Here is a 126,133-nt window from a genome sequence, read left to right as displayed (position 1 = left end):
AGATGCTTTGTTTACATGAAATGGAGGTATAGCATCACCTAAACTAATAATAATTACTGTGCCAAAACTGTTTACACATTCAGTAGCCTATGAGGCAGCATTCTTTGAAAAAATAACTGAATAAATAAGTTTAACGTCATAATATCTTAAGAATAAAGCAAAAATTTCTATAATTTGTTATATTGTGAAGTTGAAATTCTTATTACTTTCAACTTTTTTTTTTTTTTTTGAACTCTAACTCTGATCAACCGATTCATGATTCATTCGTTTGTATTAAATTGTTCGAGGATTTTTTTTCTTCAACATGCAAATATTCCTGTTTAATTTAATGCTGCAAATAGGAAAATATCATTGATTCATATGCAGCTACTGAACGAATTATCTCATTACAAATTAAAGAGCGTTAAAAGCCGTGCATTGTTTGTGTTTTATCATAAAATTGACAAGGCTGAGTAGTAGTAGTAGTAACAAAGCAGAAAGCTGTGATTATTGGGTGGCTTGCGTGCTACAAATTATGAATGGACTTAAACTTAAATGTTTTAATCTTATTATATATAAATAAACTGTTTCAATGACTTCTTTGCCACTATTGACATATTTGTACTGTAATTTTTTAATGTCTTCTATTTTTACTTCTAGAGCCCAGGTTTGACAGAACTACACACCCATCTGAGGCCTACCTGGTTTACTTCGTGATCACCCCAGATACTTCTCCAACTAACCCACTTTGTAAGTTCTCATAACTACACTTCAGAAAGCACATCATTTTGGGAGAAAAAACTTTTTTTTTTGCTGGTATATTGTATAGATACCTTTTATAAAGATTAATGTTGATTAAATACCTAGTTCAACCCAAAAAAAAAAAAAGTGCCATTTAATCTCCCTCGTGTCATTCTATTCCATAAAAATGCATGGCAGTGTAGGCAAGGACAGATAACACTGACAACTGATCATCCATAATTTCCGTGGTGTCTGATGTTTATGCAGTCTGGGCTCTAGTATCTGTTGCGATGCTGACTATCAATGAAGTTGAAGTACTTCTCCAAATCTTCTCTGCCTTGACCCTGTCTTTTCTGCCATCTTTGTTCAGGGAAGAACAGTCTCCAGGGTCTACCTCGAGCATTTGCTTCCAGACTGCCATGTGCTACATTTTGATTACCCTAATACTGTGGAGAACACTGACAGTTTGATGCTTGGAAAAAAAAAAACGCAACTTGTACGGTCAACCCAGTGCCATACTAAAACTCATCATACTGCTACCTCCACTCTTTACCATAACCAAAAGCAGACTGTTTTTGCTTTGTTTAAAAATGTTTGTAATACAAGTTAAAACTGCATTGAAAAAAAAAAAAAATAAATATAAAAATATATATATATTATCTTTAACTTTGAACTCTCATTACATTAGATTTATGTGTAATTATGTGTGTGTAGAATAGGAAAGTTTTCCACTTCTTATCATATGCCGTTGGTCATGGCTTCTACTCATGGCAAGGTATGTGACGATTGACACAACTGATTGCTTAGTCAGCAAAGTGAATGCATAAATCACACCTCATACAAAAAGTGCATAAAGCACACCCCATATCTGCTGAGTGATCCTCAAAGCAACAAACCTGACGTGTGATGCCTGTCAGGTGTGATCTACAAACACCTCAGAGACCCCAGAGAAACGCGAGAAGCCTGGAGCAAATATAGCTACCCCTTGCCGTTTATCGGTTTAAACTTTAGTTTGTAAGTTTTTAATGACTGTTTTCAAACTTTAAATGCACCATACTAGTAAATCTATGTGATAATTAAACTCAAAGCTGTAGCACAGAGTTCCTCTACATTATGCCATTAACCAGCTGCTTGTGTCAGTCAAGCACCAGTGGCTCATCATGAGACACTTCAGGGACACAATACATTGTCATGTGTCTTTTCAAGTTTTAAGCGTGTGGTATGCTTTGTATAATATTAAAAAACAAAAAGATAGCGTCTCATTTTAGTTGGACAGCAAGCAATCATCTTTGGCAATTGGCAGATAAGTTTTGTGTCAAATTATGGTACTATAAAATGATCTGAACGCATGTTGGATATCACTGATTATTTGCAAACAGAAATAAATGTATTGCGTGTGAAGCTATTGATCTTTCTACACTGATACTCAGTATGAATAAATATTTTCCCATGGCTTCCTCTAGTGGACAACATTAATATTATAGCCTTTCACTTCCATATAAATGGGTCATCTTATTAATCCAATGCCACGAGAACAAGAAGTATTACAGAGCATTACATACTTTTGGCGCTTTTTTGTTCTTGGTTTGTTCCAAGAGATTTACTTATATCATTTATAGTCATTTATAAAGGGTGAAAAATGTGGTTTACATTGAACCCTCTTCGTCATGTAAATGGCATTTTCCTAATAAAATAAAATTTATGTTGTTCTTTACAAATACCAACATCGACCTGAAAAGATTTTTGAAATACTAAAATATAATTATTTTTTTTCTAGCCATCAACATTCCAGAGCAGTGTTGACAACTAATTTTCAGAGAAAGTTGCTAAAGGAAGGTTGATTTGTTGCTAAATAATGGTGTCAAAATTGTGTCACAACATCAAATCTCAGCTCTCCTAACAGATAATATGGAATAATAAACATATTTTATACAAATCTAAATCTAATTTTTTTTAATTATATAGTTTTGTTGAGCCAACTTTTCATCCGAGAATGTCTTCTATTAACACACAGTAATCAACAGGTTTGGACTATCAAATAAGGAATATTATTTGATTCATTTGTTACTTTTGTTGGCAAAGTTTAGTTTACATAAATGCAAAAGTTGTGACACAATACCTAAAATCTATTTACAATCTTATAAACAGGAAAGCTGTTAGGTGTATTAATGTAAGCATTACAACATGTAAGCATGTTTTTATTTATTTTGTAAATTATTTTGTTTAATTTACGCGTTGTTTAAATTACACATTGTATTTGTGCGTTGTGTTTAAATTATGCATTGTGTTTAAATTACACGTTGTGTTTACACAGTGTTAAAATTACGCATTGTTTAAATTAAGCATTGTGTTTAAATTACACGTTGTGTTTACACAGTGTTAAAATTACGCATTGTTTAAATTAAGCATTGTGTTTAAATTACGCGTAGTGTTTAAATTACTCGTTGTTTAAATTACACTTTGTGTTCAAATTATACGTTGTGTTTAAATTACGCTGTTTAAATTATGGGTTCACTCTGTGCCCACTATTAGAAAAAAACAGAATGCAGGTGCACATGATTGGAGACGGCCTACAACCTCAGGGACGGTATGTTTAGGGCAGAAAAAGAATTGGAAAACCAGTACAACCTTTACACCTTTGGTACCTGTCGCCCTAACTACTAATAATTTTAGTTTGGCGGACATTAAATGGGACATAACACATGTAGTTTCTGCCAATCTCAAGTATAGTAGAGTAGTATATAGTATCCTTCATATCTCTGAAGAGTCTTTAGTTTTATCAGATTTATAAATGACACACAATACAGTATTGTTCAAAATAATAGCAGTACAATGTGACTAACCAGAATAATCAAGGTTTTTCGTATATTTTTTTATTGCTAAGTGGCAAACAAGTTACCAGTAGGTTCAGTAGATTCTCAGAAAACAAATGAGACCCAGCATTCATGATATGCACGCTCTTAAGGCTGTGCAATTGGGCAATTAGTTGAATTAGTTGAAAGGGGTGTGTTCAAAAAAAATAGCAGTGTGGCATTCAATCACTGAGGTCATCAATTTTGTGAAGAAACAGGTGTGAATCAGGTGGCCCCTATTTAAGGATGAAGCCAACACTTGTTGAACATGCATTTGAAAGCTGAGGAAAATGGGTCGTTCAAGACATTGTTCAGAAGAACAGCGTACTTTGATTAAAAAGTTGATTAGAGAGGGGAAAACCTATAAAGAGGTGCAAAAAATGATAGGCTGTTCAGCTAAAATGATCTCCAATGCCTTAAAATGGAGAGCAAAACCAGAGAGACGTGGAAGAAAACGGAAGACAACCATCAAAATGGATAGAAGAATAACCAGAATGGCAAAGGCTCAGCCAATGATCACCTCCAGGATGATCAAAGACAGTCTGGAGTTACCTGTAAGTACTGTGACAGTTAGAAGACGTCTGTGTGAAGCTAATCTATTTTCAAGAATCCCCCGCAAAGTCCCTCTGTTAAAAAAAAGGCATGTGCAGAAGAGGTTACAATTTGCCAAAGAACACATCAACTGGCCTAAAGAGAAATGGAGGAACATTTTGTGGACTGATGAGAGTAAAATTGTTCTTTTTGGGTCCAAGGGCCACAGGCAGTTTGTGAGACGACCCCCAAACTCTGAATTCAAGCCACAGTACACAGTGAAGACAGTGAAGCATGGAGGTGCAAGCATCATGATATGGGCATGTTTCTCCTACTATGGTGTTGGGCCTATTTATCGCATACCAGGGATCATGGATCAGTTTGCATATGTTAAAATACTTGAAGAGGTCATGTTGCCCTATGCTAAAGAGGACATGCCCTTGAAATGGTTGTTTCAACAAGACAATGACCCAAAACACACTAGTAAACGGGCAAAGTCTTGGTTCCAAACCAACAAAATTAATGTTATGGAGTGGCCAGCCCAATCTCCAGACCTTAATCCAATTGAGAACTTGTGGGGTGATATCAAAAATGCTGTTTCTGAAGCAAAACCAAGAAATGTGAATGAATTGTGGAATGTTGTTAAAGAATCATGGAGTGGAATAACAGCTGAGAGGTGCCACAAGTTGGTTGACTCCATGCCACACAGATGTCAAGCAGTTTTAAAAAACTGTGGTCATACAACTAAATATTAGTTTAGTGATTCACAGGATTGCTAAATCCCAGAAAAAAAAAATGTTTGTACAAAATAGTTTTGAGTTTGTACAGTCAAAGGTAGACACTGCTATTTTTTTGAACACACCCCTTTCAACTAATTGCCCAATTGCACAGCCTTAAGAGCGTGCATATCATGAATGCTGGGTCTCATTTGTTTTCTGACAATCTACTGAACCTACTGGTAACTTGTTTGCCACGTAGCAATAAAAAATATACTAAAAACCTTGATTATTCTGGTTAGTCACATTGTACTGCTATTATTTTGAACAATACTGTACAGTTGTACTGCTTCTCTCCGAAAACACAAGCATGCTCAGCCTTTATGTAGTGATTAGGGCTGCCACCTTCATCCTCAGTCAAAATAAGGGGCACACATTTGTGAAGAATGAGGGTAACTAAACAGCTGCTTGTCCTCAGCCACTTGCATAGCAAAGAAAAAACATCTATCATAGTCATGGGGACCAGAAACTGTTTGGTTTCCACATTCTTCAAAGTATCTTCTTTTATGTTCAACAGAAGAAAGAAATTATTACAGAGGGGTATTGGAAAAAAAGAATTTAAAAAACCAGGATAACAGAAAAAGCACGGCTTGAACTAGTTTAATCAAGCCAGGATGAGAAATGTTTTGGCAAGGTGTTACATAATGCTGGAAAAGGCACACATTTGACAAACTCCAGCACTGATCGATTGCAAGAAAAAAAAAAACTTCAAGCATCGATTATGCAAGAATGGTCTGCCATCAGTCATGTGGCCCAGAAGCTGATTGACAGCAAGTAGGTGAATTGCAGAGGTCTTTAAAAAGGGGTCAACTATTGAGAATATTGCAAATATTGAGTTTTTGCATAAACTTGTCAATAAATGTCTTTGACACATATGTAAGGCTTGTAATTACACTTCAATATATCATAGTATAATCTGAAAAAAAAAAAAGATCTAAAAACACTGAAGCAGGAGCAAATTAATATGTGTCATCCTCAGAACTTTTGTCCACGTCTTTATTTTCTATAGGCCTGCACTTTGTTTTTAGGTTTTCAAAAAAAAATTCTGCATGATTTCTGGATTATTGTCACGGTTTACGCTGCCGGAAGGAACACGGAGCCGAGGATAAACGAAATAAGGTTTTATTTTCCAACATAGGCGTTATCCAAACATGGATCACAGAGGAAGACACACGTAAGTAGCATGTGAGTGAGTTAGTAGCAAGTAGACCCGACAAAACAGAACTGAAAGGACAAGGCTTATGTACAGAGGATAATGGGGAAACACAGGTGGATGGAATAACTAAATTAACAGGGACATGGAACACATGAGGAATAGAATAGACACACATGGGAACTAATCAAACCAAACACGGAAGAAAGAAACTGGGTCACAGGGGCAAAAACACTAAATGAGTCCAGGTGTGTGACAGTACTCCCCCCTCCCGGTAGGTGCGTCCTCGCACCGTAGAAACAACCGAGGGAGGCGTGGGTGGGGACTTGGGAGGAGGTACCAGTGGAGGACAGACTCCCAGGAGGGGGCCAGCAGAAGGGGACCACGGAAGGAAGAGCCAGGGAGGAGACAGGAGCAGGAGGAGCCAGATGGTCCACCAGAGACCAGCCAGGACGGAGATCCAAGGTGGAGTCAACGGCGGGAGGAGCCATGGTGAAGGAGGGGTCGACGACACCAGGGGGCCGACAGGCGGAGACTGCACCGGTGGGTGAGGAGCCCAAGATGGAGCAGCACAGCCGCAGAGCCAGGGGGACGTCGAGGATCCGGAGGGCCTAGGTGGAGCAGAAGGCTCAGGCGACCAAGGCGGAGGCAGGGTCCTGGCAGACCGCTGTGGAGCCGGAGCGACCGAGGATGGAGGAGGAACCGGAGGGAAGGAGGAGCCTGACAGAGCCGGAGGGATGGAGTGACGAGGTGGAACCAGAGGAGTGGAGTCCCGAGGCGGCGGATGGTCGACGACTGACCAAGGTTGGAGCCGGAGGGACGAGGGAGCCCGGTGGAGCAGGTGGGATGACAGGCCACGGTGGAGACGAGGGAGCTAAGAGCCAAGGCGGAGCCGATGGGTCGAAGGACCGAGGAGGAGTCCAGGGCTCGGAGGCTGGAGGCGGAGACAGGGCCTTAACATGCCAAGGCGGAGCTGGAGACTGGCAGTCCAGCGGCGAACCATCGCGCCCCGATGGCGCGGACTGAGGGTGAGCTGCAGGACTGACTGGCACCAGCAGGGATGACGAGGAACTGGCTGGTCTAGGAGGAGGAGAAGGATGGGAAGGACAGGAGGATCAGGGCTGGACGGAACCAGCGAAAGTGGAGCAGAGGGACCAGCAGGTCCTGGAGGAGGTGGGAGAGGGAGGCCGGGAGGGAACACAGGAGATACAGAAGATTCAGAGCTGGGCGGAACCAGCGGAGACACAGAAGATTCAGAGCTGGGCGGAACCAGCGGAGACACAGAAGATTCAGAGCTGGGCGGAACCAGCGGAAATGGAGCAGAGGAAATGACTGGAGGAGGTAGGAGTGGGAGACTGAGAGGGTATACAGGGGAATCAGGGCTGGACGGAACCAGCGGGGAAACAGGAAAATTAGGGATTACCTCCATAGACCAGTCCATCAGATCCAGCACTTGCTCCATATGACCTTCAGAGACTGTATACAGCTCACCCTCAGTTGCAGGAGTGTGGGCAGGGCTTTCCTCCATGCCCTCGATCTCCACGAGGACTCCCACGATGCACGGTGTTGCCGGCTCACACACCTGGTCAGTCGCGCTCTCGAGATCCTGTTCCCTGTCAGTGGATGGCTCGGGCTCTGCGGCTGCGGTGGGCTCTGGCTCCGTGCGGCGTGATGGTGGCTGGCTGGTCTCTGGGTCGGGAGTGGGGCTGGCGAGGTCCTCTATGGGGCAGACGGTGAGAGGTGAACCATTTCTCGCCAGAGTCCACTCCACGAATGCAGCGAAATCCTCCCGAGGACCATCTTCGGGCGACAACGCTCTGCACTTGGAGTTCAGGCTGGCGTTGTAGAAGGTGCAGAGCGCGTTGTCCGGGTAGCTGGTGGCATTAGCTAGCAGAAGAAACCGTCTGGTGTGGTCCTCGAGAGAACGTCCTTCCTGCTCCAGCATGAGGAGAAGGAATCCGGGGCTAGAGAGGGGATCCATCAACACTACGAAACAAAAAGGCTGTGAAAAAACAAAAACAAAACGGAGGGAAAAACATGCAGTTTTCTATTTTCTTTTTCAGGTCGGGTCTTCTGTCACGGTTTACGCTGCCGGAAGGAACACGGAGCCGAGGATAAACGAAATAAGGTTTTATTTTCCAACATAGGCGTTATCCAAACATGGATCACAGAGGAAGACACACGTAAGTAGCATGTGAGTGAGTTAGTAGCAAGTAGACCCGACAAAACAGAACTGAAAGGACAAGGCTTATGTACAAAGGATAATGGGGAAACACAGGTGGATGGAATAACTAAATTAACAGGGACATGGAACACATGAGGAAGAGAATAGACACACCTGGGAACTAATCAAACCAAACACGGAAGAAAGAAACTGGGTCACAGGGGCAAAGACACTAAATGAGTCCAGGTGTGTGACAATTATACTGTATTATTCTGTATAATGATTTATAAGCTGTTTTCCTTATGGAGATAAAATTATCCAACATTAAAAAATATTATAGTAATTTATAGTAAATACTATAGTGTTTTTTAACCATCCTATAGTGAAGTACATGAACTGTGGAAATGTATTCATATGGATAAAATAATATTTTCAAAATAAGAGTTTGTATCGGAATCGGCACCGATTTCTTGGGGGAAATCATGAATGGATGATAACTTCTGGAGACTGAATTAATTGAAAACAGAGGTGATTATATTTGGTCCCTCTGAAATTAATGATACTGCTGGAGTTAACCTGGGAACATTAAGGCCTTTTAGGAAACATCAAGTAAAAAAAAAAAAATGCATGTGATCTGTGACAGTGCTTTAAAATGTAACTCTCAAATAAGCAAAGCTGTCAAAGTTAGCTTCTACCAAATAAAAATGATTGCTACGAAGATTAAGAGTTTCTTAGCACATATAGACTTGGAGAAGCTTATTCATGTTTTTTTTATTTTTTTATTATTAGATTGTTTCTAACTCACTTTATTACCATACTCAAACAAAACTTTTGTTTCAGATTGAAAATGGTTCAGAATTCAGCAGCAAGACTACTGAGAGGTTCTCAGAAGCATGATGACCATTGCCTCTGTCTTTAGATCGTTGCACTGGTTACTAGGACACTATAGAATTAATTTCAAGATTCTATTTTTTGTTTTAAATCCCTGCATGGTACAGCCCCTCCATACACTGATCTTATTCATGTTCAAGAGTCATTACGATCTATATATTTGAAAAAATCTCCTACATGTTCCTCGATCAAAACTGAGGTTCAGAGGCGAGTGTGCAGTGTTTGCGCTAGCTGCCCGAGGCTTTGGAACAGTTTGCCAGTGTCTTTGCACCAATTATCATCTCTGAATGAATTTAAGGAGCAGTAAAAACTGATTGTTTTACATTAGCTTCTGATCAGGAATGAGTGCTGAGGTATTGTTCCTGTTGATACCCGCCGGGGTCTGTCTTGCATGTTTTTCATGGGTAATGATTTTTTGTTAATTATTGTTATTTTTATTTGAGTAATTTGTTATTCTTTTAATTGAACTGACTGGTCAACTTAGTTGTTTTTTTAGGGGCTTTATAAATAAAGTTGAATTAAGTTGTGGTGGTAATTCTATAGCTACTGTGAAGATAAAACAACTATATAAACAAAATTACTTTACCCAATACTCACTAAGTTTTCTACAAATATAAGGTAGGCTATATTACACTACAGTTTAAAACTAAAGCATCTACAGTGTTTATTACATTTTGCTGGAGCCTTCATTGCAGCCATGGTTCAAAAACACTAGTGTTTACTATAAACAACTATAGTATTTTTGACTAAATTGACTGGTATTGCTATCCTTACACACACACACACACACATTTGGGTGTCATCGACAGAGTTTTACCAGCGTGTGTAGGTCAGTGTAAAGTTTGCGTGTGTGTCCTGGAGAGTGTGATTATGGATCGTGTTTTCCAGACGCAGCGCATGCGCAGTAGCGGCACAGTCAGACTTAGCTCGACGACTGTCACAGCTTTTAAAACACCGGCAGCTTCATCATCTCCAGCTTACACCTTCATCATCACCATCATCACCTTCTTCATCTCCAGAGTGTCATCATGAGTGGAGATCATGCACACAAACAGCACCAGGTACCATGTCTAGCATGCTCTCTATACTGAACCATTCTCGCAGGACATATCTGCAAATGTCTGCAATAAAAATGCTCCGTGATTGCAGTAAACTTGACAAACTAAAAGTTAAGATTGCACGTAAAAGGACAACATTGCAATGGCCCAGCGCCAGCTTCATGCGCTCGTATCTTCTGATTGTATGCGTTTGTGTCATTGACATGTCTTTAAATGCTGTATACATGTGTGTTTCAGATGCAGTCCGGGTCTGAGGACTACAGTAAGTGTTTTTAACAGAAGAGAAGCGCTGAAGAGCTCGTGACAGTTAAATACAGTGAGATGAAGCAGTCCCGTCCGTCTATTGTTCAGAAACAGCGCTGTGAAATCACACGTAACACCTCAAATACCGCACACCGACGGCACATTCGTGTAGAGAAGTATCTCGGTTAGCGGATAACGACAGTCATCGTGTCGCTTTTGAAGGATAACGGGCTGAAAGCGAGGAGACGATGCGTGAGGACTCGGTCTCTGCGCCATTTTCTTTTCTCTCAACATAAGCAGCATTTATATGAGAGACAGCAGAGATGATAACGAAATAACCGACCGAAATAACACAGTAACCACAGATGCTAATGAAAAATCATAATACAGTAATATGAAAGAAGCTTTTGGTATATTTCTGTGAGCAACACAACTGTGGTAACTCACTCACTATGGGGTTAAGCTAAAACTATGGTAACAATAACATAAAAGTCCTGTTATGTAGTATAACTGGCATATTTCCTGGTATTCACCATGGTAGGACTATGGTTTGGGTTATATGAATATGGTAATCATTCAGTATATAGGTGGACACAAAACCACAGGTTAAGAAATGCAGTCTTGTAGTTAATTAAGATCACAAACAAAGGTTTTCTGCAGTCAGTCTTGATTTACAGTCCCAGTTGAAACTCATGTACGCTGATATTAGTCTCTAAACACTCCTTCAAACTGCCTGAAATACGTGTGAGTTATATTTGTGGTGTACAGTGATCTGTATACCCTGTCCACTCTAAACCGGGGAATAAAAGCACTGTTTAGTTGATCTGTTTGTCACTTTGAGTTCTGGTTTAATTTCAAGCCTGTAAGATCAGCCGAAGTGAAGTTAGGACTGATGTTAAACAATGATTATGCATAAAATTACTTTATTTGAGCTATTTCTAGTTATTATTTGGAAAGGATGCTTCTTTTTAACCCTCTTTTGTTCTTCGGTCAAAAATGTTGAGGTCTTTTTAGATTGTTTTACTCCATGGATGGTATAAACTTGATAAAAGTTTTGGAGTACACAGCCTATGGAGCACACACACATATACAAAAATAAAATAAAATAATAATTACTAAATAATGGACATGATTTGAAAAGGTTAAATGGTTCTGAATGATTTTTGTTTTAAATGTTCATGTTCATTAAATGGATTAAAACTACTGCATAAATATAATCTGGTATCATAATATCCCCTAAACATTCAAAGAAATACAAGATATTGTTAACAGTTATGGGACCAATTCTCCCTATTAACAATAACTATAGCTTATTAGCATGCCTATTATTAACATATTGGCTGTTTATAAGTGCTTATAAAGCACATATTCTGCATGAACATATTTTACATCCCTAACTCTACCCAATATCTACTTAACAACTATCTTACTAACTATTAATAAGCAACACATTTGGAGTTTATTGTGACAAAAGTCATAGTTAATGGTTTGTTAATAGTAAGAATTGGACTTTAAAATAAAGTGTGACCAAAATATCAAACTCAAATACAGTACATTTCGTTGAAATAATAAAGGCCTCCACACAAGGAGCACTGGAGGGTTCAATCAATGTAAGAGATTCATATGTTGATGTGTACAGTATATATAATTGGGTGTAATTCTGGTAAGATGGGTTTTTTTGAGCTGGCAGACAAACCCCATGCAGTCATTGGACTGGCTTCACAATCTAATGCACTGCCAAAGCATCACGCTTTGCATGTTTCATGGTGGTCTTACATTTTTCAGGTGATCTTAAATGATACAGTAGCACAAAAGCATGAAGAATTGAATGAGAACAGCACATTGTGTTTGTACATGACCAGATCACTGATGTGCTGTTTTACTCTGTGATGCATGCACTAAGTAATTTTCAGTGTGTAAATGAATTAAATATAAATTAAAAGTGTCCAAAATCTAGGACATTAAGTGTAATGGGTACACTTACTCAAGAAATACTATCATAATGTATGATTACCATATTTTACCATATATTTATATACTATGGTGTTTACGTGGAGCAACAGGTTACCAAATTTCCTTTCTGGTACTTTATTGCTAATTAAGAATTGCAACACAATCCTATAATAACCACGTAATATACTGGTAATTGCTATTATGATGTAGCATCATGTAGTGTGAAATGGTTTAATTTACCGTATGCCAGTTACATGATACTGTACCATGTAATTGCATATCACTGACATTTGAGGGGTGTTTTTGAGAGTGTACAACGGTGCCAATTGCTTTTACTAATGTTATGTTAAAGGTTCACCCAAGAAATGAAAATTTGCTGAAAATATATTTACCCCTAAGCCATCCAAAATGTAGCATTGCATCACTTGCTCACCAGAGGATGCTCTGCAGTGAATGGGTGCCGTCAGAATGAGAGTCCAAACAGCTGCTAAAAACAAGTAATCCAGTCCACTCTAGTCCATCAGTTAATATCTTGAAGCGTCTTGTTTGCAAAGAAAAGTCTGTTGTCCACCCACACACTTGTTTTGAACCGTTCTGGACTGTTTTCCATCTGTGCATATTTCTTTCCTGATTCACACAAGATGATTTTTTCACTGGAGAAAGCAATTATATTTTAGCTGGAAACCACAGTTTGAAGTTGAAAACATTTTAATGATGAAGTTTCTCATTCAAACACACAGCTTTTCTTACTCGAGGATTATTGTGATGTCTTTATCAGATGTTTGGACTCTCAATCTGACGGCACCCATTCACTGCAGAGGATGAGCAAATGATGCAATGCTACATTTGAAGAAACAGACTCGTCTACATCTCGGATGGCCTGAGGGTCGGTCAGTTTTCTGAATTTAAATGAATTATTATGCGTTTCATTGAGATTTATGGCATCTCTGAATCTAAACCTGTCTGGTTTTCTCGCTGGTCTTTATGACACTTTATGGTTTTTGGCTCAGATTCACACAAACACAAGGACAAACATAAACACAGAGAACACAGCCACAAAGACCTCAAGAGAGACAAAGAGCGAGGAAACTTGAAGAACGGGAACAGGTGATTCTTTTCATTACTTCTGTTATTTTGACCATTTGTTTGAAGGTTTGTAAGCATCATTACTCCTCATGCGTTGACCTCTGCTTTGGTGTATTGATCTGTTGTTGCAGTCCTGCCCATTTCAATGGCATTAGTCATCATCAGAGATTCATTTATCTAGTGTCCTAAAGGAGAAACTGATCTGTTTTTCATTTGTTTTACAGTGAACACAGAAGCTCTTCTGAGAAGAAGCATCGAGAGAAAGAAAAAGAGCGGCTTAAGCACAAAGATAAGCAAAAAGAAGAAAAGGTTGATTTATTTGTGCCGTACCAGACAGTCACAAAATATTATGAATGAAATGATGTGTCAGTTTGAGCATGCTTATAAATCTTCTTTTGGGTGTGTATTTGTATTCTTGTGAAGTTTCGTAGCTCTGATGGCAAATATCGAGATCAAGAGAACGGCTTCGTAAGGTAAGACAAGCGATGCTCCTCTTTTATTAGTCACAGTCTTTTGATTTGCACATTGGAAAATATAAATAGTCTGTTATTTTATATATGCACCAACATAAACAAATAAAAATGGCACGTTCCACTGCTTATGTGTTGTTTCAGCTCTCTGTCAGTGAAAGTGGAAGAGGACAACAGCTATCATCAGCCCATCAAACATGAGAAACCTCTCAAGAGAGAGCGGGAGGAAGACGAGTATGTGCATTACAGATCAGTTCCCATCATCCTCAGCACATGCACACATTTGCTAAACCCATAATATTTCTGTTTGTCAAGCAGCTATGAACACAAACCCAAAAAGGTCAAAGTGGACCATGAGAAGAAAGTGAAAAGACGTAAACAGGAGGACAGTGATTATGAGGAGAGGGAGGTATGCATCGCTCTTTCTCCTGATCTACCTGCTCCTTCACTTTGGCGTTGGATTGTTACTCATGTCAGATCTGACCCGCTCAGGAAAAGAAACCAAAGAAGAGGACCAAAGAGGGGAAGAAAGACTCCACTGGAGGGAAGAAGAAAGCCAAAAACGAGCCGCAGGAAAAGTGGAAATGGTGAGACAAACTTGTACTTTTATTTTATTTTTTAATGTTTCTCCGTGCTATCTGCAGTGTTTGTGTCTTGCTCTGTTTCTCAGGTGGGAAGAGGAGAAATACACAGATGGCTCCAAATGGAGGTTTCTGGAGCACAAAGGGCCCGTGTTTCCCCCGCCGTATGAACCACTGCCAGACCGTATCAGGTTTTATTATGATGGTGAGGAGGGTTGACCTTTGACCCCCCCCCCCCCACCTGTCCGCTATCATATTCTGCTCAGAAACACTAAAATCATTACAGATTGACCAATAATTTCAATTTATAATTTCATTTTTTTTTACAACCAATACAATTAGTACTTTAAGATGATTTGCCTGTAACAACTGCTGTTTCCTGTTTTTTTACAATAGTATGCTTTCTTAAAAGAGATAACTAATTAATTAGAAAAGGCGAAAATAAATGTCACAAATAGTCAATTTCTAAAAACTAAAAATAGTATCAGCATGTACAATGAGTATACATACGCTGGTCATATAATTAGAATATCATCAAAAAGTTTATTTATTTCACTGATTCCATTCAAAAATGGAAACTTGTATATTATATTCATTCATTACACACAGACTGATTGTCAGGGTTTGGGGCTAATCACCTGCCTTTTGGGGTTGTGAGTGTGTGTTTGGATGGTTTGACAGCTCTCTTTGTCCACCTGTTTGATTTGAGTTTCCGCCGCCCTCCTTGTTTCTCCATTGTTAACCTTAATTTTTCGCCACCTGTTCTCAATGCTCTTCTAATTTGTTGCCTTTATAATTCCCTGTGTTTCTCTGTTCATTGCCAGACTGTTGTAACTCTTACCAATAGCTCGAGCTGGTCTGTGTACCTTGTTTTGTCTTCAGGCTCCAGTGTCTTTTGCTGTTTTGCTCTGTCTCTTGTTCTCACGAATGCAGTAGAAGATTCCAGCTCTCATGTCTCTGGTATTCGGCTGTCGAACGAGCTAAACTGTGGAACGATACTCATCTGCCTTCTCTTATCTGCTTTAATAAAGCTCAGTGTAAACCCGTAACTGAATCCAGCCCGTTTCTCCTGACACTGATGTATTTCAAATGTTTATTTCTTTTAATTTTTATGATTATAACTGACAACTAAGGAAAATCCCAAATTCAGTATCTCAGAAAATTAGAATATTACTTAAGACCAATACAAAGAAAGGATTTTTAGAAATCTTGGCCAACTGAAAAGTATGAACATGAAAAGTATGAGCATGTACAGCACTCAATACTTAGTTGTGTCTCCTTCTGCCTGAATGACTGCAGCAATGCGGCGTGGCATGGAGTCGATCAGTCTGTGGCACTGCTCAGGTGTTATGAGAGACCAGGTTGCTCTGAAAGTGTCCTTCAGCTCTTCTGCATTCTTGGGTCTGGCATATCTCATCTTCCTCTTCACAGTACCCCACAGATTTTCTAAGGGGTTAAGGTCAGGTGAGTTTGCTGGCCAATTAAGAACAGGGATACCATGGTCCTTAAACCAGGTACTGGTAGCTTTGGCACTGTGTGCAAGAGCCAGGTCCTGTTGGAAAATGAAATCTGCATCTCCATAAAGTTGGTCAGCAGCAGGAAACATGAAGTGGTCTAAAACTTCCTGGTATACGGCTGCATTGACCTTTGACCTCAGAAAACACAGTGGAGCAACAACAGCAGATGACATGGCACCCCAAACCATCACTGACTGTGGAAACTTTACACTGGACCTCAAGCAACGTGGATTGTGTGCCTCTCCTCTCTTCCTCCAGACTCTGGGACCCTGATATCCAAAGGAAATGCTGAATTTACTTTCATCAGAAAAAATAACTTTGGACCACTCAACAGCAGCCCAGTCCTTTATGTATTTAGACGCTTCTGACGCTGTCTGTTGTTCAAGAGTGGCTTGACACAAGGGATGCGAAGCTGAAACCCATGCCTTGCATACGTCTGTGTGTAGTGGTTCTTGAAGCACTGACTCCAGCTGCAGTCCACTCTTTGTGAATCTCCCCCGCATTTTTGAATGGGTTTTGTTTCACAATCCTCTCCAGGGTGCGGTTTTCTCTATTGCTTGTACACTTTTTTTCTACTACATCTTTTCCTTCCCTTCGCCTCTCTATTAATGTGCTTGGACACAGAGCTCTGTGAACAGCCAGCCTCTTTTGCAATCACCTTTTGTGTCTTGCCCTCCTTGTTCAAGGTGTCAATGGTCGTCTTTTGGACAACTGTCAGGTCAGCAGTCTTCCCCATGATTGTGTAGCCTACAGAACTAGACAGAGAGACCATTTAAAGGCTTTGCAGGTGTTTTGTGTTAATTAACTGATTAGAGTGTGGCACCAGGTGTCTTCAATATTGTAATATTCAGATAATGAATTTGGGATTTTCCTCAGTTGTCAGTTATAATGAAAAAGAAATAAACATTTGAAATATATCAGTCTGTGTGTAATGAATGAATATAATATACAAGTTTCACATTTTGAGTGGAATTTGTAAATTAAATCAAATTTTTTATGATACTCTAATTATATGACCAGCACATGTATATGATGAGGATATCTTCAGATGTTGAGATAATTGTCATGTGGTCCACAGGAAAGGCCATGAAGCTGAGCCCTGGTGCAGAGGAAGTGGCCACGTTTTATGCAAAAATGCTTGACCATGAGTACACAACTAAAGACATATTTAGAAAGAACTTCTTTAAAGATTGGAGGAAGGTAACACACTTTCCAATACATTACTGTCAGTATACTGTTGACAAATGCAGGTTTTACAGGAATAGTTTTATCAGCAGCTGGAATTGTGTAAATATTTGAAATTGTTCTTATGGAAATATTGTATCACAAATGTTTCTTGTAAGGAAATGACATCAGAGGAGAAGTCAAAGATCACAGAGCTGAAGAGATGTGACTTCACTGAGATGCACGAGTACTTTAAAGCACAATCTGAGGCCAGAAAACAGATGTCGAAAGAGGAGAAACAGGTTAGTTTGTCACTGGACCTGAATCTATGCAAACACACACATGCAGAAAACATTTAAACTATTATTCAATTAATCAATTTTCTACAGAAAATCAAAGAAGAGAACGAGCGCATTCTGCAGGAGTACGGATACTGTGTCATGGACAACCACAGGGAGCGGATCGGGAACTTTCGGATCGAGCCGCCGGGTCTGTTCCGCGGCCGTGGGGATCATCCTAAAATGGGCAAACTGAAGCGCCGCATCCGCCCCCAGGACATCATCATCAACTGCAGCAAGTCAGTCCCTGAGCAATCATTATTATTACTGGTTTATATTACTGGTCTCTGTCTATCTATCTGTCTGTCTGTCTGTCTATCTATCTATCTATCTATCCATCTATCTATCTATCTGTCTGCATGTCTGAAACTTAAAATTACAAACCTGATTCCAAAAAAGTTGGGATACTGTACAAATTGTTAATAAAAACAGATTGCAATCATGTGGAAGTTTACATTTTCTTCAGAATACAACATAGATGACATATCAAATGTTTAAACTGAGAAAGGTATCATTTTAAGAGAAAAATAAGTTGATTTTAAATTTCATGGCATCAACAAATCTCAAAAAAGTTGGGACAAGGCCATGTTTAGCACTGTGTGGCATCCCCTCTTCTTTTTATAACAGTCTGCAAACGTCTGGGGACTGAGGAGACCGGTAGATGAAGTTTAGGAATAGTAATGTTGTCCCATTCTTCTCTAATACAGGCTTCTAGTTGCTCAACTGTCTGAGGTCTTCTTTGTCACATCTTCCTCTTTATGATGCACCAAATGTTTTCTATGGGTGAAAGATCTGGACCTGGCCATTTCTGTCCTCGGATCCTTCTTCTACACAGCCATGATGTTGTAATTGAATGTGGTCTGACATTGTCATGTTGGAAAATGCAAGGTCTTCCCTGAAAGACACGACGTCTGGATGGGAGCATATGTTGTTCTAGAACTTGGAAATACCTTTCAGCATTGATGGTGCAGATGTGTAAGCTGCCCATGCCACACACACTCATGCAACCCCATACCATCAGAGATGCAGGCTTCTGAACTGAGTGCTGATAACAACTTGGGTTGTCCTTGTCCTCTTTAGTCCGGATGACATAGCGTCCCAGTTTTCCAAAAAGAACTTCAAATTTTGATTCTTCTGACCACAAAACAGTTTTCCACTTTGCCACAGTCCATTTTAAATGAGCGTTAGCCCAGAGAAAACACCTGTGCTTCTGGATCATGTTTAGATATCGCTTCTTTTTTGACCTATAGAGTATTAGCCTGCAATGGCGAATGGCACGGTGGACTGTGTTCACCGACAATGTTTTCTGGAAGTATTCCTGAGCCCATGTTGAGATTTCCATTACAGTATCATTCCTGTATGTGATGCAGTGGCGTCTAAGGGCCTGAAGATCATGGTCATCTAGTATGGTTTTCCTGCCTTGACCCTTACACACAGAGATTGTTCCAGATTCTCTGAATCTTTGGAAGATATTATGCACTGTAGATGATGATAACTTCAAACTGCAATTTTTCTCTGAGAAACTCCTTTCTGATATTGCTCCACTATTTTTCACTGCAGCGTTGGGGGAATTGGTGATCCTCTGCCCATCTTGACTTCTGAGAGACACTGCCACTCTGAGAGGCTATTTTTATACCCAATCATGTTCTCAATTGATCTAATAAGTTGCATACTGGTATTCCAGCTGTTCCTTATATGTACATTTAACTTTTCCAGCCTCTTATTGCTACCTGTAACAACTTTTTTGGAAAGTATAGCTCTCATGAAATCCAAAATGAGCCAATATTTGGCAAGACATTTCAAAATGTCTCACTTTACACCATTGATATGTTATCTATATTATATTGTGTATAAGTTTATGAGATTTGTAAATTATTCCATTCCGTTTTTACTCACAAATTGTACAGTGTCCCAAATTTTTTGGAATCAGGTTTGTATATTTTTACAGATTTTTGAAACATTTTCTTAGACACATGAAATTACGGTAGAAATATAAAGATATACAAACAATAACAAACAGTTTGTAAATATTGCTGAATTGTCTAGTCATGTTTAGCAGTTTGCATCTTACCTCAGCTCGCATTCAAATGCCGTCTGTGGATAGTACATAGCATGTTAGTCAACACATCAAAATAAGTGCACTTGGAAGCTGGACAAAGTAACGATAATGCTTTTTAATTATAACACACACTTCTGTTAATAAACATAATAATGAAATTGAACTCTTTTTAAATTTTTTAAGGCATTTTATGACATTAATATTGTAGAATCTGCAAGTAAAGATTTGAAGTACACTATAAGTGCACATACAATGCAATTAAGCAGACTTCTTTCTCACAAGTGTTAGTTTAGTGGTTAATAATCTGAGGTCTTGACCTGAGGCAGCCCATATATTTAGCAGACTGTTGTTGTTGTTGCTCACCGCTTATAGAGGAGCTGTTTATCCTGAGAGCGTGTCAGAGCTCCACTTCCTGTGTGTGTTGTGGCCGGCCTGATCCTGTTTTGCTTTGGCAGATGTGTCATGCTCAAACTCTGATGATATCTTTCATACAGATCTTCAACAGAAGGAATGTCAGTTTTCCACATTAGATTTCACTGTCAGGTTAAAACAAATGCTTTTATCAACAAGCAGAAAAACTGTTACGTGTATTTAGAATATGATGATCCTCCGTCGTCTGTTGTCCTCAGAGATTCGGTCCACCCTAAAGCGCCTCCAGGCAGCAGGTGGAAGGAAGTTCGTCATGATAATAAAGTCACGTGGCTGGTGTCTTGGACGGAGAACATTCAGGGCTCCATCAAATACATCATGCTCAACCCCAGCTCCAGAATCAAGGTCAGCCAACACCTAGCCCCAATCCCATCATTAGAGCTTCACTATTCTATAGTAATGCGCTGCTTACTGACACACACACTCATTTGTTCCTGTAAATTGTGGGGACTATCTATAGACTTCTATTACTTTTATCCTAGTAGTCGATTAATTGATTAATGGTCCAATGCAAACTTTGAATGGCAGTTATATTGACAAACTGGCATATGAAATACAAACAATGGACTTCTGACTTGAGATTTTTGCGTGCATCTCAGGGAGAGAAGGACTGGCAGAAGTACGAGACGGCGCGACGGCTGAAGAAGAGTGTGGAGCGCATCCGAGCGCAGTACCGCGAGGACTGGAGGAGTAAAGAGATGAGGATCAGACAGAGAGCCGTCGCTCTGTACTTCATTGACAAGGTCTCCTCATCACACAGGCCACCTCACATCATCTGTTAAGACGAACATGTGTGATTATCGCCGGTGTTTAACGCCTCGTGACTAAACAAAGAGGGCGCCAATGCGAAACGCGAGATGTAAAAGCGTAATTTAAAAAGAAAATCCCTCAGGATTGTTTTTTTTTGGTTTGACGCCGCATTAATAACGGGGCGACAAATGAGATTTGCGCTTTTGTTCACGTGCATGGAGCTGCTGAGGTTACAGTTAAACATGACTTGGTGGCGCTCAAGCACAAACCAGTCTTGCCGAGCACACTTGATACCTAACGACGAAGAGGAAGGAAGAGGAATTGCAGATCAAATAGGATTTGATGTGTAGCGGGGTATTTCTGTCTTTCACTATGTGCCGTCTAATGTCGGGGAGTGAATTTGCATGTTCACTCGGCTCATCATCACAGAAGATTGCTTGGGTATGAACACAAAGACCTGTCGAAAAACGTAGGTGATAAGCACAGGCGATCATCTCGGTGTGTACGAGGCTTCACATTCACTACATTTGCTTTCTGGGAGCAAATCATGCTAATTGGTCTAATCTTGAGCTAAATTGAACTTTCAATAATGAAGTAAGATATTAGTCATAATCTACCCTTTTTTATTAAGTATTTGGTAGTATCTTAGGTTGGGGAACATTATTTACTTTTAACTAGTTGCTTATTATCATGCATATTACCAGCATATTGGCTGTTTATAAAGCACATATTAATACCTAAACTTAACAACTACTTTATAAACTATTAATAAGCACCGAACTAGGAGTTTATTGAGGGAAAACTCTTAAAAGTGTGAATATGTGTTTCCTAATCTAAAGTGTGACCTAGTAACATATATCAGTGATCCACGACTGGAGGTGCTTCAGGGCCCAGATTTGAATTGGACCACAAAAAAAAAGAAATATTGCAAAACTATTGGTAAACAAAAGTTTAATCACGGTATATATTAATGCGCTGCTTTAATTGATGCACACACACACACACACACACACACACACAGTCGGAGATCGCAGATTGCGATCACATAAACTCATCACCACATCCTCGTGATTTTTTGTAATAAATAGCCTAGATTCTAGGTCACTTCATTATATTCCCAAACTACGAGGTGGCAAAATCACTGGAATGTTAGGACTAGCATTAGCATTTTTACCCTTCCAGTCAAATTTTGCGCTGCAAAGCGCAATACTGATTTTAACTTGTGTATAACTTGGCAAATGACCTTGAATAAGCAGGACAATCAACGGCTTGCCGTGAATTAAAGGATTTTAAATGCACGACGTGATTTCAGACGAGTGTTCATCAGGACGGCCTGAGTTGACTCTGTACTGCACTGAAAGCTGTTGATGTGTGTTTGTGTTTGCGTGTAGCTGGCTCTGAGGGCAGGGAATGAGAAGGACGAGGGGGAGACGGCAGATACGGTGGGCTGCTGCTCTCTGCGCGTGGAGCACATCAGACTGCACCCTCAGATGGACGGACAGGACTACGTGGTGGAGCTGGACTTCCCGGGAAAAGACTCCATCCGTTACTACAACAAAGTCCCCGTAGAGAAAAGAGTGAGACAATCTGCATATGAGCTGCATATTGGTGATATTTAAAGAGATAGTTCACCCAAAAATGAAAATTGTGTCATTAATGGCTCAATCTCAATGTCGTTCCAAACCCGTAAGACCTCCGTTCATCTTCAGAACACAAATGAAGGTATTTTGGATGAAATCCGAGAGCTTTCTGATCTTCCATTGACACCAAGGATCCTAACACCATCAAGGCATTTAATGACAGAATTTTCATTTTTGAGTGATTGGAGATTTAAGATGTTATTTAATATTTATTCATAATGAATATATATTGGTTTTGTTGTGTTAGGTATTTAAAAACCTTCAGTTGTTCCTTGAAAACAAGCAGGGGAAAGATGATCTATTCGACCGACTCAATGTAAGACCTTCATACTACATTTCACCATGAACATCCTCTTTCCTAGTCTGCATCTTGTTTAAACAAGCCTGTGCTGTGAAATGATAATCAGAAACAACTCTGTTTTTAAACGCAGAAATTTATTTGAGATAAAATAAAAAAATATTGCATACAGTCAGGTCTGGAAGTATTCAGACACTGACATATTTTTTGTGCTTTTGCCTAAATGGATTTGCAGTATGCTTGGTATGCTTTTGTGGCTCATTTAGTATGATGCAGTGAGAATATAGAGCTCATACTAGGTGGGAAAAAGCCTTTTTAGTTTTATTCAGACACAAATTAAGCAAAATGACATGATTTGTGCATATGCTGATATTTACATGGACACTAAGTAAGATGAAACTCTGGCAGCTGGTAATGTAATAAGTGAGATTAGTACAACAGACTACTTGCATAAAATGATACAAATATCAGTTTTCACTCTATATCTCCAATAATACATCTTAGTAAGATGATATATAATTGCTTATTTTGATCACAGCTCTGTAGTTCAAAATATGTAATGCAGTGCAATACGAGGACTGAGAGGTGATCATATTTGATACTTATATTTGAACACGATTCTTTAAAAAGCAAGTCTGTATAATCAAGTAAACCTAAGCTGCTTCTTTCCAGTAAATTTCAATCTTGTAAGAATAACTTTTGTATTATCAGTAATATTTCATTTATAAAAAATCTGTATATATTTCACAACAAAGAGACACGTGAACCACAACATTTACAACTTTACTAAAAAGGCTTTTCTTGCTAAATATTGCTAAACTATCAGTCAGACGACAGAAGGCATGGAGTAGATTATACGCAGAAGGCTTTCAGAATTTGCATATCAAATATAATACCTGATGTGCACCGTCTGCTCTGTTCTTTAGACATCAATTCTGAATAAACATCTCCAGGATTTGATGGATGGGTTGACGGCGAAAGTGTTTCGCACTTATAATGCATCCATTACCCTCCAGCAGCAGCTCAAAGAACTGAGCAGCTGTGAGTCCGTCTCTCCTCGGGTCCATGTCTGTGTACTTGATCAATTATTTGCTGATACCCATTTTATTTCAAAATTCTTTAAATGACCTAAAACCCCCTTCATCCTAAATGTTACAGCTGATGATAACATCCCTGAGAAGATCCTCTCTTATAACAGAGCGAATCGCGCTGTGGCTGTTCTCTGCAACCACCAGAGGGCGCCACCAAAAACCTTTGAGAAGTCCATGCACAACTTACAGACCAAGGTACGAGTGACGAGTGAGTTATTTGAATTCTGGCCTTTTTGCAGTCATCCATAAACAGAAATATTGTGTATCGTTATTGTAGATCGACGAGAAAAAGAAACAGCTCTCTGCTGCCAAGAAGGAACTTAAAGCAGCCAAAGCTGATGCCAAGACGCTTCGCAATGAGAAGAGTAAAAAGTAAGCAGTCTTTTATTTAAACCTTTTGTTTAAATTTTTGGAAAAACTTGAAACTAGGTAGTAAAAAGGAGATATAAAAAGATTGTTATATAATAGCCATACGTGTTTTCTCTAATAAATGTGTGTGTTTTTGCTGTGTTGAGGGCGGTGGAGATGAAGAAGAAGGCAGTGGAGAGGATATCTGAGCAGCTGATGAAGCTGGAGGTTCAGGCCACAGATCGTGAAGAGAATAAACAGATTGCATTAGGCACATCTAAACTCAACTACCTGGACCCGCGAATCTCAGTCGCCTGGTAAGAGATATCTGTGTTTTCACATTGACTTTGGCAACTTGGACTTCATTCTAGTAGTTTAAGCTTTACTGTAGATTTAGTGCAAAAAGTACTTGTGTGGAAAGAGTTTTAAGGTTGCATATGTCCCTTCAAAGTAAAGAGGGGAAAAACATGCAGGCGGGAACAATAGACTCTGGCGGTTTTCCTCTTGTATGTAATGTCCGTGGGTGGGAGTAGTGGCGGTTTAGGGCCAGAGAAGGGTCTGTGCCTGAACCAGACTCCTGCCTCTGTGTGTACTGTCATCAGCCCACCTCTCGGCTTATTTTTGGAAAAACTCCATCTTATGACACAATGGCCCCTTCACCAGTTTCTCAATGCGAGAACTCTTTGTTTTGGAAAAGCATGGAAGAATATCTCTTTGACCTTTACCTCTGCTAAATGTGTGTTTGTGAAAGAGACTTTCTCCAGCCTTGACATCTTGTTTACTACTTTCTTCCCTCCACAGGTGCAAAAAATGGGGAGTTCCCATTGAGAAGATCTACAACAAAACACAGCGAGAAAAGTTTGCCTGGGCTATTGACATGACAGATGAAGACTTTGAGTTTTAAAACTTTTATTGTTATTATTTTGATGGATTGTTTATAAAGAAGATTTAGCACAAGATTATGTAAAAAATACAGAGCAAGCCAGTAGTTTCTCTCAAAATGAGGGTCTACATGAGTTAAGTGGTTTTTTGTTCAATCCATACTGCATTTTTTTAAAACAGAAGAGGGCCTGATACTGAGCCTTGCTGAACACCATGTGTCTATTCAAGAAAGGCTGTAGTTCATTTCATTAGTATCCTTTGGTTTTAACCTTCAGATTTATTGATGAATTTTGTATTTTCATAGAAACAAATAATGAAATACTGCAACGCCTGATATCCTTAATGAAAGAGATGTAAAATGAGAAATTCTGTATAAAACTGAGTTAAAAAGGAAAAAAATGTTTTTAGCTGACATATAAATCAGAGGCACCAATGTCATTACAATGCATTGCAACAAAATGTGAATGTAGTCTTTTTTAATTGTTTTAATATCTCTATTAGGGATTAACCTTTCATTTTTAATGTGTGCATAGAAATTTGTTTTACCAAAAGTATATGATTTTAAATATAGCCATTATTACTGTGTATCCTTTTTAGTGTTAGTCTGTTTTTTATTTACATTTTTTTATTATGTAATTACATTTTTGAGAATTTGCTGTGGTATACCAGTTTCTCACGAAAATAAATTATTTACATTGCATGACACTAGTTACCAGTGTATAGGAAAACTTGTTTATTCCAGTTGGTCACTGTTTAAACTATGAATCTATAAATGAAGAAGTCCATCGTGTGCACTGTCAATAGAAAAATGTTTCTGACCACTGTGAGGTAAATCTATTAGATAATGTACTTTTTAATTTGAAGTCTTGTAAGGTTCTGCTTACAGTTTTTAAAAGCATATAAATGAAAAGCAGCTAATATAACATTTTATCCATCTTTCACCCAAGTTTATAGCTCTTTTTTGTTTCTAACCATACTTTAAAAAGAAAAGAATTATCTTAAAGAAAATATTTTTATACCAATTGAGGAAAAGTCCCTTTCTGTAAGACTGCTTTTTTTTGATAAATTAAACTGAAGTCATCTGGTACCTGGTTAGAGCTCAGACATTGTTGTAAATGTTATATGCAAGATTAATAACACAATTAAACACACCTTCATTCTTCTGTAATTTATTGGGCAGTATAACAATGTGAACTTCAATGTTGATTTTGCTTTGCATTAGTGTAGTAGGACATTATCAGGTTACATAGTCCTTTTGTGAAGGTTATGTGTTCAGTGTAATTATTGACAGTTTAACTGTACATTAACTCTTAGTGTAAGCCAAGTTTAGTTTAAGATGGATTTTTAAGTCTGTTGATTTATATAGACATTGTTTACAGTAATTTAATGACAGAGAAATGTATATGTAATTTAAATGACACTGGGTCTTAAATGCGGGAAACTGAAGTGAATGAAAACAGAATGCTTGGTACTTGTATGAAACAATATTTGGTAAAAAAAAAAAAAAAAAGAAGAAGAAGAAGAAAGAAAGAAAAAAAGGCTACCCTATGTATCAAAAGGACATATTTACACATTCCTGAAGAAATATGGAAAAACTTCATCTGAAGAGGGTTTTCCTTGTTTAAGCATTTGTTTATTAACGTTATATGCCTAGAATAAAGGTTTTAAGGTCATACCCACATCCTCCGTGTCTTGTGCTTTGAACGTGTGTCTGCAGCGATCTGCACCTGCGGCTTTGGTTTATAACCTCTTCCTATGAGGGCATTGTGCAATCGCATGCATGTCTGCTGTCATATTATGCATACCAGTTTTGATTTGCAGAATATGCATTTCTAAAAAGAAAAAAAAGGTTATGATTTTAAAGGAGTTTCGGAATCTATTTAACAAGATAAGCTTATAAGGATACAGCTCAGCCAAAATGAATGTTTAATAATAAATACATTGAGGACAAGTGGACAGACTGTCAATTCATAAAGTGATCAGCTGTTTCCTCACATAAGTCAGCATAATGAAGTCTCTCCTCCACTGAGTGGTGAGTAATAACTTCAAATCCTGGTTTGACAATGATATGAAGAGAGTAGGCAGTGCTGCAAGTGCACATAAGTAGAATACTACATTTTTTGGTTTTGCTAGTAAGTGCTGTATCTAGAGCACACTGCATCACATTGCAGCCACGATGCAATCAATGCACAGCACTAGATTTTCATTTCCAGTGGAAGTGAACCAGAAGTAGTTTTTAATACCTTGACCAGACTACCAAAAAAAAAAAAAAGCTAAATTACTAATTTTATTTTTGTCTTAGAATTTCACTCTATACACAACCACTGCCTATGTTTTACATAAAAAATTACATACTGAACAGTTTCACATGCTTTTACACAAAATATTAGGTAATACACAGTGCATACTGTGCAGCATATAATAAGCAGTACACTTGTGTTGTATTCAAGCTGTCTGAATATGCCTACTTACATAATATATAGTATGTAAAAAAAAAAAAAAAAAAAAACAGTGGCCCAGAGGAGCAGTATGTCTGAAGTTATGACATTTGAAAAACAGTAGGCAAAAAGTAGCATTGCAACAAATGCTGGTCGGTCACATGACAGTAACAACATGGCTGGTGTAGCACTTCCAGATTTCATTCTATGAAACAAGTTTCAAACTATATGTAGTGCCTACTAGAGAGTATGTGATTTCAGACCTATGTGTCTTTCAGCTGTGATTTCACCTGTCTGTATACATACAATATATATATATATATATATATATATATATATATATATATATATATATATATATATATATATATATATATTGCAGCCATAGTAATTCTGATATTGTAGTACAGTACTATTCCAAAGAACCATAATGAATATTATTTAACACTTACAGAGTATGAAATACTGTGCAGTACATAGTACACACAGCAATAATCAACCAGTATTCCATTCTGAACACAGACATACTGAACAGTTTCACATACTTTTTGTTCAAAATAGCAGGCAGTGTGCAGTGCATACTGTGTGGTATAGAATAAGCAGTAGGCCTACACTAGTAATGGTTCCCAAATGTTGCCTGGGTCATCTATGTCCAATTCATACAGGAAATTCAAATACTGTGCATAATATACACACTGTCAACAATAGCAAGTGTAGTATTGCAGTATACTATTCCAATGCATACTAGTTCACACACTGAGCACAGAGGAGCGCAGGGTGCACACTGCGCCGGCGCTGCGCTCCAGCGGTGAGTGGAGACGGAGAGCGGCGCTGTGTCTTTAAGAGGCCGAGCTTCGCTGCGCCGCGCCGCGCTGGAGGGATCGGCTGATGGGGGAAGGGCCTGGCTCTCACTCTTGAGCTCATGGCGGAGAACAGACCTCACACCGCCGCAGCTCGGATCCGACAAACCCGCGTCTGATCTGGAGCACAGGACGACATGAGCGCTGCTGAGATCGCGGACAGACTGGACGTTGTGTTTCTGCTTTTACTGAGTCCCGGAGATCCAGCTGCATCCAAACACGGTAAGACAAAACAAACCTGTTATCATCATCATCATCATCATCATCATCATCATCATCGGTGTTCCGATCTGAACTAATGCATCTCATATGAAGCCTTTCAAATCTGATCGGTGTGTTGAAACTTAAGAAATGTGTAGTTTTAAATCTTGTTGTTGTTGTTGTTATTATTAGTAATAATAAGCATCAGTTATTTTTTGTTTATTTGTTTGTTTGTTTGTTTGCTTGCATTGGTTACATCCGTATAAAGTGATCTTATTGACTGTATTGAACTAACGTTAAATAATATTAGAACAACTCTATTTAATCTGATTCTTATGATATGTGTTGTTACTTTATATGTTATGATAATAATAATCGATGCATTTCATTACCTATAACGTTACACATCAGACATTCACCTTAAGATATTTCTGTAATGTATAACCAGCAAAAAGCTCAGTAAGTCCAAGTCTAAAGGACACATGTGGATGCATCTCTGAGCAGGCCTCTGTGTGTGTTTTCATACTATTTGCTACTATTTCACAATGCTGTTTTGTGATTTTTCTAATGCCCTTTTCTTCCTTATTTTGGTAGGTGTCCTCATCAGGCCTGGCAGGCTGTGAATTATTCGGAAAGGAACTGAAGAACAAACAGGGGAAATGGCTGCGACCGCGGGCTTCTCCTCCAACGGCCCTGTGCCCTGGACGCTGAGCGACACCGAGGTGAACAATCTGTACCGGGATCTGGAGCTGGGCACTGTCCTGACCCTCTTTTACTCCAAGAAGTCCCAGAGGCCGGAGAGACGGACGTTTCAAGTCAAGCTGGAGACCCGGCAGATCATCTGGACCAGAGGAACGGATAAAATCGAGGGCGAGAGTAAGTTCAGATTGGTGGATGATAAATCAGTGCTTGGCATTATGGATTCAGAGTTACCTTTGCATAATTCACAACCACACTTTGGGTTTTGAATGTGCCATTAGCGTTTAGTAAATATGCTTAATAGTGGTTCGTGTTTATATAAGCATATTCTGTTCGGGAAAACATAAAGAGTTTTCATATCAAGAGCTTCATTCAGTTATTCAGCAGATTTTAGTTTTATTGACTGTTTGGTTGGTCACACTTTAATTTAAGCTCCATTTCTCGTCATTAACAAACTATTAACCACATGGTTTGCCTCAATTAACTCCTAATGTGCTGTTTATTAATAGTTAGTGCATTGTTAAGTTTAGGTGTTGGGTAGAGTAAGGCATGTAGACTATGCTCATGCAGAACATGTGCTTTATAAGTACTAATAAACAACCAATATGTTAATGATATGCATGCTAATAAGCAATTAGTTAATAGTGAGAATTGGTCTTTTTACTAAAGCGTTACCGTTTGGTTTGATATTTGCGTAAAGTATAACGGTTTTAGGTTTCTACAGCCTCAGGATGCATCTTCAGCCTCCGGATTCTCTGTGATTTTCGTTTGATGGACTGAGTTGATTTGTTTTGGTGACACCAAATGGTTTTGTTTTGGGCCGACGGTAGGTTAAACACGTTTAGCAGCAGTATACTGCTCGTCTCAGGACTGATTGTAGGGCAGGCGCTGCTGTTTTCCTGCGGCGGGATGTCTTACACACAGCTGCGCTTTGCTCCGGATGCATCAGCCACACTAAACAGAAGAGAAAAAACCAGCCAGTGAGCCTCAGCGAGATGTAATAGTGCGTCTGAAGATGAATGTGACGCTCTTAAACCAGGCGTTTGGTAGGGCTGCTCTGCTGAATGGAAGGATTTAACAGATTTTACTGTGTGTGGCGTTCAAGGTTGTTGAAGTCATGATATTTAGGTGTGGTTGGACCTGAATTGTGTGTTATATGAAGCATATGCTCATTTATTTTCTCTCCTATAAGAACACATGGTCACAGGAAATCTGCCCAGAGATCAGACTGAAGATCTGTAAATATCAACCTACTTTAAAACTGAGAAAGTCATTAAAATGAATAAAATCCTAAAACAGCATTGGGAAAGTTCACAGCTTTTGAGAATATCAATTATGCTATTTAAATATATCCAGACTTTAAAATGACTTGCTGTCAATGTAGTCTACAAAATACAAACTAATGTTACAAATATCAAGTTATCGTAATTTATTGGTCACGGGTAGTGATAAAGGGATTTTTTTTTTTTTTTTTTGATTGAAACCAAGATTAAAGTTTTAATTTAGTAAAATGAGTGATCGGTATTATTGGTATTTAGAATATTTTGGGTCAAGGTTCAGCTGACGTTTGTTATCTCGTGGAGACACACCACAGGAGAAGTGCTAATGAAATGTGACTTTTTAACATTATTTTAAACAAAAGTTTGGTTTTGGGCAAATATTTTTAGCATTTTTAGTTTTGGGCGATCATATCTAGTCAAAAACAGTTGGAAGGTCCGACATTGGTGTATTTGCATGGTACTTCTTATTGGGGAAATATGACTTTCATTTCCTACTAGTTAACCATATTAGTGAAGTTTTGGTTTTGTTTGATGTTGGCCTGTTTGTCACAAACACATTGTGTGTGTGTGTTTTAATAGTGACCCAACTTGTAGAATAATTATTTTGACAGTATATCTATCAATATCTATGTTTTTCTTCATGTAACATTTTAGCCCACATCTTTATGCTTTCGAAGGATCTTAAAGGGGTCATAGGATGCTGATAAAAAGAACATTTTTATTTTGTGTAATGCAATGTTAAAGGGGGGTGAAATGCTATTTCATGCATACTGAGTTTTTTACACTGTTAAAGTTTCAAAAATTAAGTTGTAAGTTTGAAGGAGTATTTCTGTTCCCAAAATACTCCTTCCGGTTTGTCACAAGTTTCGGAAAGTTTTTTTCGAGTATGGCTCTGTGTGACGTTAGATGGAGAGGAATTTCCTTATATGGGTCCTGAGGCACTTCTGCCGGAAGAGCGCACACTCCCGTATAGCGAGGCTGAGCACAGACATTTCACTGATCAGAGCGAGAGCGTCGTGAAATGTCACAAAAGGAGTGTGTTTTTGGTTGCCAGGGAAAGACAACCCTGCACAGATTACCAAAAGAGAAACAGCATTAAGGGACCAGTGGATGGAGTTTATTTTTACAGATCATCAACGGAGTTGTGCAAGTGTTTGTGTTTGTTCCCTGCATTTCGAAGATGCTTGTTTTACAAACAAGGCCCAGTTTGACGACAGATTTGCGTATCGTTTATTTCTTAAGGATGATGCAGTCCCAACGAAAAAGGGTCACGATCATGTGCTGGACCCGCAGGCGGTGGGTAAAACTGCTTAAAATATCTCTGCCTCCTTGTTAGTGCGTCCGCCTCCCATGCCGGAGACCTGGGTTCGAGCCCCGCTCGGAGCGAGTCGTTGCTGCTGCTGCTCTCGTTCAGTTTCAGCCTCGGGATCTGATTCTGGATCATAAATAAACGGCTGAATCTGACTGTTAGCCATGGTTTGTTTTGGATGATGGTTTTTCCCTCACGGTAATGTCACAGCTTCCACATGCTCTCAACGCAAAAGCCTACTGTTGCCCGTGATTCTTTAGCTCCGCCCACACGTCACGCCTCCAGCCGGTCGTGTTTTTCCGGGGAAAATCGGTACAGACTATCTTTCTCTTATGAATATAATAAAACTAAAGACTTTTTGGATTTATGAAGGATGCAGTACTACTCTATAGGTACTCAAGATTAACAGGATATTGAGTGAAAACGAGCATTTCACCCCCCTTTTAAGCGGTTTAAAGTAAAAAAACAAAAAACACAATTTTCCACATAATGTAGACTATTGTTGCTCCTCTATTCTCTGCCTTTCTGAAACGTGTGATTTTACAAAGCTCAGTGAGGTGTGCTCTGATTGGCCAGCTGTCCAGTGTGTTGTGATTGGCCGAATGCCTCTAGCGTGTGACAGATATGTTGTGCCCCTCACCATACTGTGATGCCGTTTGTCCCAGTGCGACAAGAGAAAAACAATAAAACCCATTACAAACTAGGCTTTTGTTGCATCCAGTGGTGACATAGTTACTTATTATAATGACTTGTACTGTGTAATTATGCATTGCCTTGCTTATTGCGCTGCGTAAACATAGCCTTAGTTCTCATTGTAGCCTTCTCTACCAGGAAACAGTCATCCATAAAATGCTCTGCACACATCTGAATATTTGGGTTGAACTGTTCTGCATCAGTGTTGTAAATACAACTTCTCCAGCGATTTCTAGTTGTGTCCTCTTTTGAAAGAGCCAAACAAAGTAGTTTTACTTTCACAAGCAACAATACTACAGCGAGAATAAAAGTTACGCCTTGTGTTTGCGTGAACATTTGTGCTGCGTTATGCAAATCTTCCCACATTGTGACATAGACGTGTGGGGGTGTGTTTAAATGAAGCGTTTTAGGAGGGAGTGGACGAGTCTTAACTTTTATAAAGAATATCTCTTTGGATTTGAGACTTAAGTCTTTGTAACTTTAGGGATCTTATCTATTCATGAACAGCTTGTAACACTCCAAAGAGAAAGGAAACCTGAAATCGCATCATATGACCCCTTTAATGACTAGGGGTGGGAGAAAAAATAGATTCTCTGATGCATTTTTGTTTAAAATGTAAAGTTGTAAAGATGTATTTGCACAGCAGAAGAATTAATTGGGGAAAAAAATGTAGATCAGGAGTAGTTTTGGAATTGGATGGTGACTCCCAGAATCAGATCGGATCATGAAGTGCCTGAAGATTCCCACCCCTAATAGATGTACAGGATGTATGGAAACATTCTGATGCATCGTTAATCGTCATTGAAACGAATTGTGAGGTACCCATAGAGTCCCACCCCTGTTAATGACACAGCCGACTGATCTTTAAAAAGCGCTGCTTTATTTGCGATATGAAAGAGAGTTGTTTTGGAATGCTGTTTAGCTGTATGGACCAGTTAAAACCATTTCAAGCGCTCTCTGTTTGCGTGGCAGGTGACGTTTAGATTTGAACTCGCACATCTAGTTCAGATGCACTTGGCTTGGTCTCCATGCTCAACTGATCGTGCTAACATGTTTCTTTATTTCGACTGATAATCAGTGTGTCACTCCTCCTCAAGCACATCAGATAAGCTCACTTATGAATGTTTCGGTTGGTCTGTAAGCCGAGTTGGATCTGCACCAAAACGTTCCCCCAACTTCACGCTCCGATATCACAGAATCAGCAGTTAATAAAACTCACGGTAACCAAAGGTGTGTTCGCGTCTTTGGACAAACTGTGCTTTTAGAGATTTTAATTGTAATGGGTTTTCCTGAATGTTCCTGTGGTTAAACTCTCTCTTAAGGTGTGTGTGTGTGTGTGTGTGTGTGTGTGTGTGTGTGTGTGTGTGTGTTTGTGAGACAGGAAGACTCTCGGTTGTGCTTGTTTCCTGCTGCCCTGTTTGGAATTGTCAAGCAGTTCTCTTGCACCAAGCCTGAGCTCCAACCGCCTTTGTCCTGTGTGTGTGTGTGTGTGTGTGTGTGTGTGTGTGTGTGTCTCAGAGAGGGGCTTCCTCCGCAGGACTGTTGTGTTTGTACTCCCCAGCTTTATCATATAAAAAGAAACAGATGGAGCAGATGTGGACACTAGTATCAGGCCCTGCTGACTGAGGTCATGTGTGTTGGGTGTTGTGCAAGGACTTTGTTCTTGTAGATTCTGACGACTCGAGGTAATCCGAACCAAACTTTGAAGAGAAACTCACTCATTTAGTTCATGTGGATTTGGGTCAGAAAGTCGTCTTTAGTGAGACTTAATCTAAAGAAGTTCAAATAAAAGTTCTGTTAAAATAAAGTCTTGGTTTAGAGATGAATGGTTTGTACTACATACTTCATGCGTTAATAGAAACTCTTGGTAATTGGTAGTTGGGAAATCGTCTGATCTGATCGTCTGATGGACGTAAACCAAAAGATCAGATTGATTTTGAAAGCAATTTTACCTTGATCTTTTGACATCCAAAGCTCATTGTACCATTGAAAGATCACGCAAACATTTGTGATCATTTAAGAGTCTCGTTTAAGAGACTAGAAATGAAAAATAAACATTAATAGTGCTGTCAAATGATTATTCGCATGCAAAATAAGTTATTGTTTACATAATGTGTTTGTACTGTTTACGTACATAGAAATACACGCATACAGCATATATTTTACAAATATTTACATTTATTTACATGTGTATATATTATATTAATATATAAACATAACATATTTTTCTGAAATATATATGTGCATGTGTGCATTTATACTGTATACACGCATATATATTTGTAAACAAAGACTTTTTTTACTTTGCATGCGATTAATCATTTGACAGCACTGATATTATATTTCTACTTCTAAAGTAGATATGATTGGGGTCCCTTAATTAGGAAGGTAATTAGTTCAAGTGTTTGTTTTTGATTTAAGGCTTTAGATCTGAACTATGCTTCATCTGATTTGACTAGTTTCTTCATTGGTCTCATTAAGGACATTTTTATGGCCATTGGCCTTAGGTTTATGATTCCTTAATCATGTCTTATTCACACAATATCTGTCATATCAAATGTCATTGCGAGTCATCTTATTTCCTGATATGATTTAGGAATAAAATACTTGAATGAATTTGATTATCAGTGCAAAGAACAAAGCACGAGGTTTGAGTCAGGTTATGTTGAAACACACTCATTACTTCTTGTGCCAAGATATTCTTCTTGTGTGTTTTAAATTAAAGTTAACTTGTCCGTATTATCTGTATTTAATGGAAGAAACTAATCACAGAAGTGTTAAATTATCAAAGGTCATAAAGTACACTAAAGTACATTAAAATTGATATTTTAATCAATTATTACTCTTTCTGTAATCATCCATCATACTTTATTATAACTTACTGCTCTTTTGTGCAAATATTGAGATATTTTGCTTTTAAATGATAATTTAAAATGTGAACGTTTAGTTTTAATGCCTACTTTTGACATTAATGGCTGATTTAGTTTTTTAATTAAACAAACAAAGCTCCATTCATCTCAGTCGATATCTAGTGTCTGATTCTAAATTACATAACAGCTTTTTACCTTAATGTTGGAAATATGCAAAAAGGCTGAGTTTGTATGTCACAAAGAATTCAGAAAAATAAAAATAATGCGCAAAATGTTCTGTATTATTAATTAAAGTTTTGAGTTTTGTGTGTGGTAAGCACTGTTTAAAACAGATTTTATTGTAGAAGGTCAGAAAATATTCAAGATGTGATTGTGAACAATGAAGAAAACTTTAAAGGTTTAAATTTTTTTATTTTAAACAATCGGTAAAGCAAACACGTGGTTTTTACTTATTTGTTGAATGCTCTTGTGGTTTTAACAGTCTAGTTTTTACTGACATTTTCACTTTACTCTTTCACAGTTTGAATTTAATTTGAATATTAGAAATATTTAAGTGAAAAAATCAAATAAAATCTTGTACTTTTATCTGATACTTAATCATGATTAGTTAAGTATTTATAAAGTATATATTGTGAAACCACTCCTGTGAACTCATGATATCAGTATGTCTGTGTTAATTATGAAACCTTGCTAGCTATATTTGTCGTAATCTTTTTATAAAAGTAATCAGCCTTGTGAAAGCCACGCCGTGCCGATCAGCGACCTGTAGCTGCTCTAATATCATTGGGATTATGGCTTTATTTGACATTTTCAGACTCTTGAAAACCCTGAGCAGTATAATAACATTAAATATGACTATTGGGTTCTACAAGTGTCACTCTGTCTTACGGTTTACAGACTAAACTTGATTAGTTTCTACTAAACGCTGTCGTTTCTACAGAACAGTCACCATAGAGATCCAGAGTAGCACACACATAATGAAGATTTCATTCTGTGTTCTGCCGGATTCACCGTTTATGACGTGACTTTATGAGGAAATGAGTGTTACTAAAAAGTAAGATGGAGCTGGTGTTGAGTTTTATTTAATGACACCTGTGTCTCTGTCAGAGCAGCACAGGATGAGTGCGGTTAAAGAGCGAGAGGAGAAACGGGACGCACACACACACACACATGACTCTGTCTTAAATTTAGCAGCCATAAATATTTCTTAGAGACAGAAGCCGTGTTGTTGTGACATAGGTTTTCTTTAATGCACAGCTTATTTCTGTTTTTGGTTCATTCAGTCGTGGTACTTTCCAGATTCAGTTTCTTCCTATTCGTCTTGAATAATTTTGTAATTTGGTGTCTTTTCTAGTGCAGACAAACGATTATTCCCGATTAATCGCATCCAAAAATATAACGTTTAGTTTACATAATATATATGCGTGTACTGTGCATATTTATGTATATATAAACATGCACACATAAAGGCTATATTTAAAAATGTTTGTATATTAAAAATGTTATATTTTAAACCTTATTCTACCCAACACCTAAACTTAACAACAACCTTAATAACTAGTGTTGTCAAAAGACCTGGTACTTCGGTACCAAGTCGGTACTAAAAAATTTGAAATGTGATGGTACCAGGTTTCTTTAAGTACCGGTAGAACCGAGGTCCGGTTCTTGACGCATACAGCGCTATGATTTCCGCGAAGCAGAAAACGAGGACGGAATCTCAAAATCCAGTCATGAAAATGAAACTATGAAAATATGGACAGTCACGGAATTTGTCAAAGTTAGCATAAATTAATCAAATCAAATCTCCATATGGACCAATATCGGTAAATGTTAAGCCGCAAAAGTTGTTTGAAATATGAATCCTGCATGTTCTGTGTGTCTGAATGATCGAATAGCAGAGACGTGCGGGTTTGTTTACTACATAGACTGAAGCGCGTGACGCTTGCAATAATTTCAGCATCTGAGCTTCAGAGTTCTTTCTCCATCAAGGGATCTGTACTTTTCGATTCATGTCAATGGACGCACAGCGCACCTGTATTTGACGCTGTGCAAAGGCGCTCGACTCACCGTCGCTTTACGGATAGCGCTGTTTCTCACACATGCAAAGAGAGAGAGAGAGAGAGTCTTACCAAGCTGAATCGACACGCTATATGTAAACTATATTCTTTGTTGTAATCTCCTGTCAAAATAATGGAGTTCATTTAGAATGATTCATATTTTTCGAACAAGAAGAACATATGTCGGTTTTTCCAGTAGCGGGCGGAGCTAATGCACAAATGGCAATTTCATTGGCTACCGTTCATCTATTACCGTCCCTGTGTTTCAGCAAATCAGTTTGACCTAACGCATACGTAACGCAACGTGATTAATATTCATGAACCCAGCAGCTCGTCAATCCATAGTGCATTGTATATTGTTAGTATGGTAGTAGAATTAGGAGTATTATCTTTTAATAATAATTATATGATCTATTATTATTATTATTATTATTATTTTTTTTTTTACAGAAACCCTCAAAGACCAAAAATATCTTAAGCATCACCACCAGTCTTTATTCAGTTAAAATGACAATTATGCGTTCATTAAAAGTTCATTTTTACATTAAGGCATTGTGCTACTAAATATAACTATTATTTAGTAAAATGTATATGATACTGCTACTACTGTTGAAAAAAATAATAAAACTTTATTTTTTAAAGAAATCACAAAATATTTCTTCCATGTTTTAATTTTAATAGCAAATAAGCCCCTTTAAATTTCATAAATTAAGACAAATAAAATTTGGGTGAAACTTGTTTACTGTTTTTCATAATTATATAACTTGTAGAAAAACTTGAAACACAATTGTAAATAAGTATAAAGAATGGCATTGGTTTTATTTTTAGTGATAAAGTTTTTTTTATTTTAATTATTTTTTTTTTAATTGGCATATTTTTGTGTTTTGCTCTGGTACCGAAATGGGTACCGAGAACCGTGGATTTTCACTGGTATCGGTACCGAATACTGAAATTTTGGTACCCTGACAACACTATTACGAACTATTAATAAGCAGCAAATTAGGAGTTTATTGAGGGGAAAGTCGTACTTAATAGTGAATAATGTGTTCCCTAGTCTAAAGTGTTACAGTTTTTATCTCTCAGGCTTATGTAAAGCCCTAGAACCTGTATTTAACATAATAACCTGTTGTTCATCATTGTTCATGTTCCACTTACACTATTAAACATCTTAAGAAGAAAACAGCTTTTCGTGTCCTTTTTGGTAATCTGCAGTGTTGCTCGAATAGTTTTGGGCTATCCTGAGGCGTGTTGCGCTGTGGTGCTTGTGTGGGTGAGGCAGGTTCACATCCAGCATGTGAGGTGTTTATTATCTCTGCTGCTGCTCTTCCTGTCCTGGGGCAGGATCATGTTCAGCGACGGGATCCGATGTAATGTGGCATTAAATGATCACATTTATATGGTACATCAAAAAATATTGTGGAATTACCATGGCACAAGTCGTTGAAATCTCAAAAATGTGTCTTAATCAAAACGTTCCCATTGCTATTGTTGTCATTTTTAGTTGGCGACTTGTGTTATTTTTAGGGATGTGATGATTAACCGCGAGCTGGTTGAAAGTCAATTAAAATATGTGACGATTCAAATCGGTTTAGATGCTAAAAAAATCGAGATTCATTTAGGGGCAGGAGTTTGTGAATGTATGTCTGAGGGAACTTACTGTCTTCAGAAGAGTTTAGATTGTATTTTTCTGTTCATCTTGTCTCTGCATGAATCATATTAAAGTTCATAAGTGCAGCGCTGCTTTGTTTACAGCGGTAACCAAGGAAACACTGCATCATTACGGTTCTTAAGTGCAATTGCTTTGTTTACAGCGGTAACCAAGGAAACACTGCATCATGGCTGTTCATAAGTGCAGGGCTGGTTTGTTTTACAGCGGTAACCAAGGAAACACTGTAAGCTCCACCTGCTGGCAGAGAGTGAATCTGCGTCTCGTTCAGCTCGTTTGCTGTTTCTGTTTCTTGCAGATACTTTTTATTTATAGTTATACAAAACTGAAGTCAAGCAATTATGTTTTTACTTAATTTCTAAATTATACAATCTAGTTTAGATTAAAAACTGCTCATGTTGCGTATGCTGCATCTTTGTTTGGATCATGGTTAAAATCCAGTGGTTGTCTCTAATTTCAAATGGAAAGAGCACAGACAAAGCTTTATTTATGTTTATGTGAAGAGATTTCTTTTATTTGTGTTACTTATTTGATTTGGGGCTTGTTTTAATATTTTAATTTAGTTTTGTTATTTACATGTACGTTATTTTTATTTAGCAGACACTTTTATCCAAAGTGACTTACAAATTAGGACTTGAGCGGCAATAAATACCAACCAAAGAGCAACAATATGTGTTAAGTGTTATATTAGTATATTATTATCGTGTTATTTCAATTTCACAAAGAAACCTGCTACAGTTTGTCCAAGCCATAATAAAGGAACACATTTAATTTATAATTTGTCTTAAATCTCGTTTTGTGATGTGAATCCTTACATCCCTAGTTGTTTTTAAATATATATGTGGTGTTGTGCTTACAATAACTAGGGTTGCAAAAAGGTGGAACATTTCCAGTACATTTTGGAAACATTCCAGGATTTTTGGAATATTCCAGGGATTTTATTTTTGAGAAGTTATTTTCCACCTGCAACCCTAATAGTAATAATAAAGGTATAAAAGTAATATTCCTGCAGCTGAGACAGAAGAGCACTAGCAGCACTGTTTCTCTGAAACTGATCTAACGTGTAGCTCGAGAGCAGTTCAAGCTGCTTTGGGTAAAAGTCTCTGCTAAATGTGGAATATAAATGTAAAAAGGAATTTTCATGATGTAACAGTTTCATGCTGTGGTGTTTTGCTCAGGTTACTGGTCACATTTGTAGTATTATAAAACTATAATTGTTTTCTAAAGTAACTCTCTGTTATCTCATGGACTCACACACGGTTCGTTACAGACGTAGGTAATGTGGTTCTTGTCATTTTCTCTGCAGAAAGCTGGTGAAGTGGCTTTGCTTTCGCATTAGATACATTAGGGGAAGTATTTCAATAATCCTGTCCAGTTAACCAGTACTGAATCTAATATAAAATTCATGGAATTACACTGCCGTTCAAAACTAGTCCGTAACATTTCATTCTTTTTATTTTTTGAGAAGAAAGTCGTATTTTTCTTCAGCAAGAATGAATGAAATTAGGCATGTAAAATATCGATTATTTCCATGATCGATCATCGTTTAAATTAATGATCAATTAATCGATTAATTGTTAACCATAATGCTGAAAAATTGTCTATTGCAGGCAGCAGTCACCGGCATGACAGGATGTGCAAAAGCCACACACACACACACACACACACAAAATGCTTTCTCACTTGAATTAAAGCGGTTTTAGTCTGAATAAAATGCTAGGATGCAAGGATTGTAAAATGAATAGATGTGATTATGATCATTTGATAAAATGAAGAGAGGGTGCGTGCCATACGTCTGGGGTCATTTTAGTTTGTTGACTGTTTTCTGGCACGGAGACCGCTGAACGCGCCTCTTTAAATGGTTTTGTGGTGTTCGTTGTAGGTTTTCACTTGACATTATGGCTTTTAAAATAAAATTATCCCAAACGTAACTGCGCATTTGACTGCTGCGCAGTAAGTGAACCGCATCCATCGGCGTTGCTGCAGAAAAACACTGTTGCTCACATTAATTTGATCCTGCTGGATTTTTGCTTTCTGGTAGGCCTAGCCTATTTGTTTTTAAAAATCCGGCATACAGTGCATTAGATGGTGCATGCGTATGTGCAAATCCAAATGTCTCCATATTCGCAATATTTAAATGTTAAATTATTATTTATAATGTAACCTACTTACACATTCGCACACAGATGGAAAAGATGATCCTCTTCATATGAGCAAAAACGTCCTGGAACAGCAGAGAGGACGGGTATACTACGGTCTATTTAAACTGTCCAGTGTAACCTTTTAAATGCTTAGTTGACTATTTAATTTTGATAATGAACAGACTGCGATGTAAGTTTGAATCGATAGAATATACACATGCTCCAGTCTCCAGCGCGATCCAAACAGCTGAGACAGAAAAAAGTTTTTACTTTAATTTGTGCACACTCACAATACAAACAGAAGATCTTGTGCTTTTGTAAAATAAAGCAAACAAACCGAATGCGTTGTCATCCTTTTTTTTTCTGTGAACTTATGGAGTGGCGCCACACTTCTGTTTTAAATCCGTTATCTTAATTAAGTCTGATATATTTCACACATTAAAAAAAAAAAAACAATTATGAAAACACATTGTTATTTTTATGTTGGGCCTATTACTTATATAGGCTATATATTTTCCTAAAAGCATCCCATTTTGTCCCAGGGCTTGAGAACCTGTGCCCTACTGAAGTCCATGCAGAAACTAGTGAACGATGGTGTCATTTACAACTTATAAGCTCTGATTATGACAAGTTTGGTATAAAAGCTTTGTATATTTGAGGAATAATAAGTTAACTGGACAATGTTAGATCGTGACCAAGCCTCTGGATGCCGTTCGGGCCCATAGCCTTCATTAGTGTGGCTTGTTCTGGTTTGCTGGTTGGTCACGAATTTCCACAAATTCAGAAACATTTAGGCATTGTTTATTTTCCTAAATCTTCACAGTCTTACCCCTTTAATTTCACAGGTTTATTTGGTTATCTTTCACTTTTAATTGCATCTCTTACTGTGTGTGGTAAACATGGGAAGAGAAATGAAAGATTTCATGAATTAAGTATTCGTTCGATTTATGAATTTGTTCCCTTATTTCAGTTAAATTATGGGTTATTTAGGGAATAAAATTAATGAAACATGGACAATTGCCACAAATTAACAAGTTCTAGAAATGAATCTGTCCTGTGTCCCTTAGCCCTGCAAAGAACATGATATGAAACAATTATCTGAAGAAATGACTTAGTTACTACATTTCTATTGCTTTTCATGTTGAAGAACTTTTGTTGTTTCTATTTTAATGTACTTTTAAAGTTTAAGTCACATTTAAAGCTTAATTAGTACACTGTGAATGATGATGCATTTATATAAGGCACAGCCGCTCGCACGTGTTCTGAACATAAACCAATTACTTTGAATTTCTAAAAATAGCTTTTTTAAATCCTGAATTGAATCGATTCTGCATCAACCCAAAGATTCACACTAGTTAAAAGACATTAATAAAAACCTAAATGTTTCTTTTATGTTGAAAAAAAAAATGTTAATTGTACTTTAATCCTTATTCTGTTTACTGTAGTCCGTCTCTCGTGTCTCTTTCAGTTGATATTCGGGAGATTAAGGAGATCCGCATGGGCCAGAAGTCACGAGACTTCGAGCGATATGTGGAGGACTCGAGCGCCCGGCCGGACCAGGCACACTGCTTCGTCATCCTCTACGGGACAGAGTTTCGGCTCAAAGCGCTCAGTCTGGCAGGTAAACCACGACTCCGCTGCTGTGCATCACTTCTGTACACTCTAACACACACACACGCGCACACATGCACACAAACACACAAACACACACACACAATCTTGCACACACACACTTCTGTACACTAACATGCACGCACGCACACACATGCTCTTGCACACACACACACACGCATGCATGCACGTACACGCACTTGCTGTTGCACACACGGACACACACACACATGTATTCATGCTGGTGTTGTTCTCTCTGCGCCGCAGCGACCTCAGACGAGGAGATGGTTATGTGGGTGAAGGGCTTGACCTGGCTGGTGTCCGATACGCTACGCTCCCCCACACCCCTGCAGATAGAGAGGTGACCTTTGACCTTTACATGCACCCCTTCCTGTAGATATCGACTGATGAATACCATCGAGCTTTGGGTTCACCTTTGTAACCATGGACCACAAAACCAGGGTCAATTATGAGATGTCTACATCATCTGAAAGCTGAATAAACGATCTCTCCATTGATGTATGGTTTATTAGGAGGACAATATTTGTCTGAGACTCAACTATTAGAAAATCTGGAATCTGAGGGAGCAAAAGAAAAATCCTAATATTGAGAAAATCACCTTTTAAAGTTGTTCAAATGAATTCTTAGCGATGCATATTACCAATCAAAAATTAAGTTTTGATATATTTATGGTAGGAAATTTACAACATATCTTTATGGAACATGATCTTTACTTAATATCCTAATGATTTTTGGCATACAGTGTATTGTTGTCTATTTCTACTATCCCTGAGCTACAGATGACTGCTTCTGTGCTCCAGGGTCACAGAGGTCAAGTGCCTGAAATGTGAGCATTAAAGTGTCCTGTATTTTCTCTTCTCTTTCGCTGGACTCAGGTGGCTGAGAAAACAGTTTTACGCAGTGGATCGTAACAGAGAAGACAGGTATGTTTCATATGAGTGTAATCGTGCGCACAGCTTCTGGAAATAACCATCTCTACAGCAGAAGCTGCGCGTTTGAGCTGTTTTCCTGCCATAGCGGTCCATTTCATCTCTCAATCTCATCTTCCTTGCGATATGTGTAAGGTGTGTGTTTTAAGGGTAGAAATGGCTGACTCAGAGGTACCAGTCCTTATCAGGCCAAACACGCACACACACACACACACACACACACACACACTCCTGTTGGGTAAACAGAGCTCAGAGACGGCACATCCTGCAGCAGGAAACAAAGCTCAGAGCACGAGTGTGTGTGTGTGTGTGTGTGTGTGCTCCTACACACACACACTGAAGGTAAATACAGCGAGAGTGGTTCAAAGACACATGATCTTTGTGTGAGGAGCTGCGTTCGGATGAAATGGTGGTCTTGTGGAGATAACATGCCATTTCCAGCTTGTCAGATCACTTGTGACTAAATCAAATCAAAGAAATGACGTACACAGCAGAAATTAACACTCTTTTCCACTCACACTGGAGCGGTGCCTCTTCACCTGTACACACCGACAGTGTCTCTGTGTGTTTGTGATAAATAAATACAATTCATACGTAAAGTAGTAAATAAATAAACTGAAATATACTGAACTGTATTTCTAGCCACATTCCCCAACGCTGTGTGTTCCTCTGCAGAATTTCCTGTAAGGATCTGAAGAGTATGCTGTGCCAGGTCAACTACAGAGTTCCCAACATGAGGTTCTTACGGGAGAAACTCCCGGTAACTATGCTATTTCTCTCCGGAGTAATAGTTCACTGTATAACGACTGTTATACGGTTTAATTCTCACACTGTTAACTGCACTAATATTTTGTCTATGTATTTGTTTAATCTGTATTACCAATGCATTTGTAATTCGAGGAAAGCGTGTGTTCATAAATGTATCATTCGTTGTTTTTCATGTGATATCTTGGTTAGGATGGAGAGCTGAGGAATGGAGATGTGTCGTATAGTCACTTTGCGCAGTTGTACCGCAGCCTGATGTTTGATGCACAGAAATCAGTGAGTCCCTTTATCTGAATGTGTTATATACAGGTGGAGCAGGGCTGAGGAAAGCCACTTCAACCCCATCAGTCACCCCGCTTCTCAAAAGAGCTTCACATCAATACTCGCCCTTTAAAAAGCCACAAGATCCATGTCTGAAAGCCATTAGGCCACACACACACACACACACACACACACACACACACACAGAGACGGACGTGGCACTGATGACCCATGCACTTAAAGCTGTGTGTGTGTGTGTGTGTGTGGATTGCATCACTTGTGGCCCGTGTGGCTGTTTGATGGCACATCAGTTGACTTCTGTCTATATATGTTTGGGGTTTTGAGCTCCAGACGTGAATCTGGGTGTTTTACACTGGTGGTTGTTGTTACGCATGCATCAGATATGAATTGCATTATTCACATAATCATCCCCCTGTTCTGTGTTGTTTTTGTAGATGGAGATTCCTCTGCTGCAAAGGTATCCACCCGCTCTCTTATTTACTTGTCTAAGATAAAGTATTTACATGAAACAGTATTTACTCATTACTCCATAAACTTAAACTTCCACAATAAGATGGATTTACGGGTAAGACTGAATTTAGGGATACATAATGTAGAGTTGATTGAATTGATTGGGATTCATGGAAGCCCATTTCTCAAGAACAAAAAACAAGGTATTTGCATCTTTTGGTAACACTTGAGAGTAGATAACACTACAACTATTAACTACAACTCAATAAATTAGCTGCTCCTAATTAGCTGCTTATTAATACTTAGTAAGGTAGTTGTTAAGGTTAGGTGTTGGGTAGAATAAGGTTATGCAGAATGGTTACTACTAATAAATGGCTAATATTTTAGTAATATGTATGCTCATAAATAACTAGTTCAGAGACCCTAAGCTAAAGTGTTACCCATCTTTTCAGTTTATTTCTCAGAAGTGTGACAATTACACTGTGTTATCTTTTTTTGTTCAGTAGTGGAAACAGGCATCCATAAAATTTCATTGAAATAATTATATACGGTGTTATATGCTATATAATATGTATGTGCATTTACTAATAGGTCTTATTCAGCAGTTAAAAAAATAAGTGTGTGTGTATATAGTGAGTGAGTGAAAAAGTGTAAGTGACACAGTCACATGATGAGCGATTAGTAAATGGTCATTTATTGTATTTGACACCATGATTAATAGATCTGAAGTCTCTGGAGTGTAACACTGATCTGTGTGTTGGTGTGTTTCCTCAGGCTTATTGAGAGACCAGAGCAGAAGATCTCACTGGAGGACTTCCAGAGCTTCCTGATTGAACATCAGAAGGTTCGATATTCACCTCTCATCTGATCACACACACAAAACCAGACGTGGTGGACACATTAATTGGACAGATGTATTGTTGTTTGTATAGTACAGTGTGGCGTGTTGTTGTTGTTGGTACAGAATCTGTACTAGAGACGTTTGGTTATATGTCTCTCTCTCTCTCTCTGTGTGTGTGTGTCTTCAGGAGCTCTGGGCTACAGACAATAACAAGGTGCAGGAGTTCATGTTCCACTACCTGAAGGATCCTCTGCGAGAGATCGAGCAGCCATACTTTCATCAAGACGAGGTGACGTTTAGACACATGAAGTGATCAGTGCATTCTGGGTACACATTTGTTACGTTCCCTGGGAAAGAAACCAATAACAGTTCAGTGTGAAGGGCCATGCTTTACCCACATCTCCACTTCCTGCTGTGACCTCAGATCTGTGTCTGATATGCCTGACCTTAATCGCTCGCTGGTGAATTTCCATCTACTGTTTCAAAGAACTATTTAAATGAAGTGTGTATTTATTGAAATTTCATAAAGATGTAGCTTATATACATGATATTGTGTTCATATTTTATTTTTTTGTAGCTAATTGGAGTGGATATTTTCACACATATTGAGATCTAAATGCATTTTATTTATTCAAGCGTACTGTTTATAAACACTATATGTAGCTATGTATGAACTCCTGTAAGGTAAATATTAAATAAGCCATTTGGTTTCTATTTACTTTGACCTACTCTCCTTGTACAACCACTTTTCTGAGTTAATGTTCCCTAATGTTCCCCTTGCGCCCCTTCATGAAAACTGTTTTTTTATCTCCAAGCCAGTTTTAGTGTTAATTAGGCTACTTGCTCATGCTTGCTTCATGATTTTAACCTAAGCCTCATGTTTTGGGGTCCTCAGTTGCTCACGTATCTGTTCTCTAAAGAGAACACGATCTGGGACTCGCAGCTGGATCAGGTGAGGCCCGAGGACATGAACAACCCCCTGTCCCACTATTGGATCTCCTCGTCCCACAACACGTGAGTAGAGGAGTCACCAGCGCTCCCTCTAAACTACACACTGATGTGAGGAAACCACTCAGCTGCTGTCTTCAGTAGTTATACAGTACTGATCAATCAAGAAGCTGTATGTTCATTAAAAGTCTGTCTGCAGGTATCGAGTAACTAGCTCAGATAAGAGATCAACAGACGGATAAAGGACATTTAGATTAATTCATGTTAGTTTGTCATCCATTGGTTAGGTAGGTAGTTGGTCGGTCCATTATTTGGTTAGTTGGTCAGTTTTGTTAGGGTGTAAAATTGATAATCCTCAAAGAACCACAATGTTAAATAATGAGAAAAGGGTTTGTTGGTTTGTTGGTGTGTTGGTTTGTTAGTGTATAAATTATTTCTTCCTCAAACAACCAAAATGTTAGATGATATAGGTAAAGAGTTGGTCTTTTATTCTGTTGGTACAGTGGTGACATATTTGAGAGGTTTCATTTTGTTTTGTTGAATTGTCCATTACAATACCCATGAAATGAACTATTTGCAGATCTACCTGCGATGGAAGGAATCTTCTGGAACATTGGACATGATGGACTGGCCTCTCAAAGTCCATCGAGCAAATTTGGGGCGAGTTGGAAAAAGACCTGGACAGATCTATTGTAGATTCAAAGGAAAGCCTTTGGCTTGAGTTCAGAAGGCATGGCATAGCACTAGTGTTGACGTTCTTATGAAATATACTGACACTGTCAGAGAGATGTGCTGCTGTAATTGCTGCAAAAGATGGACATATCAAAAATATTAAAGTGGATAAAAACAGTATGTCTCACTTCATCTGATATACAGCATGTAGAGCAACCATCTGCATGTTTCACAAACATTTTGAAATTAAATTATTGCAAAAAAGATCAATGTTTTCAGATCTGTCATGTGTTCTAGCAGATTTATTTATAGTAAATGAATCCTTGAGCCATACAGTTGGATAATTGAGAAAGAGTTGGTTAGTTAGTTGGTTATTTATAGTATAAAATGAATCTCCCTTGAGCCATAATGTTAGATAATGGAAAAGAGTCGGTTAGTTAGTTGGTTATTTATAGTATAAAATTAATCTCCCCTTGAGCCATAATGTTAATAATGGAGAAAGAGTTGGTTAGTTAGTTGGTTATTTATAGTATAAAATTAATCTCTCCTTGAGCCATAATGTTAATAATGGAGAAATTGTTGGTTAGTTAGTTGGTTATTTATAGTATAAAATGAATCTCCCTTGAGCCATACAGCTGGATGATGGAGAAAGAGTTGGTTAGTTAGTTGGTTATTTATAGTATAAAATGAATCTCCCCTTGAGCCATCATGTTAATAATGGAGAAAGAGTTGGTTAGTTAGTTGGTTATTTATAGTATAAAATGAATCTCCCTTAAACCATACAGCTGGATGATGGAGAAAGAGTTGGTTATTTATAGTATAAAATGAATCTCCCTTGAGCCATACAGCTGGATGATGGAGAAAGAGTTGGTTAGTTAGTTGGTTATTTATAGTATAAAATGAATCTCCCTTAAACCATACAGCTGGATGATGGAGAAAGAGTTGGTTATTTATAGTATAAAATGAATCTCCCTTGAGCCATACAGCTGGATGATGGAGAAAGAGTTGGTTAGTTAGTTGGTTATTTATAGTATAAAATGAATCTCCCTTAAACCATACAGCTGGATGATGGAGAAAGAGTTGGTTAGTTAGTTGGTTATTTATAGTATAACATTAATCTCCCCTTGAGCCATACAGCTGGATGATGGAGAAAGAGTTGGTTAGTTAGTTGGTTATTTATAGTATAAAATTTATCTCCCCTTGAGCCATAATGTTATATAATGGAGAAAGAGTTGGTTAGTTAGTTGGTTATTTATAGTATAAAATGAATCTCCCTTGAGCCATACAGATGGATGATGGAGAAAGAGTTGGTTAGTTAGTTGGTTATTTATAGTATAAGATGAATCCTTCTTGAGCCATACAATTGGATGATGGAGAAAGAGTTGGTTAGTTAGTTGGTTATTTATAGTATAAAATGAATCTCCCTTGAGCCATAATGTTAGATAATGGAAAAGAGTTGGTTAGGTTAGTTGGTTATTTATAGTATAAAATGAATCTCCCTTGAGCCATAATGTTAGATAATGGAAAAGAGTTGGTTAGTTAGTTGGTTATTTATAGTATAAAATGAATCTCCCTTGAGCCATAATGTTAGATAATGGAAAAGAGTTGGTTAGTTAGTTGGTTATTTATAGTATAAAATGAATCTCCCCTTGAGCCATAATGTTAATAATGGAGAAAGAGTTGGATAGTTAGTTGGTTATTTATAGTATAAAATGAATCTCCCTTAAACCATACAGCTGGATGATGGAGAAAGAGTTGGTTAGTTAGTTGGTTATTTATAGTATAAAATGAATCTCCCTTGAGCCATACAGCTGGATGATGGAGAAAGAGTTGGTTAGTTAGTTGGTTATTTATAGTATAAAATGAATCTCCCTTAAACCATACAGCTGGATGATGGAGAAAGAGTTGGTTAGTTAGTTGGTTATTTATGGTATAAAATGAATCCTTCTTGAGCCATACAAATGAATGATGGAGAAAGAGTTGGTTAGTTAGTTGGTTATTTATAGTATAAAATGAATCCTTCTTGAGCCATACAGTCGAATGATGGAGAAAGAGTTGGTTAGTTAGTTGGTTATTTATAGTATAAAATGAATCTCCCTTGAGCCATACAGCTGGATGATGGAGAAAGAGTTGGTTAGTTAGTTGGTTATTTATAGTATAAAATGAATCCTTCTTGAGCCATACAGTCAAATGATGGAGAAAGAGTTGGTTAGTTAGTTGGTTATTTATAGTATAAAATGAATCTCCCTTGAGCCATACAGCTGGATGATGGAGAAAGAGTTGGTTAGTTAGTTGGTTATTTATAGTATAAAATGAATCCTTCTTGAGCCATACAGTCGAATGATGGAGAAAGAGTTGGTTAGTTAGTTGGTTATTTATAGTATAAAATGAATCTCCCTTAAACCATACAGCTGGATGATGGAGAAAGAGTTGGTTAGTTAGTTGGTTATTTATAGTATAACATTAATCTCCCCTTGAGCCATACAGCTGGATGATGGAGAAAGAGTTGGTTAGTTAGTTGGTTATTTATAGTATAAAATTAATCTCCCCTTGAGCCATAATGTTATATAATGGAGAAAGAGTTGGTTGGTTATTTATAGTATAAAATGAATCTCCCTTGAGCCATACAGCTGGATGATGGAGAAAGAGTTGGTTAGTTAGTTGGTTATTTATAGTATAAGATGAATCCTTCTTGAGCCATACAATTGGATGATGGAGAAAGAGTTGGTTAGTTAGTTGGTTATTTATAGTATAAAATGAATCTCCCTTGAGCCATAATGTTAGATAATGGAAAAGAGTTGGTTAGTTAGTTGGTTATTTATAGTATAAAATGAATCTCCCTTGAGCCATAATGTTAGATAATGGAAAAGAGTTGGTTAGTTAGTTGGTTATTTATAGTATAAAATGAATCTCCCCTTGAGCCATAATGTTAATAATGGAGAAAGAGTTGGTTAGTTAGTTGGTTATTTATAGTATAAAATGAATCTCCCTTAAACCATACAGCTGGATGATGGAGAAAGAGTTGGTTAGTTAGTTGGTTATTTATAGTATAAAATGAATCTCCCTTGAGCCATACAGCTGGATGATGGAGAAAGAGTTGGTTAGTTGGTTATTTATAGTATAAAATGAATCTCCCTTAAACCATACAGCTGGATGATGGAGAAAGAGTTGGTTATTTATAGTATAAAATTAATCTCCCTTGAGCCATACAGCTGGATGATGGAGAAAGAGTTGGTTAGTTAGTTGGTTATTTATAGTATAAAATGAATCTCCCTTAAACCATACAGCTGGATGATGGAGAAAGAGTTGGTTATTTATAGTATAAAATTAATCTCCCTTGAGCCATACAGCTGGATGATGGAGAAAGAGTTGGTTAGTTAGTTGGTTATTTATAGTATAAAATGAATCTCCCTTAAACCATACAGCTGGATGATGGAGAAAGAGTTGGTTAGTTAGTTGGTTATTTATAGTATACAATTAATCTCCCTTGAGCCATACAGCTGGATGATGGAGAAAGAGTTGGTTAGTTAGTTGGTTATTTATAGTATAAAATGAATCTCCCTTAAACCATACAGCTGGACGATGGAGAAAGAGTTGGTTAGTTAGTTGGTTATTTATAGTATAACATTAATCTCCCCTTGAGCCATACAGCTGGATGATGGAGAAAGAGTTGGTTAGTTAGTTGGTTATTTATAGTATAAAATTAATCTCCCCTTGAGCCATAATGTTATATAATGGAGAAAGAGTTGGTTAGTTAGTTGGTTATTTATAGTATAAAATGAATCTCCCTTGAGCCATACAGCTGGATGATGGAGAAAGAGTTGGTTAGTTAGTTGGTTATTTATAGTATAAGATGAATCCTTCTTGAGCCATACAATTGGATGATGGAGAAAGAGTTGGTTAGTTAGTTGTTTATTTATAGTATAAAATGAATCTCCCTTGAGCCATAATGTTAGATAATGGAAAAGAGTTGGTTAGGTTAGTTGGTCATTTATAGTATAAAATGAATCTCCCTTGAGCCATAATGTTAGATAATGGAAAAGAGTTGGTTAGTTAGTTGGTTATTTATAGTATAAAATGAATCTCCCCTTGAGCCATAATGTTAATAATGGAGAAAGAGTTGGTTAGTTAGTTGGTTATTTATAGTATAAAATGAATCTCCCTTAAACCATACAGCTGGATGATGGAGAAAGAGTTGGTTAGTTAGTTGGTTATTTATAGTATAAAATGAATCTCCCTTGAGCCATACAGCTGGATGATGGAGAAAGAGTTGGTTAGTTAGTTGGTTATTTATAGTATAAAATGAATCTCCCTTAAACCATACAGCTGGATGATGGAGAAAGAGTTGGTTAGTTAGTTGGTTATTTATGGTATAAAATGAATCCTTCTTGAGCCATACAATTGAATCATGGAGAAAGAGTTGGTTAGTTAGTTGGTTATTTATAGTATAAAATGAATCCTCCTTGAGCCATACAGTCGAATGATGGAGAAAGAGTTGGTTAGTTAGTTGGTCATTTATAGTATAAAATGAATCTCCCTTGAGCCATACAGCTGGATGATGGAGAAAGAGTTGGTTAGTTAGTTGGTTATTTATAGTATAAAATGAATCCTTCTTGAGCCATACAGTCGAATGATGGAGAAAGAGTTGGTTAGTTAGTTGGTTATTTATAGTATAAAATTAATCTCCCCTTGAGCCATAATGTTATATAATGGAGAAAGAGTTGGTTAGTTAGTTGGTTATTTATAGTATAAGATGAATCCTTCTTGATCCATACAATTGGATGATGGAGAAAGAGTTGGTTAGTTAGTTGGTTATTTGTAGTATAAAATGAATCTCCCTTGAGCCATAATGTTAGATAATGGAAAAGAGTTGGTTAGTTAGTTGTTTATTTATAGTATAAAATGAATCTCCCTTGAGCCATAATGTTAGATAATGGAAAAGAGTTGGTTAGTTAGTTGGTTATTTATAGTATAAAATGAATCTCCCTTGAGCCATAATGTTAGATAATGGAAAAGAGTTGGTTAGTTAGTTGGTTATTTATAGTATAAAATGAATCTCCCCTTGAGCCATAATGTTAATAATGGAGAAAGAGTTGGTTAGTTAGTTGGTTATTTATAGTATAAAATGAATCTCCCTTAAACCATACAGCTGGATGATGGAGAAAGAGTAGGTTAGTTAGTTAGTTGGTTATTTATAGTATAAAATGAATCTCCCTTGAGCCATACAGCTGGATGATGGAGAAAGAGTTGGTTAGTTAGTTGGTTATTTATATTATAAAATGAATCTCCCTTAAACCATACAACTGGATGATGGAGAAAGAGTTGGTTAGTTAGTTGGTTATTTATGGTATAAAATGAATCCTTCTTGAGCCATACAATTGAATGATGGAGAAAGAGTTGGTTAGTTAGTTGGTTATTTATAGTATAAAATGAATCTCCCTTGAGCCATACAGTTGGATGATGGAGAAAGAGTTGGTTAGTTGGCTAGTTAGTTAGTATTTATAATGCATCATAAGAGTGTATGCCTAAAAATAAAATAAAATGTAACAAATTTTAAATGATGGAGAAACTGGCTGGTTGGTTGATTAGTTAGAGTATGACATGATTCCTCCTCAAATAATTTAAATGTAAGGTAATGGGTAAAGCATTTGAACAGATTTCCATGAGAAACAATATTCTTGTTAGCATAAAACCATCTCCATTTGATTGCATACGTCTGTGCAATGCTATCCTCCTACATTCTAATTATGAGTATAAACGTATTATTCCCAAAGATCAAATATATATTATATATATTATACACACACACAAAATCTAAGTGTGTTGCAATAATTATGTAAATGAGCCCATCAAATAAATGTCTGGACAACGTACATGTGCTTTTATAGTTGTGGCTTCCTAATGTGCAAAACTAATGTAATGTTGAACAACCAACACAACAGGCAGCTTGAACAAAGAGAAGTCATCTGTAAAAGTGTGTTGTGTGTCTGTCAGTAACCTGTAAACGTGAATAGAAAGACACGGATGTTGGGGTGTGTCTGAATACTTTTGCTTTGAATGCATAATTGATTTTATATCCTAGCATTTGGTTTCTTTCGTGACTCCAGAACAATCAAGGTAGATTTTTTAGTTTAACCGGTGTAACTAGATTATAAAGCTGTTAGGTATTTTAAGTGGAGGTGGTTAAAGACTGATAGAATGGAAGGAATCCTTGTTTGTGAAGAATATTGGTGTGGTTTATGAGCTGTAGTAGAGGTGAAGAGGTTGTTGATCCTGAGAGTAAGGTGTGTCAGTGCTGACGTGTGTGTTATGGAGTAATCAGACAGGTCCTGACGTGTGTGTGCTTGTATTTTTAGCTATCTGACGGGAGACCAGTTTTCCAGCGAGTCGTCTCTGGAGGCGTACGCCCGCTGTCTGCGGATGGGCTGCAGATGCATCGAGTGTGAGTCTCAATGCAACACTCAGCCAGTCTTTATTAATGTGCCACACTGCTGTTGATGAATGCTTTAAATATTTCTGTTGTTATTTTTCTTGAATCTAACATGCTGATAATACAGGTATTTTGTATTGAGCAACATATATTACAGTAGTTCTCTTTTGGCCTTTTCCTCCCAGTAAAACAATTAGCAGACTACACTTCTAGTACATTGTTTATTTACATTATTTTAGTTGGTAAATCATAAAATCCATATCCTGCAGTTTTAGTTTCTAGGTTCTGGAATAAAACATTCTAAATCAGAATTTTATGTACTTGTTTGATTCATTTGATATGCGTTTTCTTTTTGGTCTATTTTTTTGTTTCATTAGTTTCTTTTGGTTTATTTGTTTGCTTCATTAGTTTGTTTCTTTTGGTTTATTTTTTTTTTCCCTATAAGTTTCTTTTGGTTTATTTGTTTGTTACATTGGTTTGTTTCTTTGGTTTAGTTTTTTTGTTTCATTAGTTTTTTGTTTTTTTTTCATTAGTTTGTTTCTTTTGGTTTAGTTTTTTGTTTCATTAGTTTGTTTCTTTTGGTTTAGTTTTTTGTTTCATTAGTTTGTTTCTTTTGGTTTAGTTTTTTGTTTCATTAGTTTGTTTCTTTTGGTTTAGTTTTTTGTTTCATTAGTTTGTTTCTTTTGGTTTAGTTTTTTGTTTCATTAGTTTGTTTCTTTTGGTTTAGTTTTTTGTTTCATTAGTTTGTTTCTTTTGGTTTTTTTTGTTTCATTAGTTTGGTTTATTTGTTTGTTTCATTAGTTTGTTTCTTTTGGTTTAGTTTTTTGTTTCATTAGTTTGTTTCTTTTGGTTTAGTTTTTTGTTTCATTAGTTTGTTTCTTTTGGTTTTTTTTGTTTCATTAGTTTGGTTTATTTGTTTGTTTCATTAGTTTGTTTCTTTTGGTTTAGTTTTTTGTTTCATTAGTTTGTTTCTTTTGGTTTAGTTTTTTGTTTCATTAGTTTGTTTCTTTTGGTTTAGTTTTTTGTTTCATTAGTTTGTTTCTTTTGGTTTAGTTTTTTGTTTCATTAGTTTGTTTCTTTTGGTTTAGTTTTTTGTTTCATTAGTTTGTTTCTTTTGGTTTTTTTTGTTTCATTAGTTTGGTTTATTTGTTTGTTTCATTAGTTTGTTTCTTTTGGTTTAGTTTTTTGTTTCATTAGTTTGTTTCTTTTGGTTTAGTTTTTTGTTTCATTAGTTTGTTTCTTTTGGTTTTTTTTGTTTCATTAGTTTGGTTTATTTGTTTGTTTCATTAGTTTGGTTTATTTGTTTGTTTCATTAGTTTGTTTCTTTTGGTTTAGTTTTTTGTTTCATTAGTTTGTTTCTTTTGGTTTAGTTTTTTGTTTCATTAGTTTGTTTCTTTTGGTTTAGTTTTTTGTTTCATTAGTTTGTTTCTTTTGGTTTAGTTTTTTGTTTCATTAGTTTCTTTTTTTTTCATTAGTTTGTTTCTTTTGGTTTTTTTTGTTTCATTAGTTTGGTTTATTTGTTTGTTACATTGGTTTGTTTCTTTTTTGTTTCATTAGTTTGGTTTATTTGTTTGTTACATTGGTTTGTTTCTTTTTTGTTTCATTAGTTTGTTTCTTTTGGTTTGGTCTGGCAGCGGGCTGTGACGTGTGTGTGTGTGTGTGTGTGTGCTCTTTTTGCAGTGGACTGCTGGGACGGTCCTGATGGGATGCCTGTGATCTACCACGGTCACACCCTCACCACCAAGATCAAGTTCTGCGATGTGCTTCACACCATCAAAGAACATGCCTTCGTTACGTCTGAGTGAGTGTGGCACTTCTGTGTGTGTGTGTGTGTGTGTGTGTGATGTTAAGGGAATCTTCTGAATGCGTGTTATGCAGTATTCATTATTACATGTGTTTGCATGCAGCTATCCCATCATCCTCTCCATCGAGGACCACTGCAGTATTGTCCAGCAGAGAAACATGGCCACTTACTTTAAGAAAGTGTTTGGAGAGATGCTCCTGACCAAAGCGGTGGACATCTCGGCCGACGGTCTGCCCTCGCCCAATCAGCTCAAGAGGAAGATCCTGATCAAGGTGAGAGCCCATTGGCTACATGACAGCAAATGCCATTTTGTAGCTGTTTGTCAAGATTTTCTCAACTGAGCACCTGGATTGATGTGTTCAGCACAAGAAATTAGCTGAGGGAAGTGCGTACGAGGAGGTCTCATCTTCAACGCCCTACTCCGAGAACGACATCAGCAACTCCATCAAGAACGGCATCCTGTACCTGGAGGATCCCATCAACCACGTGAGCGCACCTGCATTCAAATCTTCATCTAAAGCTGATGGCAGGTTGTTGAGGCTCATCCTGGATGTTCACTGTTGTCCTCACAGGAGTGGTATCCTCACTTCTTTGTCCTGACCAGCAATAAGATCTATTACTCTGAAGAGACGTCAAGTAATCAAGGGAACGAGGATGAGGAGGAGCACAGAGAGGTGAGGAAAACACAATCTCAGGAATAACAGCAACCCTGCTAACCTCACAGCAGTTTTCAGTAGTGCCATAGTTGCATTTTTTTACATAATTCCTGACAGCAAAATGGATATATTTGCATGACTTTCTAACATTTACAGATGGAGAATATAGCTGTGACATGCCAGTTATGCACTGAGGAAAACTTTCAGATGCATTAAACAGCACAGACACAGTATAATCAGGGTTTGCCATGGTGGATCGATTTGATCCATGATCGACATTGAGGACTTCAATCCCTTTAATAAAGGCTTTTCCTCAGGTCTCAGTAGTATTGTGATGCATCACATTCACGCCGCAGCAGTGATGACTGAACACGTCTGAGAAAGTTTAGAGAGGAGAAATCAATCTACATATAAAATATTGGTTACTGTTTATTGGTAACTTTCTAAACAATTAAAGAATATTGCATCCACTAGTAATTATATATAAATAAATAGTTTTTTACTGTTGCAAATATGTTAGAAACGATGCATGGCGACACAAATGGTAACTTGAATCCGATGCACACTTTTATTAAATCAGTGCATCGCATCGTTAACACAGCAGATGCTTTGCATATTGTTAATATTCCATATTGGCTGTTTATTAGTACTTATAAAGCACATAATAGTACCTTATTCTGCATGATCATATTTGAGATCCTTTAATCCGAACACAACAACAACTTACTATTAATAAGCAGCAAATTTGAAGTTTATTGAGGGAAAACGTTAATAGTGAATATGTGTTACCTAAAGGGTACCTTTAAATCTAGTAGATGTGCTTTTGGTCTTAATTTAACACGGTCCACAAAAAAGCCCCAAGTTTCGGTAGTGTCCTGAGAACTTCCTGTGATGCTTTCGATTCAGTTAAATTAAATCAGAGGTGTGTGTGTGTGTGTGTGTGTGTGTGTGTGTATGTATGTATGTATATATATATATATATATATCTATCTATCTATATCTCACACACACAACAGATGAGTTTTGAGTCTGGATTTAACTGTGGCTGATGTTTTAGCATATCTGATCTCTTCTGGAAGCTAATTCCAAGTGGTTCCTCCTCTAGATCTGTAACGGCATGGACCAGCATGTGACGGAGAAGTGGTTTCACGGGAAGCTGGGAGCGGGGCGTGACGGGCGTCAGATCGCCGAGCGTCTGCTGTCGGAGTACTGTCTGGAGACCGGAGCGCCGGACGGCTCCTTCCTGGTGCGGGAGAGCGAGACCTTCGTGGGAGACTACACACTCTCCTTCTGGTAACCTCCAGCGGCTGGAGACCTCTTGATCTTTAATCTCTCTTAAATCTAGAAACTCCTTTGAAGACATTTTGAACAGAGTTAAGCCACAGTTTTGAAGTTTTTAGCAAAAAAAATAATGATAGAAACATGATATAATTCAGCCGTAATATTTCTCGCCGTAGCCACAGAAGCTGGAATGACGTAAAACACAAACAAGCAAACAAACATTTAAAACTAGATTTGATCAAGTGGTATTTACCAGATGTCTAACAGGTCATACAATTTTTGTCCCGCTTTTAATGTATGTGGAAAACTTTTATAAAGTGTTTTTAAAAATCTGCCACTGCTAGCAGCTGAGAGTGAAGTGGCTGTGAGTTCAGATGTGTTGTGTTTGCTCTGCTCAGGCGGTCCGGACGGGTTCAGCACTGCAGGATTCACTCTCGGCAGGAGGCCGGCAACCCCAAGTTCTACCTGACGGATAACCTGGTGTTCGACACGCTGTTCGCGCTCATCACACATTACCAGCAGGTGCCTCTGCGCTGCAACGAGTTTGAGATGAAGCTGACTGAGCCAGTGCCACAGACCAACGCTCACGAGAGCAAAGAGTGAGTCCCACAGAGGAACATAATCCACGTTGCTTGAGATCCAGTGTAAAGTTTCCACAGTCAGTGATGGTTTGGGGTGCCATGTCATCTGCTGGTGTTGGTCCACTGTGTTTTCTGAGGTCAAAGGTCAAAGCAGCCGTATACCAGGAAGTTTTAGAGCACTTCATGTTTTCTGCTGCTTACCAACTTTATGGAGATGCAGATTTCATTTTCCAACAGGACTTGTCACCTGCACATTGTTATACGTGTTATACACTTGTTATAGACTTGCGTTTTATTGCTCTTTTGTTTGCTTTTATTGTCCTTCTATTGTAAGTGGCACACACACACACACACACACATGTGCTGGTCATATAATTAGAGTATCATCAAAAAGTTGATTTCACTAATTCCAAATTTAAAAGTGAAACTTGTATATTATATTTTTCTCATTACACACAGACTGATATACTTCAAATGTTTTTCTCTTTTAATTTTTATGATTATAACTGACAACTAAAGAAAATCCAAAATTCAGTATCTCGGAAAATTTGAATATTGTGAAAAGGTTCAATATAGAAGACACCTGGTGCCACACTCTAATCAGATAATTAATTCAAAACACCTGCAAAGCCTTTAAATGGTCTCTCAGTCTAGTTCTGTAGGCTACACAATCATGGGGAAGACTGCCGACTTGAAAGTTGTCCAAAAGATCACTATTGACACATTGCACAAGGAGGGCAAGACACAAAAAGTCATTGCAAAAGAGTCTGGCTGTTCACAGAGCTCTGTGTCCAAGCACATTAATAGAGAGGTGAAGGGAAGGAAAAGATGTGATAGAAAAAAAAAGTGTACAAGCAATAGAGATAACTGCACCCTGGGGAGGATTGTGAAACAAAACCCATTCAAAAATGTGGGGGAGATTCACAAAGAGTGGACTGCTGCTGGAGTCAGTGCTTCAAGAACCACTACACACAGACGTCTGCAAGACATGGGTTTCAGCTTCGCATTCCTTGTGTCAAGCCACTCTTGAACATCAGACAGCATCAGAAGCGTCTCGCTTCAGAAAGGACTGGACTGCTGCTGAGTGGTCCACAGTTATGTTCTCTGATGAAAGTAAATTTAGCATTTCCTTTGGAAATCAGGGTCCCAGAGTCTGGAGGAAGAGAGGAGAGGCACACAATCCACGTTGCTTGAGGTCCAGTGTAAAGTTTCCACAGTCAGTGATGGTTTGGGGTGCCATGTCATCTGCTGGTGTTGGTCCACTGTGTTTTCTGAGGTCAAAGGTCAACACAGCCGTATACCAGGAAGTTATAGAGCACTTTATGCTTCCTGCTGCTGACCAACTTTATGGAGATGCAGATTTCATTTTCCAACAGGACTTGGCACCTGCTCACAGTACCAAAGCTACCAGTACCTGGTTTAAGGACCATGGTATCCCTGTTCTTAATTGGTCAGCAAACTCACCTGATCTTAACCCCATAGACAATCTCTGGGGTATGTTGAAGAGGAAGATGCGATAAGCCAGACCCAAGAATGCAGAAGAGCTGAAGGCCACTATCAGAGACACCTGGGCTCTCATAACACCTGAGCAGTGCCACAGACTGATCGACTCCATGCCACGCCGCATTGCTGCAGTCATTCAGACAGAAGGAGACACAACTAAGTATTGAGTGCTGTACATGCTCATACTTTTCATGTTCTTACTTTTCAGCTGGCCAAGATTTCTAAAAATCCTCTCTTTGTATTGGTCTTACCTTTTTCATGACATTCTAATTATATGACCAGCATCTTAGTGTGTGTGTGTGTGTGTGTGTAGATGTATGTATGTATATATGTATGTATATACGGCAGAGCATGCCTCTGAAAACCATGTTTACACCCTGCTTGCCTTTTAATCATCATCTTTTCACAGCGATTGGTTGTCTCTCAATATTTGCATAAAGTTGAGGAACACCCACTAAATGCTTTCTCTGCACAACGTTCAATCCTATAATGCACAAAAATATTAAGGAAAAGCTTAATGGAATTTCATAGCAAATTTGAAAACTATTTAAAAATAAAAGGAATTTAAACGCTCTAAACCATAATGACTAGTTAGTGTTTAGGGTTTCTCCAGGACTGAGTGATGTAGCCCATCTCATCTGCCTGCAGTAAGAGCATCTCTGAGCAGGGTGTGTGTGCTGCTTCTGTCCCGTCTCCTCGTCTAATCTGAGCGTGTGTTGTGTGTGTGTTTCTGTGCAGGTGGTATCACGCGAGTCTCTCCCGCAGTCAGGCGGAGAACATGCTGATGAGAGTCCCGCGTGACGGGGCTTTCCTCGTTAGGAAGAGAACTGAAGTCAACTCTTTCGCCATTTCCTTCCGGTGAGATCCAGACTCCTGCTCTCATGTGTCTCTGTGTCTCTGCAGCTCTTCTCACTCCCTTCTGTCTCTCTCAGGGCGGAGGGCAAGATAAAGCACTGCCGCGTGCAGCAGGAGGGACAGACGGTGGTTTTGGGCACCTCGGAGTTTGACAGTTTAGTAGATTTAATCAGTTACTACGAGAAACATCCACTGTACCGTAAGATGAAGCTGCGCTACCCCATCAACGAGGAAACACTGGAGAAGATCGGCACTGCTGTGAGTCACCCGAGCTCAGCTAATAATGACAAATCTCTCAACACTTTTCTCACCCTCAGAACTGAAAACAAGACATTTTAAAACAAGTCTTGTGAACCAAACCATTGGCTTCCTTTGTAGGGACAAAAAAACCTAAATATCTTTCATGTTCTTCAGTAGAAAGCAAGTTGACTTTAGCTGGGTTTACACCGATAGGGTAGCATTTATTTGAAAGAACCAGCATGTTTTGCACTAGATGTGTGTATTGTTGTGGTTTTGGTTGACAGATGCACCTACTGATTGTTAGTTAGACCTTACAGTTGTTGGTTTTTGAGTGGAAGCTCTTTCTCTTCTGGTCTGTATACAGGAGCCTGATTATGGGTCTCTGTATGAGGGTCGTAACCCTGGATTTTACGTGGAGGCCAATCAGATGCCCACGTTCAAGGTACCTCTGCTCTCTCTGCATGTACAGCGTGTTTCTGGTACTGTTTGGTTTGGTGTGTGACGCTCCTGTGTGTGTGTGTGAGCAGTGCACAGTACGAGCCATGTATGAATATAAAGCCCAGCGTGATGATGAGCTGTCCTTCAGTAAGAACGCCATCATTCAGAACGTGGACAAACAGGAAGGAGGCTGGTGAGTACAACACTCTCAATATACAGCTGCACATTCAGTTTCAGAAAACATACACAAATATGACGGTTCGGTATGCACCTCGGTTTTAATGTCATGGTTTGGTATTTTGGTACAGCAGCGGGAAAAAACGTAGGGAGCCCTTTTACATTATAAGGTTACAATTAGGCCTTACAGCTTAACCAAATCTTAAATTTAATTACTATTTGTTTTTAAATAGATCATCAACATTCAACTTGTGCAGTTGTTAAATTAACTTATAAATAAAATTTTCAGGCTATTTGTTAAAATCATAGCATTTTTCTTAACCGATCAATTAAAGCATGTATTAAATAATTAAGGCTAACAGGTTTAGTAAAATATAATGAGTATATGGTGTAATATTTGGTGAAATGCTCCTCTCTAGACTTAATTTCTCTCGTGAACTAATGAGCTGTGGACACTGATGACATGCTGAGGTAAATTAAATGCTATAACATGAATGCATGTACCTCTGTTATATAGGGGCGGACATCTTTGGTAACGTGTTTTTTTTATGCAAACAAAGTCATTTTATTTGGGGTTTGTTGATTTTAAATATAAAACTTGGTGAAATTTTTATATATTAGTGCTTTTTGAAATTTTTGAGCACATTCTATCAATAACATGATCATTTTGGTCACTATAATCCTGCTAAGAAATGTTCATATCATAACGTCTCTAATAGAAATTATTTTTAGAACAACTTCCTTCAGCTGATGAAAGCATTGATTTAAAAGCACTGACAGCCAATCAGAATCCACCGGACTTTAAATTGGCAGATGATAAGACTTATTTGCCAAAGCCTATTTTTACCTGCATTAGGTGTGTGGTGTTTATTTTTGGAGCCCATTTCTCTCTTTCGGTCTTGATTTGGTTCACAAACACCATGAGGACTGTGTGTTTGTGTTCCCGCTCAGGTGGAAGGGAGACTATGGTGGGAAGAAGCAGCTGTGGTTCCCTGCGAATTACGTTGAGGAAATCAGCCCGACAGCCGTGGAGCCTGACAGAGCTGTGAGTGGAGTGCGTGTGTGTTTGTTGTGTTGTGTCAGGGACGCTCTGGGCTCCGACCTTTACCCCTGTTCTCACTCTCGCTCTTGCTCAGCAGGCCACGGAGAACAGCCCTCTGGGAGATCTCCTGAGAGGAAGTGTGGACGTGTCTTCCTGTCAGATCGGTGAGTGTGTGTGTGTGTGCGCTCCTCTTCCCTGATACACTATCTGCATCAGATCAGATGTTTGAGACCCTTACACAGACCCACTCACACACACACACACAGACAAAAAAAACGGACACACTTGCACACACAGACAGACGCACACACAGACACACACGCACACAGACATAGACAGACAGACAGACACTCACACATTCACATACCAAGACACACGCAAACACAGATATACACATAGACACACACAGACAAATATACAGATACACACACACAGACAGACTCACACACAGTCACAAAAACACACACAGACACACACGCAGACAGACACATACAAACACACACGCAAACACAGATATACACATAGACACACACAGACAAATATACAGATACACACACACAGACAGACTCACACACAGTCACAAAAACACACACGCAGACAGACACATACAAACACACACGCAAACACAGATATACACATAGACACACACAGACAAACATACAGACACAGATACACACACACAGACAGCCTCACAAAAACAGTCACAGAAACTCACACACACACATAGACACAAACAGACGCAGACAGACACACATACACATACAAACACACACGCAAACATAGATATACACGTAGACACAGACACACATACTGACACACTCACTCACACACATACAGACACAAAAATACACAGACACAGACTCACGCACAGACATACAGACTCACAGACACACACACAGACTCACACACAGACACATACAGACTCACGCGCTGACTCACACACACACACAGACGCATATTCGCACACAGACGCTCAAACACACAGACATGCTCAGACACTCTCGGACACGCTCAGATTCTCGGACACACTCAGATTCTCGGACTCTCTCAGACTCTCTCAGACTCTCTCAGACACGCACAGACACGCACAGACACGCACAGACACGCACAGACACGCACAGACACGCACAGACTCTCGGACTCAGACAAGCACAGACTCTCGGACACTCAGACTCAGACATGCACAGACTCTCGGACACTCAGACTCCGACATGCACAGACTCACAGACACTCAGACTCCGACATGCACAGACTCACAGACACTCAGACTCCGACATGCACAGACTCACAGACACTCAGACTCCGACATGCACAGACACACAGACACTCAGACTCCGACATGCACAGACTCACAGACACTCAGACTCCGACATGCACAGACTCACAGACATGCACAGACTCACAGACACTCGGACTCACAGACATGCACAGACTCACAGACACTCGGACTCAGACATGCACAGACTCACAGACACTCGGACTCAGACATGCACAGACTCACAGACACTCGGACTCAGACATGCACAGACTCACAGACACTCAGACTCCGACATGCACAGACTCACAGACACTCAGACTCCGACATGCACAGACTCACAGACATGCACAGACTCACAGACACTCGGACTCACAGACATGCACAGACTCACAGACACTCGGACTCCGACATGCACAGACTCACAGACACTCGGACTCCGACATGCACAGACTCACAGACACTCGGACTCCGACATGCACAGACTCACAGACACTCGGACTCCGACATGCACAGACTCACAGACACTCGGACTCCGACATGCACAGACTCACAGACACTCGGACTCCGACATGCACAGACTCACAGACACTCGGACTCAGACATGCACAGACTCACAGACACTCGGACTCAGACATGCACAGACTCACAGACACTCGGACTCAGACATGCACAGACTCACAGACACTCGGACTCAGACATGCACAGACTCACAGACACTCGGACTCAGACATGCACAGACTCACAGACACTCGGACTCAGACATGCACAGACTCACAGACACTCGGACTCAGACATGCACAGACTCACAGACACTCGGACTCAGACATGCACAGACTCACAGACACTCGGACTCAGACATGCACAGACTCACAGACACTCGGACTCAGACATGCACAGACTCACAGACACTCGGACTCCGACATGCACAGACTCACAGACACTCGGACTCCGACATGCACAGACTCACAGACACTCGGACTCCGACATGCACAGACTCACAGACACTCGGACTCCGACATGCACAGACTCACAGACACTCGGACTCCGACATGCACAGACTCACAGACACTCGGACTCCGACATGCACAGACTCACAGACACTCGGACTCCGACATGCACAGACTCACAGACACTCGGACTCCGACATGCACAGACTCACAGACACTCGGACTCCGACATGCACAGACTCACAGACACTCGGACTCCGACATGCACAGACTCACAGACACTCGGACTCCGACATGCACAGACTCACAGACACTCAGACTCCGACATGCACAGACTCACAGACACTCAGACTCCGACATGCACAGACTCACAGACACTCCGACATGCACAGACTCACAGACACTCAGACATGCACAGACTCACAGACACTCAGACATGCACAGACTCACAGACACTCAGACTCAGACATGCACAGACTCACAGACACTCAGACATGCACAGACTCACAGACACTCAGACTCAGACATGCACAGACTCACAGACACTCAGACATGCACAGACTCACAGACACTCAGACATGCACAGACTCACAGACACTCAGACTCCGACATGCACAGACTCTTGGACTCAGACATGAACAGACTCACAGACACAGTATCAGACATGCACAGACTCACAGACACTCAGACTCAGACATGCACAGACTCACAGACACTCAGACTCAGACATGCACAGACACTCAGACTCCGACATGAACAGACTCACAGACACTCAGACTCAGACATGCACAGACTCACAGACACTCAGACATGCACAGACTCACAGACACTCAGACTCAGACATGCACAGACTCACAGACACTCAGACTCCGACATGCACAGACTCTTGGACTCAGACATGAACAGACTCACAGACACAGTATCAGACATGCACAGACTCACAGACACTCAGACTCAGACATGCACAGACTCACAGACACTCAGACTCCGACATGAACAGACTCACAGACACTCAGACTCAGACATGCACAGACACTCAGACTCAGACATGCACAGACACACAGACCAAAGACATGCACAGACTCAGACACACTCACAAACAGACACAGACTCACACCCAGACAGACGCAGACAGACACATGCACACACAGACACAAACACACAAACACACAGACATATGGTCGGTCGGTCTTTCTGTATATCTATTGATCTACCTACCTATCAGATTTAGTGCATTTGGATAAAACTGAAACTAATTTCCTTTTCCATTGAACCCACCAAAACCCCCTTAATTTTTCAGTTGTAGCCTTTTCAGTAACCTTTCATATTGAGACATTTTTGGCCATAAATTAAATTAATTGAGTGTGCTGCCATATTTTTCCCCATAATTTAAAATCATGTTTCAGAACAGAAACAAGTGGATTGCAGGAGCTGTATCAGGGATGCCAAGTCTGCGGTTGTACCGCAAAGCTGTGCTACTTTTACTTTTTCTGCGGGTTGTTTTTTAGTCTGCAGGTTAAAGTGATCTTCCCACAGGGGAAGACCATAAAACTAGCTTTTTTTTAGCTCATGTTGTCTTATGTTAAATGTATGCTGTCTCTCCTGCAGTGGTCAGGCCAGAAGGGAAGGGCAGCAGACAGTTCGTCTTCTCTCTGGTGCCTGTGGCTTTGCCTCGCACCGGCCCGGTGCTGGACATCGCAGCCAGTTCACAGGAGGAGCTGAAGGACTGGGTGGTGAAGATCCGCGAGGTCACCATGACCTCTGAAGCTAAGGTCAGCTCCCAGACCATATCTCCTCTGCAGTAACACAATAAATCTGACTGTCACCACCTGTTACTAAACCTCTGCTGAGCTTTTCTGGATGATTTCTTATAATTCATTAATACTTTTGAATACTGACCTAAGGTTTGTCAATAAAAAAAAAAAAAGACAGCAGATTATTGCAGAAGTGAAATCATTTAAAATAAAATAGTTATAAAAAATTTACTGTTAAAATGTAAAATGTACTGAACTGTTTTGTTTTTATATTTTGTATAAAATTAAACATTTTACAAAATAAATGTTCCAAATTTGAAGTTGAAAAAAAAAAAAAAAAAAAGGCCCTTGTGCAATTTTGTTTGGTGCCATACCACAAATAGCCATCGGGGGGTTTTCTGTGGCGAATGTTTACATTTCTTTCTCAATATTACTTCTATCACAAAATAGACTCGGACCTTTCCAACAATATGTATTTTGTAAAGATTATAAAAAGTTTTGATTTTAAAAGACTGTAATACATGTTGTAATGTGACACCATCAATAAGCAAAAACCTATGATCAGTTTTATCTTAAATTAATGTGGTGTCATACTTTTTTGTTTTCTGACATAGATCCTTGAAATGACTGATTATTTGTTAAAATATTTTTTTTTGTTGCTTTTGACACACGTACTGTATTACATTTGTTTGACTAATGATTATTTGTTCTCTGTCAGCTTGAGGAGGGTAAAATGATGGAAAGGCGAAAGAAGATTGCTCTAGAGCTGTCAGACCTGGTCATCTACTGCAGACCGGTTCCTTTTGATGAAGACAGTAAGATATCCCATAGTTTTAAAACTCACTGATCCCTCAAACACATTTGATTTCTCCAGCTCCATTCATATCATGCAGAATAATCAATAACTAAAAACGTATACTAAAAAACGAGAGATGAAACAAGTTTAAAGACTTCAGGACATTTTCCAATATGTGTCAGTAGCACAGGTATATTTGTAGCACTAGCCAACAATACACTGTATGGGTCAAAATTATCAGTTTTTCTTTTATGCCAAAAATCATTAAGATCTTAATTAAAGATCATGATCCATGAATATCTTTTGTACATTTCCTACTGTAAATATATCAAAACTTAATTTTTGATTTGTAATGTGAATTGCTAAGGACTTCATTTGAACAACTTTAAAGATGATTTTCTCAATATTTCTTTTTTTTTTTTTGCTCCCTCAGATTCCATATTTTCAAATAGTTGTATCTCAGACAAATATTGTCCTCCTAATAAACCATACATCAATGGAAAGCTTATTTACTCCGCTTTCAGATGATAATCTGAATTTTAATAAATTGACCCTTATGACTGGTTTTGTGGTCCCTGCTTCAGTATGAAATGCCATGTAGCTCCTCAACACAAATGCTGAAAGCCTCTTCTGTCTCTCACAGAAATCGGGACGGAGCGGGCCTGTTTCCGGGACATGTCCTCGTTTCCCGAGACCAAAGCAGAGAAGTATGTGAACCGAATCAAGGGAAAGAAGTTCCTGCAGTACAACCGTCTGCAGCTCTCGCGGATCTACCCTCGCGGCCAGCGCCTGGACTCGTCCAACTACGACCCGCTGCCCATGTGGCTGTGCGGCAGTCAGCTGGTGGCCCTCAACTTCCAGACCGCAGGTGCGCACGGGGCCACAGCTCTCTCTTCTGCTCCGTCTGCATCCTGGCATTTCACAGTCTGACTGTTTTTCTGCAGATAAGCCGATGCAGATGAACCAGGCGCTCTTCATGCTGAACGGCAGGAGCGGTTACGTGCTGCAGCCGTCCATCATGAGAGACGACAGCTTCGACCCGTTTGACCGGCTCTCTCTGAGAGCAGTGGAGCCCATCACGCTCTGCATCGAGGTACACACACATGCTGCACTACAGCAGACTACAGCCCCAGCGTCTCACACCGAGCACCAGGACAGTCACCGACAAACACTGCTTTTACATTACCATTGATCGCCTAAATCACACCTGCACGCTCGGAGGAGCCGACCAGCAATGCATATGGCTTTTACATCATCCACTGCTCAAGAAGCATATGCTGAAGTCATAGTTAAATAGTTAGTAAATAGTGAGAATTGTTAAAAGTAATGTTTCCCTTTGTTTTTCTGAGCCCATTGGCAGATATTTGTTCTTGTTTTGGTCTTAAATTCACTTTGATGACTTCTTTTGTCATTTTGATTCCTAAAAAATCACTAAAGATTCTAACAGATCAAGGTAACACTTTAGAATAAGGTTCCATTAGTTAATGTTAGTTGATGTATTAATTAACATGAACAAACAATGAATAACACATTTATTACTGTATTTATTCATCTTCGTTAATGTTAGTTAATGAAAATACAGTTATTCATTGTTAGTTCATGGTAATTCACAGTGCATTAACTAATGTTAACAAGCACAACTTTTGATTTAAATAATGCATTAGTAAATGTTGAAATTAACATGAACTAAGACTTAAAAATGTTGTAGAAGGATTGTTCTTGCTTAGTTCATGTTAACGAAAGTAGTTAACTAACATTAACTAATGGAACCTTATTCTAAAGTGTTACCCAGATGAACATTCTAAAAAGATTCTGCAGTGTGTTTTAGCAGCCAGAAGCCAAACACACAAAGATATGTGCAGTGTTTGGTCCGTGCTTCTGTTCGCCCGAAAGGAAACTGAACCTTGGTGTGTGTTTGAAGGTTTTGGGAGCGCGCCACCTGCCCAAACACGGTCGAGGTATCGTTTGCCCCCTCATCGAGATCGAAGTTTGTGGAGCAGAATATGACAACGCCAAGCAGAGGACGGACTCTGAAGGTGAGGTGCAAATGCAAATCTTTTACAACAACAGCACATTGTAGGGGGTATGTGGGATCACTAAAAGAGTTCCCTGTTTCACTCTCAGCGGACAACGGTCTGAACCCCACCTGGCCCAGGAAACCCTTCCGATTCACCGTTTGCAATCCCTCCTTTGCCTTCCTGCGCTTCGTGGTCTATGAAATAGACATGTTCAACGACCAGAACTTTCTCGCTCAGGCAACGTTCCCCATCAACTGCCTCAAAACAGGTACGGCTCACAAAGAATGACCACTTTTGTGCTCTAAAAAAAATTGGGGTGTCCAGTCCTGCTCCTGGAGGGCCACTGTCCTGTATATTAAATAGAGGTGCACAGTAGTATTTTTACTCTGCTTTAATAGTACTTTTCACGTGTTTTTTTTTAGAAACCTTTACTTCACAACATTCTAAAGTATAATATTGTATTTTTAACTGCACTGTTTAATATTTAATTAGTGCCATCCAAAATAAGTTTTTTGTTTACATAATTTGACAGCACTACATTTAAAACATTTAAAAGAAATCGATTACTCTCTTTTACTCAAGTAAAAGTATTTTAACGATTTAATTGAGTACAAGAAATTACTACATTTTTTAATGTTCTTGCATATTAAAGGTAAAACAAACAAAAACTTTTATTTATGAAAGGTAGTGCACTAAAAAGTATGACATTATGCTTTTGAATGTAGTGAAGTAAAGTTTTCCAAAGAAAAACAGTCTGATAAACAACAGATAGTATTTACTTGAGTACAGTAAAAATACTTAACTATTGTCCACCTCTGGACAATCATCTGGTTTAGCTGCTTTTGCCTAATCATGAATGCAATTTAATTTTGATTTATTGTGCAGCCTTATTGCATAGTTGTGGTGCGTTTTAAGTCCGGTTCGATAGATCGTATTTATGAGTTGAACGCACATGAATTCCACCGTAAAGTAATTTTACGAGTGGAAGAAACAACAAAGACTATTATATATAGATATACAGCGTCTGTATTGATGGTAAATTTGTTAAATTAATAATAATAAAAACAATTGTCATGTACAATAAAACTAAATATGTTAGATATACAAAATATGATATTATTATACAGTTAACATTGAATATATGAAGAGTTCATTTGTTAAAAACTGAATTTTTAAACAATTTTCAGTAATTGTTGTTTTCATTGTGCATTCCAATTAATCTCAATCACACTGCAGCTGGGTTATTTTGATTAGATAAATCACGTTAGGGTTAGGCTGACCAACACAATAAAAACACAACATCATAAAAAACATACTTTAAAAAAAAGTTGTTTTTGCAAAATAAACTACATATAATGAATCTGTTTACATCACTTTCATAAAAATTAGATTTTCAAAAAATCCCGATATACAATCACGATATTCATAATTTTTTATATGTACAGTTAAAAAAACGAAAAAACTTTGAATCTTGCGTAGAAAAGTTAAATTGTCATAATTATGACTTTTCAACTCGTAAATACGAACTTCCCAGGAGGACTTGAGCACACCATTTATCTGTAGTCCTAATAAAACACACCTGAACTAGTTATTCAAGGTCTTTAGGATGAGGGGAAGTAAAAACAATGTCCCTAATGTCCATCTGTAGGCTACCGGTCTGTCCCGCTGAAGAACAGCTACAGTGAGGATCTGGAGCTGGCGTCTCTGCTGGTGCACATGGACATCGTCAGAGGAAGGGTGGGCGTCACAGCATGTGCAAACACACTTTATTCATGGCCTGATGGGCTGGATCATAATGGCCACCTGGTTTCTTCTGCAGCATGAGAACGGCGAGATGCTGAGTCCGTTCTCGGCGGCGGGGGCGATGGCCATAGCAATGCAGGTGGGCCGTGAGCGGATGGGGGACACCAGCTCCGTCTCCTCCGTGTCCTCCATGTCCCCCCTGCCCTCGTCCCCGGGCCAGGCGCTGGGATACCGCGGGCGCGAGGGCTCGATCGAGGCCCGCTACCAGTCTCCGCTGGAGGACTTCAGAGTGCCACAGGAGGCGCTGTTGGACCACGAGAGCAGGAGGTACGCTTGGACCAAAGATGCTCAGTTGTCAAATCATAAGGTGCTTTAGGGCTGGGCGGAATATCGAGTTTGCACGATACATCGATATATTTATGGTATGAAGCAATACGATATACAGTAGTTTGATAGGAGCGCATCTGACAATATAATGGAGGACACAGTCTGAGCTGCTGCATAATACATTTTTGCTTCATATTAAGGCCTTTAAAAACTGGTAAGATATAGTAGCCGATAGTTTGAGTTTAAAGCGCCGCTCACAGAGACGCTACTCGTGCTGTTTAATGTGTTTGAGATGAGCTGGTTTCCTTAATGCACTTTTAGCATTTAACATTTAGCACCTTTACTTCAATTAACTCAGTGAAAAAGCAGCACAACAAATGCTGAAATATTTGTAGTTGGACAATAACAGTGACGTATGTAGAATTTCAAATGTTTATTCAAAATATTAAATATCGAGATATATAGCGTATACCGCAAATCAGCCAGATTCTGTTTTTATTTTTGCTCATATCGCCCAGCCCGAATGCATGTTGTTGTCTTTTATTTAACAGAAGTTTCGACAGAGCTTTTTATTTGTATTGTGGCGTACATCCGAGTGTAACAGACTATTGAATAAGAGAAAGATGTAGGGGTGTGACTTTGTTTAATGCATCAGTTTGTTAATTGGATTTTGAGATCGCAAGCTTGCAGCACTGGAATTTAAAGTGCCCCATTATAGGTTATGAAAGGCTCATATTTTAGTTAAGGGAGTCCCCAACAACAGGTTGGCATGCATGCAAGGTCAAAAAACACTTTTGTGTTATATGCATTTATTTTTACCTTATTTGCTCAAGGCCTCCCAAAGGATTCGCTCAGTGATTCCCCAAACCCCTCTTTGCGTGATGCTAATCTGCAGTGATTGGTCTGATTAGATCATGCCTGTGATGCAGCTTGTGGCAGTGCTGCTTTGTGTACAGTGTTACCAGGGAACCTGCTATTTTTACTGCTCCAAAAGCACCACTTAGTGTTAAAGAATGAACTTGCATTTTCATTCAGACCAATGACAAAAAAAAGCCCAACAAGTGGGTGGGAAATATGCTAATGTTTCGTGTTGAGATCAACATGAAACAGCTTGGGATTGGGATTTAAAAACTACTATTTTAAATGATTCTTAGTCGACTCTTTCTTTTGAGAGACAGTCACTTTATGCACAGTGCACTTTCAGATTTAAACCTTAGGATGTTTTCATTCACATAGAGCTGTTATACACTGCATACATGCATGAAAGAGCACTTTAAGAGGACTAAATGATTGGAGACGTCTGGCATACGTCACTAGAGAGAAGACTTTCATTTCTCTGAAAGACCCAGTTAACATTTTGATTAAATATTTTGCCATTAGAAAAATTAAACTTGCATGGGTGAAATCATTCACAATAAGATCTGTAACAGAAAATAGAATAAATTAACAAATCACGTTTGTGCCAAACTCTTATTACAAAGCAAACACTCCTCTTCAATCCATGAATATTTCCCTCAGTTAATGTACTCACAGTGTGAAGTGTCGGTCATAGCAAATCAACACGCTCTTGCTGGTTTGAATAATTAAGTGAAGTGTCTTCTCATAGGATAAGAACACGCAGTCTCATTAATAATTTAATAGACACTGACGCGTCATCATTTACTAGACTGTGGGCTAGTTTTGTTCAGTGCTGATTTGAGTGGTTACACTTCCTGTAAAGCATCGGTTCATTTTTAACTGGAAATGTGCACACTGCTTTTCAGATGTATATTAGATGTCTGTTAGACTTTTCAGAGGTTATTCCTTTCAGTGGCTCTTGTGAACTGCCAAAACACCGACAGCACATTACATGTCCCACCGGAGACCGTAATATATTGGATCAGTGTTACACAACAATTAAGGATGCACACCACTCTGTCCCACGGGCAGCGTTGGGGCTCTCTGATCACTGTTTGGTTCATCTTATACCAACCTATGGGTAGGGGGCTGAAATGTTTAGTCGACGTTATCAACAACATTGACAAAAAAAAAAATTATGACAAATATTTTTGTTGTTGTTAGATCTCATATGACCTAATGTAAGAGCCTGCAATAATGTGGCGCTGTAGAGCAAGACTATAATTCAGTCTTCCTGATGCAAATCAAGAGAAGACGGCGCTTCAATTCAAACACAGCCGAACCTGAAACTGCTGAGCAGCATTTGGGTGAATATGTAAATATATGCTGTGCACTTTCCTCTCAATAACGAAAAACACGACAAAAAACTGAAAGCGCTGTGAAACCAGCAGTTATGCATCTGATTACAGCGATGTGAATGTCTGAATGAGCTCTGTGATTTTGGTACTCCAGTCACATCCTTATATAACGTTAGTATGCAATAGATCAGTGCTTCTTAACTGGTTTGGCCATGAGACCCACATTTTCCCGTGTGTGTGTGTCTGTGTGTCAACAGCTTTTGTAATGTAATGTACCCCTTTTCCTAAAATACACGTAAATTGTAAGAATATGACTAATACCTATGAATAGACATCCTATAAGGCAAGGCCCAAACTAGTTTGTACAATTAAGTTGGTATGAGCCACCACCGTTATTTAATAGTACAAATGAACACAAAGTGAAAATAACATGGCATTTTTGGGTAATGGAAACAACAGTTATCATGGTGAATACACAAAACTAACAGGAAATGTTAATGAAATGTAGAAACTGCTCCTGAATAGAATGAACATCGTGCATTCATAAAAAACAACAAATGACTTTAGTGTTACTTTTTCTCATCTGGCCTGGGCTTGATGTTTGTTTTAATATAAAAAGTTCTATTGTTGTCTACCGTAAAAGCCCTTTCACACCAAAAGTGAATATGCCTCAGGCTGAAGGAAATGTAAATTCACGTCGTATAGTAAAGGGTCCAGCTCAAGCTGCGCTGCTGTTATGGATTGCATCAATAATACAAGAATAAATAAAATGGAATAAAAAAAAGGATGATATTTAAAATTATTGCAGATTTTCATCATATTTTGAGTTTGCTTTTCACCGTTTTTATTTATTTTGAGGAATACTGAATCAGTTTTTGTGCCAGTGAGATGAGTAAATGCATTTTAATGATTAGTCTAATGCTTCAGTAGCATCATGTTCACACAGCGCACACAATGCCTCTGCACTCACTCCTGATTTCTCTCGACGTGAGAGCTGTCAGTCAATACTTAAGAAACGAAGTACCTGACATTGCCATTACTGTTTGACATTTAATGCTGATGAATCTGAAATCAGTGTTACGACTAGAGATGTAACGGTATGAAAATCTCTTATGATTATAGTGATCAGTATTATCACGGTATTGTTAAAATGTGCTGGGAATTTTCAAAAAGTGCCAACACAAATCATTTCACCAAGTTTTATATTTAAAATCAGCAAATAAAATGACTTGCTCTCTGACAGCAGGTGGCGCTCATGGAGCAGCAGGATCACAGCGGTTTACCGTAACCTCCGTGCACAATTCAGCAGTGCGAATAAAACACTGCTTTATTAGGTATTACATGGAGCGAAGATGAAAACAAACTGACACATTCATATAATTAATTCATTCATATATCAATTTGTATAATTACCTTAGCACTCTTTTAAAACCTCCCAGCTTTCCGCCATGTTTTCACTCAAAACGAAATAACTTTTTGTGCTGCGTTCAAGTCAGACTGTTATTGTAAACAGTGCTTTATGCTGGACCGTATTTGTTTATCATCAGCTGTCCAGGGTTTAATGATACTTAAAATACGAAAAAGTAATCCCAACCGTGGTTAATTTTAGCGTGATTTATTGTCAAACTGGTAATCGTTACATATGTGGCTGGTATAATTCAGCAAGTTAAAGATGGTCTCTTCCTGTCTGAGTGGCTGCTTCTCATCTCACATCTAACGCTGATGATCAGAAGTCAGGCTTAATGATTGAGCTCTTATGTGTGTGATGTGTCTTTTCTCTCGCAGGCTCCGCAGGGCTCGCGTCAGCGCCGACAACAGAGCGTAACCCGATCGGCTGAGCGTGCGATGGACAGACGGAGCGGACGCAAGGCCAGCGACAAGGGTCCCACAGAGCTGATGATGTCAAGGACTGCCGTGAAACCCGCTTCTGTGGAAATCGTCATCGCCAGCGCTTTCGGACAGATCTCCCTCTCTCTGCGACTCTCTCCCACTCCAGTCCGCGCGGGGCATGAACGAACTGCGGCTCACAGACAGAAACAAACAATTATCTGCTTAGCTACAATCTGAACCTGCGGCGGACGGGACGGGGGTGTTCTGGTGCAGCGCGAGACCAATGTGGGCTGTATCATTCATCACTTTGAAACCGGTTCCAGGTTAACATTTATGGAGTAATAATACTTTTTCTTTACTCTATCTTTCTGGCTTATATATATATATATACATACGTTAAATATATAAATGTGCGTGCGCGCTCCATTTTGCTGTCAGATAGAAAAGCGTTGCAGCTGATCTGCTCTCAAAGAGCCTCTCACTCCATTTATTTCATATTGATTTATTTTTATTATTTAAACATCGGTTTGATAATGTTATTGTTTTTATTAAGAGTTTTGTTTGAACATGAGGGCTTGGCCTTTTAAAATTGTGTTTCTCTCATTCGTGCGCGTTCTCTTTCCTCTGTCCGAGTTGATGGACTAAACCGTAAGACACGTCCCAGGATGCTCTTGAGTTTTGTGTTTTGTTTTCTTAGACAGGAAGGTGAGTATGGGAGGTATTATTGAAGCAGGCGCTGTCTGAGCATCAGGAAGATATTCTTCTAGATTTAACAACCTTTATTTTTTAACTAAGTTACGATGTTATCAAGTGACCAGAGAGCAATATCACTCTCCTTGTTTTGTTTTGTCAGTCTGCACGGGTGGACTTTAATTCACAAACAGCTCAGGTGGGGTTTTCAGGCTACGGGAGCATCAGAGACGTGTATTTAGTTTACAGGACTTACAGACCATCTCTTTTCAGAACACAATTTCTGTGATTTATCGTACACTGTTTCTCCATATTTTAGCAATTGAGAAGTCTTGTTCCTGAAGGCTTTTTATGATGTTTCGTCTTATCAGATCAAAATAGGGAGGACACTTTATGTATGATTTAGTAGCGTTAACCATGATGTCTGTTTAAAGAAAGCCAAAGGTAGACTGTGCAGGTGGTTTATACAAAAAAAAATTGGGACCAAAATAACTGTCTTCAGTTTATTTGGATAGTAGAACACCCTGAGCGTCAAAATAATTATGAAAATATTATGGATATGTTTTATTTCTTTCTTCTGTGGACAGGCGTAAGGGCATTTTGGTCAGTCTTTTAGAAGTATACCTTGTGCCAAGCTGTCATTTGGTTTTGTGTTATGCCATAGTATTGCCGTAATACAGACTGTCACTGATTGATAAACAGGCTAAGACTGCTAAATCTCATATTCACAGCTGATGTACAGTAAAACAAGGCCATATTTATTATAGCTCTGATAAATTACATGCAGTTCTCCTGTTTAGCCAGTAGAGGTTGAGTTGTTACTGAACTGCACATATAAACGTGCCATTTAGATCTGGGAATCATTTAGTGTCTAACAGCCATATGAGAGAAGCCATTGTGATGCTGTTACATTTGTTTTTCCATTGCTGATGCTTTACCTTGCTCTCCGTTTGACCATGGGGTCCAGGTGTGTTTTTATGGAGCAGGGTGACCATGGAGGACTTGTTTGCCGTTTTCCCCCTTTTTTTGCCTTGTGGCTGCTAATGTTATGGCAGTATTGTCACCGTATTTATTTGGTTCTGTGCATGACAGCTCAGAGTCTGAAAGATGCTCAAGAATTTACTCCTCAATTTCCCCAGACTGGGCATATACAGAAATGCTAACTAACTTGAAAATGGTAAACAAAGGGCATTTTTACATGGAGGGATGTGTGCAATTCAAGCAACCAGTTTGCACCTTTGGATGCATGCATAAATTCTGTAATTCCTCTCTTTTTCTAGTATATACCAAATTGCATTATGAAATCTATAAATACTACAGAAAGACATGGGGACCATAATCACTTCCTGAGCTTTGAGAGGAGAAGACGAGGCCAAAGTCCTTCAGAGGGAACTTGCTCAGGTTCCCTTACATTTATTCCTAATTAGCCAACATTCCCTCAATTTGTTCTCAGTGTTATTCCCTTTCCTTGTACTTCTGTAGCCCTTCTCCAGTCTGTTAATTAGTTTCTGCTGTTTTCTTGCATCATCTTTCATGTGCCTTGGTGTATGTATACATCAACGAAAGATTCCCTGTTGGACATATATATGCCATTTTCTATACTTTGTTGCATCAGCGTTTTGTTAATTATCTTATTTACAAACCAAGCCTTTTCTGTAATGTGCCTATGCTATATTGGAGAAAGTATATGTTTTAATTTTGCTTTTCATATGTAACATAATCAAGCCTGAGAATAAAGTACTTATTCAACAATGAAAACGTGATGGACTTTTTTTTATATTAAATTTATTCTGCAAATAATATTTGTAAAAATCATACAAGCCTAAGCGTTCACACTGGTGAATCTGTTTTTACACAAATCATGATTTTTTTACTTTCAATGACATTTGAGGGGGAATAAAGTGCTGTGGTATTGATGCTCACCTACAGCATACAACTCAACCTCTCTGAGGTGCAATTATGTCAGTCATATTTAAAGAAATACAAAAGGGCTCAATGAGAGCTGTGCAGTTTGCGCTTTGAACCACCATAAGTCCCCTAAAAATGGTAATTCCTCCCCAGAAGAAAAATACACATCCAAGAAAATCTTCTCCATGGACTTCAACTGGGGTTTATCACTTCACAAAGACATGGTCTGTTTTCCCCTCTATCCTATCCAAATAGAAAAAATAGCTGGCTGTAGAAGGGGTGCATCCTGACCTTTTATAATCCAGAACCATGTCTTGAACAGTGGGACAGCTAGTAACTCTTGGAGAAAAAGGCAATATTCATTGGGGGAACAGTTTTTTTTGTTTGTTTGTTTTTGCAAATATGTTATTTAGTGCTCCTGTTAAAGTATTATGTCGTTTGTTTAAAAAAACAAAGCCTTCAATTAAAGGCCACGTGCGCTGTAATCCCATGGTCCAATATCGCTTTACATTCTTTCATACATCCACTCTCCTCTTCAGTCAGACTCTGCGAAAAGAAACAAGTATTAAACACAAAAACAACCTCATACTGGAAACAATCTAAAGAATAATGCTATCTTCAAATAAGATATAAAGTAAATGGCTGAAAAGGCTGAACATTAATCACCCTGTTTAGTATTTGTTGATATCTCAACTATTGACTTCATGGTTTGATCCTTAGAGATTAGGCTGCTTCCTGACTGCTCCACCTTTACATCTTCATGGTCTGGATGCTGTGACGATGGAGCAGCTTCAGTTGGGCTTGCAGATGATGGTTCAGTCGTCACACCTCCTGTGCTCTCAGAGTTCCTTTCCACCAATAAAATTGGTGTCTTATTTACAAACCACCGCCGGATTGTTTCCTCACCTAACCCACTTGATTTGACAATCTCATCCAACTTAGTCTCATCTAGTTTACCATGCTTGTCTAGGTGCTCCTTTAGGATGCTAATGTTGGGTTTCTGGAAGTCTTCCTCATCTACCATGGTCTGGTAACTCTCAAGCCACTTGAGCTGGCCATTCTTCAGGACATAGCGGCAATCTCCAAACCAACGTACCACCTCTGGTCGTGACAGGCCTGTTTTAGTTATCAGCTCATTGTACTGGGGACTACTGGGCCAGTGGGTGCGTGCAAAGACTTGCTTCAGCAGGTGGAGCTGTTCCGGCGTCTTCTTTCCTCGGTATGGGGAGGTCTGAGGAACAGCTGTCTGAGAGATAGATTGTGCCACCTTGGTAGCCTCATTCAGTTGACTGCCCTCGGGCTCACCTTTTCCATTAGATTCAGTAACTTTCAGCATTTTGAGATTGATTTTGATAGGATTAACTTTCGGCTCAGTACCACTTTCATCCTTCTGTTTATCCTCTAAGTCTTCTTGTGTTTCCTGGCAGGACTCTTCAGCTACAAGGGTCTCCTCACTGCAATTTTTTTCCTTGTTTATTCGATGCTCCTCTGCTTCTCCCACCAGATCATCTTCCCTTTCTGCCCTCTCAGCTTCTTCTTTCTTCTTCTCTGCTGCTACCCTCCTCCGTCGCTCCGCAAACCAACCGTGGATCTCTCGGCGAGTCATCTTTGTTTCTGCTCTTAACCGGTCAACTTCTTCACTAGATGGATCTGGGTCCTGTGCAAAGCTGGCCTCCAAAGCACGGACCTGATGGGGCTCTCGCTCTTTGTACCGTATGGCCGTGAAATCTGGCGACGGGGGTCGAGGAGGACGCCGTGTTGGAGTTGGTGGGGATGATGTCTGTGAGGGGCTGAGAGGTGACTGCTGGGGGGTTTTGGGCCTCTCTGGGGTTGTACTGTTTTCGGACAGGTCTACAGCAGCAAGAGTATCCAGCTGGGAAATGCCACCACTAGCTGTAACAGTCTGACCTCCGCCACTTGACCTTGAACCCTTCAGATTCCGGAAGTGGTAGCGGCGGTCACTGAACCATTTTCGCACTTCACGTACAGACAGACCAGTTAGGCTTATAAGTCGGTCTACTTCCTCTTGATTAGGAAACTGGCTAACAAGGAAGCTCTCCTTTAAGGCTGCCAGCTGTTCCTGGGACTTTTTAGTTTTGTTAAAGCTGGGGTCCAGGAAGTTGGTGGTGGAGAATATATGAGAGTTCATAGAGATAGGAGAGTCTGATTTACTTGGTTCGGCGGTATCTGTTGTAGTCGTAGATGCAGAGGTCGTGGCTGGAGTGGTACTGGCAGCTGAAACAATATCCTTGTTGTTGCTTTTAGCCTCAGAATTGCCTGTACCCTCACCTTTCACAATGTTACCGTTGCTTTGAATGCAAGTGGCATTAGTACCCGGTTTATTGACCTTAACTTTGCTGTTGCTATTTGACTTAGCAGTGCTGCTGCTACCAATACTGATTACGCTAGCCTGGCTACATAAGCTGCTAGTACTGCTAATACTGCTTGAACTGCTGCTAGCATTGCTGCTGCTACTACTGCAATTTCCACTACTGCTGCTACCAACAGTGCCTAAAACCATGCTGGTTCCTTTATCAGCTACCAGGGCTGCGGCGGGTCTGGCCTGCATCATCGGCTTTGCAGCAGCCTGAGGTTTAGGTGTAACTGCTAATGCAACAGGGGCACTGCTGACCTGAATTCCATTAGCCATCATCGGCTGGGTGACAATCACCCCTCCTTGGCCAACCAGGCTACCTTGTAAGATATGAGGGATGCCGGTTGTGCCCAGTACTGTGATAGTTGGCTGAGTAGTGGTGTGGTGGATGTGCCTCTGCTGTTGGCTGTTTGAGGGTGCTGCCTGTATGATTGTATTGAACATTTTTCTGCGGGCATCTTCTATTTCTTCTGGAGACCAGCTGATTCCTTGTTTCAGCCTCTGTGCTGTGAACCAGATCTTGATCTGCTCCTCTGGGTACTTGGTGACTACAGTAAGGTAGCAAAGCTCAGCCTTGGTTGGATAAGGGAACTTGCTAAAGGATGTCTTCAAGAAACTGCTATTGTCCATGGATGCATTGTAAGTAGGAATGCTGCTCAGGGGGACCATTACTTTTGGAAGAGTCTTAGTACGTGATGATGAGGATGCCAAAGAGGAGTGGGATGAGGAGACCGTAATTGGAGCAGATTGTTGATTGAGACTTCTGTTCTGCACGACGGATATGACTTGTGTAACAGCTGTCTTCAGCATGGGCAAAGCCCCAGAGCCATTAACGATCTGTATGGCCGACGGCAGAGTGACTTTGCTGGCTGCTCCATTGTGTACAATAGTGGGTACATGAGTGACAGTAACTGCAGGGGAGTCATTTTTCTCCACCACTTTGGTCATAATGGGGGGAGGGTCATCCGTTGCAGGGTGGGAAACTACAATCCTTTTGGGTTCTGATTTACCCTTCAGCATTTTCATGATTGGTGTCTTGGTGATGGAGATCTCATATTCTTTAGAGCTAGTGCTTTCACAAGGTTCCACACAAAGACTCTGCTCTACTATGATTCTATTGTCCTTCTTTTTGAGCTGAAGTGTGGTGGTTATTGTACTTGGATGGACACGGGCATTGTGCAGTGCCAAGCCCTCAAATTTTGCTGCATTAATCCCGCAATCCACGCAAAGAAAACAAGGGTCAATGCGGAAATCTGGGTGCCCGCTGTAGACATGATCAAGGAAAAGATTTAGGTCCTGGGTCTCAAAGTTACATGGCCTACAAGTGTAAATACCGCCATCTTTATAGGTATCACCTGCTTCTTGCCCAGAGGACTCATCCAAACTTTGACTGCTTTTTCCACTTGCTTCCTCTGTAACCGAAAAGTCAATGTCCTTGGTTGAAGGGGACAGTCTGTCCAGCTCAAAGTCATCCTGCAGATGTATGGCTTTTACAGGAATCATGCACGGAACGGTGGACTTCCTCTTGCTAGCCATGGTCCTGTCTACGTAGTCTTCAGTGAGAGTCCTGATTAATGATGATTATCCACTCTTATTGAACATCCACTGAGAACTTTTTGATGGACATTATCATCAGTATTTAATGTCCTTAATGGTTTCAGACATCAGAGCGTCTGTAAAGAAAAAAAAACAACAGATTTTAAGAACCACAGAAATCAAGATCAATTTAGTTACTACACTAAAATAACAAAAACTACCTATTGACGTTCTATCATTAAACGTCTTTTCACTTACAATACAAAAGAGCTGCTTTTATGTCTGTCTCTGAGTGAGCTACTTTCAAAGAGGCTTTTAAAGCCTCTCATTCTGTTTAAGGAGCACCCCATGCCCTCTCAGAAAAAGTGTAACTTTTGTTGTTTTAAGTGAATGGCATACGATCAATCAAGCCTGATGGATTTTCAAACCACAAATGTGAGAAAACATGCACACATCCAAATGTTCAACAGTGTATTCACTAAACAACACGGGAAAAAGCACTGGAGTTAATTTCTGATTCAAATAACTGACTGCCATGGCCTACCAGAAATATAGGTCACTTTCAATTCACTTATCTTAGACTGCAGCAGGCAAACATACACAGGAACAGGGCAGGACAATTTCTTAGTTGCAAGTTAACCTTTCAAATGAAAGGGATTGGGGGCCACAAAAGGCAAAACATATGACAAGAAAGGACCACAATGATGACAACAAGAACACATTTCCGATAAGAAAATACCATATTGACCACATTAACCAAGCTGAAAAGAGCAATACAGCTTTCTCCAATTCTACCATGTCACAGAGGGACACAGGAAAGGTTTGGTCTGATAACATGGTCTAGTTAGTCCCTGCTGGTGGATGCTATAATTACAACATCAGGATCCTAAAGTATTATTCACCGGATGGCCATTAAAGAGTAATCATATATTCTGACTACATCGGAATTTTGCAAGCCATAAAGACCTATATGGAGTAGACAACACAGATACATTACTTATGGTAGCAGAAATGCACATAACCAGGTGGAGGAAGATGGGTAAAACCAACGGAATAAAATAAAAAATTTACTCTTGTACCTTTGGATGTCAGAATCCATTTCTACTAAATATTGTAGAAACTTTCATTTTCTGTAAAAGTTGCTTTGCAATGATTTATATGGTAAAAAAGTGCTATACAAAAATAAACTTGAACTGAATCAGAATACAAATCATTTGTATAGAATATGGTCATCAAATACGCCATTTGAAACTAAACACACAAAAAACTGACAGATTATGGATAAAACCTGCTATGATTACTCTACTTTTAAAGCATATATTTGATTTACACAATAGGTCTACATAATATTCACATATACTGTTCTTAGAGGACATACTGTATGAGCCCTAAAGTTACAGTATGAAATACTATTTAAACCTATAACATTTGACAACATTTACCTACCTGTATCTATTTTATCTCACAGTTCTGACTTTTTTTCCCCTAGCAAAAACAAGTTTAAATATCCTAGTTCGGACTTTAAAACTCAATTTAACTCAACAAAAGTGATTTTGTAAATTGAGGAAAAAAGCCAGGGCCCGGTGTCCCGATAACGCTCACTTAGGACGCTGACTCTTACGTCCGACGTTACAAGAGCGCTGTCCAAAGTGAAGGTGCTGAATTAGTTGGCATCGATTGCTCAGGAATCGTTTTTCCACTTCACACGATGGTGCAATACAGCGTTAAGAAAGACAACACGCTCTATGCAAATGAAACATTCCTCAAATTAATACAGTAACATTTATTTTAACAGTTTAAGTTATTAGTAGAATATAGACTATAAATTTAATTATCAAATGGTCAGTAATATGTTCACATGATATGTTGTGACAGTTAGACGAACAGGGTATCCCTCGCTAATCATCCACCCTCCTTATCCCATTGTGCCACTTGTGCCGCTTCTTGACATGGGTTTAACGACTTATAAAAATTATATAATACACTTTTATATTAATGGTAAGGTACTTTACAGTCAGACTTGATTGGCAAGCAGCTGCAGTTACTTCTGTTTAATGTGGTATTGATTGCAATTGGTTTATGTTTTTAATAAAAAGCAACCTATCTACAATGAACAGAGAGAGAGAGAGAGAGTTAGATACAGAATATGATGGGGAAGCAACGTAAAAAAGAACACCAAGCCTCTCGTCAGAGGAAGTTGAAGTTTTTCTGGACCTTGCCACCACAAGGTCAGAGATCACACTCCTATAGTCCACTATAACCTGCACGTTTTTGGCCGCATATCCCTTTCGCGATATGTACGCCTGATCAATCACTGATGAATTAGCGATAGTGATGAGTGTGCGATCCACCAGGATTCCCGGCATGGCGAAGCAGGGCGTTGGTGACAGTGTGGACGCACTTCCACACCGAGGTCTTGCTTAGACCGTAGCCCTCTCCCACGACCTCGATGAAGCTCTCTGTAGCAAAAAAAAAAAAAAAAAAAAAAACTTAGCGCTGGGCTTCAGGGCTTAAAGCAAAATTCCGCCACGTTAGCCTGGCAAGCGCAGGTCTGAGAAGGTCCAGCGGCTCCATAATGAGTTGTCTTGGGAGGCGATTTTTTTTTATATATATAGCCACGTCAGGCAAAATGTCAGAAGGGCTTAAGTTTTGCCGAATAAAAAAAATTGACATTGACTAAACGGCTCCGCGTCCAGCTCCGTCTTTGATTCGATACAAGGACACGTTGGATCGCTGGTATGGTCGCTTACTGGACACAACCATGATTACCCATTTACAGATCTTAGCCATTTAGAGCCAAATTGTTTGCCAGATTTTAATTATCAAAAAATTGATTGCCAATTCGCTTTAACTACATTACGAAAAAGCCTAGGCTAATTACCACCATATTAGTTCTGATACCACATAAAGTCAACTTCATAAATAGGCCTGTATCCATTGCGAACATAATTTACCATTATACCATAGTTTGACTTGTACTTTGCTGTGCTGATTTCTAAAGACTGCTGTACAGTAGCGTCTTGAGCTCAAACAACGCTAAGAGAGAGCTTACGAATGGTCCGGACCAACCTTACGAAAGTGTGACTTACAGAAGATATACTTAGCGTGCGAATGTGTTGGGAATCGTGCCATAAGGTTAAGAGAGAGGTTAGAATAGGTTAAGAACTACTTAGCGATAAGAACGTTTTGGGGAACCGGGCCCAGAATTGTGAGATACAAACTCATTATTCTGTTGAGAGGGGAAAAGGGGGAGTGACGAGTTGATTTTTCTTATCAGAATTGTGAGAGATAATCTCACACTTCTAAGAGAATAATTGCGAGAATAAAGTCAGAAATGTGAAATATATACTCAAATTTACTTTATACAAAAAAAAATATATTTTATTCCAAGGCTTTCATAAACTGTAGACATAGTAATTTTTACCACCATATGCTCCGCCCACAGAAAAACATCATCACTATTTTGCAAAAACTATATATAAATCACTTTTACTTTATGCACGAAACGATTAATCGCCTTCTGGTAATTTACTCAATGCATGCTAGGTGGCACCAACCAGCAATGCATTTTTCCTCCTCAGCCCATGTATCAATATAAACTTTAAACCATCCTCAAGTGCTTGTGATCTAAAAATGGATCTCGATTCTATAATATAGGCAGACATGCACTCATTATGTTATAATGGACTGAAAGCTACCTGCTTGTCATTTGTCAAACATCCTTTGTTATAATAATACCATGAGCTGCTTTAAACACATAGGCCTACAGAAATATATTGTATGAATATAAATCTAGACACCAACGAAAACAACATCTCGAAATCCAAATTCACTTTGAGAAACTGAAAAGATTTGTCCGACTGATTAAAAAATAAACGTATTTTCGGTCAGTGGATGTTTGCGGTCTATGTGGAAGCATCCATAGGAATCTGCAGATTTTATTCCAGTGCAAAATCTCGTCCGATGTTCGCTTTCTCAATGTGGAAAGGATTTACACTGCCATGATATCTTCTTTTTCCCAGAAAATGGAAATGCCCATCATTGCAGCTTGCAGTTTGGCTCAGCAAAAGGGGGCATGGCCCTGCCAACGCTCCTGGGTCACATAACCAACACAAAAGGTTTTGGTGGTAGGCGGGTCTGACATCATCACACTGAGGACGAGAAGACGAGTGGGGGTTGGGTCCTTAAGTTTGGGCCGAGGTGTGAGCATGTGTGTGTGTGCACGTGTTGGGGGCCATTAACGGTCGCAGGAAGCAGTGAGGTGTTTCAGCAAGGAATTTTTTGCCTTGATACCAATTCCCCATCCCTACCCCCTCACACACCCCCTCTTCCAACAATCAGAGCCGTTACCCCCCACATCTCCTCCTCCTCCTCCTCGTCTCTGGAATGTTCCACCATTAGCTGTTTAGCGAGTGGTCAACCGTCTGCATCGAGCGTTAAGATATGAACTGTCTCCCAGTCTGTTTGTATAAAAAATGATCAAACGCTTTAAAAATTTCACCATTGTTCACCATATCAAAACTTGAGCTCTATAGAGTCGGACACACTGACAAAATTATTATTGTCTTGTTTTCAAGTATAAATATCTAAACATTCTGGAATCAAAATGCATTTACTTGACAAGTACAATGACTCAAGATTTTAAGTCTTGTATTCTAAAAAATAAAATATATATATATATATAGAGAGAGAGAGAGAGAGAGAGAGAGAGAGAGAGAGAGAAACAAGCTCATAACAAGCAAAAATATCTGCCAATAGCATAAGAAAAATAATCTTAATTGAATGGCTAAACAAGATTATTTTTCTTGCACCATTGGCAGATATTTTTGCTTGTTTTGAGCAACAACTAACAATATTTAGATTTTTCGTTTTTTAGAAAACAAGACATAATATCTGGAGTCATTTTACTTCTCAAATAAATGCATTCTGATTCCGTAAATTTTAGATATTTAAACTAGAAAACAAGACAAATATACTAAGAAAGAAAATCATTTTTTGCAGTGTAGACACCGTCCTCACTTTGGACTAACAGGACATCTTTGTCTCTCTGGAGAACATGTAAATAAATGATGACACAACAGTGCCTAAACTGATCAATTCTGAACCACGTGGTGTTTTATAAGAACGCGACCAGTAAACACGATAAACATGGCTACGGTGCAGTTGGAGTTAGACTCTATTGTCTATCCGTGACGTTTGCCTTGGTGAAAACTCGTCCCCTTCCCTTTCCTGGCTCTCCCTCATCATCCCTCATCAGCCCAGTCCGCAGGGAAACGACGAGTCGCGTCAGCACCACTGGTGTGTAACCCCCACCCACACACACACACACACACACTCTGTTTCACGTACACACACTGAATTAACACACTGAAGCACTCATTGGCTCAGTGGTCACCCGGGTCCATGGCCTGTCCTGGTTTGTTTTCCCAGACGCTGTGAGTGGTGAGAGCAGTCCCTGATCCTGTTCCACTGTGCTTGATTGGTGCAGCTCTTCAACATGGCGTCCCTTCATTCCCTCGTCAAAGCCACCAATGCATGTGGGTGCCAAAAGGTGTTTCTTGGTAGTAACGTTAACATGCATTTAGGGCTGGGCGATTTTTCCGATTGTATTGATTAATTCGTTTTGCCATCCCAATCGAGGGATCACGATTTTGAATAAGAATATTACCAAACATTAGTTTTAGACACAATATGGCACTGATAACAGTAAAGAGAAATGAATAATGATCTGTGATTAATGCCCTCAGTAGAATATATGGCTAGTAACAATCACAGAGAATGTTTTTCTCTGTGAACACTTTTGTTTCGACTTGAGCACCGCGTAGACTGCCATTTCATGAAAGAGATGCGAGCCCAGTGCATCCATGTTCACATAGAAAAAACAACTGAAATGCAAAAAAATAAAAACAAACTAAACTCCTGCATGTCTGATATTTCATGTTTGCATCATGGTGACAGGCTGAAAGCTGCTGCTGTTTTTACAGAACATGTATAATTAATGATAATCTAAACTGCTGTTATACCTTCAGTCATTTGGAATTTGAATTATCTAGACTTTTGAGATTTTTTTTAAGCAATTTTACTTGTATTTTTTCTGAAGACAAGTTTGTTCAAGATGTAGTTGTTGATGTAGTGCATGCATCTTTTCTGAAAGATATTTAATAAGTGATTTGTTTAACATTAACATCATGTGCGCTGCACTTGGAATAACATTTTCAGACACACTTTATGTTAAGGTCCAATTCTTGACTTTTGCCTTAAACTCCTAATGTGCTTTTTATTAATAGTTAGTGCAGTAGGTGTTAAGTTTAGGTGTTGGGCAGAGTTAGGGTTGTAAACTATGCTCATGAAGAACATTTACTTTATAAATACTAGTATATGATAATAATAGGCATGCTAATAATCAACTAGTTAATAGTGAGGATTGGTCCCTTTACTAAAGTGTTAACAAATTTCCTTTAACTAGAGGGCTAATAGAGAAAAACTTACTTGAATCGTGTTGTAGGTACATTTTCAAGTTGACTAGTTTCAGATTTCAGATGTATAAGACCCCTTCATCAAATAGGCCAATGGCACAGGTTTTTCTATGCATTGCTTTTTGATATACTGCTCGGTTATTATTACTGAAAATGCAACTTCAACTGTGCAAATACAGCATAAGTTTCTACACAGAGTGGCACAGATTCAATGTCACCAGCGCCTAAGGTGTTAAGGCTCAGTTAAAAATGGACGAGTGAGGGGGGAAAACATGGCGGCACACCACACGCTCTGCTGTCCAACCTAAAATGGCTGACATCACAGTCTCCAAACCAGCGAGAGAGCAGTGCCAGCTCCAGCTGACCAGAGCCGCTTGAACACACAGCCCAGGTCACGCTCGGGACCGAGACAAGGGAACGACGGGGATAGATTTACAATAATCCCACCTGGAGGAGGGAAAGGAAAGAAAACCAGGAGGACACACTAACAGAGCCATTAACTGGGTTTGTTCCCATCTTGATTTAGTTTTCGCTAGGGATTTATTTCTTTCTACAGTCGTAAGAAAATCATAATAGCACTCCAAGAAAACAAATCAGAGGTTAAACCCAATCAAATGTTTTGATGTGACTTGTTGTCAACACTCAGAGCTGTTTTGAAGGTGAAGGATGTAAGTGTGTGTTTGAGATGTAAAAGAGCATGGTTTCGTTGACTGTGAGCTTTAACTGAGGAGGTTTCCTCGAGTCAAACACCACGGCCTGCATGTTCACCTCAGACAGGCCGTGGATCTATGGATGGTCATTCATCAATCTTACACTAGAAGTCAAAGGACAGATCCTGATAGTCGATGCCAAAGATCGGGGCGGCCAATGGGGGAAAACATTAACAACACTACATATGGGGAAAAACTAAAAGTTTGTTTTATTGGTCAATCTGGGCTGAGTTGATCGTATAATAATTGGGAAACGCAGGCCTGGCTGATGCGGTGATCTCAAACTGACCACATATTCACTAATGGGTATAATGCATCTGAATAATAGCAAACTAATGGCAGATTTAAATAAACACTGGTAAAATGTTAAATAAACAGTACATTACATCCAAACTGATTTATCATTAACAACAGATTTTCAACATCTGACACGCGGGGAAACTAAAGAGTTAGGTTTATCGGCCGATCTGACCAATGCTATGATCTCAGTGACCACATATCTGCTGATATATGCTGATATAAGGGTCAATCACTAAAAAAATAGAATAGAGAACAGATGCACCCACTGCCAGCAATTATGAGCTGTGATTATTAATACAAACTAGTGATCACTGACTGGATGGACAGTCTGGAAACATGCATAACTTAATAACCAACCCAGTGATCTACAATACAAATGAAGTTCAAGATGAAAGTGTTGAAAGCAGATTGTCTGAAGGTGTCACTGATCTCTGCTCTAGTAACTCACATACATGTTGTGCGAGTCTGATCACACGTAATCGAGACAAACTTTCATTTCTATGAATACTGGTGTTATGAAATATGATCAGGTATTTAAAAACCACAAACTACATCTCCACCCGTTTCCTGCCGCCACTGCACACACACTCCCTCACTCAGAGAGCAGAAGTCAGGCACTTTTAATGTGAGAGGGCAGTTCATCTGCTGTAACGAAGGATTGTGACCTGTGTAACAATAAAACACAAACACAAACTCACCCGCCAACTCCCGCGCCGCTTCAGCCGCCACACACTCAATAACAAACACGACTCAAGTCAGCTAGTGCTGGAGGATAAAGGGATGAGCGCAACACAAAGGCCCCTCATTATTGTTTATGTGCAGTCGAGTGTGTGTGTGTGTGTGTGTGTGTGTGTGTGTGTGTGTGTGTGTTAAACACAGACTGAAAGAAACTCACGCTGCGTCACAAGCAGCAGCGTCACGTGACCTGCTGCGTCTTCGGCGCTGTGTTGCCAGATTGGATTGAAGACCTCCAGCACGACTACAGCATAAAACACGCCGATGTAAACGTTTTATCAGCTTTAGGTGGCTGTTATGGAGGCTTTAGTGTATTTTTATACATATTTTTTAAACCACAATCATCCAACCTAAATGTTTTGTCACCCAGTGACATGTATTTTTCAATTTCTAAAGTTCTTGATTAATATTTATATTGTGAGGAAGATAGTTAAAACGAACTTTGATTTCAAACTCTGAATTTAATTAATTTTAACTGAAAAAGACAAGTAAACAGTAATAAAATAAAAATAGATAAATGACTAGCAATGCCACCAACAAATAGGCTACAATAACAAGATACAGCTAAAATTAACTGTGCTTTAAGTTTTTCAGTTAGGTAAAACAGTAGTATTCAGATACAGAAATACCACAGATACAGAATAATCTATTTAACTTCAAAATAACACTGGCAGTCTTAAATGTTTAAATAAACATTAGTGACAGACAGACAGACAGCAGCATGTTTGTTTAGGTTGCTGTCACTCTAAGACCTCATGCACAGGTCTAACTGTTACTCATGAGATTTGTTTCTCAACTGTTTACATTTCACTATAACCAACGATGTTTAGTATAAATCGACTGTTTACGTGAATAGGCCAAAGTAACGTTTCCAGGTTTTGTTAGGGAATAGATTTGCAATTATCCCACCTGGAAAGAGGGAAAGACACACTTTGGGTGTGAGCTCACAGAAAAGGTCTCACAGTTTAAAAGTGTAAGACTCAAATACACTTGCAAATGATACATTCCGCCATCTGTCCCGAGCGACTTTCGCGCTGAAATATTTTATATGAAATATTTACTGGAATCAAAAAGTAGCCCATGATTTTATCGACTGTCCCAACGCATTTGTCCCCCCGGTTTGACGTCACCACAAGAATCCCAATCTGGCAACACTGCATCCGAAGCCCGGATGATCGACTCGATACCAATATACTGGTAGAGAGTAATTAATATGATTCGCGAAGATAACGACCCGCTGCACTTAAGTAATTCCTGCTCGAAGCAAACCGAAAAATATTATTATGAAAAAGTTTCAGATAAGTTAAATTACAGTGATAGACTACTAGAGCAATTAAACTGGAGTAATTTGTATAAGCACAGTGTTCCTGTGGTTAAAGCTGTGCTGCAAGTGCAAGGTCAAGAGGAAGTGTGCACTGCATGCTGCACAAGTGTATCAAGAGGCTTGACAGTGCTCTCTTACATATATATATTATATATGATTATATATATATGATATTACATAAATATATTATACATAATTGCTGTGTTATTTTAATTCAAATGTGTTTATTTAGAGCATTTCTCTGTAAATATATATTTTTTGACCAAAACTGGGGCTATCAAGCATTCAAATAATTTTTGAATTAACGATTTAATAATAATCGTTAATAATAAGTATTAAGAAAGCAGAAAGACACATTTTAGTTTTGAATGTATTTTTTTATTTTGTTCTATAGCTTGTCTAGAAAGCCTCAGATTGATTTACCCCAAGTCGAACTCTGATAGCAAAATAAAGGTAGTCAAAACAAAATGCATTTTTTTTTTAAATTCTGTCAAATTTATACTTAGAAGCAAATATAACAATAAATAAATAAATATATAAATATATGTTTTGCCAGGTTAAATGTTAAATCATTCGTCAAAGCGCAATGGATTGTGGGTAATATTAGCCAATCTTTTACTGTCTATGATATTATCCACGGATGCACACTTCATAAATTGACATGAAATAGTAGACCATCCTGGGAGTTTTGACATACTCTTTTTAATATCGGCCTACTAAGCTTCGGGACAGACTAATTCTAATCTCACATACTGTTTACACTTTTACATTTATTCATTTAGCAGACGCTTTTATCCAAAGCAACTTACAGATGAGGACAGTGGAAGCAATCAAAAACAACGAAAAGAGCAATGATATATAAGTGCTATAACAAGTCTCAGTTAGGTTAACACAGTACACATAGCATGGGATTTTAAATAATATAATAAATAACAAGAAAACAGATAGAATAAAAAAAGAATAGAGCAAGCTAGTTGTTAGAGGTCTTTTTTATATAATTGTATAAAAGAAAAGTGAATACAAAAAGATTAGAAAGGTTGATTTTTTTTTTTTTTTTTAAAGAATAGAATTAGAATAGTGAGGTGGGGAAGTCATTCCACCAGAAGGGAACATTTAATTTAAAAGTCCGTAAAAGTGACTTTGTGCTTCTTTGGGATGGCACAATCAAGCAACGTTCACTTGCAGAACGCAAGCTTCTAGAGGGCACATAAGTCTGAAGTAAGAAATTTAGGTAAATGGGTGCAGAGCCAGTGGCAGTTTTGTAGGCAAACATCAATGCCTTGAATTTTATGCGAGCAGCTATTGGAAGCCAGTGCAAATTGATAAACAGAGGTGTGACATGTATTTTTTTTAGGCTCATTAAAAATTTATCTTGCTGCCGCGTTCTGAATTAATTGTAAAGGTTTGATAGAATTGGCTGGAAGACCTGCAGAGAGGGCATTGCAATAGTCCAGCCTGGACAGAACAAGAGCTTGAACAAGGAGTTGTGCAGCATGTTCTGAAAGAAAGGGCCCGATCTTCTTGATGTTGAATAAAGCAAATCTGCAGGATCGGACAGTTTTAGCAATGTGTTCTGAGAAAGTCAGCTGATCATCAATCATAACTCCAAGGCTTCTAGCTGTTTTTGAAGGAGTTATGGTTGATGTGCCTAACTTGATGGTGAAATTGTGATGAAACAATGGGTTTGCTGGAATCACAAGCAGTTCTGTCTTGGCAAGGTTGAGTTGAAGGTGATGGTCCATCATCCAGGAAGAAATGTCTGTTAGACAAGCTGAGATGCGAATAGCTACTGTCGGATCATCAGGATGGAATGAGATGAAGAGTTGAGTGTCATCAGCATAGCAGTGGTATGAAAAGCCATGTTTCTGAATGACAGAACCTAATGATGCCATGATAGGTTTCTTAAGTAGTGGAGTTATACGTGCCTGTCTAAATGATGAGGGAAAAACACCAGTGTGGAGGGAAGTGTTGATGTGAGTGAGTGCAGGTACAACTGCAGGAGAAATGGCTTGAAGGAGATGAGATGAAATAGGATCAAGCGGACAAGAAGTAGATTGATTAGAAAGGATGAGTTTGGAGACTTCTGCCTCAGAGAATGAAGAGAAGGATGTGAAGGAGTGTATGTTTGTATACATACTGTATAGGATGGATAGTATGAACATTGGAACAAGGCTGAGTTGTTACTACTGATTATAGATCAGATATAGATTATAGATGCGTAATATAAATTTATATATATATAGAATATCCACAATATAACACTGCCTCGAGAGTCTGCTGGTTTCTTTCTATAGCACTTTCTACATAATGAAAATATTAAAAACAATTTTCAACAGGACAGAGCCTTTTACCTCTTTACCACAATATATTTCTAATAAATAAAGATACGATATACACACAAAACGTGTAACTATAGAAGAGATGCACGTGTGTTTTGTGACTCACAAAACCTGTCACATAAGCTTTATCTAACACTATTTAGCCCAACACTGAAGAAAACAAAACAAAAAATAAAATAAATAAAATCTCAAATTGGGGGAAACGATAGCTTATTGACTGATTGCATGCTTGATCCATTCTCGTCGCAGTTCCTATGATTTGGCCTGCGGTTCTTGTAAATGCAATGATTTCTCATGCACATTTTACATTGTGCTTAAAGAAACAAAACATGCAAATAAGCTCTTTCTCTGAACCAATTCATTTCATTCCTTTCCCATCATTCTCTGATATCACAGTGATGATTGCTTACCTGTGGAGGGCGCATGCGTCAGAGGAGCGTTCTGCGCTCTCATTGGCTGACCGTGCAGACGTCGCATTCGCTCATTGGACGGAATGCCAAGGTCATGAGTTCGCTGCGCATGCGCAGAACCAGTTCCTTCAGCTGTGTCAATGTGGGGTGAGAAGCAGCAGCAGATCTGATATTTTACAGTCCGGGTGAAGTCTTCAATCAACGGAGCGCGTGTGTTCTCTAGTCTGCAGCGACGGAGCGTCATGACGAGCAGCTCGAAGCGGAAAGAGGAGGTTCACGCGGTGAACGGAGGACTGAAGCAGTCCTCGTGGAGCAAAGCCGTGAGCTGCAGAGCAGTGTGGGACGAGAAGGTCTGCTTCACTCTCTACTCAGGCCGTGCTGAATCTGTTATAATATGTTCTGGATGTGTGAATGTGGACATTGAGCTGTGATGGTCACTGTTTAGGGGTCAGGGGTCTAGGTGTCCTGTATATGGACTGATCTCTTTAACGGATTAATGCTGCCATGAGCTGCTCCCCGTTTATCAGTATTATATACAGTATACACGAGATCAGGAAGATTGGTAATGTTTTTTTTTAAGAATTCTCTCTGCTGATCAAGGCTAGATTTAATTTATTTAGAAATACAGAACAAATCTGTAATATTGTGAAATATTATTGGAATTTAAAATAATTGTTTTCTATTTTAATATATTGTAGAATGTAATTTATTCCTGTAATCAAAGCTGTATTTCCAGGATCATTCCTCCATTCCTCAGTCTCACGTGATCTTCAGAAATCAGTCTAATATGATGATATGAGGAATAAATAATTACATTCTCAAGCTACACAATGTCACGTTCATTTGAAGGCGATTCATCTGGGATAATCAATGTGATATTGCGTAGCTTGTCAGTGGTCTACTCTGCATGATCATATCATAAGATATATCACCCAGCCCTAGTCTGTCCGTCCGTCTGTCTATGCTTTTTTTGCTCTCTTATTAATGCCATACATGCATTTCTTGCATCTTGTTCTTTGTTTGATTGCAGGATGAGTTTTTAGACGTAGTTTACTGGCTCCGTCAGATCATCGCTGTCATCTTGGGTGTGATATGGGGCGTCGCACCCCTGAAAGGGTTTCTGGGGATAGCCATGTGAGTATAGTTCAGAGTGTAGTGTGTTCCTGAGATCATAGCCTCATCACACATGATCTGTGACTGTGTTTCCTGCAGATTCTGTATCATCAACGCAGGCGTCCTGTACCTGTACATCAGCAGTTTCCAGCAGGTGGACGAGGAGGAGTACGGAGGAACATGGGAGCTCACCAAAGAGGGCTTCATGACTTCATTTGCTTTGTTTCTGGTAAAAACATCCCGTCTTTTCCTGTTAAACCTGTACTGAACTGATGCTTCATAGATTCGTGTTTTAAATTGGACTTTTACAGAGCATGAACTTTAGAATAAAACTGTAGAGCGAGTATATTTGGAAATGTTGTGTGTTGAGTGCAAACTACACTTAAAAACTATGAGCCTCAAAATAAAATAAACTAATCATTCAACGATTATTTGTTATTCAGATTACAGATTTTCAAATAGTTGTATCTCAGACAAATAACGTCTTCTCATAACAAACCATACATTTTTCAGCTCATATGACACATTAATTAACAGTTATTTTCCTTGGTAGACAAAATTAAGAGGACTTAATGACAGAAAATTTATAAAGAATTTATTTGTTTAATTGCACTGAATTCATTATAACACATGCAAGTTTGGTTTGGTTTTGTTTTGAAAAGCATTGATTCAGGCTTCTCTCTCTCTCTCTCTCTCTCTCTCTCTGTGTGTGTGTGTGTGTGTGTGTGTGTGTCTCCCTCTGTGTGTGTGTGTGTGTGTGTGCAGGTGGTCTGGATCATCTTCTACACGGCGCTACACTACGACTGAGGACTGCAGGACAGACAGAGACAGACTCTTATTTAATGTGATCCGGGTGGAGCTGTTTTCCGAGGCGTCTGCATATGTTCCCTCCAGCATGTGTGTGCCTGAGGAAGAGGTGCATCGTGGGTACAAGACATGTCAATAACCGTCTGAAGCCAGGAAGCTGATGTTGTCCAGTGCACTGCCATGACTGTGGGGTTGTTTCTGTTTGTCCTCTCTGCTTTTTCTTGATTTAACTTAATTTGATATTTTTCGTAGTTTCTTTCACGATTAGCATCCAACACAGATTGTCTTACTCTGTTATGACCAGTGAAATCAGACAGCAGCGTGTAAATTCTGTACAATTCATTTTATTGAATCCATAATGTATTAAAGCATTTCTTAAGTCTTGTTGATGTAACAAACTGCTCAGTATTTTATAGTGTATCGATGGAAATGCGAGTGGTCTGTATGCTTGTTATGAGTAAGGAGATGTAGCCGAGGCCGCGGAGAGACTGTTTTCTGGATGACATGTTTTGGAGAATAAAATAAAGCTGGGTTTTGTCTGCCCTACACTTTTCAACAGACGCTCCGCTCCAGTTCTGGTGGACTTCTGGTTTTATCCACTGTCCAGTAGTCAGTGTACTGAGAGAAGTGCTGGGTTTCTGTTGACCATCATAATATCTAGATTAACCCTAAAGGTGACATCTGTGAAACGGTGTTGTCAGTAGAGTGACGCTCTCATACAAGACACCGTCAGACGCTCTCAGACTTTTCTTATTATTATTAATATTATTAACAGGGTTCCCGCAGGACCTTAAAAGTCTCTGATTTAGAGGAAACCGTCCTGTTTCTGCTGTTCTGTGAGCGCCACCTGCTGGCAGAGGATGAAGTGCTGGTGAATCCATTGGAAGAAGATGCATCATAAAAGTCTAAACAAAATTAATTTATAGGTTAATTTATTAATGTTATTTATTGATAATAATGGTTTAATATTATAATTAATACTTTTAACTTATCTGTTTTCTTACAAATGCAATAATGAAATGCATCATTGTGTAAAACTTTGCCTTTGTTCAAACTGAGAATGTCAGTCATGCTTTTTTTCAGTCATTTCAGTTAAATGTGTTACTATAAGGTATAGATTCAATTGGTGCATGTCTTAAATTTGAGAATTAATTACATTGGATTGATTACCCAGTTCTGACTATATGAGGTTTTAAATGGCTTGTCTAACAATGTTTTTTTGTTTTTTTTTTGTAAAGCAGGAATACTTATCTATTACTGTTTTGTATTGTTTGTATGTTTATGTACAAAAGTTCTGTCTATATTATACAATACAGTACAATGTTTATATAGCACATTTTAAAAATGACCAAAGTGCTGCACGAGAGTGCAAAAGAAAACCGTGATGGCACGATTATAAACAAAACAATCCTGCAAAGTGGAGATCTGTGGTGCTAAAGAAGGGGAGAGTCTCTGAGAAGATGGAGAGAAAGATTGCATGCAATGATCTCTGATGAATGGATATCAATTACTACAAAACTATTCCAAGTATTTTACAAACATAACGAATTATTGTGTCATTGCATTTAATATTTTACTTACTTCCTAAATTAAGATTAATTAACATTCGTATTTTTAAGTGTATTTATTTTATTTAAAACAACAATAATGAACAGAGCACGTGATTACCGTGTGTAGGAAACACGAAACTGAGAGGAATATTATGATGAAACAAATGGAAAGTGTAGGACTAACCCAGAGCCATATAGAGAGATATCACTCTATTATATGGCTCAGGGCTAACCGGACGTGTACTAAAGGACATATTAATGTGGAGTGGAGGCGAGGAGTTGTTTTAATAATATAACTCCAGAATATGGCAGTAGGCAGGTTTCAGCTGTCTTTAAAACCTAAAGAAGGAGAAGAAGTACGAGGAATGTCTTTCCCTGTGTCCCATGTTCATACTATCCGTCCTAAACAGTATGTGAGATTAAAATAAGTGTCCCAAAGAATAGTATGGTGAAAAGAGTATGCCAGAAGTCCCCGGATGGGCGACTATCGACTTTTGAAGCGTGGATGATCCGTGCCGAGGCTAATATTACCCGCAATCCATTGCGCTTTGACGAATGATTCGGTTCTGGACTACAAACACGATAAAGAAGTTAAAAAACTACAAACATGGCGCATGTGCGCGACCGACGCCATAACCGACAGGATTTGAGTTACTAATAATAATCTGCAATTAAACCTGTTAATTTTTTTTAATGTATGTTATCTCTGTTAGGATATTTCATCTGTAACAACATTGTGAACTTTTATAAACATCCGTTTGGCCATTAACTTTAAAAAGCAGAGTTTTCTGCATAAAGACCCGCGGCTTAATTTCTCTCCAGAATGGTAGGAAGTTAAATGAGATGAAATGTGGAGGACGTTTACTGTGACAACATGATTGACAGGCCAGTTTACAGCATAGTTTACACAGCGACAGGTCTTTTTACTGTCTGGGTGTATGTAACTATGCGACAGAGCGTACCGACGCAACTGTATGACGTCCACGCGTCATTACGCTCGATAACGTAGTGCATCATGGCGGCGCCCCACTCCACCATGAAATTCTGGAAACCCGGTAAAAATCGCATCACATCTCACAGAGTTATTCTGACATGTTCACTTTTATTTTGTCTGGTAGTAGTAACTACAGAGTGAAGGCGTGCCGCAGCGGCGTGTTGTTGTTTCTCTGTTCTCAAGTGTGTGTTTGATGTATTAGTGTGTGACTGCAGTGCTTCATGACTCTAATGTAATAACACTATCACGTGCTACATGCATCACAGCAACAGAACACAGCATGCAGCAAAGTGACCGCGCTGTAACGCTCTAGGATGACTCGATTCTGACTGACGCGCAGCATTCATCCACATTCATTCATTCACATGTGGGTGTGTCTGTCTGTCTGTGTGTGTGTGTGTGTGTGTGTCTGTCTGTGTGTGTCTCTCTCTCTCTCTCTCTGTGTGTGTGTGTGTGTGTGTGTGTGTGTGTGTGTGTGTCAGGCTCGGAGGCTCCAGGTGTGTGTGAGGAGAGGGATCTGTGCTCTGAGACCACCGGCTCCCCCATCATCTATAACCCCCACACAGCGCTCTCCATCGAGAAACAGAGGCAGAGGCTGCCCGTCTTCAAGGTGTCCCCACAAAAACTGTTACTCGATCTATTAAGAGTTTGAAGCAGCTTGTACTGTTACAGCTTTCATTTTAATGTTACTTCGACTTTTCTGTTCATGTGTTGTCATTCTTTTTCATGTAATTTTTTTTTAAGTACTCAGTTCATGCTTTTCAAGTTTTATTTTTTTTTACATTTCTGTTTTAGTTAATGTAATTTTAATACTCTAGGTTAAACATTTATTACCCTTATTTGCCAATGCAAAATGCATAGTGTTTAGGTTTTCTTCTAAGAATTTTATTTTATTTTATTTCAGTGTTAATTAACAGAAATTATATCTTATTTAGTGGCTAAAGTGTTTCTGGTGTGTTATGAGTTATTGCAAATTCAAAATATTGTAAAGCAAACACCACTAATTATAATTTTATGCTGCTACCTTTATATTTTTATTAGAAGATGCAACAAAATTGATCCTTTTTTGAAAATGTATTTTACTTAATAATTTTGTTTGCATGTTTACAATACAGTTGTATTTCATAGTGAAGTTTCTGCATTTATAAATGATGTTTTTTAATCTTTTTTATTTTTTTTGCATCCAGCACAGAAACAATATCCTGTATCTGGTGGAGAGTTTCCAGACTGTGGTGATTGTTGGAGAAACAGGATCTGGAAAAAGCACACAAATCCCACAGGTTTGTCCAGCGCTGGCCAATCAGACGTGAAGCTTTTCCTCAATCAGTCAATATCAAGGGGGTGGTCACACTGCACTTTTCGTTCCATTGACTTCCATTCATACGCATACAAATGCGTCAGACTGGAAACACGAGCCCATGTAAAAAGTTTCCAAGCGTTCCAAAGTTTAAGTTGAACTCTGACCTGTGAATTCACATCACATGAAGCCGTGTGACCAATGGCAGATCGATACTTCACAGCATGACCTCCTGTCTGAATTAAGACATGAATTTAAAACTGTGTGACATCATACCACAACTAGGGGTGGGAGAAAAAATCGATTCTTCAATTCATCGCAATTCTCTCTTCAATTCAACATTTTGGAAAAGATTCTGAGCTTGTTTACATTGTCGCACGTGTGCACGCATTTTAGGGGCTGAACATCACGTTATTGGTATTGGGGTCGCTTCAACCCATGGACATGAAAAACTGGTTCAAGGGGAGCAGCATTTACTACACAGAGCCATAGTTCACTGACAAGCTGCACAAAATCACTTTCAGAATCGACAAAGAATCGCCTGCGATATTGAAATAGATTTTGTGTGGATTTTCCGTGAATTACGGCTCTGTGTAGTAAAGGCCAACCAGTGTTGCCAAGTCTGCGGGTCGAAGCGACCCCAATACAAATAATGTGATGTTTAGCCCCTAAAATTCTTATTTTTACCAAGGGAACCCCGCAAAAAAGTTTTTATTTTATCGACCGGAACGAAACGCGATTGGGCTAGTTTTGAGAAGTAATTGGGCAGGTTTGTTTTGAAAACCTGGCAATCCTGATTTGAACGCACGTGCTGGAGATATACTACTAATCACAGGAGTGCCTTTACTGATAAGATGCGCATGAAAATCGCATTCGATTTTTTGCACAGCCCTAATTAATTGGGGAAAAAATGTAGACCAAGAATCATTTTGGAATTGGATCGTGACTCCCAGAATCAGAATTGGATCGGATCATGAAGTGCCTGAAGATTCCCACCCCTAATAGATGTACAGGTTGTATGACAACATTCGATGCATCATTAATCAAATCGAATCGTGAGATAGCCCATAGATTCCCACCCCTAATCACGATAATAAACAGATTTGCTTGACCGAAGCAGTAAAGAGAGTCTTGTAGGTCAGAAGAGTGTTGTGATGTTGTTGATGTTTGGGCAGTATCTGCTGGAGGCGGGATGGGCGGCGGACGGGAAGGTGATCGCCGTGACTCAGCCGCGGCGAGTGGCTGCCACATCTGTACGTAACTCTTCTCTTCAGTTAAATCTGAACGTGAATGTCTGCTGTGGGCTGCTCTCTGTATGTGATCGTGTGCTCACAGGTGGCCGGTCGCGTGGCAGAGGAGCGGGGGGCGTATCTGGGGCATGAGGTGGGCTACAGCATCCGCTTCGATGACTGCTCTGACCCGCACGCCACACGCATTAAGGTACAGATAGACTCTGGTTTACTAGTGTTACGTCTGCTGTCCATCTTTACAGTGACTTCCTGTTCTCTCGGTCTCAGTTTCTCACAGACGGGATGTTGGTTCGGGAGATGATGTCTGACCCGCTGCTGAAGAAGTACAGGTAAAGCAGCAGTGGTGCTTCGAATATTTGACGAAAAAAAAAAAATCCACATTGGATGCAGTGCTGCTTTGTTGTTTATTCAAAAATATTGCAGAAAAAGGGAACATCAATGTGGAGATAATCTTGTTAACGTCAAAACTGAATCCAAGCCATACACACTAAATGCATATTTAATGCATGTTCTATGAAGGCATCTATTACCGTTGCACTCGCATCTCGCACAAGAGAGCAGCAATTTTAGAAAGCCATGTAAGATAAACGGGAACTTTAAACTGACGTCTTCGGCGTGACAGGTGTCTTAAGCATATATCTAAACATGACAATAACATTGGTCAGCAACAGCCTATGATGTCATTACCAGCGCAACCTCAGTTTGAAAGGGAGCTGGAAGAACACGTCATCCTCTTCTTTGTCTTCTCTGAGCGGTAAGCTAAAGCACGACTAGGAGTGCATGTTCTCTCGCCAGAAACTTTGCTCTGATACCTGCAGTTTCACATGGCTCGTGTGTTGTGTGTGTGGTGAAGAGCTCTCCTGCAAGTTGAATGCGCTCATTGCATTCATTGCTTTTTTCTTTGTGAGAGACAAGCATGAACTGAACATGCTCGACTCACGAGGAGATGGCTTGTGCTCATCGTAATGCATTCACGGGACTACTGAGAGGGGAGGTGAGTACTTCACCATTTACCAGAGTTTGTAGATATCAGATAACCATATTATACTGCACTCCGAGAGCCCATTTTCTGTGCCTTTACTTTCATTCATGGTTGTATGACTCTCTGTGCTCAAGTGTTGGCTTGTGAGCCTCTTTAATGCTTGGCCCTGAACTCTGGGGTTAGGAGCTTGACTGTACTCCCCTCTCGCTAGCCTGAGGGCTATTTGCGAGTAGGTCACAGACACAGAACCTGGTTCCCCTAACCTTAACGCTACAACCCCCGAGGCTCTACGGGGTCTCGTTCTGAGGGGCTTCTTGATTCTTAAGCTACCTTGTGTCCATTTTGCACATGTACATGAGTTTGCACATGAGTTTTCAAGTCAAGTTGAGCTTTGTCATTCCACTACATGTGTTCCCTTCCTCTGAAGGTCTGTTCTTAGGCACTCGCTCTGAGGAGCTTTACCATGTGCATGAATGGCTTTTTGGTCCGTCCTGTACCTGTGGTCAAACTAGCACTCTTGGTGATGCTCCTTTCAGTAGGAGGGTTTTTCTATTAGGTATTTGGCCTCACTCAACTGATGTATGCTTGGTGAAACCTTTTTAAGCAGGGTGTTTGCTACTAAGGGTCTGTTGTGTCTGTTCCTTTGAGCAAGCTCTTGACAGAGCTGGTGGTAGCCCCTGGGTGACAGGTCAGGGTCTAGTTACAGTGTCCCTAAACGCTTGGCCATATCCCCTTAAAGGAATCTATTTTTTTCTGATTCCAAGTCTTCGAGCAGTGCCCTGGGTTTAGGCTTCCTCAGTTCCATCCCTTAACAGGTAAGTTAATGAGGTATGCAGCTCTGGCCTTTAGCCAAAGGTGACTGTGGCACTGACAGCCTTTAAGGCACCCCTTGGGGCAACTCCCAAAACCTTGGTAGAGTTGGTGCTTATTGCTTGCTTTTGTGCTTGACATGCACTCCCCTCCGCATGGCAGCATGAGTATACCATTTTTCCATAGCGACCACTATTCCCTAATCCCTTCAAAGAGTTTACCCTCTGGAGTGAGAGCTTTGAAGGGTTGCAGGGTGTAGGGGACCAAACAACATTTCCTTGAAGTGCCCTTCTGCGACATCATCTCATGCCCATACAGAGCCACCGTCATCATGGAAATAATCTGCGTAAAGTATCATGGGGCGCCAAAGTGTCCATCAGTTGTACCCTTTGAAATACCTCATTCAGAAGGGCCCTTTGAAGTCGCCAGTTTTGAGCACTTTGGTTTAGAATGACCCTAAAATATGGCGGCCGTGATTGTTTTCACCCCGAAGTGCCCTTCAGGGGGCGATATATCCCGTTTGAACACACCGACTGTGGTCGCACTGGTAATGAGGTCATAGGCTGTCGCTAGAGGATTCGGTGTCTCGTTCCCTTCTCAGGGAACCAGGGTTACATACATAACCTGAGATGCTCAACTTAAAAAAATAAAATAAAATAAATAAAAAACATGTCTAAAAACGTTATGGTGGGTTTTTACCCATCCTACTGCATCTCTTGTTTTTAAATGAAAAAGTACCCTTAGTGATTGGTTTTCGGTCCTTTTTATTTCACTTTGGATATATACATGATGCTATTTTGTTTATAATTGTTTAAGCACCTTAAGTAATTATGTGTGGTTTATAATTATTATTATTTTGTAACATTATTCCCTTTTAAAGATAGCAGTGTTATTTTATTACTTTAATAAATGTGAATTAGTAATATTTGGCTTGTGGCCTCCGGAGAGAAGCCAAAAGCTTTGTTCCCCCAACTGAAATGATGTCTTTTAAATTCAAATATAATTTGAATATTGCTAGTTTCTAAGTACACAATTTGAATTGAGTTTTTCAGTCATTTTGAAAGGCCTATCGTGCACTGAGAGGTTTCCTGGTGACGGCCTGATTTCTGATCATGTCATTGGTGTTGTTTTGGTGTAGTGTGATAATTCTGGATGAAGCTCACGAGCGAACACTTTACACTGACATCGCCATCGGCCTCCTGAAGAAGGTGATGCTCTTTTTGCTTTCTATCATCTGTCAGATGAGCATATGTGTGAGGGTTTTCTTCCCATTGTTATCTCGGTCTTTACAGATTCAGAAGAAGCGCAGAGACCTGCGATTGATCGTTGCTTCAGCAACTTTGGATGCCAAGGTAAATCCAACCTCTGACTAAATATACATGGGTCAAATAAAGTTACTTTGTCACAGATATATTTATGTTAAAAAAAAAACATACTTATTCTGACTTGTGCTTATTAAAACACATAGAAGAATAAATTATCATACTAAATTTGATTTGATTTTAAATTATTAAAAACCTCTTGCAAATGGGTAAAACCTAGTAGTTTGAAGGATAGTAGCAATCTTTGGTAAATTTAAAATAATTATTAATTAGTTTTTGGAGCTAAACTGAGATCCTCATCTAATGATTTCTGTTGGAAATGTGCCTGAAAAGATTTATTGCTATATGAACTATTGCTACACTAAATGATATTAGTTCAGTAATTCATGGTAAAAAAATAAAATAAAAATAAGGGTCATTTATTTTTTTGCTTAGGGAAACTTTTATCTTGATGCTTGATATTTAAATTTAACTCTACACGTTCTAATGTCATTTGATAAAAACTAGTATTTCCTCACACTCTATGTACACAATCACTATTTTAAGTACTTTTTTATAACCCTCATGTATTAAAGGGTTAGTTCACCATAAATGAAAATTATGTCATTAATAACTCACCCTCATGTCGTTCCAAACCCCTGAGACCTCCATTTATCTTCTGAACACAGCTCTCTGTCCCTAAAATATCTTAAACTGTGTTCAGAAGATGAACGGAGGTCTCACGGGTTTGGAACGGCATGAGGGTGAGTTATTAATGACATAATTTTCATTTATGGATGAACTAACCCTTTAATAAACTTCATTAGATTTCCTTTTTCTTCTGCATATTTCTACATGTTGGTCACTCAGTATCACTGTGACCACGTTGTCTGTATGTCCTCGTATATAAAATTTAATTCAGAAATGATAAAATCATGCACATTGTAAAAGAGGTGTAAGCTATTTTCATTACCATCATTGTTTTATGATTTTATATACAGTGCCTTTCAAAAGTTTGGGATCAGTAAGATTGTTAATGCTCTTTTAAAGAAGATTCTTCTCCTCATCAAGGCTGCATTTATTTGATCAAAAATCTAGATTTTTTTATTTTTTATTTTGTGAAATATTAATTTTGATATACTTTAAATGCACAGCTGTATTTTCAGCATCATTCCTCCAGTCTTCAGTGTCACATGATCTTCAGAAATCATGAAAATGTGATGATTTGTTATCAGTGCTGGAAACAGTTGTGCTTTTTGGGACCTGTGTGATACTTTTTACTTTTGATTCTTTGAAAAGTTAAAAACAATGTTTTTTCAAAATAGAAATTTTGTGTTACAATATACACTACTATTCAGAAGTTTGGGGTCAGCATATATATATATATATATATATATATATATATATATAATTAATACTTGTATTCAGCAAGGATGTATTAAATGGATAAAAAGTGATAGTAAAGACTTTAATTGTTAGAAAATATTTATATTTTAAATAAACACTGATCATTTTAACTTAATATCACAGGTTCCAAAAAATATTACAACACAGTTTCAGCACTGATAATAAGTCACTATTATTATTTATTCATTTTTAAATAATAATAAATACATTTATTAATTTATTTATTTAAACACTATTATGATTTCTGTAGATCATGTGACACTGAAGACTGGAGGAATGATGCTGGAAATACTTTCAAGCTTTCGATCATAGGAATAATTTTTTTAAAGTATATTAAAATATTAAACAAATATTTCACAATGTTAATTTTTTTCACCCTGTATTTTGAATACATTTTTGATGAGCATAAGAAGCTTCTTTAAAAACATTTAAAATCCAAGACCTAGCTAGACGTCATCTACATCTGATACATGAACAATATTGTCTCTCTCAGAAATTCCACGATTTCTTCAACCTCAATGAGTCTGGAGACCCGAATAAAGACACCTGTGCGATCCTGACGGTGGAGGGCCGCACTTTCCCCGTGGATATTTTCTACACTGTCAGGTGAAGCTTGGTCTGTCCTGTGAGACACGAGCGTCTCTCTGAGCCACGAATGATAGTGACGGGATGTTTTCTGTCTCTAGTCCTGTGCCGGACTACGTGAAGGCCACGGTGGAAACCGTGATGAAGATCCACGAGACGGAGGAGGATGGAGATGTGCTGGCCTTTCTCACCGGACAGGTGTGTGTGTGTGACGTTTGTTCTGGAGTGGACCTGCAAGATTGATTTGAACTGTTCACGTCCTAAAGATGTCTTTTTAAAGATGTTTTTTAAGGCTCCTCTGATGTCAGCGTATATCAATGCCTTTCTTCCCGCTCTTTCATCAGGAGGAGGTGGAGAAGGTGGTGTCTATGCTCCAGGAACAGGCCCGGACTTTGTCCCGTTACGGGATGAAGAAGCACCTGTGTGTGCTGCCCATGTACGCGGGCCTGCCCTATAACGAGCAGATGAGGGTGTTCGAGAGGATGCCCCCTACTGTCAGAAAGGTGCGGACACATCTGTGTCCCCGGAGCACAGAAGCAGTCATCAGTAGCACGGGACATTTACAGCAATAGCCAACAATACACTGTTTTGTGTCCCGTTTGCACTGTGCAACAGAATCAGCACGTGTGTGTGTGTGTGTGTGTGTGTGTGTTTCAGGTGGTGGTCGCCACCAATATAGCGGAGACGTCCATCACCATTAACGGCGTGGTGTTTGTGATCGACTGTGCGTTTGTGAAGCTGAGGGCGTATAATCCACACACGGCGATCGAGTCTCTGATCGTCACGCCCATCTCTAAAGCCTCGGCCTGTCAGAGAGCCGGGAGAGCGGGGAGAAACCGCGCCGGGAAGTGTTTCCGGCTCTACACGGGTACAGAGCTCTCACAACAACAGAGAATACACTCTTCAATCCGTTACAGTCATTATTTAGAATCACAGTATTATTCTGAGATTAAATAAGGAGACTTAAAGGTGTTTAAAATGCAATAATAAAATGACTAAAGCTAAAACTGAAATAGAAATAAACAAGCTAAATGTAAGGATAAAAAGAGCCCAAAAATTAGTATAAAAATATAATTGAAAACATTAACTTTTTGTGTTAACGTATTTATTAAATGGTAATTTCAAGTAAGTTTGATTCTGTTTGAGCACTGAATTCAGTTTTGCATACGTGCTACCACACTGAACAGAGGATAAACGGTGTACTTCTCTGTGTGTGTCAGAGGAGGACTTTGAGAAGCTGCCCGAGTCGACGGTTCCTGAGATGCAGCGCTCCAATCTGGCTCCGGTCATCCTGCAGCTCAAAGCTCTGGGCATTGACAACGTGCTGCGGTTCAGCTTCCTGTCTGTGAGTGACCCCTGACCTCAGCTAACAGACATCCGCTGGTGTGTGAAGCCGTTTAGTGCTCTGAGCACCGCTGTGTTTGTGTTGCAGCCTCCACCTGCTCAGTCCATGGTCCAGGCCCTGGAGCTGCTCTACGCTCTCGGAGGTAGAAGATCACTGGGGCAGGATCTGCATGTGTTCTCGTTAGGGATCCAAAAACTGTTCCAGAGAACAGGGGGTTCCATGAGATGAAGCATTTCCATTCTGTTGAATGATTCCTGCGTTCACCTTTTCATGTTTGTGTCTGTTCTCTGATCGCTCAGTGCATTTCCACTGCAGTAACCGTTGTTCTGCGCTGGAACTGACTTCTTTCATATTTAATGACCAGTATGTGGAAAACTACATCAGTATGTCATCTAGAGCTGCACGATTATGACAAAAAGCTTAATTGTTGATTATTCCCTTGGAAATGTAATTGTGATTAATAATCACGATTATCACAATTTACACTGAATGGTGCTTATACCATTGTTTGATGCAACTGCATGCAGTATTTTTATATGAAAATAGACCAGCAGGAAACATTAGCCTCAGATGGTAACTATACATCGGATTGCTTTCCTCTTTAAATTATACAAAAGTTCAAATATGAATGGTATTATAATGTTATACTAAAACTAAAAACTATGTAAAAACACTTAAGATAAAACTTAGAAAGAAAAATATATATCATAAGCAGACAGAATAACGTAAGCGGACTTTGAAATAATGGTTATGGTGATCACAAACAGCTGTTTTCATCTTTAGTGAACGCAAACAGAAAACGTACATTTGCAGTATTTTTAGATGTGCTTGCGTTCGGTGTTAATAAACGCTGCCAGTCATCAATGTTAATCAAAGAAGAAAAGAAAATCATTCACTGGTCTTGACTGAATAACTTTAATTAGTTCATCTGTATTTTATATATGAAAAGAAAACTATGCAGCGTTTTTAAACTTTTTGTTACGGTTTCTTTAGCTGATATTAGGTTCAGTTGTATTCGTTTATGCTATTGCTAATTGATTTGTGTGCTTTAATAATATTTGAAATGGTTATTTATTGCACGCTGCATACAGTGGTGTGACCCGTTGATTGGACAAGTATTTTGAAAATGCATTTACAATTCTGAATAACTTGTAATGAATAATTCCTCTCTGTATTTTGAAGTGCCCGTGATACCAATATCCTCCTCCGCTGTCTCTCTGGCAGGTCTGGATCAGTTCGGCCGTCTCACTGACCCCATGGGGGTGCGGATGGCCGAGTTCCCCCTCAGTCCCATGTTTGCCAAGATGCTGCTGGAGTCAGGAAACTTCGGCTGCTCCAAGGAGATCGTCACTATAGCGGCCATGATGCAAATACAGAACATCTTTGTAGCGCCGCACAACCAGAAGAAATCAGCTGTACGTTTGTCTTTTCAGTCTGTTGTTGGTTTCTTTATGCTTTCTTAACCATGCTGTCTCTGAACGGATGTGTAACAGTAAATCTCTGTCTGTTGTGTGCTCTGTGGTCAGGCGAGGGAGCGCAGGAAGTTTGCTGTGGCCGAGGGCGATCATCTCACCATGCTGAATGTTTACGAGGCTTTTATAAAGGTTACTGAGCACGCCGTTTGACTCAGTGTTAGGGGTTGAATTAAATCCCATCCTTTGCAGTTTTGTAACTGTTAGGATGCAGTCTGGCTTGACTTGAAGATGTGTTGATGTGTGTTACGCAGCATCAGAAGAGCTCTCAGTGGTGTCAGGATCATTTCCTCCACTATAAAGGGCTCCTGCGGGCCGTGGCTGTGCGTGAACAGCTCAGACACCTCCTCAACAAGTTCAAGGTGCCGCGGACCTCCAGTGAAGGTGCTCTCCTCTTCACCGTGCCACACTTTCAGTGATGTTCTCTCAGTTTTCATCTGACCACATTACCTCCTCAGACTGGAAGGTGGTGTCATCAGTATTGTCATGTGTTCAGTGGTTTCTCCCTCCTCTGTCTGTGCTCAGGTGATCCTGATGTGATTCTCAGATGTATTGTGTCTGGGTTTTTTGCGAATGCCGCCCGAATGCATCACTCGGGCTCCTACAGGTGGGTCCATTCTCCTCACTTCTGTTTCCTCTTCTAGACGTAAACCTGTCTTTTGCAGTGTTGGGGAAAGCTACCTTTTAAAAGTAATGCATTACATTACATTAAAAGTAACTAAATGCGTTTCTTAGTTTCCTTGTTATGGAAAGTTATGTGTTAATTTAATTTTGAGCACAAAAGGTTAGGGGTTTGATTCCCTGGGAACACATGATAGTAGAAAATTGATAGCCTGAATGTACTGTAAATCATTTTGTTTGTGTCTGATGTTGTGATGGTCCAGGACTCTCCGTGATGACCGAGAGCTCTACATTCACCCTGATTCAGTGCTGTATGGAGAAAAGCCCCCGAAATGGTACTGATATAAACCCATGGGGAGTTAATGGAGCTTGTTCGGTTGAGTTAGTTTCTCACTCTTTGTTTGTGGACGTGTCTCAGGGTGGTCTTCAACGAGGTGGTTCAGACCAGTAAGTACTACATGCGTGACGTGACGGCGGTGGAGTCGTCCTGGCTGGTGGAGCTGGCCCCGCACTTCTACAGACAGGCCAAGGTGAGACCCTCCCCAAACACACACACCAGCAGTCCTGCCCAACAGAAGTGCTCGTCCACAGGAACATGTGTATATTGAAAATATTTTCTTGTCTATATTTATATTCATATAATATACAAATACATATTTAATATGTAAACATAACATTTTTCTTAAATGTATACATGCATGTGTGTGTATTTATATGTAATAAATATACACAGATACTACGTAAAGAAAACTATTCTGAAACATGTTTGTTTATAAATGTAAAAAACACGATTACAAAAAATCAAAAACACAATCAAAACAGTAATATTATAAAATAGTATTACAATTTATAATAAGTTTGAATGAATGAATGAATGCTTTATTTCGAACATAAACATAAAACAAGTAACAAAAGAAAGTAAACTGAAAGTTTCAAATGTAATTTATTTCAGCATCATTCCTCCAGTCTTTGGTGTCACATGATCTTCAGAAATCATAATAATATACTGATTTACTGCTCAAGAAACATTACTGATTATCATCAATGATGAAAACAGCTGTGCTGCTTCACATTTCTGTGGAAAATAATAATTATTATAATTTTTTTAAGATCCTTTGTTGATTGGGAAGTTCAAAAGAACAGCATTTATTTAAAATATACATTTTTTTGTAACATTTTAATTATCTTTCACAGTTGCTTTTGATTAGTTGAATGCATCCTTGCTGAATTGTCACCTAAAAAAAACATTCTCACCTTTAAAGATTAACTTAAAACCGGTTTAACTGAATAATTTATACAAACGCTCAGTTCCTTTCATTATATAATCATGAATCATTCCAGTCATATTTGCTCTTTGCTACAGTTAAATATGTTTTGATTGTTGTTGATGTCACACAAAGGCATATTTCCATGCTTTTTTCTTCAAAAGCAGCCTGATATTGATTTGAGATGTCTGTTCTCCTGTTCCTCTGTGACGTGTCTTGTAGCACGGGTCTCTGAGCAGCAAACGGGCCAAAGTCTTCTGAGCGGAGCGGAGCTGCTCTCACACTTCAGGTCTCTGCTCAACAGCTGAACATAGACGCTCCTCTCAAACTAACACGGCGAAGGAGGGAACACTGTGCTATTTTGTACATACAGGTGTATATGATACATTCATGCGCTCACGGTCATCTTTCTATTATTTAATAGCCATTGGAATAACTTGACTGTGATTTGTTGAGTGTTTGAGAGCGAGAGAACGACAGCTTTACAACATCGCACGAAGCCCTACCCTCAACAATAACCAGAATAATACTATTATAAGCTACTTTTCACCAGTTATTTCAAACCCTCGTCGGAGAAATACTGTGTAGCTCAAACGTAGTGGCCTTGTAACCATTATGTGCCAAATATTATAAATCCGTAGAACATTTCCTGATGTATATGAAATGTGACATGAATTGTAGTTACACTGTCAGCATGAGACAAAAAAAGTGCCATTTTTTTAATCTAATATATATATATAGGTCCCCATTAAGTAGCCTTGTAATGCACCTCTGGCCTAAAAACTGTGGTGTTAGGTGTAATAATTAATTCATAGTGTAGTGTCTCATTTAGGAAAGATCAGCCATGACTTGTTCAGTGTGGTGAGTGAAGAGCACAGCCAATGAGAGCCTCAGGGAGGAGCTTCTTTCTTATTAAAGTTAACGGGGTGCTAACTCTGGACATGGCAACCCTTCTCAGGCCACGCCTCTTCTGGGCGTGGCCTTTCATAGGAAGCTGAGGTGCCAATCATGTGGGTGGAGGCGGAGCCTCTGTCATAAAGGGATGTTTTGACAATGTTTGTGATGTTTTAGTTTTACTGTGACATGTTGGATTTTTCGATCCCTGTATAGTTTATTATATTCAAAAAACAAAAAAAAACTACACTCAAGGTTACTTGTGTAACATTATTACCAAATGTCTTGAAGACAATCCCTGTGGTTGTAGAGTATATGTAGTGTAGTTAGCTGCTGACAGAGTCCTATTGATAGCAGTTTAAACGTTCTTGCATGTCTTTAAACGATTCCCATCTCACGTAGTTCACAGCAGTGCAGGAAATCTCACACACTGAGCTCAATGTTCCTCCGACTCTGTCCAGATGTGCTGCTCCACAGCCTGATGTTCACTGTAACACATGTGCCGAGTCTGTACTCATCTCTGTTTTACCCAGAATAAAGAAGGAAACTGTGGACACCTGTGTGGTTTGGATGTGTATGAAGTGTCCGTGTGGTGCTGGTGTAAAATATAAACTGCCAGAATGGAGACGGCTCCTGTACATCTACAGCACACTGACGCATGAATCCTGCTCTGGAGAAGAGTTCAGTTCTGTGTTTGTGCTGATGGCATGCACCTCTGCAAGAAGCGGCTTAAAACACATCTCTCCCAGCTTTATTTGAGCTCTAGCAATCTCTAATCCAATCCTGTTATTAAAAAACTACTTTTAGACTTGCACTCTGTTCATTCAGTTTTCTTAAAACTAGCTTCTCTAATCTTTTTGTATTCCATTTGCTTTCTTTTCATTTATTATACAGTTAACAAAGAGGCCTCTAACACTGGCTAGCTCAATTCTATTATATAATGATATATATGTTAACTTTGGATTAAAGCGCCTGCTAAATGACTAAATGTAAATGAGCAGCATAGGGAATGTATAGCATTTTTGGAAATGCATATACTGTAGATATATTTTTAGATCTGGTTTCATGTTTTAGGACTTCACAATTATAGACTACAGATAAAAGCAAAGCACTAGGTTTATGATAGAAACAAGAGTGTGATTGACCAGAAGGTGTCAGTGTTGGTCAGAGAAATCCATTCAGAGAAACATTTCATCTGTTTTCATCTCTGCTCTTGTCTAGAGAAGTCTCTAATGCTCACCAATGCACATTTAGCTAAAGCTTCAGCATCATTCGTCCAGTCTCCAGTGACACACGATCTTCAGAAATCATTGTGTTATGCTGATCTTCCTGATGCTCACGAGATACATTAGAGGATCCCACTAACCTTACAGAAAACACTCCGAGTCATTCATTGTGGATCTTTATTTAAGCTGTCAGTCATATCACTGTAAGATTAAATGGCTTAATGAACTCCATATATATCTGAATATAAAATACAGTGCTTGAGTTCAAACATGGCTTTGATATTGTGACTTTAAATAATACTAAATTAGTAATTCTTAGTGTTTGTATGGATTAAAACAAGAGGTGTATATATATATATATATATATATATATATATACATATATTGTATTCCATAGTTTCCTTGTACATGTGAAAATAACAGTTATGATCTTGGTTCATGAAAATAACTAACAGGAAGGCAAGAGCAACCAGATTATTAGATGTTTTTTAATGATGAAACCCACAATGCTCCATGGTGTTCCAGCATGATTTATAATTCGAGTGAGAGCTTTAGCTTCATGTGAAGCAGCAGATTCTGGAGAGACGTGTGGAGACGGGAGGAGAAAGAGTCCTCAGATCAGTCTGGAGGATTCTCACCAGCCCCTCGGGAGAGATATGACACACACACACACACACACACGCACACACATACGCACACACACGCTTTCAAAATATAGACTGCATGTGTGTGTATTTAAATATACATAATAAATAAATTATGATAAATAGATCCCAAACTGTGGTAAATCAGTATCCAAAGGCTGTTATTCTGATGTATTTTGTTAAGTGTAAATCATAAGACAGAGGAGTGTGTGTGCATGGGAGGAGTTGGAGTAGAATAAACTATGTGTACATGCATGTGCATGCATGTGTTAGTGTGTGTGTGTGTGTGTGTGTGTGTACATGTATGTGCATGCATGTGTTAGTGTGTGTGAATGTGTGTGTGTGTGTGTGTGTGTACATGCATGTGTTAGTGTGTGTGTGTACGTGCGTGTGCATGTGTATGTTAGATTGAGTGTGTGTACATGCATGCGTATGTTAGTGTGTGTGAACATGTGCGTGTGTACGACCATGTGTGTGTTAGTGTGTGTATGTGCAGGTGTGTGTGTACGTGCATGTGTATGTGTGTGTTGGTGTGAGTGTGTTAGTGTGTGTGTGTGTGTGTCTGAGTGGGTTTGTCTGAGTGAGTTTGTGTGTGTGTGTGTGTGTGTGTGTGTGAGAGTTTGTGTGTGCGTGAGTTTGTGTGTGTGTGCGTGTCTGAGTGTGTGTGTGTGTGTGTGTGTGTGAGTGTGTGTGTGTGTGTGTGTGTGTGTAGAGAGAGTGTGTGAGTTTGTGTGTGTACGTGTGTGTGTGCGTGTCTGTGTGTGCATTTATGTGTTGGTGTGTGTGTGTGTTAGTGTGTGTGTCTGTGTGTCTGTGTGTGTGTGAGTGTGTGTGTGTGTGTGTAGAGAGAGGGATGTAATCAGTCGCACAGTCACCCAGCTCTCGGGCCGGTGACAAATCGAAAGTGTCTCGCTCTAGTTTATTGCCCTGATCAGGTCAAACGAAAAATATTGGAGGTCTGGGCGAAGAGACAGTTCCGTCTGCCGCAGATAAATGGACTGATCATTTCTTATTGAGAAACAATTCCTAAAAGGTAGTTTACAGCGTGACTGAGGGAAGCAGGCGGCGCAGCTCCCACCCTGACCCTTCCCTCGCCGCTGAATTAAACAGATAGAGAGAGGGCGAGTTCCTGATGGCACAGCTCCACCGCAGAGACACTCCATTTATTACAGAGCTGGGGCCTCTGATGAAGTGTAGGCTGAGGCTTCTTCTTCTTTATTTATTTATTTTCTCTCTCAGGTGAAGTACAAGGCTGGCCTTCAGGCTTCTTCACTCCAAATGGATAGAGGGAGGCAATTGAATTTTACACTCTCCTGGTTATGATTAATGCCCGTGTGTGACGCTGTCGAGGGGGACCGTGCCTCCAGGTGGCGCTGGTAATCCACACGCGCCTCCGCTTCCCAATTCACACTTCTGCGCTGAAAGTGTGTATCCCAATACACTGATAATGGAAGAAAGACTGTACAGCAGGATTTCTACATTAAATCATGATGTAACTAGCTAGCTAAATTCATAACCTCAACATTAACTGATTACTGAAGGTTTGTACATTGTGCTGGAGCTCGGTTCAGTTCTTCACTAACAACTCTTCGGCTGTTCAAGGGTTTCCTCGTCAGGTTAAGTGCACTTCATGGCCAAAAGTAAAAGGTGTGTTTGCATTTGAACACCATGAAACCTCAGGAACATCTTCTGCTCTTCTGTGAAGGCTTTAGTGGAGCCCTGGATGAAACCGTTCAGCCTCAAAGTCTCAGAGTATTCAAAAGAACATACATTCAGTCTCAATCTACACTATATGGCTTTTCTGCCAACGAAGCTGCTTATTTCCAGGTGTTTAATAGTGTTTAAAAGTAAAATAGGAGCATTGGTAAGGGTTGTTATAGTTAACTAAAACCAAAACTAAAAAAATAAATAAAAATAAAAATAATAATGATAATGATAATAATAAATAATACATAATGATAAAAGTTACTGGTCATTTTCTGCCAAAACATTTACCATTACATTTACAGACATTTAATTTAACCCAGAATACAATGATTAATTCAAAACGTGAAGAAGAAATGTGTGAAGAAAACACCTCTCTTTTCTTCTTTTTAATATCAATAGGCACAATTTCTACAGTAGTACATTAGACCTTATTTTTACACTTTTTATGGTGTACTAAAATAACTAAAATGGATATAAGATGTATAAAGACAATAGTACAATAGTACATTTTAGTTTTTTAGAATTTAAAGTTATATTACTGAACTATAATAATCCTAATCATAAAATGAAAGGAAAATAAATGGTTAAATAAAAAAATAAATTGTATTAATTGGAGATTTGCTGAGGCTCTCTTGATGCGAACCACTGATGGAGAATTAAAAAAAAACAAATCAGTATTATTATTCTATATATTTTTAATCTTGCAGCTTTCTGACTGAAGCTCACTTTCATCTGCGTCTGTTTTCGACTGCAACTCTCACTTTTCAAAAGACAGCACCCGGTCTGACACACGTGTGTTTCTCTGAACACATCACTTGTGTCTGCTCTCATCTCATTGTGACTTTAAGCCGGCCTGAGCTGGTCTCTGATCTCAGTCTGGCCAGTCCGCTCTGGTCCAGTGTTAAAACACCTCCACGTTGTTGTGCAGTCAGTGTTAATGGAGAGTGTGTGTGATGGTCCTGTGCTCCGCGTGGGACCTGCGAGTGGGCAGTAAATGTCACTTTATCACTTAACCCATTATATAAGGGCTGAAAGGTCTAATAAAACCCGCGCGAGGTGCTGTTATTGGACTACATAATGTGTGTTTATGGCTCTGCTGCAGGTATTCAGAGATATTCACTTGTAAACCTGTAGAGAAGCGATGAAATTATTCTTCTGATGAGCATTAATGGAGGTTTATTCATTTGGCAAATGCAATTTTGCGGAAACCGATCGCGTGAAATTTTGTTCCGTTGACAAAAATGTCCGAATTGATCAGCTGCACTCTGACTCGGGGAACGCATGACATGCATCAAGTGTGATTAGATCTGTTTATTTGCAGCTTTACCCAGAATGCCTCAGCAATATGTAAAGAAAGTTATAGCGGTTCGTTGGTAATGAAAGGATCAATATGTATTACTGTGCTCAAGACAGGAGACAGCGGCGGCTTTAATTTAGCATTAATAATGCAGGATCGGATTGAGTTGAGTGTGTGTGTGAGTGTGTGTGTATCCGTTGTGATTTGAGCTAGAATCACAATATCCTGGTATGCAGTAGAACAGATCATACATTGTATAAAAGTAATGCTAAGTCATTTCTTAAATGAAAGTCCATGTTTCACCAGACCAACACTAATGAACAGAGTAACGCTTTACAAGTAATGCAACAAACTGACCTTATCGCTTTTTAAAGAAGCCTTAAAACGGGTGTAGGTTTAATCTAAATGTACATATGTAATTCATCAGAAGCAAATTAAATAAATACAGAGTTGTTAGCATTAAAAGTCCAATGCATGACCTTTTCAAGCTCTATTATGTAAAAATGTTTGCCAGTTTTAAGAGCGCTCCTTCACTGATCCTTCAAGCGGGACTCTGGTCGGACACTGAAGGGGTTTGTGGGTAAAGAAAGCAGACAGCACAGTCTTTTAAAGCTGGACATACAAACAATGGAGGAGTGACGGGGCAAAGGGTGTTGAGATTGAAGGAGAAATCAATGGAAAATCAGCGTTTTGGGACGGCCGCTCATTTATCAGATGACACGGTTAAAAAGCGCTAAGGCACTAAAAAATGAGAAAAATATGTCCCGTCCCGTCCGTGGTATTGATCACGCGTGAATGGGCCGGTGGAAGGCTGAAGCTACTAATAAAACACGACACATGTGAGAGTGAATGAGCCAGGAATCGATCGGGACGGTGATCAAGGCCAAAAACATCTTCACTGGGATTTAAACCCTGGTACTCTGACCTCCCACACACAAAAAACACAGGTTTGACAGGGCCATGCTTCTCAAACCCTGTCCTACACTCCTGCCAGAAGACATAAGAGTCCAGAGCGCAAGGTCACGGAGAAACCATCGACACGCACCTCGCCGAAACCTCAGGAGAGATACCTGACCAACGCTTGAATGTGTGACTATGAGCTTTACAGAGAATTATAGGTTCTGCATTATATTTAGTCGTAGCTTATCAGTGCTCAAGTTGATGTCCATATGGCAGAAACGTAAATGTAAACGCAATGTATTTTGTTTAAAGCGCTATAGAAATAAAGGTGACTTGACTTGATGTGCAAAAATTCTTGGCATAGCACATCTATGCCAAAGCCAGGTTTTGCGTGTCAATACACAAGTTTTTGTTTTCATTTGGTGTACTATTTATATGCACTTTCATGAGATCGGGTTGATTGGTTCAGAATTGGCATCATCCGTCTACATTTCTTCACACAACTCAATGTCAGGAGTTTATATATAACAGAGAGAGCCATAGCTGTGTGATGATCGTGAGATGAGTCAGGTTCGGGATTGTGATTAATAACAATAGATTATAAACATCAGCTGTTTCAATGCTCAAATTAAATGAAAATGTACCCTATCTATGCAGGTGGTTCTGCAGATTTTGTCAGGTTTCAGAAATTGTGTGACAGGTAAAGAAACAGTAAAAAAAAAAAAACCTGTTATGTCCCTTGTGGTGACAAAAGGATTTTACAGTAGCTAAAAAAGGATGAAAAAAAAAAGACGAAACAAGGAAGAAAGCCCTTTCCAGATGACAACAAGTAACACATAAGTTACATAACACATTACTTTCCATAACAAGTCACTAAGTAACACAATAAATACCTTTTTTAATGAAGTAACACAATATTGTAATGCATTATTTTTAAGAGTAACTTTCCCCAACACTGTGAATGAATTCAAATAGATTCACCAAAATGTAAAAAAGTTATGAATTTCCATGAGAATGTGTTGACATTTTAGGCTGGCTTTGGTCAGTACCATTTGGACCTTCAATTTAATGCCTGGAAGGAAAAGAATGAGCAATATTGCTTTCTAATCAGGTTTGGGATTCATTTGAGCAGTGGTAAAGTTGGGTTACACACTCTTTTTGTGTCAGGATCAGCCTTAGTGCCCAAAAGCATGAGGAGCACTCACTGTGCCTCCACATAGACTTCAGTCGACGGTTTTCTTATCTAAGTTACCCAGCGAAACGCCCTTCTTCAGCATCACTTCTGCTAGAGCTTCATGAGCTCTGAAGAGGAGCAGGAGTGTGTGCAGTCTGCTTCATTACCTAAGTGCTTTCTGCTCTGATTTAACGGCTTCATTCAGCATCTCTGCTAGAAACTCCTCAGTGCTTTATGACTGCTGTGACTTGTGTTAAGCAGAGATTTCAAATGAGCAAATGTAAAACAGGCTCTTTTGTGAGATCAGGGATCAGAGCGACAGAAAAGCAGTTTCATTTAACACAGTCTCAATGAACAAATCAAAGGTGATAAAGATCATTTTGTGCATAAGAAGTACAGTGTTTCAAATGATTTGCTGTATTTTTCAATATTCACTATGGTTCTGTTGGTTGGCATTTAGCGAAATGTTTATATATGAATATTTATGATGTAGATAGGGTATTTTTTTTTTTTTTAAATAAAAATCTGCCTAATTAAAATCCTTTCACAGTGCACTGGCAAAAATACAATTTAATTTAGCATTTGTTAACTAGTAAACACAAACAAACACTTTTTGTATTAATTAGTCTTCGATAATTTTAGTTAACATTAGTTAAGACATTGTGAACTAACATGAACAAACAATAAGTGTATTTTGTAACTAACATTAACACAGATTAATAAATGTTTTAATATATTGCTAATTGTTAGTTCATGTTAACTAATGCATGAATTACTATTAACAAAAGGGACCTTTACTCGTTATTCTATGAAGAACCACTATATACAGTCATTTTGTAATAAAATAAGGCTAATATAAATACAATAAATAGAATTTAATTGATATATTTATGCATTTTATATATTCACAACACAGTTGTCCTTTTAAAGTAATTACAGACGCAGTTCCTCACATTGACATGGTTTACTAATATAAATGTGTCCTGTCTAAACGTGTTTTTCTGTATTTTGAACAATATTTCTAATGGTTTTATTATTTAAAGCCATTTATTAAAATAAAAATAAATAAATAAATAAATAAGAAAAAGAGAAGTGTGTGCTAAATTTCATAAATATAAATGGCTTGATTTTTTATGAAATGCAAAGACATTAATACATTTTTCAATGTGGCTTGTGTTCATAGTAAATTTCTCTCTTTGCACATGAAGGAAACATAACAGAATCCGTTTGTTCGTTTATGTGTGGATCTGTGCATCCACGTATTCTCACAGATAGGTGGCCGTTGAAAGTCTAGCAGATGTAGGAGTACGTTTAATAAGTGGACAGATGGTGCACACAGTAAATGTTTAGAGACTGCAGAATGATGCTACACAAATCTGTGAGATTCAGATCCCGTCCCCTAAATCATGCAGAAGAAACATGAATACCTTATTTCTGGGAGTGAACCAAAGAGCAATGAAATGTATTCCTTTTACAGTCTTTCATGGTCCAACAAATATGTGACCCTGGAGCGCAGAAGCAGTCATCAGTAGCTCAGGGATAGTAGAAATAGCCAATAATACACTGTATGGGTCAAAATTATTGAGTTTTTCTTTTATGCCAAAAATCATTATGATATTACGTAAAGATAATGCTCCATTAAGATATTTAGAAAATTTCCTACCATAAATATATAAAAACTTAATTTTTTACTTGTAGTATGCATTGCTAAGAACTTAATTTGTACAACTTTAAAGATGATTTTTCCTTTTTTTCTGGCGCCCTCAGATTCCAGATTTTCAAAATAGTTGTATCTCGACTAAATATTGTCTGATCCTAACAAACCATACATCAAGGGAAATATTATTTATTCAGCTTCAGATGATGTATAACATCTCAGTTAAATAAATGGACCCTTAGTGGTCCAGGATCTCATGTTGGTTACACTTTATTTTGAGACCACTGTAGACATTCTACTAACAGAAATAAATCTTGCAACTAAATGTCAACTAGCAGTCAATACAGTTTTAGTAGACTGTCTGCTTAAAATCTAACACGATATACAACACACTATTTGCAAGCATATGTCAACTTATTCTGCTTACCCCAACCCTAACCCAACATAACCCTAACCCTAACCTAACAGTCTCCTCTGAGAGTTAGTAGACATGTAGCTGCAAAGTTACTCAGCGTTAGGAGAATGTCTAAAGTGGAAGTGGAATCAAAATAAAGTGTAACCCAAATATGTTTTCTTTCGATCAATAATCTGATCGCTAAAGAACCATGCCTGTAATTATTCTCTGGAGCTTGGGCTCCGATGGCTCACAGAGACGAGACAAGCGCTCTCCTTCTCCTGGATCAGATCCAGAGAGGACATCTCTCATGGGCCTGTCAGGATTGTATTCGTAGTCGAATGCCCCGTGCCCTGAACCTGGCACATCGCTACAGCAAAGCTACGCTTCCCAGAATTCCTCTACAGATCCATCGGGATTCCCTCGACTTCCTGCTGATCCTTCCCGAGCGGAAGAGAAGCGTCCTGGCAGGCTGTCAGAGGACTTTGAAGTTTCATCAGTGCAATTATGTTTGCATGCTTCACTCAGTCACACAGAAGTGATGCAAATAACAACTGCAAATGAGTTCTGGGAAACAAAGAGCAGTCAAACAAGGTGTTTGAACGTTACGTATTATGGGACGGTGTGAGGAAAGGACTGATACTTCTGAGGAAGAAGTGTCATTATGTTTGTGTCCCTCTGGTACCACAGAAACTGTTTCATATTTCCCGTTCAAGACGGATGGTCCGGTGTTTCTCTATGCTGAGTTTTCCCTCTGAAAGTTAACCTGAACGCAGCAAGCGAAGTGTTCAGATCAAGCAGAAAATGTGCAATGCTAAACATCTACATTAGAGAAGCCGTCAGCACAAGAAACAGCTTTTTTACATTTCCTTAAGCACAACTGTTGTGCAGTATATGCTTTCCAAGAGCTCTGTGCTTGCAGAAACGGATGTGTGGACGGGTGGGGTGCGTGAGGGGGTCGAGTCCACCAGCTGGCCGCACAAATTGAATATACAGCTTCATTCCACAGCTTTTTTTTAAGTTTTATTGAAAATGTTTACTGTGGCAAAAAAATCCTGCTTGGGTTTTGCGTTTCTGGTAATGTGTCCTGATGACGATTATGAAATCAGAAATCCAATAGGAAAATAATGAGGAAATTAAGGCGGGATCGATAGTGTTTGCTGGTCTGGGACCCTTGAGTCGGGCCTCCCGGAGCAATCTGTGTCACCCCCTCGGTGGTTTTAGCTTTTAAGAGAAATAGCAATTTATATTTGGTTGACGGCTCTGGCCATGACTGTTTCCCTCTGCTCTCATCGGCCCTCTGTAGTTCTGCTTAATCTGTCCTTCTCACACTTCACGTAAAGTATTCAGAAGTCTGTTATTGCTTTGGCTGCAGATTGATAAACCTACTGCATTGTTTCTTATTTAGTTTAATGGACGTGATAGGAGCGATGCCCATCTTTGAGAAAAGACTGACTATGTGTGAACATTTGGACATTTCTGCCACATACCGTACAGTAGGAAAATAAATCATTATGAAATACTGAGTAGTGATGATGTAATAATTATGAGATTAAAAGACAAAATTATGAGATATTAATCATGATTAGGAGAGAAAAAGGCAGAGAAATGTTGAAAGGATGACATTAAAAATAATTATAAAATAAAAATTGAAAACAAAAAAATTGTTACAAAAAAGAAAGTAAGAATTGTGAGATACTACAGTATGTAAGTCATAAAGTTATGAGAAGTCAAAATTGATATAAACAGATAAAAACTCGAAATGATGAGACAAAAAGGCACAATTGTGAGATAGAAGGGGTGACATAAAATACGGTTATGACACAAAAAATAGGAATTATGAGATAAATGTCGACATTTTGATAAAATACCATTGACACAACAGAGTCGTAATTATTACAAAAAATAAAATACATTTTTTTTTATCCCACTTTGATGACAAAAATCCTAAATTATGACAAAAGACTTATTGTAGTTTTTTCTTATAACTATGATTTGATGTCCTAATTTCAGCTAATGTTATACTTATTTTTAAATTATGACGTTTACATCAGGCCTGTGACTTGTAATCATGGGGCCCAGGACAATATTTATCAAATTAATACACCAGTTTCTTCTTCTTCTTCTTCTTCTTCTTTTTCTTCTTTTTCTTCTTCTTCTTCTTCTTCTTCTTCTTCTTCTTCTTCTTCTTCTTCTTCTTCTATTCTTTAACACACACAGACGTTTAGAAATATCCAATAAGCAGCAATAAGCTGTAAACAGACCTGTGTGGCCACAAATGCTTACTGATTTTATTATTTAATGGCAGCAATATGATAAAGGATATGTTAAAGTTACATTTGGCCATATAAATAAAGGTAGAAAAACTTACCACCAAGTAATATAATTGATTGGTCTAACTTTAGGCAGTTTAGATCTGCTCACACTGTCCAGTCAGAAGTGTTGAGTGCAGTTTTCCTCCAGGTCATGAAGGACACATGACAGTCCAGGACACACACTCATTCTGATCACTTACAGTGTCAATATGAACACCTTTCATCTCAAATATACTATATTTTCTCTTATATACTGAAATATATCACACATACAGTGTGTTCATGTTCATTATGGCAAGCTTTGAGTATTTCACACATATGACCTTAGTTCTCATATTTTTCCCATCTCACGAATGTGACCATAATCAGTTTAGTAAGGAAGTGGACTCTTATAATCAAATGGAGGCATGCGTTTTCACAAGTAGCTGAAACGTGTATTTTTATGTGATATTTAGTTTATTTCTGTGAGGATATAGGAAAAGTCTCTGGTAAGAATATATATATCTGATATCATTTTAATCATCTGAGTTACACTTTATTTTAAGGTGTTTTTATTACAGTGTAATTATACAAGTATTGAGTGATATTAATTAACTACATGTACTTACTACATGGTTAGGGTTACTTGCATGTAATTATGCATAATTTATTGTTATTATAATAGTAAGTACATGTAACATGAGTAACAAGGACAGCTAAAAATAAAGTGATACCATAATTTCTTTAACTCTAAATCAAATAATCGATGCAGATATGTGTAATTTACATTAACTAACACAATACCTAAAATGATTAATTTGATCTGTTAAACAATGGCAAGCCTGCATGTGTAATGATGACGTCCTGAGAGCAGCAGACTGGGTTCAGACTGAATGATTTTACTGACCTGTAGGTTATGAGGAATAATCAGGACGTTTGAAATGCATATAAAATAAACGCCATTAGTTATTATAATTATTAAGTTGAATAATACAAACACCAGGAACAACATGCCACTGGGGGCTTTCTGCCCCAATTCTGAGGCTCCAGTTATTCACTTAAAACTATATTTGCTACCAAACAAATGACTGGCTCCACAATTTAACAAACAGACATAAAAATGTTCAAATAAAATGAATTCACAGCTTTTTTTAATTAGTTTGAGGTGATGATGTTACTGTGTATTACCACAAATATGTAATATTGATTAATATTAATACTTAGGGTTAGGATTAGTTGTTTGTTATTATGCACTATGCTGTTATTACAGTCATTAAGAACATGTAATGTGTGTAAACATAAGACTTTAACAAAATCATCAATCTTGATCAGATTTTGTTCAGTGAATGTGTTGAGATTTCATGACTCACTCGTGTTTGTGGTCAAAACCAACCGGAGGCTGTAATCGTAATTATACTATATTTCATTTCAAAATTGTTTTTATTTGATATTTTACATTTCAGTGTATTTCATGTTACTAATTAATACTCATATCTAAATTATGTACTACTATTTTTTGTATATATATATAAAAATGTTTTATATATATATATATATATATATATATATATATATATATATATATATATATATATATATATATATATATATATATACATTTTCAATCAATGCAGTATCTAACTTAAAAATAGAGCATTATTATTTAAAATCAAATTCACTGTGACGACCGTTTTCATATCAAGTCCACTTTTTTTTTTTGTGTGGTCACATAGTGAAAAATAAAAAGGGGCATAAAAGGTTCTTTCACAGTGATGTCATAGAAGAACCATTTTGGTTCCACAAAGAACCATTCAGTCAAAGGTTCTTTAACCAAAACATCTCTCTCTTACCTTTTTATCATCTGAAGAACCTTGTTTTGCCACAAAGAAGCTTCTGTGAAACAGAAAGGTTCTTCAGATGATAAAGGTTCTTTAGACAAAAAAGCTTCTTCTATGGCATCGTGAAGAACCTTTATTTTAAAGAGTTTCGTCCCATTCCGATGAAATAGTGATTTTTAAAATCTGCTAACTTTTTTTTCTTGGTCTAAAATGACAGAACAACACCAGAGGGCTAAAACATTTGACTATACATAAACATATTGATGAATATACATGGTGCGTACAGTGCAGTCCTCGTTCTGTCAAATGTGTCCCTCAGATCTCCACAGCTTCAGGGTCCAGCCGGATCAGGCTGGGATCTCAGGTCATGCCGGGGCCGTCCCGTCGTGCTGCAGGCCATGTTCAGGGCAAGACCCAGACACCGAAGCAGACACGGACAGTCGGATCCCCTCAATCCAGCGGCCTGCGTAGAGAAGGGCCCCTCTTTCAGTGGACGGAGCATGGTGTCCGCGGCGGGCTATTTGTCCTTGTCTAATTACGGCAGCGGGCTGCTGCTCCCTGCATGCTGATGAGTAATGGAGCGGGAGCGCTGGACGGGCCGGCGGAGGGTGATTTGTGGGCCAGGCGCTCTGTCATCCGCTCCTGCCCATTTGTCTTGTTGAGGTCGGGGGAGGCAGAGGAGAGCGGGCCGGGGGGTGAGGGGTGCATTGAGCGGGGCGCTCCTGAGCAGAAAATACTTTAAGATTACTTCCCATTTTACGGCGCTTTACACTCTCCATCGCCACAGTTTTTGGAGCAGCGACGGCGGGGCGATGTGAAATATGACAGGAGCCTTGACGACTGCTCTTTCTCTTCACTGCATTTGTCTTTGTCAGACGGAGGAACAGTCTGATGTGTTGATCTGT

At 38.9% G+C, this 126,133-nt stretch overlaps 5 protein-coding genes across 9 annotated transcripts; 4 read left to right on the top strand and 1 right to left on the bottom strand.

Annotated features, from left to right (window-relative positions):
- Nucleotides 1-9,980: 9,980 nt before the first annotated feature.
- Nucleotides 9,981-26,675, top strand: top1b (DNA topoisomerase Ib). 3 transcript variants are annotated; one of them, XR_008182550.1, is made up of 21 exons: nt 9,981-10,148; nt 10,383-10,407; nt 13,352-13,448; nt 13,652-13,736; nt 13,851-13,900; nt 14,042-14,131; nt 14,216-14,306; nt 14,390-14,484; nt 14,568-14,683; nt 17,074-17,195; nt 17,339-17,461; nt 17,549-17,736; nt 20,186-20,330; nt 20,585-20,728; nt 22,127-22,312; nt 22,623-22,691; nt 23,600-23,740; nt 23,832-23,959; nt 24,042-24,136; nt 24,280-24,429; nt 24,914-26,675. XR_008182550.1 is itself a non-coding variant. In XM_052593741.1 (21 exons), exons 1-21 carry the CDS (start codon nt 10,116-10,118, stop codon nt 25,014-25,016), a joined length of 2,250 nt encoding a protein of 749 aa, XP_052449701.1. In that variant the 5' UTR covers nt 9,982-10,115; the 3' UTR covers nt 25,017-26,675. The 3 variants fall into 3 exon arrangements, 2 of the variants coding, with proteins under 2 accessions (XP_052449701.1, XP_052449702.1); XM_052593741.1 differs by having other exon boundaries at nt 9,982-10,148; nt 23,600-23,714; XM_052593742.1 differs by having other exon boundaries at nt 10,050-10,148; nt 13,120-13,448; nt 23,600-23,714.
- A 1,617-nt stretch (nt 26,676-28,292) lies between these two features.
- Nucleotides 28,293-78,050, top strand: plcg1 (phospholipase C, gamma 1). 2 transcript variants are annotated; one of them, XM_052593737.1, is made up of 33 exons: nt 28,293-28,514; nt 29,088-29,369; nt 42,677-42,829; nt 43,087-43,180; nt 43,716-43,763; nt 44,445-44,529; nt 44,727-44,810; nt 45,251-45,273; nt 46,041-46,110; nt 46,295-46,396; nt 47,003-47,121; nt 54,084-54,169; nt 55,838-55,958; nt 56,065-56,233; nt 56,325-56,447; nt 56,534-56,635; nt 57,723-57,910; nt 58,297-58,497; nt 60,721-60,840; nt 60,915-61,095; nt 61,442-61,519; nt 61,605-61,708; nt 62,644-62,737; nt 62,832-62,898; nt 66,548-66,711; nt 67,412-67,508; nt 68,133-68,357; nt 68,434-68,582; nt 69,411-69,525; nt 69,614-69,775; nt 71,156-71,244; nt 71,327-71,577; nt 75,558-78,050. In XM_052593737.1, the coding sequence occupies exons 2-33, from the start codon at nt 29,153-29,155 to the stop codon at nt 75,595-75,597; spliced, it is 3,921 nt and encodes a 1,306-aa protein (XP_052449697.1). In that variant the 5' UTR covers nt 28,293-28,514; nt 29,088-29,152; the 3' UTR covers nt 75,598-78,050. The 2 variants fall into 2 exon arrangements, with proteins under 2 accessions (XP_052449697.1, XP_052449696.1); XM_052593736.1 differs by having other exon boundaries at nt 62,829-62,898.
- Nucleotides 76,381-90,611, bottom strand: zhx3b (zinc fingers and homeoboxes 3b). Of its 2 annotated transcripts, none has more exons than XM_052593740.1 (3): nt 90,492-90,611; nt 78,867-82,247; nt 76,381-78,746 (listed from the first exon to the last, which is right to left on the bottom strand). In XM_052593740.1, exons 2-3 carry the CDS (start codon nt 82,108-82,110, stop codon nt 78,736-78,738), a joined length of 3,255 nt encoding a protein of 1,084 aa, XP_052449700.1. In that variant the 5' UTR covers nt 82,111-82,247; nt 90,492-90,611; the 3' UTR covers nt 76,381-78,735. The 2 variants fall into 2 exon arrangements, with proteins under 2 accessions (XP_052449700.1, XP_052449699.1); XM_052593739.1 differs by lacking the exon at nt 90,492-90,611 and adding an exon at nt 90,295-90,489.
- Nucleotides 90,612-94,476: 3,865 nt separating this feature from the next.
- rab5if (RAB5 interacting factor) lies at nt 94,477-96,884 on the top strand. The gene is made up of 4 exons (XM_052593756.1): nt 94,477-94,754; nt 95,435-95,538; nt 95,617-95,746; nt 96,283-96,884. Exons 1-4 carry the CDS (start codon nt 94,647-94,649, stop codon nt 96,322-96,324), a joined length of 384 nt encoding a protein of 127 aa, XP_052449716.1. The 5' UTR covers nt 94,477-94,646; the 3' UTR covers nt 96,325-96,884.
- A 1,567-nt stretch (nt 96,885-98,451) lies between these two features.
- dhx35 (DEAH-box helicase 35) lies at nt 98,452-112,649 on the top strand. The gene is made up of 21 exons (XM_052593743.1): nt 98,452-98,929; nt 99,351-99,478; nt 100,056-100,148; nt 101,341-101,418; nt 101,501-101,605; nt 101,683-101,744; nt 104,346-104,415; nt 104,500-104,559; nt 106,409-106,521; nt 106,602-106,698; nt 106,845-107,003; nt 107,158-107,368; nt 107,721-107,845; nt 107,933-107,987; nt 109,070-109,260; nt 109,372-109,449; nt 109,572-109,701; nt 109,843-109,924; nt 110,202-110,273; nt 110,357-110,468; nt 111,426-112,649. The coding sequence occupies exons 1-21, from the start codon at nt 98,890-98,892 to the stop codon at nt 111,462-111,464; spliced, it is 2,100 nt and encodes a 699-aa protein (XP_052449703.1). The 5' UTR covers nt 98,452-98,889; the 3' UTR covers nt 111,465-112,649.
- Nucleotides 112,650-126,133: the final 13,484 nt, after the last annotated feature.

The sequence above is a fragment of the Carassius gibelio genome, chromosome B23 (assembly GCF_023724105.1).
Source record: "Carassius gibelio isolate Cgi1373 ecotype wild population from Czech Republic chromosome B23, carGib1.2-hapl.c, whole genome shotgun sequence".
NCBI classification, from domain to species: Eukaryota; Metazoa; Chordata; class Actinopteri; order Cypriniformes; family Cyprinidae; genus Carassius; species Carassius gibelio.
This window is presented reverse-complemented; position numbering and strand designations above follow the sequence as displayed.

Coding starts and splice junctions, on each gene's coding strand:
- top1b (XM_052593741.1), top strand. CDS start 10,116: ATGAGTGGAGATCATGCACACAAACAGCACCAG. Junction 14,684..17,073: donor TATCAGGTTTTATTATGATG/GTGAGGAGGGTT, acceptor TGTGGTCCACAG/GAAAGGCCATGAAGCTGAGC. Junction 24,137..24,279: donor CGCAATGAGAAGAGTAAAAA/GTAAGCAGTCTT, acceptor TGCTGTGTTGAG/GGCGGTGGAGATGAAGAAGA.
- plcg1 (XM_052593736.1), top strand. CDS start 29,153: ATGGCTGCGACCGCGGGCTTCTCCTCCAACGGCCCTGTGCCCTGGACG. Junction 42,830..43,086: donor CAAAGCGCTCAGTCTGGCAG/GTAAACCACGAC, acceptor TCTGCGCCGCAG/CGACCTCAGACGAGGAGATG. Junction 55,959..56,064: donor CATGCCTTCGTTACGTCTGA/GTGAGTGTGGCA, acceptor GTTTGCATGCAG/CTATCCCATCATCCTCTCCA.
- dhx35 (XM_052593743.1), top strand. CDS start 98,890: ATGGCGGCGCCCCACTCCACCATGAAATTCTGGAAACCCG. Junction 100,149..101,340: donor AAAGCACACAAATCCCACAG/GTTTGTCCAGCG, acceptor ATGTTTGGGCAG/TATCTGCTGGAGGCGGGATG. Junction 110,274..110,356: donor GGAGAAAAGCCCCCGAAATG/GTACTGATATAA, acceptor GACGTGTCTCAG/GGTGGTCTTCAACGAGGTGG.
- rab5if (XM_052593756.1), top strand. CDS start 94,647: ATGACGAGCAGCTCGAAGCGGAAAGAGGAGGTTCACGCGGTGAACGGA. Junction 94,755..95,434: donor GAGCAGTGTGGGACGAGAAG/GTCTGCTTCACT, acceptor GTTTGATTGCAG/GATGAGTTTTTAGACGTAGT. Junction 95,747..96,282: donor CTTCATTTGCTTTGTTTCTG/GTAAAAACATCC, acceptor GTGTGTGTGCAG/GTGGTCTGGATCATCTTCTA.
- zhx3b (XM_052593740.1), bottom strand. CDS start 82,110: ATGGCTAGCAAGAGGAAGTCCACCGTTCCGTGCATGATTCCTGTAAAA.